Source organism: Lampetra planeri, chromosome 68 (genome assembly GCF_965212315.1).
Source record: "Lampetra planeri chromosome 68, kcLamPlan1.2.h2, whole genome shotgun sequence".
Classification (NCBI taxonomy): Eukaryota; Metazoa; Chordata; class Hyperoartia; order Petromyzontiformes; family Petromyzontidae; genus Lampetra; species Lampetra planeri.
The window spans coordinates 1090828-1199221 of record NC_136173.1 but is presented as its reverse complement, the minus strand read 5'-3'; the positions used below and the strand labels follow the sequence as shown (position 1 = coordinate 1199221).

The following is a 108394-nucleotide window of genomic DNA, read 5'->3' as shown; positions in this document are numbered from 1 at the left end:
AGAAAGAGATGCGGTAGCTGTTGCATAACTCTTCATTTGCGCACTGATGTTGTCCTGTGGGAAACTGTCAATGACCTCTTTCAAAGCTGGGAAGTGCGCGGTGCAGGGCTCTGTTTGGGACAAGTGTCTTTGGAAAAGTTGCAGTTTGGTTCCAAACGTGAGCGTATAGCTGGCTCACCACTGCATCTTTTCCTTGAAGATTAACATTCAGCGCATTCAGATGCTTCGTTATGTCAACCAAAAAAGCCAGATTTGCCAGCCATACAGGATCGGACAGTTCTTCCATTGGTTGTCCCTTCTCACCCAAAAAATGTCCAATTTCCTCTTTAAGAGAGAAAAATCGCTGCAGTGCGGACCCCCGACTTAGCCACCGCACATCGTTGTGATATATTACGTCACCGTATTCAGCCTGGATGTCACGCAAGAACTGCTGAAACTGTCGGTGGTATAGAGCTTTAGAGCGAATAGAATTGATTGCCTTTGCCACTGGTTTCATAACATCGTCAAATTTGAGATGTTTGGCGCAGAGAGCCTGCTGGTGAATGATAAAGTGAAGTTTAATAGCGTTACCTGCTGCTTCGCTGACTTTATTGCAGATCAGTGTGGACAATCCACTTCGCTCACCAGCCAAGGCAGACACACCATCGGTAATGATCCTAGAAACTTTACTCCATATCATCAACAGCTTTACAAACAGAAACGAATAAATCTATTCCTCTGGTTTGCCCCTTAAGGCTTTTGAGGTCAAGCAGCTCCTCTGTCACGTTCATGTTGTCATCAACTCCTCTTAAAAAAATAGGTAGTTGTGCAGTGTCAAATCCATCGGTGCTTTCGTCTCAGGCTAATGAGAAATAATCAAAAGCCACTCCCCTACCCCCCAGTTGTCTCTGAATATCTGACGATATGTTCGTGGCACGGATGCAGAGCCAGATAGCATTAGAATGGTGCTGCAACCATGTGGTGAAAGGAGGAATTACATCTTTAAAGTTTTATGATTTATTTATTTTTCGATTTAAAGCTTTCGTGACTGCAGGGATTCATCTTCTTGGTTCTTTCGGTAAAGTCACGTAGAAGGGAAGTAATAAAATAATAAAAATAAAACATAATAAAACAATTCTCACGACGTTTCGGCCACAACGCAAGCAGCCATCCTCAGGCGAAGAATGAAACACCCCAAGCTTGGAGCGTATATTTAAGCTGGGTTAGAGGGGGGGGAGGTGGGAAGAAGAGCGCCTAAACAAAATAATTTGCATATCAAGAGGAATTCAGCATATGGAAAATGCGTAGGAGGTGGGCGGGGGGGGTTCCAAATCAATACTATGCCCGTGCATTATGCAGGATTAGCAGCATCAAAGGGGGGGGGGGGGGGGAAGGGGGGGAGCATTAACAAAGGAAAGGAATGTTAATAGTATGTAGCTGTAGTTACTAAACAACCACGTAAAAAACTACAGTATGAACTGCATGACAAACTAAAGTATAAACTACATAGCATCATCAGTAAACTTACTATACTCTACAATAAGCTGAGTTACTAACAGTAAGTAATACATGAAAAATTCTACGTTGTAAAAAATTATATAATATGCTTCCATCTAAACTTTATTCTCTTACATCACACGCGTCTATACCGTACTATATACTTCCATAGGCAAAACCAACATTAAATTACATACTGTATTGCTATAAACCACCCTATACCTTATACATTTTTAATATAACACTATGTATTATTCTACCCACCCTAATGTGTATCAAAATGGTTTATTACGTCCTTCCAGTGATTGCTAAGCCAGAATCCATCTTCTCGGTTAAAATTGTCTCTGTGTTTGTAAATGTGGATCGCCTCATGTACGAATCTCTCATGATAGCCAGATGGCTTGCAGAGAACCTCTGTCTTGGAGAAGTCAATGTCATGTGAGCCCACTGAGTTGTAACAGTGATCTGCCACGGCTGAGGTGTTTGTCCTACAGTGTTTCAGGTCAGCTTTATGTTCACGGATGCGGTCCGAGACATGTCGTTTGGTTTCCCCAATGTAACTGCTACCACAGAGGCAACTTAGTTTGTAGACACCAGGGTACTGTATGTCTGGAACCACATCTTTTACAGACGGTACCAGATCACGGATTTTATGTACTGTGTTGAATCGGACCTGGATCTTGTGTTTAATCAGGATTTTGGAGATCTTTTTTGTGACCCCAGCAATGTAGGGTAAGGTGATGGTCTTGAAAGGCTCCTCAACAGGATCCTTCTTGGTGGTTGGAGTGATGGCTTTGCGGATTGTGTAGTCGGAGTAACCATTAGCCTTAAGAGCTTGGCGTACGTGTTTGAGTTCACTGGAAATGTGTTCATGGTCGGAGATGCATTGGGCTCTATGATATAGAGTCTTGATGAGGGAATTCTTCTGGGATGGATGGTGGTGGGAATCCGGTTTTAGATAAGCATCCGTGTGGGTGGCTTTCCTGTAGACAGAGTGGCTCATTGAACCATCAGGTCTCCTTTTGATTAGGACATCCAAAAAGGGTAGCTTGCCATCATTTTCGACTTCCATGGTGAATCTGATGGCTGGGTGTATGGAATTGATATGGTCGAGAAATTGGTCTAGAGCAGGCCGGCCATGTGGCCAGATGACAAAAGTGTCGTCTACGTACCTCTTCCATAAGGTCGGGCGTAGAGTGGCAGTCTGGATGGCGTCCGTCTCAAATTTCTCCATGAAGATGTTGGCTACAACCGGAGATAAGGGGGAGCCCATTGGGGTGCCCTCAATTTGCTTGTAGAAGGTTCCATTCCAGGTGAAGTATGTATTGGTTAAGCAGTGTCTCACCAGGGGGGGTACCCCAGCATTCAGTCCTTGATGAACCAAGTCTTCAATGATTGCGATGGTGTCAGGCACAGGCACCTTGGTGAACAAGGAAACCACATCAAAACTGACAAGCAGGTCGTCTGGGGACAGGGCAATCCCCTTGATTGTTGATACCAGGTCAGTAGAGTTTAGTACTGCAGAGGTGGTTTTTCCAGTGAAAGGCCGTAGGATTTCGGACAAAAAACGAGCCAGTTTGTAAGTCGGGGAGTTGATAGTAGAGACAATGGGACGAAGAGGTGTATCTTCTTTATGTATCTTTGGCAAGCCGTACAATCTTGGTGGCCTGGCTGCAGAAGGTTTCAACGAGAACTGTTTGGTCTGATCAATTAATGCGGTTGAAGCAGAAATGATGTTGTTGGTTTTGGAGACGAGGCTGTTGGTGGGGTCTCTTTTTATTTTTGTATAGCTGCCATCGGTGAGTAGTTCTTGAATTTTGTTGTTGTATTCTATTTTGTCCATGATGACAGTGGCATTGCCTTTGTCGGCTGAGAGGATGACAATGTCATCCCTCTTTTTTAATTGAGCTAATTCAAAACGCTCATCTTTGCTGATGTTGCTAGCTGGCATCTTAGCGTTTTTGAGGGTTACAGAGATTTCCGATCTTGCTACGTCTGCAGCGATGTGACTCAAGCCCTTGAGAGCTACATCTACTCGAGCAATTATATCATTAACTGGTATGTGTCTAGGTGTGACTGCAAAGTTTAGTCCTTTAGCTAAAACGGATTTCAAACCTTCAGAAATAGGACTGTTACTGCGATTAATTACGACTTTGTTAACATCTAGCTTTTCAATGTGTAGAATACAACAACAAAATTCAAGAACTACTCACCGATGGCAGCTATACAAAAATAAAAAGAGACCCCACCAACAGCCTCGTCTCCAAAACCAACAACATCATTTCTGCTTCAACCGCATTAATTGATCAGACCAAACAGTTCTCGTTGAAACCTTCTGCAGCCAGGCCACCAAGATTGTACGGCTTGCCAAAGATACATAAAGAAGATACACCTCTTCGTCCCATTGTCTCTACTATCAACTCCCCGACTTACAAACTGGCTCGTTTTTTGTCCGAAATCCTACGGCCTTTCACTGGAAAAACCACCTCTGCAGTACTAAACTCTACTGACCTGGTATCAACAATCAAGGGGATTGCCCTGTCCCCAGACGACCTGCTTGTCAGTTTTGATGTGGTTTCCTTGTTCACCAAGGTGCCTGTGCCTGACACCATCGCAATCATTGAAGACTTGGTTCATCAAGGACTGAATGCTGGGGTACCCCCCCTGGTGAGACACTGCTTAACCAATACATACTTCACCTGGAATGGAACCTTCTACAAGCAAATTGAGGGCACCCCAATGGGCTCCCCCTTATCTCCGGTTGTAGCCAACATCTTCATGGAGAAATTTGAGACGGACGCCATCCAGACTGCCACTCTACGCCCGACCTTATGGAAGAGGTACGTAGACGACACTTTTGTCATCTGGCCACATGGCCGGCCTGCTCTAGACCAATTTCTCGACCATATCAATTCCATACACCCAGCCATCAGATTCACCATGGAAGTCGAAAATGATGGCAAGCTACCCTTTTTGGATGTCCTAATCAAAAGGAGACCTGATGGTTCAATGAGCCACTCTGTCTACAGGAAAGCCACCCACACGGATGCTTATCTAAAACCGGATTCCCACCACCATCCATCCCAGAAGAATTCCCTCATCAAGACTCTATATCATAGAGCCCAATGCATCTCCGACCATGAACACATTTCCAGTGAACTCAAACACGTACGCCAAGCTCTTAAGGCTAATGGTTACTCCGACTACACAATCCGCAAAGCCATCACTCCAACCACCAAGAAGGATCCTGTTGAGGAGCCTTTCAAGACCATCACCTTACCCTACATTGCTGGGGTCACAAAAAAGATCTCCAAAATCCTGATTAAACACAAGATCCAGGTCCGATTCAACACAGTACATAAAATCCGTGATCTGGTACCGTCTGTAAAAGATGTGGTTCCAGACATACAGTACCCTGGTGTCTACAAACTAAGTTGCCTCTGTGGTAGCAGTTACATTGGGGAAACCAAACGACATGTCTCGGACCGCATCCGTGAACATAAAGCTGACCTGAAACACTGTAGGACAAACACCTCAGCCGTGGCAGATCACTGTTACAACTCAGTGGGCTCACATGACATTGACTTCTCCAAGACAGAGGTTCTCTGCAAGCCATCTGGCTATCATGAGAGATTCGTACATGAGGCGATCCACATTTACAAACACAGAGACAATTTTAACCGAGAAGATGGATTCTGGCTTAGCAATCACTGGAAGGACGTAATAAACCATTTTGATACACATTAGGGTGGGTAGAATAATACATAGTGTTATATTAAAAATGTATAAGGTATAGGGTGGTTTATAGCAATACAGTATGTAATTTAATGTTGGTTTTGCCTATGGAAGTATATAGTACGGTATAGACGCGTGTGATGTAAGAGAATAAAGTTTAGATGGAAGCATATTATATAATTTTTTACAACGTAGAATTTTTCATGTATTACTTACTGTTAGTAACTCAGCTTATTGTAGAGTATAGTAAGTTTACTGATGATGCTATGTAGTTTATACTTTAGTTTGTCATGCAGTTTATACTGTAGTTTTTTACGTGGTTGTTTAGTAACTACAGCTACATACTATTAACATTCCTTTCCTTTGTTAATGCTCCCCCCCTTCCCCCCCCCCCTTTGATGCTGCTAATCCTGCATAATGCACGGGCATAGTATTGATTTGGAACCCCCCCCGCCCACCTCCTACGCATTTTCCATATGCTGAATTCCTCTTGATATGCAAATTATTTTGTTTAGGCGCTCTTCTTCCCACCTCCCCCCCCTCTAACCCAGCTTAAATATACGCTCCAAGCTTGGGGTGTTTCATTCTTCGCCTGAGGATGGCTGCTTGCGTTGTGGCCGAAACGTCGTGAGAATTGTTTTATTATGTTTTATTTTTATTATTTTATTACTTCCCTTCTACGTGACTTTACCGAAAGAACCAAGAAGATTTATTTATTCTGACAGAGCTAGCGAGCCATAAATCACACATTATAAGACCGAAGCTGCGGGCCGTATTAAATCTGACCGTGGGCCGTGATTGGCCCGCGGGCCGGACTTTGGACATGCCTGGCCTAGCCTGTACACAACACTGACGGCGCTGACTGAGATAGTCAACTACTATCTTTGTAGTGGGATATCTAGCGGAGACGATCAGCGATGATGGCGACGAGACGACATCAACGACGAGACGAGTCCACTCCCAGAACCGGCAGCCTTGAGCTCCCACTCTCAGCTCCCTCTATGCTACCAGTATGGCCTGGCTCCGCCCTGCTGCCAGCGCCTCAATTCTCGAACCCACTTGCAGGTTCCAGGGGACTCCAGATGGGGTCCTCCGTGATCGTTACCTTAGTTTCTCCTCTCTGCCAACACACCGTGCACACCCTCGCCGGCGTGTGTACTGTCTATCCACCACAGTTTCCGCTGCTGTCCACCAGCTGGCGCTATTACATATGTGTAATGACATGATGACACCTGCTGGTTAGAAAAGGGAAGCACGGGTACAGGCACCGCTAAAACAACATCCAAGGGAGAGGTATCTGGGCCAAAGGTAATGGGCAGGGCTGGCCAGGATACTCCGGGAACCCGCTCGAAGGTTCCACAATAGGGCGTGGCCAGAGGCAGAGCCTAGCCGGGCTTGTGGTGATATAAGAAGTGGCAGAGGAGGACTCAGGGGTTCGTGTGTGGAGTCTTGGGTCCAGAATGCATGGCTGCTCGCCGTCATCTCTCTCCGTCGTCCGGCCACGTGGAAGATCTCCTGCGGCTTCCATCACCATTCCCGGCACGCCGCCAGCCAGCGGCGTGAATGAGTGCGGACGGTGGAACCACGCCGAGTGATCGGCCGTGTGTGTGTAACCCGTAGAGACGCTAACATCCAGTGTTGTACTCAGTGAGAGATAGGGTTGTCCTGTGTTGTGCCCGTATATGACTAAAATAAGTACCCTCTACACGAGGTGTCGCGGAAGTCGCTCATTACATGTGTATGTTCAACTTCTTTTGCACCGTACATAGCCAACCGCGCTAATCGGAGGTGCTGTGGAAAGACAACACACTATGGGTCTTTGTGTGAGTCTATGTGCCTCTGTGTGGGAATCTACAGACGTATTTACATTGAACTTCTTTCGCAACGTGGTAATCGGAGGCACAGAGGAAAGAACAATCAAGTATGGGTCTCTGTGTGAGTCTATGGGTCTCTCTATGTATGTGTGTACATTGAACTTCTTTCGCACAGTACGTAGCCAACCGCAATAACCGGAGGGGCGGGGGAAGGACGACAGCAGACATGATCATTCCAGGCTGCGCAATTGTTTTTATTGTGATGCTCATTTACCCACAAAATAATTTTTATTTTAGGAGAATCCTGCCAAGTTTTCACAGTAGGGGAGTAAAGTAGCCACGTGTAATCCCAATTGTAATTCCGGGGGGGGGACCCAAATAGAACAAGGGGAGGACACGCAACAAACTACACGGAGAAAGGCACCTGCGTATGTAACCTAGACCCTTCTTCCTGTGAGGCGCAAGGGTGACCACTGCGCCACCCTGCAGACCCGGCAATACCTACATATGGTTTAACTTGGCCTGGTGGCAAGCGCTAATTCTATCATTATAGCAGCGATTGGAAATATAAAAATTACAGCAGTCCCTCAGTTCACGTTTTTTTTATACATTCCACGAACAAAAACTAAGTTAACCGAAATAAATGTTAATCGAGTACTGTACATGAATGACGTTGGCTGAGGGCATGGCTCAGCCCCACTTATGGGTGCTCGGATTGGCTGAAATAGGCGCCACTGCGTGCATAACATAAACATGGTACCGTTAGTCAACATGTTAAGGTCAGTCTAGACCATGGGGGTCCCTATGGGAGGCGAAACATTCACCACAAAAAAACGTTAACCGACAGTCACCGTTAACCGAGGGACTATTGCATATAAAATGACAGTAGCTTCCAGCAGAAACGAATACAAAGCCACGTTAATACATTAACGCTCTCTTACGTGTGCACCAGCACGTGGATTAAAACATTTACAGCGTTCGTCGCAATATATCTCACTTAACTTGGCCTAAAGAAAGACGTGGCAATACAGTATATTAAGAAAACAGCGTTCACTACCACTGGCAGTATTGATATGTTAGGAACGTTAGTCCGAGTTCAGTAATTGGGCTCTCAAGCGAAGGCAGCCTTAGATGAAAATAACAAGTCTAAAAAGAATCGATGTGAATCTTAGGCTAAGGAACCCTTAGAAGGCCATTGGGAAACCAAAGATAAAATATGCCTGAATTCAAATTAAAGGGCACCACAGTGCAAGTTAAGGGAAGGCAAAGTTCAGGGTTCACAGGTAAATGGCGCTTAAGGCCGGGTTAGAAAAATTAAAGGAATGCCTTAGGCCATGTTAAGGCTCAATAAACAAGTTAAAGAAAGACCTGAGCCAGGTAAAGGGATCGTTGGGTAGCTATGGTGTTCTCACCTTGACGAGAAAACAACCTAGAACCTAATTCGTAGACAAGGGGACGATCGTGGAAAAATCAGGACAGGTGGCATCCCTAACTCAGGCTGAGGTGAAAAGACCTATAAACAAGTGAAGGGATTGTACGGATGTATGCTGAACGTCGTTTGTACTGTACGTAGCCAACCATGCTAATCTGAAGTGTGGCGGGGGAAGGATAACAAACTAAACACAAAAAGCAGTTCTAAAGATATGAGTTTTTCAATCTAGATGATGATTTAAAAGTGCATAGCTCCAGTGGCTTCCTAATATCAAAAGAGCGTTCCAGACGGCCGCGGAATCGCATCTGAAAGAGCTGCGCATTGACGTGACCATCTTTGTTTGATGGTTAGTCGGACAAGGAATTCATAATCGAAGTTAATAAGGGCTGTCTGGCCTAAATGTCCCTTAGTCTGAGGGGAAGCCATGAGCTGAAGATAAACCGTGCAAACATCCTGGACGTAACATCACATTCTTCAACGTGCTAATCACCGCAGCCCAACTACTTTCGTCTTACAAAGTTTTCACGTTCCTAGCCCATTAGAAGCCATGATGGCCATATAAAGGCCTCAGCTCTAATGATTAACACAGGGCAGCCTATGAGCAGGGCCCGAGAGACCCTGCCCCAGCCCTCCCCCATTGCCTGGACACCAGCTCCACACAGCAGGTTAGGGGATCTAGGCATGCAAGGACACGTGCTCGGTCTAAAAGAAAACGCAATGGGGCACAGCCCTGCAAATTGCATTCTCACACCGCTTCAGGCACAAGGACCTCCACTGGAGGCATTTGGCCTACTCTTCCATACCAGCCAGACAAACTGAATCCCACGTAAAAAGACCTGCTGGTGGACTGTAGTGACCCATTTACACTGCTGGGTGCACAGAGGTGGTGGGGGAGGTCGGGATCTGAGAACAATTTTTAAAACATTATTTTAATTTTACCAGGTAAGGTCCCACTGAGCTGCTATGTCGTATCTCTTTTTCAGAAGTGACCCTGGCTATCACAAATAATAGCTCAACGAAGTGGCTTATCATCATCATCGTGTGGAAATGTATAGCAGCCAAACACTTTACACGTGTATTTCTAAAGGTGGCGGGAAAAACTGGCGGACCCGGAAAAAAATCCACGCGACCATGGGGAGAGAGAAAGATGAAAACTCCGAATATACAGCAGGCATCAGGGTCGGGATAAAATCCACAACTTCCTGTGTACACTGCGGCCTATACTTAAATTTTTTAAGGCATTTTAAAGAAGCAAATAAGGTGAACTTTCGAGTTAATATCCAAGCAGTTTTTCTACTAATGAGAACAGAAAATTCCAGTTTTCTTATGGGATATGTGAATCATATACGTGAAATAAACACGTGACAAAATCCATCTAATCACAGTGTTGTTGAAAAATAAATCAAATAATCCGCGTGAATATCGGGGGAACATATCAACGCATCACCTGGAATCTGGTTCTTCTATGGTGGGACAATCGTTTTATCATTCATGAAATCATGAGCACCGACTTGGTGATGTCATGGATCATGGGAAGAATGAAATTTGTGAAAAAATGTGCAGATTACAGGGTAAGCACGGCACGTGACGACGAACTTAATCTCTATTGTTGCTTCTGTAATCCGTGGTACACCACGGCAGTGGAAAACACTTCGCGGGCTGCAGAGCCGCGATCTGTGGAAGTGGACGGGGGATAATTCAGAGCTGCAGGGAAATCTGTGACGGCGAAGTCGTTCCCGAACTTTATCATTTTGGTGTTGTATCCGCGGACTGGCTTTAACTGACGTGACTCGTTAAGCGGAAGAAGAAAAAAATTCCATTTCTTTTTCGAAGACTTCGAAATCAAAGTCTAAAAGTGTTTTACTCGAAATCCAAACATTTATCGAGAATTACTTTAGTCGCGGGTCACGTGCGGCGCTTCGTGTAATCCACTGATTACTTGAGTCACGAGTCACTGGAACCCAAAACATTTCATGGACTCATGGACATCGTGCAGTTCTTCCCTCCCATAATCCGTGGCACACCATGGAGGCACAGACAATTTCGTTGCACAATATATAAGCCTGACATCGGCGGTGTTCTGCGAATTTCAGGATCTGCGATGATGCGGCACACCCTCTGCCCCCTCCCCCACAAGATCAATGCAGATTGTTGAAATTCTGTCGTATTATCATAATACTTGTTATATCATCGTTATTGTATTATCATAATCATTGTTGTTGTATTATCATCATCATCGTTGTTGTATTATCATCATCATTGTTGTTGTATTATCATCATCATTGGTCTTTAGGCGATGGAGGTCAATGGACGGCTCAGCTGGGGCGTCGCGGTGTCACGTAGGCACGTGTTCCGTTCGGCACTCAGCGCGCGATGAATCTCGCCAAAGTCGGGACGCTGGGCGGCGTCGCGCACCCAGCAGCGCAGCATCAGTGCCCGGACGCGTTCAGGGCAAGCCTCCGGCTCTGGCAGAAACACCTGGGGGGGGGGGGGGGGTGGGGGATTGGTGAAAGGATCACACGACGCAGATGTCAATGCAAGAATAAAGGCACGGGCGTCAGTGTCGTCATCATCGAATGGACTCAGTCGATAAAATCCACAGACCGATCAATGCCTGTATTCTTAGTCCAAGTCAGAATCAAAATGACAGGAGTCTCTCCTGTAAAGGTGACCGGTTGGCGGTTTTTGCGGTTAACGTTTTCGCCTCACGTTAAAATGTTGACTAACGGTACAGTGTTTGCGCTATGCACGCGGAAGCACCAAATTTTGGCCAATCTGGGTCTGCCCCGAGACCTGTCAGTGAGCCTTCGACACTTCACGTGGCCTCAAATTGCACCTAGCACCGTGGTGACGTCACTGTCACTAATGGCGAATGGCGGGTATTGGTGTGTGTGACGTAGGAATGTTGTTGTTAGCGCGATGCACTATAAACCTGGTGACCCGAGTCGATTCCCGCTCACGGCCAACACCAGTGGCGATTATCTGAGCCAGTTCTGGGCCTCCTCCAGGTCGAATCAGCCTCAAGTGAGTATCGAGTGAGGTGTTAAGTAAACATCACCACTAGGGAGACAAAGGTGGTCGGGTGTGGTCCTGACCACCGACCGCCTCATGTGCCGTGCCAGCCTTCATAGGTGTTACTCCCTAAAATAACTTGCCCCAACAGTCTATTATGTCTATACGGGGGATGTTTGTCTTTGTGTGTGAGTTTCTGTGAGGTCTCGGGAAAGGAGAAACCCCGCAGGTCAGATAACATCATGGGGTTGGCAAGGTGGGGGTTGCACCCTGCTGGGGATGCTGTGCGTCAAATATTGGGGGAAATAGTCACCCGTTGTTCGTGGCCGACTGATTTTCAATCTGTTGATGAAGTGCGAAGAGTAATCTGGAGCCTGAGACCAGATAAAGGGCCACTCCAAAATCAATTGTGTGGTTGTGCCACGCGGTTGTGCCACGTGGTTGCACTGTGTGGTTGTGCCACATGTTTGCTCTACGTGGTTGTGCCACGTGGTTGCTCTGCGTGGTTGTGCTGCGTGGTTGTGCTGCGTGGTTGTGCCACATGGTTGCATCGTGTGGTTGCTCCGCACGGTTGCGGCCGTGTCCGTCACCTGTTTTCCCTGGTTGCGAAAGAATTCCCCGGCGTTCTCAACCACCTGCTCGTCCGTCATGCCGCAGTATGGCTGCGTGCGGCACAGCGTGAACACCTCCCACAGCGTCACGCCAAACGCCCACACATCGCTCGCACCGGTGAACTTGCCCTGCAGCGTGGCGACATCACGGGGGCAGGAGCAGGGAGAGGCGCAGAGAAGAAACAAAAATATGATGATGATGCCAGTTACCCAGGAAAGTTTCCCGGTGGTGGTGATGATGATGGCAGTGGTGGTGATAAAGCTGCTGATGGTGGTGATTGTGATGATGGTGGTGGTGAAACAACAATAATGATGGTGGTCATGGTGATTATGTATGCATGTTTAACTTATTTTGCACCATACGTAACCAACTGTATGTTGAACTTCTTTTGCAACATACATAGCCAATTATATGTATGTTGAACTTATTTTGCACTATACGTAGCCAACTGTATGTGTATTGAACTTATTTTTCAACGTACTTAGCCAATTATATGTGTGTTGAACTTCTTTCACATCGAACATAGCCAACTATGTGTGTTGAACTTCTTTCACACCATACGTAGCCAACTGTATGTATGTTGAACGTCTTTCACATCGTACATAGCCAACCGTGCTAATCGGAAGTGCGGGGGTAGGACAACAAACTATACACAAAAGCTGTTCTAAGGAAATGAGTTTTCAATTTAAATGACGATTTCAAAGTGCATAGCTCCAGGAGCTTCCGAATATCGGAAAGGAAAAGTATTCCAGATGGCCGCAAAAGCGCATCTGAAACTGCACGATGCAGTTACCACCGTCTTTGTTCGATGGCTGAGCCAAAAGCCACTGTTGCTACTGCGAGGAAGGCCGGAGTTTGCGTGATGTTGGTTTATGCTCCTTGATGAGATCGGCGAGGTATCGTGGCTGAGCCAAGTTACAGAGACTTTCTTGCCTTCCACACAGACGCTCTTTGCAGCCCGCTTCAAGGACAAGATTTGAGTCTCGTGTCTATATTGACAACAGGATCGTGTTCTATCCCGGCCGTGACTAAATGGTCAATCACTTCCCGGAGTCCCCCTGTCGAGCTTTGCCAGAAGGACTGAATGCTGTCCGCACATCTCAAGTTGGAGCAGCTCGCCTCACTTCAAAATCAAAAAAATAAAATTGGCCCCTTTGTCACGGCAAGTTCCTGCCGAGAACTATAAACAAGATGTGACGAGAGGTCAAAGAGTGCGCTGGTGGAGCCCTCCCTCCTTCCTTCGCAAGGCGAGGAGCCGCACCGACGCTCGTCGGTTGCTGCCCAGTCTCGCAAGGGCGTCTGAGCAAGCAAAGTGTGGTGGACGCAGGCGCCACGTGTGGTACCAGGTGGAGATCAGCGGTGCCGAGTCGAATTCCATCCTTCTTTCTTGCTTTGCCGGTGATTAAAACTTTGGCATTGGCTCTCGCAGTGGGCCCGCCTGCATGGTCTGGTGAATACTACTTAAACTACTAAACAATTTTTATTTACCAGGTAAGGCCCACTGAGCTATAGAGCTCTTTTTTTTTTTTTTCACAACCGAGACCTTAACTAAGTAGGCTTTATATCATCATCAGCATGTGATACATTTTCAGCAGCAGCCAAATATTATAAACGCATGGTGATGTCAATTCTAAACGTGGAGGGAATAACCGGAGGACCCAGAGAAAAATCCACGCGGCCACAGGGAGAAAGACACGCAAACTCCAAATGTACTGCAGGCAGCATTTGGGTCGGAATGGAGCCCACGACCTCCTCCATACCAGGCAAGGTAGTTAACATCTCCCCACAGCGGAGTCACCCTGAGGTGGTAGGCAGGCTGCTGCTCCTCACCGTCTCGAAGGCCGATATGGTTATGTGCTTCAGGGAGGACATTCAAAGTTATCCATGAAGCGCTTTCCTTTGTCCCTCCCATCGTCCACTGCTGCCCGTCGGAGAGCCAGGAGAAAGGGACGCGCATTCAGTGGCTGGTCCATCAGAGTATCGCCTCAATGCTGCTGGGGTCAGCTTGGAGAACACTCGCATTGACTTTTAATTTGGGATGCTTCTATTACGTGTTTATTATGCATTGTATTATACTTTTGGTTCATTACAATGTGATGTCGTTTTTTTTGTAAATAAACATTATTATTGTTGTTTACATTGTGTCAGTCACTTCATTCAGTCCTGTAAAGCATGTTGTATTGCATTGTTCGCACCAATTGTGCTATGTAGGTAAAGTTTGACTGATTGGTGTACTGAGTTGGAGGCCTCAGCAAAGGCCACGCAGCACATGCAGAGTCGCTGCTACTGGGCTTCTCTGGTGTTGGCCACGATGATCCTTGAGGGTGGCGATCTGAGATGACGTGCCATGGCCTGGCCGAAAGCCCACTTGCTCGCTCATCAGCTGCTTTTACCTGCTCCGTCTCCTTCAGGATTCTATCCACAGTCACTTTCTTCGGCATGCAACTCTATAGGGATTATCCAGCAGTTGGTTTCGCTGACACAGTCTTCGTTTGGCAGCAAAAACAGTCCCAGACCACACCGAAATTGAACAATTTGAACAATTAAAATGTGCATTTTTTTGTTTATTGAGGGACCGTGCGTCTTGGTGTGGTCTGGGGCTGTTTTTGCTGCCAAACGAATATGATCTGCGTCACTGAAACCAGCTGCCGTATGATCCCACACGGTCCCTCAATAAAAAAAAATTGTACATTAGTTGTGCTTATTTTTTCAAGTTTAGTGTACATTCAATAAAAAACATTTTTTACATTAAAATTGTTCAATTTTAATGTACAATTTTTGTTTAGACACTGTGTGTTGTCTTGGTGTGGTCTGGGACTTTTTGCTGTCGTTTTACTGCCTTTCCAAACCTTGGGAATTGATTATTTAATTTGAAGTTAAACACTTTATTTATTTATTTATTAAAGGAACACGACAGTGGCTAAGAGATGTCATCTTCCTCGCCTGGTATGCAGGTGGTCGGGGGTTCGATCCCAACCCTGACGACGCCCGCTGTATATTTGGAGTTTGCCTGCCGTTCTCTCCCGGTGGTCACGTGATTTTTGTCTCTGGGTCCTCTGGTTTTTCCCTCCACATTTAGAATCGACATCACGTGTTTAGAGTATCTGGCTGGTATAAATATGCACGTGATGATGATAAGCCACTTCGTTGAGCTATCAGTTGCTTGCCAGGTCGCTTCTGAAAAAAATCTACACGGTAGCTCAGTGGGCCTCACCTGGTAAAATAAAAAAAAGGTTTTCTTTTCAGACTTCTGGCCAATCTCAAGCTCCTCGCAGAGGTTGTCAACTTGCCGCTGAATGGTTACATTAGCACGGTTGGCCAGGTACGGTGAAAAAGAGGTTCCACATATGGACGTTCGTGTATAGTGACAGGAGGACAATGCATTTAAGAATGGATGAGGCTAGGAATCGGTGACTCCCCTCTCTCTGTCTTTAATCAACAGGATGCTCTCCCAGGCACTCTCATTTTGACCCTCTCTCACCTTCTCCATCTCACCTCAATCTCCATGTCACGCTCTCTCTCACCCTCACTCTGACCCTCTCTCTCACCAGCAAGACGCTCTCCCAGGTACACTCACCCTCTCTCTCACGCTCTCTCTCACCCTCTCACCAGCAGGATGCTCTCCCAGGCGAGCCAGCGGATGGGCAGCACGGCACGGCCCTGCACGCGGTAGTAGTCACCCTGGTAGAGGTTGCGGCTCATGCCGAAGTCGGCGATGCGCACGCTCAGCGTGCCGGCGGCGGTGCCCACGAGGCAGTTGCGCGTGGCGAGGTCTCGGTGCACGTAGCCCAGGGTGGCCAGGTGACGCATGCCGGATGCCACCTGCACCGCCACCCACAGCAGCCGCTCCATGCTGCCACCACGGGAGAGACGCACGGGGGGGGGGGGGATGGGCGGCGGCAAAGGAGTCATGGTGGTGTGATGATAGGGACAGCTGCGTATGTGTGTGTGTTGAACTTGTTTTGCACCGTGCATAGCCAACCGTGCTAAAACGAAGGTGCAGTGTTCAATATATGGGCAGTGTTGAGGCATATGGGCAATGATGAGTCTATGGTCAGTGTTGAGTCTATGGACAGTGTTGAGTCTATGGGTAGCGTTGAGTCTATGGGCAGTGTTGAGTCTATGGGCAATGTTGAGTCTATGGGTAGTGTTGAGTCTATGGGCAGTGTTGAGTCTATGGCCAATGTTAAGTCTATGGTCAGTGTTGAGTCTATGGGCAGTGTTGAGTCTATGGGTAGCGTTGAGTCTATGGGCAGCGTTGAGTCTATGGGCAGTGTTGAGTCTATAGGTAGTGTTGAGTCTATAGGTAGTGTTGAGTCTATGGGCAGTGTTGAGTCTATGGCCAATGTTAAGTCTATGGGCAGTGTTGAGTCTATGGGCAGTCATCTTCTTGGTTCTTTCGGTAAAGTCACGTAGAAGGGAAGTAATAAAATAATAAAAATAAAACATAATGAAATGAAATAATTCTCACGACATTTCGGCTACAACGCAAGCAGCCGCCTTCAGGTGAAGAATGAGACACTACCAAGCTAGGAGCTTATATATAAACTGGGTTGGAGGTGGAAGAGCGCCTTAACAACAAGAATGTGCATATGAAGAGGAATTTAGCATATTCATGGAAAATGCGTAGGAGGTGGGCGGGGGGGGGTTTCAAAGTCATATTATGCCCATGCATTATGCAGGATCAGCAGCACCAAGGGGGGGTGCAGGGAGTAGCATTAACAAAGGAAAGGAATGTTAATGATATGTAGCTGCAGTTACTAAACAACCACGTAGAAAACTAAAGTATAAACTACATAAAAAACTAAAGTATAAACTGCATAGCACCATCAGTATACTTACTATACTCTACAATAAGCTAAGTTACTAACAGCAAGTAATACATTACAATTCTACGTCGTAAAAATTATATAATATGCTTCCATCTAAACTTTATTCTCTTACATCACACGAGCATAAACCGTACTATATACTGCCATAGATAAACCCAACATTAAATTATATATTGTATTATTATAAACCACCCTTTTTGGATGTCCTAATCAAAAGGAGACCTGATGGTTCAATGAGCCACTCTGTCTACAGGAAAGCCACTCATACGGATGCTTATCTAAAACCGGATTCCCACCACCATCCATCCCAGAAGAATTCCCTCATCAAGACTCTATATCATAGAGCCCAATGCATCTCCGACCATGAACACATTTCCAGTGAACTCAAACACGTACGCCAAGCTCTTAAGGCTAATGGTTACTCCGACTACACAATCCGCAAAGCCATCACTCCAACCATCAAGAAGGATCCTGTTGAGGAGCCTTTCAAGACCATCACCTTACCCTACATTGCTGGGGTCACAAAAAAGATCTCCAAAATCCTGATTAAACACAAGATCCAGGTCCGATTCAACACAGTACATAAAATCCGTGATCTGGTACCGTCTGTAAAAGATGTGGTTCCAGACATACAGTACCCTGGTGTCTACAAACTAAGTTGCCTCTGTGGTAGCAGTTACATTGGGGAAACCAAACGACATGTCTCGGACCGCATCCGTGAACATAAAGCTGACCTGAAACACGGTAGGACAAACACCTCAGCCGTGGCAGATCACTGTTACAACTCAGTGGGCTCACATGACATTGACTTCTCCAAGACAGAGGTTCTCTGTAAGCCATCTGGCTATCATGAGAGATTCGTTCATGAGGCGATCCACATATACAAACACAGAGACAATTTTAACCGAGAAGATGGATTCTGGCTTAGCAATCATTGGAAGGACGTAATAAACCATTTCGATACACATTAGGGTGGGTAGAATAATACATAGTGTTATGTTGAAATGTATAAGGTATAGGGTGGTTTATAGTAATACAATATATAATTTAATGTTGGGTTTATCTATGGCAGTATATAGTACGGTATATGCTCGTGTGATGTAAGAGAATAAAGTTTAGATGGAAGCATATTATATAATTTTTACGACGTAGAGCTGTAATGTATTACTTGCTGTTAGTAACTTAGCTTATTGTAGAGTATAGTAAGTATACTGATGGTGCTATGCAGTTTATACTTTAGTTTTTAATGCAGTTTATACTTTAGTTTTCTACGTGGTTGTTTAGTAACTGCAGCTACATATCATTAACATTCGTTTCCTTTGTTAATGCTACTCCCTGCACCCCCCCTTGGTGCTGCTGATCCTGCATAATGCATGGGCATAATGACTTTGAAACCCCCCCGCCCACCTCCTACGCATTTTCCATGAATATGCTAAATTCCTCTTCATATGCACATTCTTGTTGTTAAGGCGCTCTTCCACCTCCAACCCAGTTTATATATAAGCTCCTATCTTGGTAGTGTCTCATTCTTCACCTGAAGACGGCTGCTTGCGTTGTAGCCGAAACGTCGTGAGAATTATTTCATTTTATTATGTTTTATTTTTATTATTTTATTACTTCCCTTCTACGTGACTTTACCGAAAGAACCAAATAGATGAATCCCTGCAGTCACGAAAGCTTTAAATCGAAATCTATGGGCAGTGTTAAGTCTATGGGCAGAATTGAGTCTATGGGTAGTGTTGAGTCTCTTGGTAGTCTATGCGTATTGTGTATGTATGTTGAACTTCTTTAGCACCGTACGTAGCCAACCGCGCGAATCTGAGGTGCAGGTAAAGCACAACAAACTTGAACAAGCAGCAGTTCTAAAGACATTAGTTTGTCAATCTAAACGACGTAAAAGTGCATAGCTCCATCACTCATCCATCCACAGCGCAGAGTCACCGAAGGACCGTTGCCCCAAACGAGTGACCTCTCGCGACGGCATTTGCATGAAGCGCTCTCGCTGCTACACACCGGCCACTTGCGGGGGTGACCACGGGGGTGACCATGGAGGTGACCACGGGGGTGACCATGGGGGTGACCACGAGGGTGACCACGAGGGTGACCACGAGGGTGATCACGAGGGTGACCACGGGGGTGATGGTAAGGAGAGTTGCTGTGGTGTTGTGATTATTGGTTACAGGTGTGATGGTGGTGTGATGTTAGGGAGAGGTGTGATGGTGTGAGCGATGGACGGAGTCATCCGGCGGCGGAATTAGAATTGCGTCATGCGCGTTCAATGCGCCACGCATCATACCAGATCAGGGGCGCCATGGAGGGGGTCGCGGGGATCCCGTTGGGTTGTGGGCTGCCCGGCTCCGCCAGCCGGTGGCGGGAGAGGAACTGGTTGAGGTCTCCCCCTTCCATGTAGTCGGTGATCATGCAGAGTGGCGGCACGTCCAGGCAAGCGCCGATCAGCCGCATCACGTTGGGGTCGCACATTCGAGACATGATCTTCACCTCCTTGAGAAAGTCGCTCCTGTGGTATCGTCGCCATCATCGTCGTCGTCATCGCTCGCACAAATACACAATGGCAACAACTGTCGCCGTTCGCCACGAAGTGGCGGCGACCTCACCACGGCGCGTGTGCCAAGCTAGGTGCAGTTTGAGGCCATCACGTGACGTGTCAAAGGCTCACTGCTGCTGGCAGGAGGTCACGGTCATGGGTTGACTGACTGAGACGAATGGCCAAAGCACCACCTGTGCCCCCTACCGTGCCAAATTGCTGTGTTTTAGCCACCCATCACTCCACTCGTTGTTGTGAGCACCGCTCCTCTGCCCTCCACTCTTGCTGGAGGGCGACTGCCTCCAACTGCCCGGTAGCAACGTCCTTCACAAGCCTCTTTCACAGGGGCCAATCTTGACACCACTTGTAACATTCAATGGCAAATCCACGCAGCTCCACATCCTTCTGTACCGCATCAGCTCCATCTCTTCTGGAGTTCGTGCTGCGCCCGTTTAATTCCCTCTATGTGGCCACACAGAAGCTGCTTGGACATGCGGTGGCCAGGCTCTGGACTACATGATCCAGCCAACGTGGCCTCGCCTGCCGGAAGCGCTCACTGACACACACTCTCACTCACTCTCTCAAACACTCGCACATACTCGCTCATGCTTAATCACAAGCTCACGCATTCAATCTCTCACGCACAAAGGGCAAAGGCCCGCTGCACAGCCTAAAGAGACTTTTGGGGCAAGTGCTGTTAGCGAGCAGCGCCTATGCATTGAAGAGGCTTTGTTGGGTTAGATCGTAAAGAGATAAATGTGTCGTTAAACTTGCCACCAAACGACACAGCCCATTAGTAAGGTTTATCATGTAAACAAAACGTGCCAATTCGTTACTTACTTCAGCACTAATCGGTTGTGTGTTGGTAGAGTATACCCACTACTACATTTACAATTATAGCATAGTGTATAGTGTAGTGTATAGTGCAGTATACTAGTACAGCACTAACTGGTTATGTGTTGGAGAGTAAACCCCACTACATTTTCAATTCGAATATGAATTCCTGCAGTCACGAAAGTGTTGAGTCAAAATTTACAATTGGAGTTACCGCGACGTTTCGCCGGTAATTATTACAACAACAACCAGCCTCGCCAGGCGACAGCTAGAGCACCGACAGTTAGGGTAAAAGTATTTGATCCCCTGCTGATTTTGTACGTTTGCCCACTTACAAAGAAATGATCAGTCTATAATTTTAATGGTAGGTTAATTTGAACAGTGAGAGACAGAATAACAACAACAAAATCCAGAAAAACGCATGTCAAAAATGTTATAAATTGATTTGCATTTTAATGAGGGAAGTAAGTATTTGACCCCCTCTCAATCAGAACGATTTCTGGCTCCCAGGTGTCTTTTATACAGGTAACGAGCTGAGATTAGGAGCACACTCTTAAAGGGAGTGCTCCTAATCTCAGCTTGTTACCTGTATAAAAGACACCTGTTCACAGACGCAATCAATCAATCAGATTCCAAACTCTCCACCATGGCCAAGACTAAAGAGCTCTCCAAGGATGTCAGAGACAAGATTGTAGATCTACACAAGGCTGGAATGGGCTACAAGACCATCGCCAAGCAGCTTAGTGAGAAGGTGACAACAGTTGGTGCGATTATTCGCAAATGGAAGAAACACAAAAGAACTGTCAATCTCCCTCGGCCTGGGGCTCCATGCAAGATCTCACCTCGTGGAGTTGCAATTATCATGAGAACGGTGAGGAATCAGCCCAGAACTACACGGGAGGATCTTGTCAATGATCTCAAGGCAGCTGGGACCATAGTCACCAATAAAACAGTTGGTAACACACTACGCCGTGAAGGACCGAAATCCTGCAGCGCCCGCAAGGTCCCCCTGCTCAAGAAAGCACATATATATGCCCGTGTAATGCGAGCGTAAATGTGGTTGTTGCTGGCCTCTGGTCCAAACACGCGGCCCGGGGCATTGGGGGGCGGAGCCTGGTCTGCGGGGCGTGTGGGCGGGGCCACCGTTCACCTCGGCTCCAATGGGAGGCGAGGTGAATGGGGGCGGAGCCAGCGGGGTAGTATGGGAAGGCCGGATCTGACGATCCGGGAGGCGGGAGTCAGGGTCACGTGGGGGGAATGGATATACGTGGGAGCCCGGAAGAGATCAGGGCAGTCTGGGAAGTTAAGAGGCTGAGCCACGTTGGGTGCTGAGGAAAGATCCGCGCCATCGGCCATGTGGCCGAAGGACCTCAGCACGCTGTTGGCCAGCGGTGTGCGGAGTGCAGGAATAGAGGAGCTAACTGAGGAGTGTGCGGGGCACACGAGAGAGAGCGTGCGTAGCACGCGAGAGAGAGAGCGTGCGTGGCACGCGAGAGGGAGTGTGCGCGGGGCGTGCGCGAGACGACACTGGTCCGAGAGGAGGCCAGTGGGGGTGCGGAGAAGAACCTGAATAAAAGACAAACGGAGACCAGCATGACCTGACGGAGTCTTTTATTACACGCGTATGAAGTTTGCCAATGAACATCTGAATGATTCAGAGGACAACTGGGTGAAAGTGTTGTGGTCAGATGAGACCAAAATGGAGCTCTTTGGCATCAACTCAACTCGCCGTGTTTGGAGGAGGAGGAATGCTGCCTATGACCCCAATAACACCATCCCCACCGTCAAACATGGAGGTGGATACATTATGCTTTGGGGGTGTTTTTCTGCTAAGGGGACAGGACAACTTCACCGCATCAAAGGGACGATGGACGGGGCCATGTACTGTCAAATCTTGGGTGAGAACCTCCTTCCCTCAACCAGGGCATTGAAAATGGGTCGTGGATAGGTATTCCAGCATGACAATGGCCCAAAACACACGGCCAAGGCAACAAAGGAGTGGCTCAAGAAGAAGCACATTAAGGTCCTGGAGTGGCCTAGCCAGTCTCCAGACCTTAATCCCATAGAAAATCTGTGGAGGGAGCTGAAGGTTCGAGTTGCCAAACGTCAGCCTCGAAACCTTAATGACTTGGAGAAGATCTGCAAAGAGGAGTGGGACAAAATCCCTCCTGAGATGTGTGCAAACCTGGTGGCCAACTACAATAAACGTCTGACTTCTGTGATTGCCAACAAGGGTTTTGCCACAAAGTCATGTTTGCAGAGGGGTCAAATACTTATTTTCCTCATTAAAATGCAAATCAATTTATAACATTTTTGACATTCGTTTTTCTGGATTTTGTTGTTGTTATTCTGTCTCTCACTGTTCAAATAAACCTACCATTAAAATTATAGACTGATCATTTCTTTGTCAGTGGGCAAACGTACAAAATCAGCAGGGGATCAAATACTTTTTCCCTCACTGTATGCACTCTCACACACTCTCTTTAACTCTTTATCCCTCTCTATCCCTCTCTCTCCGACTCTCTCCCTCTCTCTCATTCTCTCCCTCTCACTTACTTGGCATTTTGGGATGCGTCGGGGTGCAGGGTTTTGACCGCGACCAGCGCTGGCTTCCCATTGGATGCACAGAGCCCAAGAGCCGCACTCGTGTCTGGGTCCATGCCCTCCACTTCACACAGGTGGACCTACAACCACCACAAACAGCCACCACAACCACAACCACTACAACCACCACCACAACCACTACAACCACCACAAACAGCCACCATCACCACAACCACTACAACCACCACCACCACAACCACTACAACCACCACAAACAGCCACCACAACCACCATCACAAGCAACCACCACAACCAGCCACCACCGAGGGACTAGAAGTCTGGGCATGTCATGCGCATATCATGTGTAGACTCCTAGTGTAGTGTAGTGTATAGTGTAGTGTATATTAGTGTAGTGTATATAAGTGTTGTATGTAGTGTATAGTAGTGTAGGGTATAGTAATGTATAGTAGTGTAGTATATAGTGTAGTGTGTAGTGTAGTGTACAGGCGATATGTCATGCGCAGACTCGCTGCCTGGTGGCGCTGCTTTGCTCTTCCGTTGTATGCGCATGGAGAGTTTAGCCGGATAGTCTGCAGCGGCATCGAGAGCGAATACAGCGGCATCTCTCAGGCAACGCTCGTCACTTTTTTGTCAATTTTCTTCAAAGTCTGAAACGTTTTGCCTTTCGCTGCTACGTCTGAGAAGTGGAAATGTGCATAAAATTACTTAAGGATTTTCAAATGTGTTTGTTTTTACTTAATAAATGTTTGTTATGTTAAGTTACGTTAAGTTACAATAAATGTTTGTTCGTGTTATTTTCGTGGTCAATTTTAGTATTGTTATGATATTTAACGAGTTTCCTGGAACAGAACCACAATGTATAACATTGAGCCTATGGGAGATGATGGTTTGACTTACAACGGTTCCCCTCGCGGCCACCGTCCAGGAACCAGTTCGGTCATAGGTGCGGAGGCCGCCTGTAGTAGCACCACTACTTCAACTACTACCACCACTACTAGCACGACTACCACTACTACCACGACTACCACGGCTACAAACTACCACTACTACCACGACTACTACCACTATTTCAACTACTACCACCACTACTAGCACGACTACCACTACTACTACCACTACCAACTACCACTACTACCACCACTACCAACTACCACTACTACCACGACTACTACTACCACTACGACTACCACTAAGACTACCAACTACCACGACTACCACGACTAATACTACTACTACCACTATTACCACTACTACTAGCACGACTACCACCACTACCACTACTACCACTACTACCACCACTACCAACTACCACTACTACCACCACTACCAACTACCACTACTAGCACGACTAATACTACTACTACCACTATTACCACTACTACTAGCACGACTACCACCACTACCACTACTACCACTACTACCACCACTACCACCACTACCAACTACCACTACTAGCACGACTACCAACTACCACTACTACAACGACTAATACTATCACTACTACTACCACCACTACTACTACTACCAACTACCACTACTACCACGACTACCAACTACCACTACTATCACGACTAATACTACCACTACTATCACTACTACCACTACTACCACTACTACTACCACCACTACCACTACTACTACCACCACTACTACTACCACTGCTACCACCACTACTACCACTACTCCTACCACGACTACTACTACCATTACTACTACTACTACTACAATCCACGACTACTACTACTACCACTACTACCACTACCACGACTATTACCACCATTACTGGTGGTAGTGGTAATGGTGGTGGTGGCAGTAGTTGTGATGGTGTTTGTGGTGGTGGTTGTAGTGGTGGTGGTTGTAGTGGTGGCGGTGCTGGTGGTAGTGGCTGTCGTGGTGGTAGTTGTAGTGGTGGTAGTGGTGGTCGTTGTAGTGGTGGTGGTTGTCGTCACGATGGTGGTTGTAGTCATGGTGGTGGTTGTGCTGGTAGTTGTAGTGGTGATGGTGGTCTTGGTAGTTGTATTGGTGGTGGTTGTGGTGGTTGTAGTGGTGGTTGTCGTGGCAGTGGTGGTGGTTATAGTGGTGGTTATAGTGGTGGTGGTTGTAGTGGTTGTAGTGGTGGTTGTAGTGATGGTGGTCGTGGCGGTGGTAGTGGCCGCCGTGGTTGTGATGGTGGTGGTAATAGTGGTGGTAGTGGTGGTGGTTGTGGTGGTCGTGGTGGTTGTAGTGGTGGTGGTTGTGGTGGTCGTGGTGGTTGTAGTGGTGGTGGTGGTGGTTGTGATGGTGGTGGTCATGGTGGTTGTGGTCGTGGTGGTTGTGGTGGTGGTGGAGGAAACTGCCTCACCTCTCCGAACTGCCCCTCTCCCAGCTTCTCACGGAATTTGAGGCAGTGGCGTGGAAACTCGGTGGGGGGGCCGCAGCTGCCCCCCACGGGGACGGCGTAGACCCCGTCCCACCCTGCACCAGGCAGGGTCACTGTGGGGAGGGAGGGGGGGGAGAGTTAGCGAGTGGGTGAGTGAGATGGTGGGTATGTGAGTGGGTGAGTGAGATGGTGGGTAGGTGAGTGGGCGAGTAGGTGGTTGAGTGTGTGAGAGAGTGAATAGGTGAGTGAGTGAGTGAGATGGTGGGAAGGTGAGTGGGTGAGTGGGTGAGTAGGTGGTTGAGTGTGTGAGAGAGTGGATAGGTGAGTGGGTAAGTAGGTGGTTGAGTGTGTGAGAGAGTGGATAGGTGAGTGAGTGAGTGAGATGGTGGGTAGGTGAGTGGGTGAGTGGGCGAGTAGGTGGTTGAGTGTGTGAGAGAGTGAATAGGTGAGTGGGTGAGTGAGATGGTGGGAAGGTGAGTGGGTGAGTGGGTGAGTAGGTGGTTGAGTGTGTGAGAGAGTGGATAGGTGAGTGGGTAAGTAGGTGGTTGAGTGTGTGAGAGAGTGGATAGGTGAGTGAGTGAGTGAGATGGTGGATAGGTGAGTGGGTGAGTGGGTGAGTAGGTGGTTGAGTGTGTGAGAGAGTGGATAGGTAAGTGAGTGAGATGGTGGGAAGGTGAGTGGGTGACTGGGTGAGTGGGTACTGCGGGGTGGGCTGGTAGGAACGAATAACCTAAGAATATAAACATAATGTATTATTACACTTGTTTAGCCAGGAAAGCCCCACTGAGTCTAAATGTTTTTGTAGGGTCCTGCCAAGTGTTTGCAGTAGGGGGCGATGTTGCTACACCGAATCGGACGATACGAAGGGAGAGTGTGAGGCCTAGGTCTAGGCTTTAGGCCTAGCTGTAGGCGTTAGGCCGCTGTGAGTTAATTTTTAATTTAAATGTTTTAATTATTTATGTAAAAGCTTTAAATGTAAATGTTTCTATTTAAAAACATCAGGGAATGTAACATTGTTAAACATTAACTCCCTTTCACACACGCGGGGGTACGATACAAAGGGAGAGTTTGAGGCGTAGATCGAGGCTTTAGGCCTAGCTGTAGGCTTTAGGGCGCTGTGAGTTAAATTTTAATTTAAAAGTTTTAATTAAAAGCTATCTCAGGGAATTATAAGGGAATGTTACACTTGTTTAGCCAGGAAAGCGTCACTGAGTCTAAAGGTTTTTGTAGGGTCATGCCAAGTGTTTGCAGTAGGGGGCGATGTTGCTACACGGACAGACGGACGGACGATATAATCTGTTGTAGGCTGGTTCACTTCGTTCCTACCAGTATAAGTAAAAAATACATACAGTGAAGGGTTGGGTGGGTTAGTGAGCGAGCGAGCGTGGGTGCGTACATGCATGTGCGTGTGTGTGCGTACATGTGTGTGTGTGCGCATATGTGTGTGTGTGTGCGTGCGTGTGTGTATGTGCGCGTGTGTGTGCGTGTGTGTGCGCGCGCATATGTGCGCGTGTGTGCGCGTGCGTGCGCGTGTATGTCTGCGTGTGTGCATCTCTGTCTACCACCTCCAGTGGACACGATGACGGCCTCGGCATACGGCGGAACGCTGTCCAGCGCCGGCACGCGGGTGCCAGATCGGGGAAACACGTCACCCCCATCAGTGCCGGCACCATCACCACCGTCACCGGCACCACGGCCGTGCCGCGGGGCGGCCTTCGTGAGGTCAGGCTCAGCGTAGCCACCATCACCACCGTCGCCACCACCTGTAGGAGGAGTGAGAGATACCTTCACCACCATCATCACCTCCTGTAGGAGTGACAGACACCATCTCCACCATCACTACCGCCTGTAGGAGGAGTGACAGACACCATCACCACCATCACCACCATTGCCACTTCCTGTAGGAGTGAAAGACACCATCACCACCATTTCCACTTCCTGTAGGAGTGTAGTGTGGTTCAAGGACTTAGACGACGTAGTTGGAGGCACACTTATTTATTAAGTACAAAGTACAGAACAGGCCGGGATGTACAACACTTGAAGGGGTATCGGCCCCTTCACCCGTCTAACTGGGAGATCACAGCTAGCCTACTCCTAGGTCCTCCACTACCGGGCTGGGGGAGGCTAGCTAACCCAGCCCTGGTTAAGCTGGGATTACGGCACCCTGAGTCCCCAGACCGGCTCTGATAAGAGCATCGGCTCTGGGCTCTCGGGGCCACGCCACTGGCTCTGCCTGGTTGGCCCTGAGAAGGACAGCGATCCAGGGGAGTCCCAGGGCCTATCTAGCAGATCTTCTTTCTTCACTGGTTAAAGCTGAACACTGCCCCGAGCCCTCCGGCTCACCGCCTTATATATCAACTCCCCCACTGAGGGGTGGGGCCGCGGGGGATCCCAGCTCCGTGTCAGCCCCCCAGGCTGAACGGTGCGGACGTCGCTGTAAGCACCTCCTCGCGTACAGACATAGCCACGCCCAGTGTGTTTGTTTCCCATCCGTAACAACTCTACAACACCCCCTCCGTAACACCTCTACAGGAGTGACAGACACCATCACCACCATCACCACCTCCTGTAGAAGGTGTGACAAACACCATCACCACCACTATAATCAACATCACCACTACCGTCATCATCACCGCTAACATCACGACCATTATCACCACCACCAGAACCATCACCACCATCATCATTAAAGACAAAGATCCCCCGTATAGCCTTAACATACTGTTTGGCCAAGTGCTGTTAGCGCATAGCAGGACCTATGAAGGCTGGCACAGCACACGAGAGGGTGGGTGGCCAGCACCACGCCCGGCCGCCGTTGTTTCCCCAGCGGCGATGTTACTACACACCGCACAAGATACTAATTTTAGGTTCAGATAATCGTTACTGGTTTTGGCCATCAAGGGGAATCAAACTCGAGTCGCCGGGTTTGTGGCGCAGCGCGCTACACCATCATCACCATCATCACCACCACCACCACTATCATAGCCATTGTAACCACCATCACCACTATTACCACCACCTTTACCACCATTGCCACCACCATTATAACCACCACTGCCATCATCACCACCACTACCATCAACACCATTATCACCACCATCACCACTATTACCACCATCACCACCATTACCACCACCATCATCACCACTACTGCCATCACCATCATCACCACCACCACGATCACCACTAATACCACAACCATCACCACCTTTACCACTATTACCACCATCACCACCACTACCGTAACCATCAAAGACAAAGAGTCTTTGGTGGGTGGAGAGCCCTCTGTGCGTGAGTGTGTGCATGTGTGTGTGTGCATGAGGAAGTACTGAAGGCAATCCAGAGTCTGAGACCAGGAAAGGCACCGGGCAGAGATGATCTCCCAAGCCAATTACTGAGGGAGGGTGGCGTTTGTGCACAAACTGCCCTACATGACATCATAATAACAATCCGCAGAATTGGAAGGATGTCCTGGTGGTCCACCCCTCTTTAAGACGGGGGACCACCCAGACTGTAACAACTACAGGGGCATCTCCATCCTCAGTGTGCCGGGAAAGGTCCTGGCAAGGATTATTCAACATCGCCTTGCCAGGCACGCTGAGAAGAGGCTTGCGGAGCCCCAATGCGGTTTCAGGAACGGGCGCTCCTGCACAGATGCCATATTTTCTGTACATCTGCTACAGCAGAGGTGTAGGGAATTCCAGCAAGACCTGCATCTCTGCTTTATTGACCTGGTCAAGGCCTATGATACCATCAATAGGCCTGGACTCTAGGTTGTTCTTCGTGCTTTCAGAGTCCCTGACCCTCTGCTCACGATTATTAAGGACCTTCATGATGGTGAGCGGGCCTGGGTAACACTACGTGGCCGGGGTCGGAGCCACCCCCTGTTCACCTTGGGGTGCGACAGGGATGTCCCCTGGCTCCCACATTATTTGACATCCATTTAGATCACGTAGTTCGTGAAGCCTTCAATAGCTGTACCAGAGGCATTTCCATCTTGTACAGATACAATGGGAGGCTGATCGATGCCCGGGTGCGGCCAAGGGATGGTTCCTATTGCTCAACGATGGTATGTATGCCCATGATCTGGGAATTGCTGCTCACTCGGAGGAGGAGTTGGAGGCGCTGCTGCTGTGGAGAAAGTGGAGAGTTCCCCATACCTGGGCAGTGTGTTCATGATAGGCTCCGGTTTGACAGCAGAGGTCTCACGCCGAATCAGTCGAGTGGCATTATCTTTTCATTGGTTGCGTAACGTTGCTGTGTTGAAGCTCCCTGGTCTGTTGCTCCACACGAAGCTTCAGGTCTTCTCGGCCATGGTCATGCCCTCCCTTCTCTACGCTTGTGAAACATGAACCCCCCAAATTGAACATCTTCGCTGGTTAGAAATATTCAGGCTGGCCTGCTTACGATCCATTCTGGGTTTAACCAGGCTGAATTGTGTGAGGAGCTCCCAAATCCTTTAAAGATCTGGACAAAGTCCCATCGGTGATCTCGTCCGGCAGGAAAGGCTGCGTTGGCTGGGTCATGTAGCCCGCATGCCCAGCCACTGCATGCCTAAACAGCTTTTGTTCAGCCACATAGAGGAGGCTAAATGGGTGTGGCATGGGCTAGAGAAGAGAAGATGTCCATGACACAGCAAGTTGGCACAGTAGGAGACACAGGTGGTGTATCAGCCAGTCATCTCAGTCAGTAGACCATGGCACCTGGGTCTGCACCGTGACTTCCTGCCAGCGGGCGTTCGACACTTCACGTGGCCTTAATGTACGCATAGCCTGGCACAAGCACCGTGGTAACATCACTGCCATGTAGTGGCGAATGGTGGTTGTTGGTGTTGTTGTGTGTGCGCGTGTTTACGTGTGTGTGTGCATGTGTGCATGTGTGCATGTGTGCGTATGTGCATGTGTGTGTGCATGTGTGTGTGTGCATGTGCGTGTGCGCGTGCGCACATGCGTGCAAGCTCGGCTCCGCAATTACCGGCCGCATCCTCAGCGCTCTGCGGGAGCTCCGGGAGTTTTCGTCGTGCCAGCGGCGAAGGGAGGCGGCGCCCAGAGGAGGAGGTCCAGGAGAGGTCCGCGGGGGACACGCGGCAGTAGCCCCCTGCCCGCCCCTCCGCCGGCCCCCCATCCTCGGCGGACCCCTCGTAGGCGTTGGGGCGAGGGTTCCCGATGAGGGCGGTGTCATGCGGCCCCGACAGCGAGACGGTGATGAGGTCGTCGCTCAGACGCCGATGGGTGACCTGGGAGAGGGCGGCACAGACAGAGGCGGCAGGGCAGCCCCTTGAATGAGCCCTGGATACCCTCGCCAGTCGCGTCAAGGAGCGTAAAGTGTCGTCGTCATGCGACACTCCCATCATCCTCGCAGCAACAACAGCAGCAGCAACAACTGCAACAACAGCAGCAGTAGCAGCAACAACAGGAACAACAACAACAGCAGCAACAACAGCAGTATTAGCAACGGCAGCAGCAGCAACAGCAGCAACAACAGCAACAACAGCAGCAGCAACAGCATCAGCAGCAGCAACAGCAGCAGCAGCAACAACAGTAGCAGCAACAGCAGCAGCAGCAACAGCAGCAGCAACAACAACAGCAGCAACAGCAGCAACAGCAGCAACAGCAGCAACAGCAGCAGCAACAACAGCAGCGGCAGCAACAACAACAGCAACAGCAGCAGCAACAACAGCAACAGCAACAACAGCAACAGCAGCAGCAACAACAGCAGCAGCAGCAGCAACAGCACCAGCAACAACAGCAACAACAACAGCAACAGCAGCAGCAACAACAGCAACAGCAGCAACAAAAGCAACAGCAGCAGCAACAGCAACAACAGCAGCAGCAGCAACAGCAGCGGCGGCTTTTGGCTCGGCCGTCGAACAAAAGACGGCGTTGGTCACCACATCAACATCTTCGTCATCGCGCGGATATTTTTGCGGCCATCTGGAACGCCTCTTCCCCTTCCGATGTTAGGAAGCCACTGGGAGCTGTGATGCCACTTTTAAATCACCATCTACATTTGAAGTGCCATTGTTAGGCTGTATGTATATTCTATCTAGATTTGAAGTTTTCGTGACTGCAGGGATCCATACTCTTTGGTTCTTTCGGTAAAGTCACGTAGGTATAAAATAAAATAAATTAAATCACGACGTTTCGGGCGCAACACAAGCGTCCGTCATCAGGTGGGACAACAACAAAATCCAGGACCTTCTTAATGATGGCAGCTACACCAAAATCAACAAAGATCCTACTAACAACCTGACTACAAAAAACAACTATATCATTACCAGTTCGACTTCTCTAATCGAACCAGTCAAACGGCTCTTCCTAAAATCTTCTGCTACTAGACCACCCAGATTATATGGTCCTCCTAAGATCCATAAAAAAGGCACTCCACTTCGGCCCATCGTTTCCACTATCAACTCACCTACCTACAAACTGGCCCGTTTTCTGTCTGATACCTTGCTTCCATTCACTGGGCAAGACTACCTCAGAAGTACATAACTCAGCTCACCTGGTCTCTCTAATCAAGGGCATTTCACTGTCCCCAGATGATTTTCTTGTCAGCTTTGATGTAGTTTCTCTGTTCACCAAGGTTCATGTGCCTGACACCTTAGCAATAATTGAAGATTTAGTCCAACATAGACTGAACCCTGATGTTCCTACTCTGGTTAGGCACTGCCTTACCAACACTTACTTCACCTGGAATGGCATTTTCAACAAACAAAATGAAGGTACCCCTATGGGTTCCCCCTTATCACCAGTGATAGCGAATATTTTCATGAGAAATTTGAAACAGATGCCATCCAGACATCCACCCTACATCATTCCTTGTGGAAGAGATATGTAGATGACACTTTCGTCATTTGGCCACATGCCCTGCCTGCATTGAACCAATTTTTCATCCAATTAATTCCATACATCCATCCATCAAATTCACCATGGAAGTGGAGAAGGATGGTAGGCTACCATTCCTGGATGTTATGTTTGAGAAGAGACATGATGGCTCGTTGGGACACTGTCTACAGGAAAGCCACCCACACAGATTCCTATTTGAAACCTGATTCTCACCACCATCCGGCACAGAAGAATTCCCTCATCAAAACACTACACATAGGGCCCACTGCATTTCTCACCAACACCACCTAACCAGTGAACTGGAACACGTACACTAGGCCCTCAAGATGAATGGGTACTCGGACCGCATTATTCGCAAAGCTGTTGCTCCAACCAGGGAGAAACAACCCCCTGAGACGCCGATCAAAACCATCATGTTACCATACATATAGCAGGCGTTACTAAAAATATTTCCAAAATCTTAAACAAACACAAGATTCAGGTCTGATTCAGTATAGTACACAAAATCCGTTATCTAATCCCATCTGTGAAGGATGTCATTCCTGACATGCAATATCATGGAGTCTACAAACTAAGTCGCACATGTGGTGGGTGTTACATTGGGGAAACGAAACGACATATCTCGGACCGTGTTCGCGAGCACAAGTCAGATCTGAAATACGGCAGAACTAATACCTCCACCGTTGCTGACCATTGCTATAACGCTGAGGGCTCTCATGATATTGTTTTTTTTCCGAGACCAAGGTACTCTGCAAACCTTCGGGCAACTATCAAAGGTTTGTTCATGAAGCCATCCAGATATATAAACATAGACATAACTTCAACCGAGAAGATGGATACAAATTGAGCAATCACTGGAAGGATGTTATTAATCAGGTAAAACCTTAACGGCTTTATGGTGTTGCCTTCATATCCGCATCTCCAGTTTTCTTCAGCCTCCCACTCCCAGCCCCGCTCACTTCTCCCCTACCCCCCCCCCCCCGGCATTTTGTCGTGCTCATGCCTTGTTCGCCCCATAATCCCTCTAGCTTGCAGCACTCCCCCACCTCTCTCTCCTCCCCCCTCTCTTACCTACATAGCCTCTTGTTACAGCAGCCCTTTTGCCCACTTCAGCAATTGTTTCTTGCTGTGGTTGTCCCACCTGATGACGGACGCTTTTGTTGCGCCCGAAACGTCGTGATTTAATTTATTTTATTTTATACCTACGTGACTTTACTGTGTGGATATTCACCATTGACCCTTACCTGCAGTAGCGGGCATGTGTCAACAGGGGGTGGTAGACAGGCTAGGTGGGATGAGTCGGGCCCTTGGGCCACCAGGGACCCCAGACCCCAAGAGGGGGGCTGGGGGGATGCCGTCATGTTCCAGGGCCCCCGAGAGAGTTCCAGAAGGAAGGTGTGGCTAGGGGCGGAGAGACTCTGGAGCGAGTATAAAAGCCTGACCCCTGAACGGGTCTGGCAGTCCTCGTCTACCTGAAGACCTGAAAACCTGAAGAGCCACCCTGAAGAGAAGAGCCCAGTGGGCAGAACCCAAACCCCTGGCTATGGTCGGGTTCAGAACAGTATAGGGTTAGCGCTATAACCAGAGTGAGGGCACATTAGTCCGGAGGGGCTACCTCCTAAGGATATTGGGTGCAAGGGGCCGTTACCCATTTGTGTTATGTACCCATAGTTTGTATTGGACCCACTACAGATTGACAAACTCGTTTTTTTAGAACTGCTTCTTGTTGTGTGTAGTTTGTTGTCCTTCCCTCTGGCACCTCTGATTAGCACGGTTGGCTACGTATGGTACGAATAAGTTCACCATACGTTCATACTACACGATACAATACTATACACTACACTACACACTATACATGACTATACACTACCCTATACACTACACATTACACTATACACTACACTACTATACACTGCACTATACACTACACACACACTACACTATAGACTACTATACACTACAATACACAACACTACGATACTAAATGGAAAACTCATTTCTTTAGAACTGCTGTTTGTGGGTAGTTTGTTGTCCTTCCCCCTCACCTCTGATTAGCACAGTTTGCTACGTACGGTGCGAAATAAGTTAAACATACATTAATACTACACTATACACTACTATACACTACACTATACACGACACATTACACAATAGACTCTCGGTCAGGAGAATGCTGCCCATGCAGTAGGGAGCGATGTTGCTGCTGTGTGTGGTCCAAATTGAGTGATTTGTTGCAGGGAATTGCTCAGCATTGGAATGTTTTTGCCTAATGCTTGTTACATTTCCTGTGTAATTTGCTATGTGGGAAGTGGTGGCGCAGTGGTTAGCACGCTGCTAATCATCGCACCACCTGTGCTTCCCACTGTTCCAATTTTATGTATTTTACCCGCCTGGCGCTACGCTCATTGTTGCGAGCATTGCTCCTCCACAAAAACAAAGAGCCCCCGTATAGCTTTTAACAGACCGTTGGGGCAAGCGCCATTAGCGAACGCCTATTAAGGCTGACACAGCACACGAGGTGGGTTGGCAGCACCATGCCTGGCAGCCTTTGTCTCCCCAGTGTTGATGTTTCCACACTGGACCAGGTACTCATTTGATGCTGAGTTAACCTAGGAGATGCCCTTGACTGGTTCAGATAATCGTCACTGGTGTGAGAATCGAACTCGGGTCACCGGGTTCGTAGTGCAGCGTGCTAACTGCTACACTGCCGCTCTCACACACACATGCACGCAAGCACACATGCACACACACGCACATACACACAGGCACACAAAGACAAAAACACACGGGCACATAAACACAGGGACACGCAGGCACACACAACAACAAAGACATACACACACAGACACATGGACGGAGACCAGCTCTCTCTCACCATTCGCAGGACCTTCTTCCAGTGCTGCCTCCATAGCATGAGGGCGATGATGGCGATGAGGACGACGATGATGACCACCAGGGATGCGACCAGGGCCCCCGTGCCCCCCGATGAAGGGGTCTCCAGGGTACCTGGCTCAAAGGCCCTTCCTCTTGGGGGCCCTGGTGGAGGGGAGAGGAGGGCAGAGCATGCGTTGTCGGTTTTACTTCTGATTCCGTTCACGATGACGTGCGTGCGTGCATGGTGACGTTCGCGAACGTGCATGTGTACGTCATCGTGATCGGAACAGCAAGACATTTTTTTAATTAAATAACTTTAATCGGCACACCGAGTCTTCCCCACAAGGCCATTCGGGAGTAGCGTGTGGCACAGTTGTTGGCACCGGCTACCGTCAAGTTGTGGCGGTCGTGCTGCTATGGTTCTCTGCGCTGCTACTACTACTACGCCTCTAAATAAAATGTACGCCGAGCCGCTCGAGCGTTCCGAGATTCGGCGGTGAACGGGGACGCACGCCCTGTGACTTGTAGATTCCTGGGACACAGGAAAGGGTTAAATAGGTGCTCGCCAGCACAATTTACAATTTATATTCTTACCAGGCAAGGCCCCACTGAGCTGCTACGTAGCTTTTTTTCAGAATTGATCTGGCTATCGCAAATGATAGCTCAACGGAGTGGCTCATTATCATGTGGAAATTTAGAGCAGCCAAATACTCTGAACGCGTGTTTATAAATGTGGAGGGGAAAACCGGAGGACTCGGAGAAAAATCCACGCAATCACGGGGAGAACATGTAAACTCAAAATATACAGCATGCATTGTTACGGTCGGGATCGAACCTACACCCTCCTGTATACCAGGCGAGGGGCTAAACACCCAAACACGGGTCGCTGGGATCCTAGCGTAGGGCGCGAATCAATGCGCCACCTTTTGCGTGCCTCTCTCTCTTTCAATGTGGATTTTTCTACGGGTCCTCCGGTTTTCCCCTCCACATTTAGAATCAACATCACGCGTTTAGAGTATTTGGCTGCTATAAATTTCCACACGATAATGTTAAGCCACTTCGTTGAGCTATCATTTGTGGTGGCCAGGTCACTTCTAAAAATGAGCCGTATAGCTCAGTGGGCCATTATCTGGTAAAATTAAAATTGTTTAACTTAGTAACAGCACTACCCCCAATAATCTGTTGCGTGTATGTTGTACTTCTTTTGCACCATACGTAGCCAACCGTGGCTAACCGGGAGGTGCACGGTGGGCGGCGGGCGGGGGACAACTTAAACACAACAGCAAGCAGTTTTTAAAGAAATTAGTTGGACAATCTAGATGACGATTTAAAAGTGTCATAGCTCCTAGTGGCTTCCTAATTTCGGAAGGTAATTGTGGGTCATTCGTGGCAATAACTTTGCGGGTGAGTGTGTGATGAGTGCGACCTTGCGATGTGCTCGTTCGGCAAGCGGAAGACACAATGACTGGGCGATTCCCAGAGAAATAAGTTGTCAATCCGCACGGTGTCTTTTTTTTAAGTTGCCGAATTTGTTGCGATTTTACAGGAGCGCGACTTCTGACCCTGGCAGCATCTTGTCTCACCCGCGGCTGTAGCTGCTGGCGGTATAGACGATGACAATGATGATGATGACGACGACGAGGTCGTGGCTGAGCTCATCGAAGTCACCCCCTTCCCCGTGGTCTTGCCGACAGTGCGAGCAGCCGGCCCGGGGAGGCCGCGTTGCCCAGGGATGGCCGACGTCTCGGAGGGGGCCTCTGGGCCTTCCGATTTTCCGTCCGGCCCTGGCTCTGAGTGGAAAACCCGGGGATGGAGGAGGGGGGGGGATGGGGACGGTGAGGGGAGAGGGTGGGGGGAGGGTGGGGGAGGGTGTTGGGAGGAGGGTTGGGGCACGGGGTGAGCGCTTTCACAGGTGGCCAGGGTCAATCCGCTACTGGATGAACGCCTCCCCACAAGCCTCCTCCCTCTTCGAGTGCGTCATCAATTGCTCGCCCGCACCCTCCCACACTCGCCCACCCAGTTACTCACCCAGTCACTCACCAACCCAGTCACTCACTCAGTCATTCACCCACCTACCTCGTTACTCACCCAGTAACCCACTCACTCACCCACTACCCTCTCAATCACATACTCACTCACCCACTCACTCACCCACTCACTCACCAACCCATTCACTCACTCACCCACCCAGTTACTGACCCACTCACTCAACAAGTTACTCACCCACTCACTCACCAACCCAATCACTCACTCACCTATCCACTCATACCCACCCAGTCACTCCCCCATACATTCGACTGTCCAGTCAATCACCGACTCAACAACTCACGTAACCACTCGCTCAATAATTGTTTTTTTACCCTTTTATCTGGCAACGAAACTGGACAGTGCATACATTATCAGAGTTGTGTATTTTGTTTGCATTCCGACCGCAGGTATTGTGGTCAATGCAAATGTAGAGGTGTAATTGTGTATGGGAGCGGATGGCAAACAAACACAAGGGGCGTGGTTAGGGCCGGACACATAGGAGGTGGCCACACCGACGTCCGCACCTGCATCCCCCACGGGCCCCTCCCGGGGGGGCCGCGGACTATAAGAGGGGGTGAGCCGGAGGGCTCGAGGTCGAGGTATCAGCTTTAACCAGCGAAGACGGAAGACCAGCTAGCATAGGCCCCGGAGCTCCCCTGGCTCGCTGTCCTTATCAAGGCCGACCAGGGCAAGCCGGTGGCGTGGCCCCGAGAGCCCAGACTGACGAGCAGGTCTGGGAACTCAGGGGGTCGGATCCCAGCTTGACCAGGGCTGGGACAGGTAGCCTCCCCTAGCTCCCTAGTGGAGGACTTGGGCTTAGGTTAGCGGGGCTTAGATGTTGTGTCTCCCTGTTAGCCGAGTAAGGGGACGTTACCCCTTAGGTCCTGTGTATACTCGCTAACTGTATACAAGTTGTGTTAATAAATAAGTGTGCCTCCGATCCCGTCGTCAAGCCTCCTGAGTAATTACTACATCTGGTGTCAGAAGTAAAACGTCCAAAGATGGACACACGAGGGACGACACGTACCAGGGAGTCGGAGAGGGAGGACACCGCGGCCGAATCACCACCAGAGATGGCCGAGGTCGGATCGGAGCAGCCGGGGCCGAGTACACCCGCGCCGCTACGACAGGAGGGGGGGGATGCGTCGGCCGAGGGACTTCGGCTGGCTCACTCCCGCCTGGCGGAGCTGCTCTACGCCGCGGCCGCCGTGTTGGAGGACATCACGCGGCTGGGAGCTGGAGGGGCTGCGCGGGAAGACAGCAGCAGCCGACGCACGCCGGCATTTCCCGCCACCCCGACGCGGCTCGCGGTTAAATTTCCCGCCATCACTACAGTGCGAGCAGAGGGCGGGGCCGGCCTGCGTCAGGTGACTGCTGAGGGCCAAGTACGAGCCGTGACATCATCAACGCCGGCCAGCGCGTCAACAACGGAGCGACCGGCGATGCCATGCTCACAGCCCGCCCACACTGTAACGTCGGCTGGGAACGAGGGAGCGAGATCCGCAGCCACGGACGTCGCCTTACAACAGCGACTGCCGCCTCTCAAGGAGTTCGTGGGAGCGGATGGAGATTGGGGCGGCTTCAAAAGACGGTTCATCGCTCATCAAGAAATGGCGAACTGGACGGACGCCGAGGCACTATGCGCGCTGCCGGCGATGCTGGACGACGACGCCCTGGCTACCCTCACCTCGGCGCCTAAGGAAAAGCGCGCCATGCTGCACCTGGCGCTGCAGCTGCTGTCAGCCGTCTATGGGCCGCCTTCGGACTGCAGGCAGCTGTTCCACGATCGGCATCGGGGCGCCAACGAATCGCCCCTGGCCTTCCGAACGGCTCTCCTGGCCCTGGCAAAGGCAGCTTTCCCGCGGATGGACGAGGAGGGAGTGGACGCCATGGTAGCTGAAAAGCTGCTGCTACTCGCCGATGAGCTGGACATCGCCGTCTTGGCTCAAGACGACGGGGAGATGTCGTCCCTGCTGGTCGCGCGCCACATCCACGGGGGCTTGCGGTCCCTGCGTCGCAAGGCTGCCAAGGGGGTGGCCGGCCATGCCATGGCGGCCACCACCCTCCCATCAGAGGAGGTCTGCGGGGTGGAGCGGCGGGGGGAATGGAGATCGGCGGCACCGCAGGCTCGGAATGGACCGAGCCGCCAGGAGCAGCCCAGGCCATCTGGGGCGCTCACACGCTGCTACAACTGTGGCCTGCAAGGCCACGTTGCGTCAGGATGCCGGGCTCCCCGTCAGCGCGGAGCGACACCTCGTCAGGACGCCACGCCGTCTCCACCCAAGCTCCAGCAGAGAAATACGGCGAGTCGTGGCACCTCACACGTTTGGCCCATGCACACATCCGACACACACTCACGCGCTCACCTGAACAGGGTTCGAAAATCGCCGCCCATCGCGCGCGATTGTTCTGAAATGCGGCGAGCGCTCCAACCGGCTCAGTGGTCGGAGCTCGCCCATCGTGTCGTTGCTGCATCGGCGGGATCATCGGTTGTGGTCGGTCATATTGATGGGGTAGAGGTGCGGATTTTAATTGACACAGGGGCATCGGCGACCATTATATCTGATTTGATTTATAACATCCTTCCCGTTCAAAGTCGTCCCTTGCTCCCTGTTGACGTACCATGCTATGCTGCTAACGGGGGCTCGCTGGGCATTATTGGGCAAATCCGCGCCAAAATTTGCATTGGAGACATTAAATTATCCGGGCCTGTTTTGGTTTCCTCCTCACTCGCGGTTCCGTGCCTGTTGGGGACGGATTTCTTGGCCAAAATGCCCATCCGTATCTTGATTGACCAGGGGTGCATCGAGCTCCCATCGGGCCGACGTGTTACATTTTTGTCTTCCCCCACCACGGAGCGTCGGGCGTTTGCCACCGTGCAGGCGCTCGTGACAAAAACTGTGCGCGTACCCCCAGGGGCTCAGATGCTCGTCCCTCTTAGGTTGCGTCGGCCGTTTGCTGAAGGGGTTGCGGATCGGGGGGTCTTGTTGGGACCATCTCGAGCCGGGGTCAATGGACCCGATTTGCAAGCGGCTCAGACCATGGTGAAAGGGGATGGGGACCCCTTCATTGCAGTCCTTAATGTAGGATCGCGAACGGCCGTGGTTCCTCAAGGGACCGTGCTTGCACACGCAACGCCGGCGCCCTATGAGGAACCACTCGTGGGTCAGGTAACCACCGATCCTCCGTCGCGACCGCATTCGGACTGTGATGACGGATGGCTGGATGCACTTTGCGCGGGATCTGTGGATCTGTCCGACACGCAGCGTGCGCAGCTGCGAGTTCTCCTCAAAGAATTTGCTGACGTTTTTAGTAAACACAAATTTGATATTGGTTGTACTAAATTGCTGCGACACCATATTGACACGGGTGACAGCGCGCCAATCCGCCAAAATCCCTTTCGGCTCAGTCCCGCCGAAAAGGATCATGTCAAATCGGCTGTTGATGACATGCTAGCCGCCGATATCATTTCCCCTTCCAACAGCCCGTGGGGCGCACCGATCGTTTTGGTGAAAAAACACGACGGCTCACTGCGGTTTTGTGTCGACTTTCGGCGATTGAACAAAATTTCTGTGGCAGATGCGTACCCGCTTCCTCGAATGGATGAGTCGCTCGATGCCTTGGCGGGGGCGCGATTCTTTTCCACCCTCGATTTACTATCTGGATTCTGGCAGCTTCCTCTGGATGACGAATCAAAACCTAAAACTGCTTTTCGGACACCGCAAGGTCTCTTCCAATTTAACCGCTTGCCGATGGGCTTACATTCTGCGCCGGCAACTTTTCAGCGGTTAATGGAACTGGTCTTGGCAGGCTTGCAATGGGATTCGTGTTTAATTTACTTGGACGATGTCATCGTCTTTAGCAAATCCTTCGAGGAACACCTCCAGAGGCTGCGTGCTGTTTTTCTCAAAATGCGGGCTGCCAATTTAAAATTTAAACCGCAGAAGTGCCATTTGCTCCGCGAATTGGTGCGGTATTTGGGTCACATTGTTGGGCGCTCGGGGATATCCACTGATCCCGCCAAAACGGAATGCGTCAGCTCCTGGCCGACTCCCACCTCGGTGGGAGAGGTCAGGAGTTTCATTGGGTTCGCGTCGTACTATCGACGGTTTGTGGCTGACTTCGCTACGATCGCGAAACCATTGCATGCCTTGACGTCCAAGGGAGTCAGGTTTCATTGGGGGCTGGAGGAGGAGGCTGCTTTTCACGCCCTCCGGAATGCCCTGGTGGGGGCTCCGCCGTTGAATTACCCCGACTTCTCACAACCCTTCTTGCTCGATACAGATGCAAGTAACACGGGCATCGGGGGCGTGCTGTCCCAACTCATTGGGGGCGTAGAGCATGTGGTGGCTTACGGTAGTCGGGTACTGTCTCCAGCGGAACAACGGTACTGCGTTACCCGTCGGGAATTATTGGCAATTGTTTATTTCATTCAGCAGTACCGCCCATATCTGTACGGTCGGCGTTTCACCGTCCGTACAGATCATGCGGCCCTACAGTACGCTCTGCGGGTTCAACAACCATCGGGCCAGTTATCTCGGTGGTTGGAGATTCTCCAGGACTACGACTTTGTCACCACATATCGTAAGGGCGTCCGCCACACGAACGCTGACGCCCTGTCACGGTTGCCACCCACTTCGGAGTGCGCTTGCCTCCTGGGTTCGGGGCGTTGTAGGCCCCCGAACGTCACCACCGATTCGGTCCTCGTGGCCGCCGCCGATGCGCCTTCGGCTTCGGGTCCTATCGAGCAAGAAGGGAGGGATTCGTTGCTGGGGTTGTCGGTCGCGGAATGGGGACGCCTCCAAATGGAGGACACCTCCCTCCTCGCTCTGCGCCGTCGCGCAGGGGGGGTTGGGCACAGGGGGTGGCGAACATTGACTCGTGGGGGTTGTTCCAGGGTCTTTTAATGCACTGGGACGGAAAAACCCGCCGCCAGCAGCTCGTGGTGCCTGCAGCATTGAGGGGTAAGGTGGTATGGGCTGTTCATGAGCGGCTTCTGCACTTGGGGGTTCACAAGACCTTTGCCACGCTCCAGCTCGATTTCTTCTGGCCGGGCATGGCAAAGGACGTGGGGGATCTCCTGGGGTCGTGCACGCAATGCGCGCAGCGAAAGCCACCAGCTAGGGGGTCCAACCCTCCGCTGCAGTCCATAAAGGTTTCCCGGGTTAACGAGCTCGTTGCGCTAGACATACTCGGCCCATTTCCCGCTACACCCAGGGGGAATAGGTATTTATTGACAGGGGTCGAATACTTCACGAGATGGCCTATGGCCTGGCCCCTGGCCAACCAGTCGGCAGCAGCCATCGCGGAGGCCTTTGTCCAGGGCTATGTCCTCGACAAAGGTGCTCCGGAACGGCTGCTTACTGACCAGGGTAAGAATTTTTCGGGAAAACTCCTCCGCGAGGTGTGCGACCTCTTGGGTACGGAGAAAATTCGGACCTCCCCGTATCACCCTCAAACTGACGGGATGGTGGAACGGCTGCATCGGACCATCACGTCTATGCTGTCCCAACAGGTGTCCGAATCCCAGACAGATTGGGACCTTCGCATAGCCGGTGTGTTGCAGGCCTACAGGATGGCTCCCCATGCGGCCACCGGATTTTCCCCTTTCTTTTTAATGTATGGCCGCGAGGCTAACCCCCCTGTGACGACCCAGCTGAAGCTCTCGGCGCCTCAGGCGAAGTCTACCTTGTCCGAACACGTTAAATTTAACATCAGCAAATTGTCTGAGGCGCGGGAAGCGGCCGTGCAAAATTCTGAACTCCGCCAGAAGGCGAACGAGAGGCTTCGGCTGGGGCGGGTACATGTGTTCAAATGGAAACCAGGGGACAGGGCATGGTTGCACTGTCCCCAGGTGCCACTGGCAACCTCGTCAAAGTTGGTACGGCCGTGGCGGGGGCCAGTGGAGGTCGTACAGGTCTTACGGCCGCAATGTGTTCGCGTCAAATGGGGGAGGCGTCGGTGGTACGTGCACCCCTCAAGGTTGAAACCGTTCATTGCGCCGGCCCGTGGTTCACACACACACACGCATGGCCAAACGTGTGAGGGGTCCGCCGACTCCCCGACGTCGCTGCTCTCGCCTAACATGACGTCAACTGTTCCATCTCCAGGTGCAACAGGAGTGACGGGTCCACGCCCGCCAACCCCTCCCGGAGGGGTCGGGGGTCACTCGGCAGCGACGCCAGACTCTCTTGCACCCGGACCGTCACCAACCACCACTGAGCGTGCCGGGTCGAGCCCTTGTGACGGGCCCGCCGCGAGAACGCGCGCCAAAACGCGCAGACTATTGTGAGGTCGGCCGTTGGGGGGCCCTTGCGGACAGTGGGGGAGGGGCATCCGGAGCGCGTGTATATATGTTGGGTTTACGGAATGGGGTATTTATTCGGGAGGGTGCGCCGGGTTATTTTTTTCTCTTTCTTCTTCTACCTGTTTCCTGTTGTTGTTGTTGTTATGACTGTTATTGTTCTTGTTAAATTTACGCGAGGCACACACGGTTTTGGGGAGGCATGCACCTTTATTCTGATTTTGTTGCAGCCGGGGACGGCTGCGAGCTGTACAGGGGGGGGTGATGTAGAGGTGTAATTGTGTATGGGAGCGGATGGCAAACAAACACAAGGGGCGTGGTTAGGGCCGTACACATAGGAGGTGGCCACACCGACGTCCGCACCTGCATCCCCCACGGGCCCCTCCCGGGGGGGCCGCGGACTATAAGAGGGGGTGAGCCGGAGGGCTCGAGGTCGAGGTATCAGCTTTAACCAGCGAAGACGGAAGACCAGCTAGCATAGGCCCCGGAGCTCCCCTGGCTCGCTGTCCTTATCAGGGCCGACCAGGGCAAGCCGGTGGCGTGGCCCCGAGAGCCCAGACTGACGAGCAGGTCTGGGAACTCAGGGGGTCGGATCCCAGCTTGACCAGGGCTGGGACAGGTAGCCTCCCCTAGCTCCCTAGTGGAGGACTTGGGCTTAGGTTAGCGGGGCTTAGATGTTGTGTCTCCCTGTTAGCCGAGTAAGGGGACGTTACCCCTTAGGTCCTGTGTATACTCGCTAACTGTATACAAGTTGTGTTAATAAATAAGTGTGCCTCCGATCCCGTCGTCAAGCCTCCTGAGTAATTACTACACAAACATGACTCTTTGTAAAAAAAGGTGTCAGTTTCGTTGCCAGATAAAAGGGTAAAAAAAACAACGATCATATTTTGCTACTGGCAAAGGAGGTTCCAATGGTAAACCACTCACATTCACTTATCCCACCCAGTCACCCACACACCTATCCACTCACCCACTCACTCGCCTACCCAGTCACTCGCCCACTAATCTATCCACTCACTCACCCTCCCAGTCACTCACCCACTTTCCCACCCATTTACTCACCCATCCAGTCACTTACCCACTCATTAATTTACCCACACAGTAACTCATCCACTCACACACTTATTCACCCACTCACTCAATCACTCAATCACTCACCCACCCAGTCATTTGCCCACTCACTCACCCTCTCATCTATCCACTTACTCAAGAACAACCGAAATTCGCCACTAAGTGGCGGTGACGTCACCACAACGTTTGTGCCAGGCTATTTGCACGTTGAGGCACGGGGAAGTGTCGAATGCCCGCTAACACGAGGTCACGGAGTAGACCCAGATGCCAAGGGTCGACTGACTAAGATGACTGGCTGATGCATCACCTGTGCCCCCTACTGTGCCAACTTGCCGTGCTTTAGCTACCCGGTGCTACACTCGTTGTTGTGAGCATCGCTCCTCCGCCCTCCGTTGTTGTTGGAGGGAGACTGCCTCCAACTGCCCAGTAGCGTCCTTCACTAGCCTCCTCCATAGAGGCTGATCTTGACACCACTGGTACCTGTTTTCGGCAAGTCCACTCAGGTCCACTTCCTCCTGTGCCACATCACTTCATCTCTTCTCTAGCCCGTGCCGTGCCCGTTAAGCCTCCTCGATCCGGCCAAACTAAAGCTGTTTAGGCATGCAGTGATTTGGCATGCGGGCTACATGACCCAGCCAATGCAGCATTGCCTGCCGGAGGAGCTCACCGATGGGACTTTGACCAGATCTTTCAAGGATTTGTGAGCTCCTCACACAATCCAGCCTGGTTAAACCCAGGATGGATCGTAGGCAGGTCAGCCTAAATGTTTCTAACCGGCAAAGATGTTCAGTTTGGGGGGTCCACGTTTCACAAGCATAGAGAATGAAAGGAATGACTGTGGACGAGAAGTCCAGGTAGCTTCCACACAGCGTTACACAACTGATGAAAATATAATGCCGCTCGACTGATTCGGAGTGAGACCTCTGCTAGATTTGAAGCTTTCGTGACTGCAAGGATTCATATTCTTAGGTTTTTTCGGTAAAGTCATGTAGGTAAAAAATAAAAATTAATAAAAGTAAAATAAAATAAAAATCACGACGTTTCGGAGGCGACACAAGCATCTTCAGGTGGAACTGTCACAGCCCGACAGCAGTATCAAGTAAATGAGAGATTACAGGAGATACCACTCCGTATATATAATGGTTGAGGGGGGGGGCCAAGAATGGCCCACTTTTTATTATTATGGTAAGGTGCGGCTTGAGACTATGAATAGACTGCATAACAAAAGACTGAGCCTTTATTATGGAGAGGTTCGGTTTGTGACTACGCCTAGCCTACATAACAAAAGTGTGAAAAAAGAAAGCTAAACCTGGTAGAAAGCTAAACCTGGTTAAACAAAACTGGCTGTCCATCAGTAACCTGCAATAGTTTTCTGTCAAATAAGATGGTCCAAATAAGTGTAGTTAAATCTTTTTTGCATGGTTAATCACATCTTTCCAATGATTACTCAGTTTTTAACCATCATCGCGGTTGAAATTATGTCTGTGTTTGTAATAATTATCACGACGTTTCGGCCACAACGCAAGCAGCCGTCCTCAGGTGGAGAACATGTCCGTCAAGTAGACAGAGTCTGAATGGCACGCTCCAGGCTTGGAGCGACTATTTATGCTGGGATGGAGGAGCGACGAGCGTCTTGACAAAATAATTTGCATATCAAGAGGAATATAGCATATTTATGGGAAATGCAGATATGCGATTAGCACTACTTGTGAAATGCGTAGGAGGTTTGGCGAGGGGTTTAAAGTCATTATGCCCATGCATTATGCAGGATTAGCAGAATCAAAGGGAGGGAGTAAGGTCAGAATTAATAAAGGGAAGGAATGTTAATAATATGGTGTCGCAGCAACTAATATGCTTATTGACTATACCTTGTCATATTACACTATGTTTTATTCTACCCACTCAACTGTATAGCACACTGCTATATATTCACTATAAAATTACGATACTATATATTACCTTATGCATTGTATTAAACATTACACTTTAATACTATTTATTATTATACAATATGCTATACACTATACCACTGACCGTCGCGGGAAAGGCACCAAGAGGAAGCAACGAAATATGTCAATGGGAGAATGGTGGTAGGAAGCCCGCAGCGGAGCAAAGAACCCACTCCCCGCGGAGAATGCAGGATATATAGTCAATGTCAGCGAGTGGAACGCGGTCCGAAAGTCACCGTAAACGTGGGCACAATCAGTTATGATCCGGAATGGTTTATTACGTCCTTCCAATGATTGCTAAGGCAGAATCCATCTTCTCGGTTGAAATTGTCTCTGTGTTTGAATATGTGGATCGCCTCATGAACGAATCTCTCATGGTAGCCAGATGGCTTGCAGAGAACCTCTGTCTTGGAGAAGTCAATATCATGTGAACCCACTGAATTGTAACAGTGATCTGCCACGGCTGAGGTGTTTGTCCTACCGTGTTTCAAGTCTGCTTTATGTTCACGGATGCGGTCCGAGACATGTCGTCGTTTGGTTTCTCCAATGTAACTGCTACCACAGAGGCAACTTAGTTTGTAGACGCCAGGGTACTGTATGTCTGGAACCACATCTTTTACAGATGGGACCAGATCACGGATTTTATGTACTGTGTTGAATCGGACCTGGATCTTGTGTTTAATCAGGATTTTGGAGATATTTTTTGTGACCCCAGCAATGTAGGGTAAGGTGATGGTCTTGAGAGGCTCCTCAACAGGATCCTTCTTGATGGTTGGAGTGATGGCTTTGCGGATTGTGTAGTCGGAGTAACCATTAGCCTTAAGAGCTTGGTGTACGTGTTTGAGTTCACTGGCAATGTGTTCCTGGTCGGAAATGCATTGGGCTCTATGGTATAGAGTCTTAATGAGGGAATTCTTCTGGGATGGATGGTGGTGGGAATCCGGTTTTAGGTAAGCATCCGTATGGGTGGCTTTCCTGTAGACAGAATAGCTCATTGAACCATCAGGTCTCCTTTTAATTAGGACATCCAAAAAGGGTAGCTTGCCATCTTTTTCGACTTCCATGGTGAATCTGATGGCTGGGTGTATGGAATTGATGTGATCGAGAAATTGGTCTAGAGCAGGCCGGCCATGTGGCCAGATGACAAAAATGTCATCTACGTACCTCTTCCATAAGGTCGGGCGTAGATTGGCAGACTGGATGGCGTCAGTCTCAAATTTCTCCATGAAGACGTTGGCTACAACTGGAGATAAGGGGGAGCCCATTGGGGTGCCCTCAGTTTGCTTGTAGAAAGTTCCAATCCAGGTGAAGTATGTATTGGTTAAGCAGTGTCTCACCAGGGGGGACACTGCTTAACCAATACATACTTCACGGATGCTTATCTAAAACCGGATTCCCACCACCATCCATCCCAGAAGAATTCCCTCATCAAGACTCTATACCATAGAGCCCAATGCATTTCCGACCAGGAACACATTGCCAGTGAACTAAAACACGTACGCCAAGCTCTTAAGGCTAATGGTTACTCCGACTACACAATCCGCAAAGCCATCACTCCAGCCATCAAGAAGGATCCTGTTGAGGAGCCTCTCAAGACCATCACCTTACCTTTAATTGCTGGGGTCACAAAAAAGATCTCCAAAATCCTGATTAAACACAAGATCCAGGTCCGATTCAACACAGTACATAAAATCCGTGATCTGGTCCCGTCTGTAAAAGATGTGGTTCCAGACATACAGTACCCTGGCGTCTACAAACTAAGTTGCCTTTGTGATAGCAGTTACATTGGAGAAACCAAACGACATGTCTAGGACCGCATCCGTGAACATAAAGCAGACTTGAAACACAGTAGGACAAACACCTCAGCCGTGGCAGATTACTGTTACAATTCAGTGGGTTCACATGATATTGACTTCTCCAAGACAGAGGTTCTCTGCAAGCCATCTGGCTACCATGAGAGATTCGTTCAGGAGGCGATCCACATATACAAACACAGAGACAATTTCAACCGAGAAGATGGATTCCGGCTTAGCAATCATTGGAAGGACGTAATAAACCATTTCGGATCATAACTGATTGTGTCCACGTTTACGGTGACTATCGGACCGCGTTCCACTTGCTGACATTGACTATATATCCTGTATTCTCCGCGGGGAGTGGGTTCTTTGCTCCGCTGCGGGCTTCCTGCCACCACTCCCATTGACATATTTCGTTGCTTCCTCTTGGTGCCTTTCACGCGACGGTCAGTGGTATAGCGTATAACATATTGTATAATAATAAATAGTATTAAAGTGTAATGTTTAATACAATGTATAAGGTAATATATAGTATTGTAATTGTATGGTGAAAATACAGCAGTGTGGTATACAGTTGGGTGGGTAGAATAATACATAGTGTAATATTACAATGTATAGTCTAAAAACATATTAGTTGCTGCTGTGCCATATTATTAACATTCTTTCCCTTTATTAATTCTAACCTTACTCCCTCCCTTTGATACTGCTAATCCTGCATAATGCATGGGCATAATGACTTTAAACCCCTCGCCAATCCTCCTAATCGCATATCTGCATTTCCCATAAATATGCTAAATTCCTCTTGATATGCACTCCGCAGGGAATGGATTCTTTGCTCCGCTGCAAGCTTCCCACCACCATTCTCCCATTGACATATTTCGTTGCTTCCTCTTAGTACCTTTCACGCGACGGTTTATGGTATAGTGTATGACATATTATATAATAATAAATAGTATTAAAGTGTAATGTTTAATACAATGTATAAGGTAATATATAGTATCGTAATTTTATAGTGAATATATAGCAGTGTGCTATACAGTTGAGTGGGTAGAATAAAACAGAGTGTAATATGACAAGGTATAGTCAATAAGCAAATTAGTTGCTGCGACACCATATTATTAACATTCCTTCCCTTTATTAATTCTGACCTTACTCCCTCCCTTTGATTCTGCTAATCCATGCATAATGCATGGGCATAATGACTTTAAACCCCTCGCCAAACATCCTATGCATTTCACAAGTAGTGCTAATCGCATATCTGCATTTCCCATAAATATGCTAAATTACTCTTGATAAGCAAATTATTTTGTCAAGACGCTCTTCGCTCCTCCATCCCAGCATAAATAGTCGCTCCAAGCATGGAGCGTGCCATTCAGACTCTGTCTACTTGACGGACCTGTTCTCCACCTGAGGACGGCTGCTTGTGTTGTGGCCGAAACGTCGTGAGAATTATTTTATGTTTTATTTTTATTATTTTATTACTTCCCTTCTACGTGACTTTACCGAAAGAATCAAGAAGATGAATCTCCACTCTCTCCTCAACTACTCCATCACCAATTGGGAGTTGTGGAAGTGGAGTGTCCGATGGTACAAAATAACCAGGCAGGTGCTTAGTTTTGGTGGGGCTGATGGTAAGGCCCCACTTATTAGTGGCAAGCTCCAGGTTCAGCAGCAGCGCCTCCAACTCCTCCTCTGAGTGAACAGCAATTACCAGATCATCGGCATACGTAACATGGTTGAGCAATAGGGAGCCATCCCTTGACCGCATCTGGGCATCGATCAGCCTCCCATTGTATCTGTACCAGATGGAAATTCCTCCGGTACACCTATTGAAGGCTTCATGAACTATGTAGTCGAAATAGATGTTAAATAATGTGGGAGCCAAAGGACATCCCTGTCGCACTCCAAGGTGTACAAGGAATGGCTCCAACTCCCAGCCAACGTAGTTTTACCCAGACCCGCTCACCATCATGAAGGTCCTTAATGATCGTGAGCAGAGGGTCAGGGACTCTGAAAGCACGAAGAACCCAGAGCCCAATCCTACTGATGGAATCATAGGCCTTGACCAGCTCAATAAAGCAAAGATGTAGGTCTTGTTGGAATTCCCTACACCTGTGCTGTAGCAGACAGACAGAAAATATGGCATCTGTGCAGTACCGCCCTTTCCTGAAACCGCATTGGAGCTCCGCAATCCTCTCCTCACCGTGCCTAGCAAGGCCATGTTGAATAATCCTTGCCAGGACCTTTCCCGGCACACTGATAAGTGAGATGTCACTGTAGTTGTTACAGTCTGTGCGGTACTTCCAATCCTGTGGAACCCATCGAGTGGTGTAGACTGTTGTTATGATGTCATGTAGGGCTGTCTGTGCACAAACGCCACCTTCCCTCAGCATTTCGCTGAGGAGATCATCTCTGCCCGATGCCTTTCCTGGTCTTAGACTCCGGATTGCTTTCAGCACTTCCTCAAAAGATGGCACTTCATCCAGCCACTCACAGGGGGTGACTTCTTCCAATATTTGAGGCACGGCAGCCTCGGCAGGGTCATCTCCACTTTGTCGCACGTTTTTTTCCTGACTGAGGGATTTTCCCTCCCCCAGGACCTCACAAAAATGCTCAGAACATCTGCAAACCTGTTCCTGGAGGTCAGAGATTGGATCTCCGTTCTTTCCCCTAATGATGGTAATAGGTATGGTGCTGCAGGTTACTTTTTTGATGGAATTAAAGAGCAATTTCTGATCGCGGGCCATTGAGGCAGACTCAATCTCCTCAGCAACCCGCGACCACCACCCATCCTTGCAGTGCCTCATGGCTCTCCGAACCTCCAAGTGAAGGCTGCAGCAAGCCTCCTCATTCTCCAACATGGGATGCTGTAGCTGATGAGAGTGGGCCTGTCGCTTTTTCTCAGCCAGCCTGAACACCTCCTCTGTCAGCTAGGGTCTCTTGGGAGGTCCGGACCATGTAGCCAAAACAGCCATTGCAGCTGCATGAGCCACAGTCCTAAAACTCTCCCATTTCCCCTCGAAATCAGGAGGAGTGGGGAACGATGCCAACCCCAGCCGTAAGCGATGATGAAATTCTCGCTTGCAACTTTCATCAGCTAGCTGAGACCATGCCACTATGTGTTTGAATGGGGTCCTGGATGTGCATCCACCACCAGAGTGGAATAATGGCAGGCGCATGTTACAGATGACAATTCGATTGTCATTGGGCAGTTCAGCTCCACGGTAAGTCTTGGTGTTAAGGACATGGGCCCGCATCCACTGTTCCATCACTATATAGTTCAGCAGATGTTCTTGCTTAGACTAGGCATGCATCCATGATGTTGTGTGGATGCGCCAATGCCGGAACAGCATGTTGGTAATTAGAAGCCCATAGGCTGCACAAACATCTGCCATTGTTGTTGAGCTGATCTGGCCCATGCCTTCCAATCACTCCAGACCAGGTGCCAGCATCATGACCAACTCGGGCATTGAAGTCACCCAACAAGATGCCTCTATCCCGAGGGACCACTTTAGCTAGCACCTGTGACAGGAGGTCATAGAAGGCATCTGACTCATCGGCCTTGCCTGCATCCCTCCACGGATGTTCGTCTTCGATGTATGCATAAGTGACCACGACCACCACTCCTTGCCTCTGGTTAATGGGAAGGCGAGCCCAAAGTAGCCTGTGGCTTACAGCTTCCCACACCTCACCGCCATGCTCCCACGCCCCCTTCATTATTTGGTTCAGAAGAAGAGCTACTCCCTGTTGTTTGGCAGTCTCCTGCCCCGAGTAGAGGACTGTCCATCCCTCATGGTGGCAGGAGCCAGAGCCTGTCCACCAGACCTCCTGAGTACCACAGAGATCCAGGCGGTACTGGTCCAGCTCTCGACAGAGGAGTGGCAGCCTGTCCTCCGCAGTGAGCATTCGAACATTCCACGTGGCCACACGTAGTGTTTTTTTGTTGTTTCTGGAGGAGCCCCGATTCAGTCTCCTGGCTCCGCCAAATGGGGTTTGGCCAGGAGATGTCATAGATGCCTGTCCCCCCGGGGCCTCCGACACAAGCTTATTAATTACATTTTTCAGTCACAGTTTTGTGGTAATTAACTGAAGGTGGAGGGGTTACAAGCCCCTCGCACCCGTCCAGAGCCCCCATTTGACCACTGTGGTGGCTAAAAATGCGAAATGGCCAATCACCCACTCACCAACCCATCCACCCACCCAGTTACTCACCCACTCACCCAGTTACTCACCTACTCACTCATCAACCCAATCACTCACTTATATATCTGCTAATTTACCCACCCAGTCACTCACCCATTCATTCGACAAATCCAGTCACTCACCGACTCAACCACTCATGGAACCACTCACTCAATTGTATTTACTTGTCTCACCCAGTCACCCACACACCCATACACTCACCCGGTCACTCACCCCCTCAGTCACTCACCCATTCACTCACTCACCCACCCAGTCACTCGCACACTCACTCAAACAGTCACTCTCAGGTAGGCTGACAGATTTCCCAGGGATGCCAGCTACGGTTCTAGGTTAACCTGTACAGTTGGCAAGCCTAGCGTAGGTCGGGGTTAATGGATGGAGAGAGGCAGAGGAGGAGAAGTTAACTTACGGAACTGGAAGCTAACTTCGCTGATGAGAAGCCATGTGTCGGCAAAGTAGAAGCGGCATTTGATGGCAATGCCTGTTCGGCCGAGCAGTGGCACAGGCACGAAGCGAGCCTGGACAGACAGGGAGAGACAATGACATGCAGCCATCTATGTATGTTGTACATGTGTATATATGTTGAACTTCTTTCACACCATACGTAACCAGCCGTGCTAATTGAAGGTGCCGCGAGGAAGGACAACAAACTAACCAATCGAAACACCGTTGTTGTTATTATTATCACTGCTATTACGTTTGTTTACCCGGGACACCTATAAGCGTCTTTAGGGCAAGATCCAGGAAGTATGAGCATCGCATGTTACCACGCTCGGCTGCCTCAACCCCCTTTGAGATTCGTGTCGGAAAAATCGAGCAGTGAATGAACAAGAGGGGAGCGGCAGTGAATGAATGAACAAGGGTGGCAGTGATATGGGGCAGCAATGAATGAAGGAGGGAAGAGGCAGTGATAGGGGGTGGCAGTGAATGAATGAAAGATGGGGGGCGGCAGTGAATGAATGAAGGGAGGGGAGTGAAAGTGACAAGGGGCAGTAGTGAATGAATGGAGGCAGCAATGCAAGAATGAGAGTGGGTGGCAATATCGGTAGGGGGCGGGGCAGTGAATGAAAGAGGGTAGCAGTAAATGAATGAGAGTGAGAGACAGGCCAACTCCAAAAATACAGCAGGCATTGTGCGGGTCAGCATTGGACCCACGACCTCCTGCATCCCAGGTGAGGTAGTTAACATTCTCTTGCCTTGGGGTCTGGCCGGGTGCCAGCCCGGGGTCCCCAGCTGCTAGCGGCGTAGGTCACGGGGTCGTCCTCCCACTCGGAGCTCACGCTCGGACGGAAGGAGCAGCGAGCCTCACGGAATTCTCTCACCCCGTGGTCAAACTGGTTGCTGCAGTGAACCTGGCTCTCAGGTAACGAGGGCGACAACGATGATGATCATGACGACGGCGATGATGACGAATATGATGATGACAATGATGATGATGACGATGATAATGACGATGACGACAATGACGATGACGATGATGACGATGACGATGACGACGATGACGACGATGACGACGATGACGACGATGACGACGATGACGACGATGACGACAATGATGATTATGACAACGATGATGACGACGACAATGACGATGATGACGATGATGACGATGACAATGACAATGATGATGATTATGACGACGATGATGACGACGACAATGATGATGATGATGACAATGACGATGATGACAATGACGACAATGACGACGACGATGACGACGATGACGACGATGACGACAATGATGATGATGATGACGACAATGACGATGATGACGATGACAATGACGATGACGACGATGATGACGATGACGACGACAATGATGATGATGACGATGATGACGATGACAACGACGACGATGATGACGATGATGATGATGACAATGACGACGATGATGATGATGACAACGACGATGATGATGACAATGATGATGACGATGATGACAGTGATGATGACAATGATGATGACGATGATGACAATGATGACGACGACGATGATGACGACGATGACGACAATGAGAATGACGACAATGATGACGACGATGACGACGATGACGACAATGATGATGATGACGACAATGACGATGATGACGATGACGATGATGACAACGACGACGATGATGACGATGATGATGATGACAATGACGACGATGATGATGATGACAATGACGATGATGATGACAATGATGATGACGATGATGACAGTGATGATGACAATGATGATGACGATGATGACAATGATGACGACGACGATGACGACGACGATGACGACGATGACGACAATGACAATGACGATGATGATGACAGTGATGATGACAGTGATGACGACAATAACGGGTCAGAACGTTACAACAACACGATCGGAGTGAAAAGTACAAGGTAAACGAATCAAACAAACATGCAACTACAACACTAAACCATCCCCCATCCTGCCGGGCTAAGCCCACTGAGGTAGTCACTTATTTTACATGCTTTTATTTAACTCACTCTGTCTGTTATTGTTGTTGTCATATCCTCAAATCTTGTAACTAAATTTTAACCCACTTCCCAATGTGGTATCGACTGCAAACTTGGTATACTTATGTCTTACTGATGACAATACTATATTCTATCATAAAAAATTTTTTTTTAAAACATTCTTTTGTATATGTTATGTTTCGGCTTGGGTCTAATTGTCCACGCTCAACTGACGTTGGCTGTAAATCACCACGGCCCCTTACGTTATGGCAAGCTTCAGGGCCACTTCCTGGAGTTGTGGAGTTCTGCCATTACTCGTACGGTACATTTCATTAAAGCGTGTTTTTACAAAAGTATTTTTAAATATTACTTATTTTTCAAAAGCGACTTGGCCACCACAAATGAAAGAAGGAGTCATCAACCAAGATCACCATCACTCCCACCATCAAAGACTTCTCCCCGTGTAGCCCTAAACAGACTGTTGGAGTAAGTGCTGTTAGCGAGCACCTATTAAGGCCGACATTGCCTTCCCCATGCTATTGTTTTTCACACCGCACCAGGTATTAATTCGAGGCTGAGTTTGCCAAGGGGAGGCCAGGGACCGCCATCACCACCATCATCATCACCACCGCCATCATCACCACCATCACTACCGCCTCCATCACCACCATCATTACCGCCACCATCACCACCGCCGCCATCAGCACCATCATCACTACCGCCGCCATCAGCACCATCATCACTACCGCCACCATCACCATCGCTACCACCGCCATCACTACCATCGCTACCGCTGCCATCACCACCACCATCACTACCGCCGCCATCACCACCACCATCACTACCGCCGCCATCACCATCATCATCACTACCGCCGCCATCACCACCATCATCACTACCGCCGCCATCACCACCATCACTACCACCGCCATGAACAGCATCACTACCGCCGCCATCACTACCATTACTACCGCCGCCATCACTACCATCACTACCGCCACCATCACCACCATCACTACCGCCGCCATCACCACCATCATCACTACCGCCGCCATCACCACCATCACTACCGCCACCATCACCATCACTACCGCCGCCATCACTACCGCCGCCATCACTACCATCACTACCGCCACCATCACCATCACTACCGCCGCCATCACCACCATCATCACTACCGCCGCCATCACCACCATCACTACCACCGCCATGGACACCATCACTACCACCGCCATCACTACCATCACTACCACCATCACTACCGCCACCATCACCACCATCACTACCGCCGCCATCACCACCATCATCACGACTGCCACCATCGGCACCATCACTACCACCATCACTACCGCCGCCATCACCACCATCACTACTACCACTATCACCACCATCACTACCGCCGCCATCACCATCATCACTACCGCCATCACTACCATCACTACCGCCGCCATCAACACCATCATCAATACTGCCGCCATCACTACCATCACTACCGCTGCCATCAACACCACCACTACCGCTGCCATCAACACCATCATCACTACCGCCTCCATCACCACCATCATCACTACCGCCGCCATCACCACCATCATTACCGCCGCCATCACCACCATCATTACTACCACCGCCGCCATCACCACCATCATCATCACTACCACCGCCGCCACCATTTCTACCATCACTCTGTCTCGCTGTCATCACCACCACCACTGTTTCAGTCTCCCTCTGTTATCATCACCACCACCATCACCAAACAAAGATCCCTCGTGTAGCCTTTAACAGACTGTTGGGGCAAGTCCTGTTAGCGAGGAGCACCTATGAAGACCGGCATTGCACACGAGGGGGGTGGGTGGCCAGCACCACGTCCGGCCGCCTTTGTCTCCCCGTGGCGATGTTTTTACTACACACCGCACCAGGTATTTATTTAAGACCGAGTCGACCTAGGGGAGGCCCAGGACCGTCACTGGTCGCCGGGTTCCTTTGTGGCGCGCTAACCACTACACTACCCCACGCAGACACACACAGACAAGGATCCCCCGTATAGCCTTAGCAGACTGTTGAGGCAAGTGCTGTTAGCGAGCACCTATGAAGGCCGGCACGGCACACGAGGGGTGGGTGGCCAACACAACCCCCGGCCGCCTTTGTCTCCCTAGTGGCGATGTTTACACATCGCATCAGGTACTCACAGACACACGCACAGGCATACACACAGAGACACAAACCGTCACACGCACAGACAAAACAAAGATCCCCTGTTAAGGGAAATGCTGTTAGCCGGCAGCACCTATGAAGGGCCGTCACGGCACACGAGGGGGTGGGTGGTCAGCACCACGCCCGATCGCCTTTGTCTCCCCATTGGCCATGTTAGGGGAGGCCCATGACCGGTTCAGATAATCATCACTGGTGTTGGCCGTGAGCAGGAATCGAACTCGCGTCGCTGGGTTTGTAGCGCAGCGCGCTAACCGCTACGCCACGGCTCCCCACACACATACACACAGACACCACCGATGCCGCCCCCACCTGCATGAGGGAGAAGTTGCGTGAGCGGTCGAAGATGAACTCCGTCTCCACGTAGGAGAGTGTCGAGCTGTTCCAGCCAACGTAGTCGTAGCCGGGGGCCACCAGGGGGTCGGAGGTCAGGGCCAGGTCGTCGCCACCCCACATCCCGTCCGTCAGCTGACCCAGCCCTCCCGACACGTAGCTGGGGCGAGCGACGAGTGTGGGCATGCCTCATTCCTCAACTGAACTGTTTTGAAATATTCATTTTAATTTTACCAGGCCCAGGCTCGGTGTTTCAGAAGCGACCCTGGCTATCACAAATGATATCATCATCACGTGGAAATGTACAGCAGTAGCCAAATAACTCTAAATGCGTGATGTCCATTTTGACTGTGGAGGGAAAACTAGAGAACCCAGAGAACAAATCCACACGAACACGAACAGAGACACGCAAACTCCAAATACACAGCAGCAGGCATCGTCAGGGTCGGATTTGAACCCACACACTCCTGTATAGCAGGCGAGGTAGTTAACATCTCATAGCAAATTGAGACGGTGGCGCAGTGGTGGCATGGCAGTGGCATGGTGGTGGTGTGGTGGTGGGGTGGTGGTGTGGTGGTGGGGTGGTGGTGTGGTGGTGGTTGCACGTTGGTGGGGTGGTGGTTGCATGGTGGTGGCGTGGTGGTTGTGTGGTGTTCGGGCGGTGGTTGCACGGTAGTGGGGCGGTGGTTGCACGTTGGTGGGGCGGTGGTTGCACGCTGGTGGGGTGGTGGTTGCACGGTGGGGCAGTGGTTGCACGTTGGTGGGGCGGTGGTTGCACGTTGGTGGGGCGGTGGTTGCACGGTGGTGGGGCGGTGGTTGCACGCTGGTGGGGTGGCGGTTGCACGGTGGTGGCACGGTAGTGTTGGCACGGTGGTGGCACCCACCCACCTCCTGGTGGAGTAGCCGTCGTACGAGTCGTCCTCCAGTGCCAGGGGTGGAATCCCTGCCCCCCGGCTCATCATATGACCCCGGGGCAGTGAGTAGGAGGTCAGCCCCTCTGTGGAGGGGCAATTGAGGAGAGGGGGCGGCAGTGAATAGAGAGAGGGGGCGGCAGTGAATGGTGAGAGGGAGCGACAGTGAATAGTGAGGGGGGCGGAAGTGAATGGGGAGAGGGCGCGGCAGTGAATGGTGAGGGAGCGACAGTGAATAGTGAGGGGGGCGGAAGTGAATGGGGAGAGGGGGACGGCAGTGAATGGTGAGGGAGCGACAGTGAATAGTGAGGGGGGCGGAAGTAAATGGGGAGAGGGGGGCGGCACTGAATGGTGAGGGAGCGACAGTGAATAGTGAGGGGGCGGAAGTGAATGGGGAGGGAGGTGGCAGTGAATGGTGAATAGGGACAGTAGAAGAGGGAGAGAGAAAGTCGGGGGGGGGTGGGGGGGTTGTTACCCACCGTCCCAGGTGCAGCCGAACGCCTCCACGCGCATGCACACACTCATGGAGCGGTCCGCAAGCGGCACGAAGCGCAGGTGGCGAGCGATGAGCGGCGGCGTGAGGTCGCGCACCACCACCCCACTCGTGTCCACGTTGCCCTGCAGCACCTGGGGGGTGGGGGGTAGCGATGAGATGTTAACTACCTCGCCTGGTACGCAGGACCACGTAGGTTCGATCCCGGACTGTGACGACCCCTGCTGCTGTATATTTGTAGCCTGCGTCTCTATCTCTCTCTCCCCGTGGTCGCTTCGGATTTTTGTCCAGGTTCCACGATTTTTTCCGTCCACATTTAGAATGAACAGCGTCACACGTTCAGAGAATTTGGCTGCTGCTCTACATCTCCGCGTGACGATGATCATCCTCCTCTTCGTTGAGCTGCTATAGTTTGTGACTGCGAGGTCGCTTATAAAAAAGAGCTACACAGCTCAATAGGGCCTTACCCCAATCAAATAAAAAAGAAATGGATTTTCGTTTTCGCTTGTTTACCCAAGAAAAACCTCCATGAGTCTTAAGACTCGTTCTCAGGAGGGTCCTGCCAGGTATTTTCCGGAGGGAGCGACATTGCCACTCCCGCGTGATCCCCAAGACGTTTCAATGTCGAAACACTTTTGGCTAACAGCAGTCGCCTTGTGTTCGTTTTCGCCATGGGAGAACATCAGATAACCTGAAGGAAGCCCTCGAATAACGGGGGGACGGAGCAAGAGAGAGCACGTAAGAAAGGTGTTTTTGGTTGGGTTCGATCTTGTAAATATGAATGTGTCGTTGAACCCACCGCCAATACCCGACACAGCCTATTAGTGATGTTAATCACGTAAACAAAACATGCCAATTGGTTCCCACTTCAGCACTAACCGGTTCTATGTTGGAGAGTAAACCCACTGCATTTTTATATATGTTCATATATACGCACATAAATACTGACACACATACACACACATTGAATTCACATACACATGCATACACTCATAATTACTCATACAGTATACACATATTCTTATATTGTTATGATATACGCATTATATCCCGCATTCCTATATACAAAAACATTTACACAAGATATACAAGACAAAGATCCCCCGTATTGCCGTAACAGACTGTTGGGCCAAGTGCTGTTAGCGAGCACATATGAAGGCCGGCACGGCACACGAGGGGGCGGATGGCCAGCACCTCTCCCTAGTAGCGATGTTTACTATACGCCGCACCAGGTACTCATTTGAGGCTGTGTCGACCTACATACACCATCACATAGACATAACAGACCTTTACTCACAACAAAAACAAACATGAAGTGATACTTGCCCATGTATATTTACACAATCACAAGCCCGTACAAACAGATACCACCACCACTGACTGCCACTGTCATCACCTTGCCTTCTCCCATTGCCACAATAAATGTGCCGCTATAACAGCTACCGCTACTGTGGGCCTGCATTTTTTTGCGTAAAAATAACGCTGCCACTGAGGTGTCTCCAGAATCGGCCAGTGTGCGACCCTGTGTGAAGCACGGCATTGTCGCCTAAACATCCTCTGGCATTGGCTACCCGTGGTGCGGTCATGATGCATCGCTGGCCGCCTTGTTCACGAGGTGGTGCTACTGTAGCACTCCACCGCCAGCTGTCGGGCTGTGGCCCCTCCGTCGTCTGCTGGTCTTGGGTAACGTCCGCAACCCAGTGCTGGCCGGCATGCTGCCTCACCATCCGACATTATCACCTGAGCCCGGCCTGCCTGCTCAGCCCCGGGCGTGGCTGTTGGCCCTTTTGCACCCCTGTGTGGGGCCTCACCTCTCTGTCGTGCTGGGACGATTAGAATAGCATCACTGCCGTCTACGACCTGACGCCACCGGCCCATGTGCCATCCCTCCTTGGGTCTGTGGTGGTGCCGCGCTGGCCGCTTCCCGTGACAGGGCGACCTGCGGCCTGCCCCACCATCGCCTGCCATTCTGGCCCGCTCACTGGTGTTCATCGCTGGCCTGGCCCGCACAGTTCCCGCAGCGCCCCCCCCCCCCCCCCACCTTGTGGGACCGTGCAACCAGCCTCACACGTGGATATTCAGTGGGATTGTTGCTGGTTTGCGAGGCCGCACTGCCTCTTCGTCATGGGATTTCTTATATGCTCCGAAATCTCGGCCTAAAGTTTCATTGCTATGCAGACGACACTTAAATGTACTTGCATATCCATGCATCTGCCTCCAGGCTCACTTCCGCACTGGCTTCCATCAAAAGTTGGTTGCAATAAAACTTCCTTCAATTGAACAGTGTTAAAACGGAGGTGATGTTTATTGGGTCACCCCACCAACTTCACAAAGCTGTATCCTTCAACATTATAATTGACGGTCATATCACCAGTTTGGGACAGGAAGTCACAAATGTAGGAGTCATCTGGGATCCCACATTGTCCTTCAAGGCTCATAAAAAAGATTACAAAGACTTCATTTTTCCATCTTTGGAATATCTCCCATGTCCGATCCCTTCTCTCTGCCTCAGATGCAGGGAAGCTGCTCAAAGGCTTCATGTCATCGCCCATAAACTATTGCAGTGTCTTACTCCCTGGCATGGCTAAGAAGATGCTGATCAATTTGCAGCGTGTTGAGAATGCGGCTGCTGAGGTATTAACCAGAACACCTTCTTCACATCATATTATGCCCATGTTGGCCTCCCTGCACTGGCTTCCAGTTTCACATAGAATCCATTTAAAAATCATACCTACATCATTGACATGCTTACACCCATACGTCCCCGTAAGGTCCCTAAGATCTGGAGATGCAGATCTTCTTTCTGCACTCCCAGTTCGAGGCTCCGGTCTATTTATTTATTTTAAAAATGCATTTCAAAGCCAATTTATACGCATCCGCTTATTAATCGTTCCGTTAATTTCGTAAATTATTTTTTAAAATGTATTTATAATATGATTATTTGTATGCATATCAGCTGCTGCTATGTCATGTACAGCGCTATATAGATGGAATTGTGATCATTATTTTACAATTTGAATACCGTGAAGTTTTGGTGGTGATTACAGCAACCAGCTTCGTCAGGCGACAGTCGTTCTCAGTCTTAAATAGAGGGAGTAGAGGTGATGTCGTACCACTGTGAGGCCTATCAGGTGTGAAGACCAGAGGGGGTGTAATGTAGTCATGTGAATTACAATTGGTCGTGTTAATCTGAGAATATGCAGTGCCTATTGTTGGTACTGTTGCACAAACTCAAACTCCTCGTGCAGAAAAGCGACCGATATTGGGAATAGGGAGGGAGAGGAGGGAGGGGAGTGGAGGGGAGTGGAGGAGAGAGGAGGAGGTGGGGAGGAGGGAGGGAGGGAGGGAGAGGGGTGGGTGGGAGGGAGAGGGAGGGAGGGAGGGAGGGGGAGGGAGAGGGAGGGAGGGTGGGAGAGGGGATGGAGGGGGAGGGAGGGAGTGGGAAGGGAGGGAGTGGGAAGGGAGGGAGTGGGAAGGGAGGAAGTGGGAAGGGAGGGAGTGGGAAGGGAGGGAGCGGCCCGTCTATATAGGTGAACTCGGCGGTCGTCTAGGGCGCCAAGTTAAGTGGGAAGCTAACTTCGAGAAAAAATCCAAATGAACAAAATAGAAATAAAATAACGACGATGTCATTATTTCAATTCCTGCGGGTGTACAGAGGGAATATGAATTATAATGTGTGGCACATTAGGAATGTATCACTCTTTTAATTACATCCTTGTGCAGCAAGGGAGTAAAGTGTGGTTCTGTGAAAGTCCTGATGTGCTGTGCAATGCATCAATGCATGTGTATACAGCAGCATGTGATGACTGAGTTGGACCTGTAGGTAGCTGGCAGGGTTAATGAATAACTGCACGTGTAAACCAGCCACATGGTTAATGGCGACTCGAAAGGAATGCTGTTCGTGACACGTGCTGTTGCATTTTACAGAGTGACGGTGCTGTTCTTCACAAGATTGCTATTAACCACAATAAATGTGTCTGCCCTCGATTTGGAGCACCTGCCCACGTCCTTCATTTCGAGTGTGCAACATATGTTGGCGAGCCTGGTAGGAGAGTTTCCCAGAGTTCACTGACGGGGATCAACTCTTCCAATGAGACGGACCAAGCAATAGTAAAGGCAGAATATATAAAGATATTCGTGCAAGGATCTCAACGGTCTTTACATCATCGCACTGGAACAGCTGCAGGACAAGGCCAGTACTGCTTTGAATCAGCTACAGAAAGCCCAGCTCATGGAAACATGAAGATATTTGAAGTGTTTCAATGATGATGAGATTGGTGAAGGTAAAAGCAGACGGGCTTTGATTCGTATGGCAGAAAGAGTACTTGATGAAGTTGAAGACCAAGAAGAAGATGACGAGGCCTGTGCATACATTGAAAACATGCTGTCTTTCATTGAAACAATACAACAGAAAGACAAAGACAGCAATGAAACGCGTCAAACACTGCCACCATCAAAACTTTCTGAAGATATGGATGGTGAAATACAAGTCACAAGAAGAATCCAGAAAAACCCTTGAGTAAAAGAAAATCTCAAGTGAAGGTGGAACAAAAACCACAGCAGCATTGAATCCCATACGAATGGCCAGACTAGGAAATGTACCAAAAGTCACAATACGGAGAGAATTCAGGATCTGTGGGCAGATTGGTGAAAGAGGGCAAAAAGACAAGTTATCTTACACCAATCTGATGCACCTGATCGACACAGGAACCCGTAAGGGACATGCCGAGTCTGACATCATTGAGGCAGTAGTCAGAGCAATCAGTCCTGGTCTAAATTTGAGGGACATGCTAGAAATAAAAATTGATTTGACTATGTACAAGTTAAAAACCATTTTGAAGGGACACTATAGAGAAGAAAGCACATCTGATCTCTATCAGAAGTTGATGAACATCTCTCAGAAGCAGAGGTCGCAAACGGGTTTTGATTCCTTATCCGTACCCGTACCTGGCCGCACCAGGGTCGCAAACGGATACCCGTACCCGGCCACACCAGGGTCGCAAACGGGTACCCATACCCGGCCGGGTACGGGTACCCGTACCCAACCCGTACCCATACCCTACCCGAAATGAGTGACAAACGGTTACTCACCAGTGACTCACGGCCTACCCGAACCCGGCCGCACCAGGGTCGCAAACCGATGGCCGGGTACGGGTAGCCGGGTATCGGGTACCCGATTGCGACCTCTGCTCAGGAGCCAAGAGAAACTGCACAAAACTTTCTGTTCCAAGCTATCAAATTAAAGGACAGACTATTATTCGCATCTAAAGAAAAAGGAGCTGATGACCAGTACAATCCAGATATGGTACGCAGGAAGTTCCTGAGATCGATTGGCACAGGATTGCTCAGTGACTCTATAAAATTCCAAATAAAGCCCCATCTGGATGACATCACTGTCACTGATGAGATGCTGATTGAAAAAGTCAATGAAGCAGCCAGCTTGGAATTTGAGGGACAAAACAAGCCCGAGGGGGTCAAAGGCAAGGGGTATCCTGAGGGCAGCAAGGCCCGCGGGGCCGAGGCACAGCCCAAGGGCGAGGTGAGGGCCAAGGCGCAGAAGGTCAAGGAGAAGGTGCTGCGCAGGGTGTACGCGGTGCGCCACCGCAAGGTGCACACCTTCCCCACGTTCTGCAGGCCTCACATGCTGTGGCTGCAGCTGCAATCCAAGTACCCAGGCAAGAGCACACCTACGCGCAACAAGATGGGCCACTACGCCATTATCAAGTTCCTGCTGACGACGGAGCTGGCGGTAAAGAAGAAGCCCTACAACATGTGTGATCAAGACAAGATATAAGCTGTGGTCATATGGTTGTTAGTTGTTTAAGATGTTTTTGGTTTGTTAGTGTTGTATTTAATATGTTAAGAAGGGGTCATTGCCTAAGATGAGAAAAAAAATGGTGAGGAAAAGGTTTCAAGTATGTTGGTAGGCCGATAAGTAAGTACCTAAGAGGTAAATTCCACATGGCATTGACAAGCTGTAAAGGATTTTATCTTGACAGGTACTGGGAAAAGAATCCTAACCATTTCTGGTCAGTAAAATGTGAAGCATGGTTTAATAATATAAGATTGTCTGGTAATTCCAAAAGCATAATACAATGCTTGAGCTCCTATCTCTTCGTGCACAAAGAGTTGGAGCTCACCCCAAAATAGAGAGCTTCTGGAGTGGCGCTATCTTGGAAGGGATATGATCCCTAGAGAAATTGTGTTCACGATTTCATAAACTCCTTTCATGGCAAAATGTTTGCAAGGAGAAAGGTGGAGTGTCGAGACGACTCTCATTCTGTGGGAGAGAGTGTGGCACATTAGGAATGTATCACTCTTTTAATGATATCCTTGTGCAGCAAGGGAGTAAAGTGTGGTTCTGTGAAAGTCCTGATGTGCTGTGCAGTGCATCAATGCATGTGTGTACAGCAGCATGTGATGACTGAGTTGGGCCTGTAGGTGGCTGGCAGGGTTAATGAATAACCACACGTGTAAACCAGCCACATGGTTAATGGTGACTCGGAAGGAATGCTGTTCGTGACACGTGCTGTTGCATTTTACAGTGACGGTGCTGTTCTTCACAAGATTGCTATTAACCACAATAAATGTGTCTGCCCTCTATTTGGAGCACCTGCCCACGTCCTTCATTTCGAGTGTGCAACAAATGCTTTTTTCGACATTTCTGAGAATGTATTGGTTGGACAGATGGAGTGGAAGGACAAACCGAATAAACGGTGCCTCTGTTTAAAACAGAAAAAAATACGCTCACAAAAAACATGAAACAGAAAATCGAGGCAAAATGTTTCCCAATTTACCCAAAAACACCTCAGCCTAGATTTTGTCCTTGGGGGTTTGGGTGTGAGGGGCGCCGATCACGCGGTTCGCCCTCGGGGACGCTGCCAGTTTCTGGCAGCGGCTCCTTAGGAGTCCCTCACCTCCTCGCCGTGGCGGTCGTGCCAGAAACTCCAGCGCTGCCCGTCTCGGCTGTACTGCAGGCGGAAGTGGGAGGCAAACTCGTTGCCGTGGCCGCCAGCGTGGCGGCCCTGCGTGGCGACGAGGGCCACCACGTGGGCCGCGGGCAGTGTCACCTGCAGGAACTCGGCGGAGCCGGGCAGCAGGGGCCCGGCGGGGCACCACGCCCCATCACCACCATGGCCCTCCAGCCTGGCACCGAGACAGCAGCGGGGACACGGTGGGGAGAGGAGAGGGGGGTGAGGGGGAGGATAAGGGGGGAGGGATGAGGGAGGGATGAGGGAGGGGATGAAGGGGGTGTGAGGGTGAGGGGGCAGAGAGATGAGCGGGGCATGAGATAGAGAGAAGACAGGGACACGAGTTGGAGATGAGGGAGAGAGGCTTTTGTGAAATATTTAATTTAAAAAAGGGAGGGGGCACATAAAGCAAAGCATTGAAACGAAATGATGAACGAAGCCAAGTGCCGACTACATCGAGCATCTTCTTGTTTCCTCTGATCGTAAAAAAAAGAGAGGCGAGGGGGACATGAGGACGAGAAGTAGATAGCGGGAGACGAGGATGGTCAGAAGCCGCCGCTCCTCCGGGTTGTTGACGATGAGGGGGCTGTCAGTGCTGTGTGGCTCCTCTCCCCCACTCTGCCCTCCACTGAGACTCGGCAATACTCCTGCTGTGGCTGGGGGCGCCGCAGCGGCTAGGATATGTTATCTACCTCACCTGGCATGCAGGAGACAGTGGGTTCAATCCCGAACCCACGACCTGTCTGTCTCGCTATCCATGTGGTTGTCATGTGGGTTTTTTTCTCCGAGTCCTCCGGTTTTTCCCTCCACATGTAGAGTATTTGGCTGCTGCTATGCATTTCCACACGACGACGATGACGACGATGAGCCACTTCGTTGAGCTATTATTTGTGATCGCCAGGTCGCTTCTGAAAAATAAGTTAATACCTCAGTGGGCTTTGCCTGGGTATGCTGTCTGGTTCAGTGTTGTATTTGTATGTGTTTGGGTAATTTGTTTACCTTTCGTGTACTTTGCACTACTATCGTGTTTTTTGTATTGTTTGTTGTACGTTCGGACCCCGTGCCCAAACTGGACATCTGTGAAAAAGAGCTTTGTAGCTCATCAGATTCCTCCTAACGTGTCAATAAACACAGTAGTTTAAAAAAAATCTCCGAGTCTGCACTCGAGGGGCTGTTTCCACTGCCACAACAGAAGACGCCATGTGAACAAAACCAGTTGCGGTAGAGATGGTCATGAATGGCCGCCGCTGATGAGCTGAGGACGTGGCTCAGTCCCAATGACGAGCACATGCATTGGCCGAAATTGGCGCCTGCGTGCATAACGTAAACACAGTACCATTACACCATTGGAACCTCATTTGCCAGTCAAAAATATGATAATTGGTTTTTTACCCTTCTATCTGGCAACAAAACTGACACCTTTTTTACAAGGAGTCATGTTTGCATAGACCACAATACCTGCAGTCATGATGCAAACAAAAAACATAACTCTGATAATGGATATGCACTGTCCTTGAAGTTGGTTGTTCCACACCTGAGACAGCTTTCCTTAGAGCCTAGTCTCCATTGGTGTTGGACCAGATGACGCCAAAAGATGCACAACTCAAAGACAATGCACCATCAGAGTATGAGAGCTCGGGATAAGTATTTACACCATTGGAACCTCATTTGCCAGTCAAAAATATGATAATTGTTTTTTTACCCTTCTATCTGGCAACAAAACTGACACCGTTTTACACGGAGTCATGTTTACATAGACCACAATACCCGCAGTCATAATGCAAACAAAAAACATAACTCTGATAATGGATATGCACTGTCCTTGAAGTTGGTTGGTCCACACCCGAGACAGCTTTCCTTAGAGCCTAGTCTCCATTGGTGTTGGACCAGATGACGCCAAAAGGCGCACAACTCAAAGACAATGCACCATCAGAGTATGAGAGCTCTGGGTAAGTATTTACACCATTGTAACCTCATTTGCCAGTCAAAAATATGATAATTGTTTTTTAACCCTTCTATCTGGCAACAAAACTGACACCTTTTTACAAGGAGTCATGTTTGCATAGACCACAATACCTGCAGTCATAATGCAAACAAAAAACATGACTCCGTAAATTTACCGAAAGAACCAAAGACTATTAATTCCTGCAGTCAAGAAAATTAAGCCTAAATATATGCATACTCTTTGGAAACACATTGTCCTACACCAGTGACAACCTTCTATATGGCCTTGTCTCACCAGTATTAGACCAGAAGGCAAACAGTACAAATGAAAGCACCAGAGAATGTATAGTTCGGGTCGAGCAGTTATATCTATGGGATACTTTCTTGCCAGTATCCAAAATGAATAAAAATAAGGATAGGCTTTGCGACATCGGGTAATAATGGCATGATGAGGATCAGACTAATCGCCAAAATGCTGAGCAACCGATGGTTCACAGTCCACCTTGGTGAAGCTGCCAGTAGCCCGCAAAGATTGAAGAACGCACTCCCTCAGGGATCAGTTCTGGCACCAGTGCTGTTCAATCTCTATACTAGCGACATTCCGGTAACATCTTGCCGTGAGTTCGCGTATGCGGATGATATCGCACTTGCAACTCAAGCACAAAAAAGTCAGTTTCATATTATTTCAGTTTAATTTATTTGGTATAGCCCTGTGAGCCATTCGGCTCTTGAATCGGGTGCAACCGCAACAAACAAAAAACAAAAACATGAACAAGAAAACATCTTAAAGTGACTATGTAACTATGCGCAAACAGAAAAAATGGAGGACACTGAGGCAGTCCTCGAAAAATATCTGTAGACTCTGGAATAATCCTTCAAGAATAGGCGCCTAAAGCCTAACCCATCGAAGAGCGTCGTCGCTGCCTTCCACCTGAACAACAGACAAGCTTCGAAAACGTTGAACGTTAACTTCTATGGGGCAAAGCTAAGGCATGACGAACATCCTCAGTATCTAGGCATTACCCTGGATCAGACGCTTAACTACCATCACCACCTCAAACAAGCTTAAGGTAAAACTAAAGCACGAGTGAAAATTATTCAGAAACTTGCTAGCACGTTGAAGATATCGATGCAGGCCCTTGTTCACTCCACTGTGGAGTACTGTGCCCCGGTGTGGGGTGCAAGCCCTCACACGAACCTTGTCGACGCCGAAATTAACAACGCGCTTCGTATCATCAGCGGTTCCCGAAAGTCTACTCCACTCCCGTGGCTTCCTGTGCTGAAGAATATTGCTCTGGCCAACATCCGACACAATGAAGTGATGACACGGGAGTACAACAAGATCATGAAGAACTTCACGCTGCTGCTCCATTAAGATCTAAAGAAACCCCCACGCCTAAAATACAGGCAACTGTTCTGGATACGCGCCTCTCCTCTAGCAGCCGACAAAGACAGTGCTCAGGGTGTCCCACTGGCCCAAACTTCCCCCACGGCGGTCTCACCTGCCGTACTTGGCGGCCGTGCTAGAATACCACTGGCTGGAGGCCGTGATGTCATCGTCTGGGATGAGCCCATCCTGCACACCCAGCGGATACCGGCACGAGCCTGCAAAGGACAAAGGTACAAATATCAGGTACTAAATTGTGGTACGGTACGATTTTCTTTTTAAGATACTGCACAAAATGATGGTAAGATTTTTTTTTTCGAGTAGGAAATACGAAACAAACTATCATACCGTTCCATACTGCTACCCTAGCTTGAGCTCTAAGACCCCCTGAATAGCCTCAAAAAAACTGTTGGGGAAAGTGCTGATAGGTAGTGTTGCCTACGAAGGCTGGCAGGGCACACAAGGGGGTGGGTGGCCAGCACCACGCCCGGCCGCCTTTGTATCCCCAGTGGTGAGTTTTTACACATCACACCGGGTTTTTACACACCACACTGGGTACTCATTTCGGACTGAGTCAACCTAGGGGAGGCCCAGGATAGGTTCACATAATTCTCACTGGTGGTGGCCATAAGCAGGAATCGAACTTGGGTTACAGGATTGGTAGCACAGCATGCTAACAGCTACACACACAGACAGATATATAAAGAGAGAGAGAGGTATTGAGACATAGACACACAACAACAACAGCCACCATTTGCCACTAAGTGGCAATCAACCCGGTCTGTGCACACTTCTTGCGATGTTTTTCACCAATAGAATAGTGATGATCAAGACGGCAGTTTCTAACTTGAAGGCAACACATTCTCCCGGTCTGCCATCCGAGTTTGATCAAACTGGAACCACTGCAAAACTCGAGACCCTGGCACCAAAATTGGAGCCAGAGGTGTCGATGTTCATCACACGGCCGCACAAATAAGACACTGCCACTCGACTGCATCCGCATGGCGATTCTAAAATCATGCTCAGACGGCGTTTTCGCCACTGATTGTCCAACTGGCAAATATTTCATTCAGCGAGGGGTTGTTATGCAGACCGGTTTACAATTATGCAGGTAACACCGCTCGAGCCAGTGACCCTGCAAACTATCACCCAATCTCAAACCTGAGTGCGATTTAAAAGGTCAAAGAGCACCCTGTGTCTTAAGCAGTTACTTCCCCATATCACTGCGACGGGCAGATTCAACCAGTTGCAGTTGGCGTACCAAAAATTCCACAGCACTGAGATGGCTCTCTTAAAGATCACTGATGACCTCTGCATGATCATGAATGACCGGTGCATGACAGGGTTGGTTGACCTCGATTTCTCAACACCATCGACCATGAGATACTCATCGGGTGGCTACGGTCAAGGTTTGGTGTATCAGGTGGTGGATTGAGCCATATCCTACATGATCGATCACAGTTCATCAAGCTTGGTGATGAACAGTCATTAAGTATGCTGTGCCTAGTTGGCATACCACAAGGGTTCATCCTTAGGCTCTTCCTATTTTCAACATGCGTCTTAACGATCGGCGATGTCATCTCATCGCATGACATGCTGATGATACACAATTGCACACCGCAGTGAAGTCAACGTTAGATATGGAGAGCCTCGATAACCTCAAAGGTTGCGTGCAATTGGTGCACGTGTGGTTTTCAGGAAACTAAATGATATTTGATTCAGGAATATCTGAGGTTCTACTGGTTGGCACTCGGGCTCAGGCAAAAATACGTGTGGGAGATACAGGTGTGGTGGTTCCAGACTCCACAATTCAGTATTCTACTCACATGCCCCAGCTAACGCAGCCTCGTCTTTTTGAGGAACTCACTGATGGAACTGGCTAGATTTCTCAAGGGTGTTCCTATAGAGGGGTCCAAGTTTCGCAAGTATAGAAGGGGAAGGGCATAACTGTAGCCGAGCAGACCCAGAACTGCATATGGAGCGATAGCTCAGGCCGCTTCCACAAAGTGTGTTGATTGGGAGGTGAGCCCACAGTAGCATGGGGCTTACAGCTTCCCACGCCTCACCACCGTGTTCCCATGCCTCCTTCATTCTTTTTTGTCAGAAGAAGAGCCATTCTCTGTTGTTTAGCAGCCTCCTACCTCAAGTAGAGGACTGTCCACCCCTCATGGTGACTGGAGCCAGAACCAGTCCACCGGACCTCCTGGCAGTACCGATCCATCTACTGACAAAGGAGTGGCATCTTTCGAACATTCCGCGTGGCCACCCGCAGTGGTTTTTTTTGCCATTTCTGGAGGAATCCTGAGAGTATGAGTTCAGTCTCCTGGCTCCACCAAATGGGGTTTGGCCAGGAGACATTAGATGCCTGGCCCCCTCGGGCCTCTGGCACAAGCTTAGTTTGATTTTTTCCATGTATTCATCTTCTTGGTTCTTTCGGTAAAGTCACGTAGAAGGGAAGTAATAAAATAATAAAAATAAAACATTATAAAATAATTCTCACGACGTTTCGGCCACAACGCAAGCAACCGTCCTCAGGTGAAAACCAGGTCTGTCGAGGCGACAGCGTCTGAATGAAACAGCACACGTGCTTGGAGCATATATAGAAGCTGGGTTGGAAGGGGGGGAAAGGGCGCCTTGACAAAATAATTTGCATATCAAGAGGAATTTAGCATATTTATGGGAAATGCAGGTATGTGATTAGTACTACGTATGCCCGTGCATTATGTAGGATTAGCAGCATCAAAGGGAGGGGATATGGGAAATGCAGGTATGTGATTAATGCTACTTATGCCCGTGCATTATGCAGGATTAGTAGCATCAAAGGGAGGGGATAGGGGTAGCATTAATAAAGGGAAGAAGTGTTAATAGTATGTAGCTGCAGTAACTAAAACCACCACGTAAACAACTAAAGTATAAACTACATAGTATCATCAGTATACTAAATATACTCTACAATAAGCTGAGTTACTAACAGTAAGTAATACATTACAATTCTACATTGTAAAAAATATAATATGCTTCCATCTAAACTTTATTCTCTTACATCACGCGAGTCTACACCATACTATATACTGCCATAGACAAAACCAACATTAAATGATATACTGTATTGCTATGTATTATTCTACCCAACCTAATGTATATCACACTGCTGTATATTCACTATACAATTACGATACTATATATTACTTTGTACATTTTATTAAGCATATACATTTTTATACTATTTGTTATTATACACTGTACGATTGACCGTCGTATGAAAGATACTAAGAGGAAGCAAGGAAATATGTCAATGGGAGAGTAGTGACGGAAACTTGCAGCGGAGCAAAGAATCCATTCCCTGCGGATAATACAATGCCAGTGAGTGGAACGCGGTCTGAAAGTCACCGTAAACGTGAACACAATCAGTTAAGATCCGAAATATTTTATTACGTCCTTCCAATCATTGCTGAGCCAGAATCCATCTTCTCGGTTGAAATTGTCTCTGTGTTTGTATATGTGGATCGCCTCATAAACGAATCTCTTATGGTAGCCAGATGGCTTGCAGAGAACCTCTGTCTTGGAGAAGTCAATGTCATGTGAGCCCACTGAATTGTAACAGTGATCTGCCACGGCTGAGGTGTTTGTCCTACCGTGTTTCAAGTCTGCTTTTATGTTCACGGATGCGGTCCGAGACATGTCGTTTGGTTTCTCCAATGTAATTGCTACCACAGAGGCAACTTAGTTTGTAGATGCCAGGGTACTGTATGTCTGGAACCACATCTTTTACAGACGGAACCAGATCACGGATTTTATGTACTGTGTTGAATCGGACCTGGATCTTGTGTTTTATCAGGATTTTGGAGATCTTTTTTGTGACCCCAGCAATGTAGGATCCTTCTTGATGGTTGGAGTGATGGCTTTGCGGATTGTGTAGTCGGAGTAACCATTAGCCTTAAGAGCTTGGCGTACGTGTTTGAGTTCACTGGCAATGTGTTCCTGGTCGGATATGCATTGGGCTCTATGGTATACAGTCTTGATGAGGGAATTCTTCAGGAATGGATGGTGGTGGGAATCCGGTTTCAGGTAAGCATCCGTATGGGTGGCTTTCCTGTAGACAGAGTGGCTCATTGAACCATCAGGTCTCCTTTTAATTAGGACATCCAAAAATGGTAGCTTGCCATCTTTTTCGACTTCCATGGTGAATCTGATGGCTGGGTGTATGGAATTGATGTGGTCGAGAAATTGGTCTAGAGCAGGCCGGCCTTGTGGCCAGATGACAAAAGTGTCATCTACGTACCTCTTCCATAAAGTCGGGCGTAGAGTGGCAGTCTGGATGGCGTCAGTCTAAAATTTATCCATGAAAATGTTCGCTACAACCGGAGATAGGGGGGAGCCCATTGGGGTGCCCTCAGTTTGCTTGTAGAAAGTTCCATTCCAGGTTAAGTATGTATTGGTTAAGCAGTGTCTCACCAGGGGGGGGTACCCCAGTATTCAGTCCTTGATGAACCAAGTCTTCATGATTGCGATGGTGTATTTTAGCGGTAATTGAAATGAAGGCGGAGGAATTACAAGCCCCTTGCACCCGTCCAGATTCCCAATTGACTGCTGTGGTGGTTACAAAAGATGTCAGGATCAACTGGTTAAAATCGGCCTTCACCCCCAATGGTATTGCTCACCACAGCTTTACCATCCGGCGTACCACCGTAGTCACACACACGAACATATACTCTCTTTCACACACACATTCGCACAGCACAGCTGCTCGATTGAGCATCAACTCACTCAGCAGGAACTGCCCATTCACAGCTGCAGCCGAGACGATGAGCAGAACCAGCCCAGAGCACGGTCCAGACGGCGGCCCAGAGCCTGACATGATGGCAGCCGTGAGCTGCGATCCACCGGGTGGAACTTCATGCGAACTTTAGGGCCTGAACAAAGACAAAGACAGAGATCCGCGTATAGCCATGAAGAACAGACTTTTGTGGAAAGTACTGTTAGCGAGCACCTATGAAAGGCGGAACGGTACACAAGGTGGTGGGTGGCCAGCACCACGCCCGGCCACCTTTGTCTCCTGAGTGACAATGTTTACACACCGCACCAGGTACTCATTTGAGACTGAGTTGACCTAGGGGAAGCCCAGAACCGGTTCAGATCTTTGTCGCTGGTGTTGGCCGTGAGCAGGAATTGAACCCTGCTCGACGGGTTTGTAGCGCAGAGTTCTAACCATGACGCTACCGCTCCCAGGGCCTGAACACACACACACACGGTGACATACAATACCTGTCAACCCTTATTAGTGCCTACCTTATTACAGTCAAATTCAGACCTTATTGGTCACCCCGTGCCCTTAAAAATCTCAACGTTCATCCTACAAAGTCCCATCACGAGGGAGAAACATAAGCAAATCGACACATTTTTATATTTTGCCTGTATTGAAACGGCTTTACGCCGTATGGACCTGACAACTCAATTTACCTGCACAAAAATACGGGGTAAACCGTGTAGGTTAACAGGTATGAAATAGACAAAGACACACACGTATTGGGTGGTATACACCGGTGGTGAGCAGTATAATAAATATAGTCTAAATATGTATTTATATTGCCACGATTCATAAAGCCCCCAGTCACAACATCTTGCGGGATAATGGTGGTGTTGTGTCAATATCGGTTTGTCGTGAAGTCAAAGCGATCGGAAGAGGAATGTTTATTTGAGCGGCTGAAGAGGAAGCTTCACCGTCTGTTGCCGTATATCAGCAACCCAGCCCTGATGACAATTGGCTGGCTCTATGTTCCAAAGGCAAGATTTGACTCGTGTCCTACCTAGACTTGGTCAGACGGTTCCCTGATTCTACGGAACCCAAATCAACAGTCAATACTGACCCTTTGTAGCAAGTCTCAGTCGACTGAATACACTTTGGAATCGCATTAAACGTAGTGACAGGGTCAATGAAAGATCGAAATAAAACAGATTTGATTATTCAAAAGTTTATTTGAGAACTGCTTTACGAAGACCGGTGTGTTGTCATGCTGCACTGGTGTACCGCCATCACGGACACATATTTTGGGCGACAGGGGTGGCACAGTGGTTACACACGTGCCTCACAGCACGAGGGGACTGGGTTCAATTTCAACCTGGGTGCCTTTCTGTTCTACCCCTGTTTTACAGAGGCAGAGAGTGAGTGGGGGTTTGTATGTTCTACTTCTGTTCTACAGAGTGGAGTTTGTGTGTTCTACCCCTGTCCTACCGAGTGAGTGAGTAGAGTGTGTGTGTTCTACCCCTGTTCTACAGAGTGAGTGTGTGGAGTGTGTGTGTTCTACTCCTGCCCTACAGAGTGAGTGAGTAGAGTTTGTGTGTTCTACCCGTCCTACAGAGTGAGTGAATGGAGTTTGTATGTTCTACACCTGTCCTACATAGTGAGTGGAGTTAGTGTGTCCTACCCCTGTTCTACAGAGTGAGTGAGTGGAGTTGGTGTGTTCTACCCTTGTTCTACAGAGTGAGTGAGTGGAGTTGGTGTGTTCTACCCTTGTTCTGCATTGGCTTTCCTCCGGGTTCTCAGATTTCCTCCCTGAACTACGCAAAAATAAAACCCCCATACAAATGTAACTGTAATAGGGCAAAAATTCCAATGGTGAACATTACTTGCACATTTCTCAATTGGGATCACACAAAGACAAATATCCCCCATATAGTATTTGCAGACTTGTTGGGGCAAGTGCTGTTAGTGAGCGTCTACGAAGGCCGGCTTGGGACACGAGGGGGTGGGCGGCCAGCACCACGCCCGGCCGCCTTTGTCTCCCTGGGGGCGATGTTTATACACTGGGCTAGCTACTCATTTAAGACAGAGTCAACCTAGAGAAGGCCCAGAACTTGCTAGGATATTCGTCACTGATGTTGTTCACGACCAGGAATCGAACATGTGTCACCAGATTCGTAGTGCCGTGCACTAACCCCCAAACAAAGACAAAGATCCCCCATATAGCCTTAATAGACTATTGGGGCAAGTGCTGCTAGTGAGCACCTATGTAGGCCGGACGATGGGGTGGGTGACCCGCACTATGCCCGGAAGCCTTTGTCTCCCCAGTGGCGATGTTTGTATACACCGCAGCAGGTACTCATTTGAGGGGGCTGCGTCGACCTAGGGGAGACCCAGGACTGATTCAGATATTTGCAACTGATGTTGTCCGTGACCAATAATCAAACTTGCGTAGCCAGGTTCCACACACACAAACATGGCTACACATACACAGAAATGTTTAGACACGATAATCATTAACTGAAAGATATGTTAGTTTAAAAACACACATTCATCCATTTAGGCAGCTCCTGGAGTCCAGGTCTCAGGATCAGTGTCTGATCAGGTCTCAAGATGAGTATCTTCAATTAAGACCGGGTCTCAGGTACAGTGTCTTCAATTAAGACCGGGTCTCAGGATCAGTGTCTTGAGTTGAGACCGGGTCTCAGATCAGTCTCTCGTGTTGACACTGGGGGCTCAGTGTTGAGTTAAGACCGGGTCTCAGGATGAGTGTCTGGGTCAAACACTAATCCTGCGACGTAGTCTCGAGACACTGAGACACTGACCCTGGGATAGTGTTGCTCCACACTAAGTGAACCAGACGTCACTTGAAGAAGGAATCTCGGATGTAGCTCCGTGATGTCTGCTTCCGGGGGAGCATTCTCTAACGCCAAGATGTGGGCTGCTTTGCGATGTTTCCGAATGGATTCCATCTTCTCACGATGGCGGTAGCGCAATGGCGATGAAGTTGGGTAAATATAGTTACATTATTGCAAGGGAGTTTAACACGTAGTAGGTTTTCGCGACCAATATCCATAATACAGGTTTTTTTTGGGTTAGATCGCGTAAATATATAAATGTTTTGTGAAACACGCCACCACCTGACACAGCCAATTAGTCAGGTTTGTTACGTAAACAGAACATGCCAATTCCTTACTAGTACAGCACTAACCGGTGTGTTGGAGAGCCAGCCCACAACATGTACAATTTGATTAAGCTAGTTGTAATTTTAACACGTAGGCTTGGCTCTCTAACACACCGGTTAGTGCTGCACTCGTGACGAATTGGCATCTTCTGTTTACGTGACAAACCTTACTAATTGGCTGTGTTGGGTGGTGGCGGGTTGAACGACACATTTATATATTTATGCGATCTAACCCAAGAAAAACCTCTATTATTGCAAGGGATTCTTCCATACTTCCCATGCACCGTAACTGATATTATCCAAACATCCCAATGTCAAAAAATATACCACAAAGAATGACTCAATTGGGATTAAATGAAACTGGTACAGGGCAAACATTCCAATGGTGAACATTATCTGCAACATTTCTCAATTGAGATCACACGAAGACAAAATATCCCCCGTATAGCCTTTGCAGACTTGTAGGGGCAAGTGCTGTTAGCGAGCGTCTACGAAGGCCAGCACGGAGCACGAGGGGGTGGGTGACCAGCACCACGCCCGGCCGCCTTTGTCTCCCTGGGGGCGATGTGTACACAATGGGCCAGCTACTCATTTGATACCGAGTCAACCTAGAGCAGGCCCAGAATTGGTTCAGATATTCGTCACTGATGTCGTCCACGACCAGGAATCGAACTTGTGTCTCGCTAGCTTTGTGGTGCTGTGCACTAACCACCAAACAAAGACAAAGATCCTCTGTATAGACTTAACAGACTATTGGGGCAAGTGCTGCTAGCGAGCGTCTATGAAGGCCGGACAATAGGGTGTGGTGGCCAGCACCATGCCCAGCCGCCTTTGTCTCCCCTCAGCAGCAATGTTTTACACCCCGCACCCGGTACTTATTTGCAGTTGAGTAGACCTAGGGGGAAACCCAGGGCCGAATGTTCAGATGATCGTCACCGGTGTTGGTGGACGTGAGCGGGGATCGATCTTGGGGGTGGCCGGGTTCGCAGCGCGGGCGGCGCTAACCGCTGCGCCACCGCTCGATCGGGATCCCACACAGCACACGGCAGCAGCAGCCGCAGCACCCGCTGCCTGCCGAGTGGACAAAGAGCCTCGGGCGAACGCTCGGCCGGGGCTAAACAAGCGGAACAATGAGAATCATCCGCAATGAGTTGTGATTAACGCAATGAGTGGTTAACGCGATGAGTGGCGAACGCGATGAGTGGCAAACGCGACGAGTGGTGAACCCAATGATTGGTGAACGCGCTGAGTAATGGTGAACGCAATCAGTGGTGGTGAACGTGATGAGTGGTGGTGAGCGCAAGGAGTGGTGAACGCGATGAGTGGTGGTGAACGCGATGAGTGGTGGTGAACGCGATGAGTGGTGGTGAACGCGATGAGTGGTGGTGAACGCGATGAGTGGTGATGAATGCAATGAAGAGTGGTTAACGTGATGAGTAGTGGTGAACGTGATGAAGAGTGGTTAACGCGATGAGTGGTGAACGCGATGAGTGGTGGTGAACACGATGAGTAGTGAATGCGATGAGTGGTGGTGAACGTGATGAAGAGTGGTGAACGCGATGAGTGGTGAACGCGATGAAGAGTGGTGGTGAACACGCGATGAAGAGTGGTGAACGTGATGAGTAGTGGTTAACGTGATGAGTGGTGGTGAACGTGATGAGGAGTGGTGAACGCGATGAGTGGTGGTGAACACGCGATGAGTGGTGGTGAACGTGATGAGTGGTGGTGAACGCGATGAAGAGTGGTGAACGTGATGAGTGGTGGTGAACGTGATGAGGAGTGGTGAACGCGATGAGTGGTGGTAAACGCGATGAGTGGTGAACGTGATGAGTGGTGGTGAACACGCGATGAGTGGTGGTGAACGTGATGAGTGGTGGTGAACGCGCACCCTCCTGATGGGACACTCCGGGAGAGGAATGTGAAGTCCCCCCCCCCCTCTGCCCGCCCCGCTTGGCACGCCGACAGAGATGCCAACCCGGAGCCAGGATTTGCAAAGACGCTTTTTGCCACACCACTGTGTGGTTGACAAATAAATAAATAAAATGCTTTTTCATTACAGAGAGAAAAAGAATATCCCACCCTTTGCAAAGCCACGGAGCTCTACAAACAATAAACATGGGCAGCTTCGATAAACTCTGGATGGCTTTCACCAACAACCCAAGAAAAAAGCTAGTCATTTGAACAGTACTCAGATTCATATTCTTGGTTCTTTCGGTAAAGTCACGTAGAAGGGAAATGATAAAATAATAACATTTCCTTCTACATGACTTTACCGAAAGAACCAAGAATATGAATCCCTGCAGTCACGAAAGCTTTAAATCAAAATTTAGAACTCAGATTGTAAATGTTGTGGATTTGCTCACCCACACACAATCGGTGTGTTACTATTAACTCCTGATTGTACTTGTGCTCAGATTGTACTCAGATTGTACTTGTGCTCAGATTGTACTTGTGCTCAGATTTTAAATGTTGTGGATTTGCTCTCCAACACACAAGCGGTGTACTGTACTAGTAACGAAATGGCACGTTCTGTTTACGTGACACAACCCTCATTAATTGGCTGTGTCGGGTGGTGCTGGGTCTAACGACACATTTATAATTACGCGATCTAACCCCCCCCCAAAAACTACATTTTGAAAGAAAAAGAGGCCTCCAAGCGATTCGAGGAAGGGCCCCTTCGGCCGTGACTGCCACAATCACTGCCGGCAACGGGGGTCTAAAGTTCAAGGATTGTGGCTTATTCAGTCACCCCTGCCTCATGGTTACCGTCGTTAAGGCCGTACGGATCAAGTGGTTGGCCTGTGCATCTGGGGTTGAGTGAGTGTGTGAGTGTGTGTGTGAGTGTGTTGTTGTTGTTGTGACCTGCAGTGTTGTGAGTGATTGGGTGAGTGAATGGGTGGGTGAGTGTCTTGAGTGAGTGTGCGGATGTGTGATAGGATGAGTGTGATAGAGGGGAGTGTGTGAACGAGTGGGTGATTGAGTGAGTGTGTTGTGTGAGTGAGTGTGTTGTTGTGTCAGTGAGTGGGTGATTGAGTGAGTATGTTGTTGTTTGAGTGAGTGGATGATTGAGTGAGTGTGTTGTTGTGAGAGGTCTTCTAGGCCACGGTCATTCCCTCCCTTCTCTACGCTTGCGAAACGTGGACCCCCCTAAGGGAGCATCTTCGCCGGTTGGAAACATCTAGGCTGGCCTGCCTACGATCCATCCTGGGTTTAACCAGGCTGGATTGTGTGAGGAGCTCACAAATCCTTGAAAGATCTGGGCAAAGTCCCATCGGTGAGCTCCTCCGGCAGGCAAGGATGCATTGGCTGGGTCATGTAGCCCGCATGCCCAGCCACCGCATGCCTAAACAGCTTTTGTTCGGCCGGATCGAGGGGGCTAAACGTGGCCTCAAGGTGCACTTGGCCTGGCACAAGCGTCGTGGTGACGTCACCGCCACTTAGTGGCGAATGGCGGTTGTTGTTGTGTGTTGTTGTGTGAGTGTGTTGTTGTGTGATTGTGTTGTTGTGCGAGTGTGTTGTTGTGCGAGTGATTGGGTGATTGAGTGAGTGTGTTGTTGTGTTAGTGAGTGGGTGATTGAGTGAGTGTGTCGTTGTTGTGACCGACAGCGTTGCGAGTGGGTGAGTGACTGGGTGAGTCATTGGGAGGGTGAGTGATTGGATGGGTGAGTGTGTTGCTGTTGTGACCTGCAGTGTGGTGGTTCAGTGAGTGCGTGAGTGTGTTGTGAAGAGCGACGCTAACACCAACGAGTCGAGCGCCAGGCGGCTAAACCACAGCAAGTTGGCAAAGTAGGGAGCACAGCTGGTGCAGTGGCCAGTCGTCTCAGTTAGTTAACCCATGGCACTAGGGTCTGTCCCGTGACCTCCTGCCAGCAAACATTCGACACTTCACGTGGTTCTAAAGTGCACATAGCCTGGCACAAGCGCTGTGGGGACGTCACCGCCATTTAGTGGCGATTGGCGGTTGTTGTACCCTGCAGGGTGGTGCATGAGCCGGTGTGCAGATGAGTGAGTGGGTGAGCGATAGGGGAGAGTGTGTGAGTAAGTGGGTGATTGAGTGAGTGAGTGTGTTGTTGTTATTGTTACCAGCAGTGTTGCGAGTGAGTGAGTGATTGGGTGATTCATTGGGAGGGTGAGTGATTGGATGGGTGAGTGTGTTACTGTTGTGACCTTAAGGGTGGTGAGCTCTTCTGGCAGGAAAGGCTGCGTTGGCTGGGTTACGAAGCCCGCATGCCCAACCACCGCATGGCCAAGCAGCTTCTGTTTGGACGGATAGCAATAAAATGGCATGGCGTGGCCTAGAGAAGCGATGGAGTGATGTGGTACGGGATGAAATGGAGCCGAGTGGAATTGCCAACGACTGGTACCAGCGGTGTAAAGATCGGCCTCTGTGGAGGAGCATCGTGAAGGACACTACTGGGCAGTTGCGACGCTCACAACAACAGCGGAACTCTGGGCAGCTAAAAAGCGGCCAGTTGGTACAGTAGGGGGCACATCTGGTGTGCATCTACCAGTCATCTCAATCAACCCATGGCACCTGCAGGGTCTGTCCTGAGACCTCCTGCACCTAGCCTGGCAGTAGGTGTTACAGCTGGTGTCCATCTACCGGTCATTTAAATCAGTCAACCCAAGGCACCTGCAGGGTCTGTCCCGAAACCTCCTGTCATCGAGCCTTCAACACTTCATGTGATAGCCTCAAAGTGCACCTGGCCTGGTATGGGCGCGTGGGGACGTCACTGTCACTTAGTGGCGAATGGCGGTGGTATTGGGATTAGGGTGATATGACAGTCTGGTAGATCCGAGTCCTCAACACGGCCGGACGAATCAATGTGTAGAGGAGTAGTGTGATGACGTCATGTCATGGGTGCTGTAAGGGGATACCTTCGGAAGCAGTGGCAGGTCCGAGCGAAGGGGAGGAGCCGCCCAAAGGGTACTTAACGGGGACCCCGTGACGAAGGCGGGCTCGTTGTGGGAGCCCGGAGTGTGGATCAGCTGCAGGAGGTCTCTCCCGCTCGTGACCAGATAGTGTTGGCTGAACCCCTGTCCGGGGTCGATGAGTGGGAGAGCCGAAGAGATAGCCGAGATTAGGACTCCAAGAAGTCTGTGAGAATCGGCCAGGAGTGAGTGGGGTTCTTCTCTCCTCGGCCGGGCGGTGTTGGATGAACCCCGTCCTGGTCCGAGTGAGAGAGCCCAAGGGATAACCGAGGTTAGGACAAGAAGAGCTCGGGGGTCCATGGGAAGGACAGAGTATAGAGAACAACTACCCCTGGTGTGAGACCGAGTGTTTCAATCGTGTTCATAAACGGCAAAAGGCCTTACAAAAAGTTCTGTCTCCGTGTGGTTCTACGACGCAACAAAAGCATTGAGTTCATGGAAATGTAGGGGTGATACGCGCTGGCAGTAGGGATCGTGGGGCAGCGCGTGGTGATTGGCTGTGTGTTGGTGACGCGCGCTGACAGTGAAGGATCGTAGGTCAGCGCGGGGTCATGGGTTATGTGATGGTGATTGGCTGTGTGTTGGTGACGCGCGCTGACAGTGATGGATCGTGTGGCAGCGCGTGGTGATTGGTTGTGTGCGCTGACACAAGCTGGAAGAAGGGATCGTGTGGCAGCGCGTGGTGATTGGTCGACTAGGGTGGGTGCTCACATCGCGATCCGCATAGGCTCCGTCTCCTCGGGAGCGGAGGGCTATATAAGGCGGTGCGCGCGGGCGCTCGGGGAATTGGTGACCAGTGAAGACGGAAGACGGAGGAGGAAGAGATAGGGCCCTGAGACACCTAGTCCCGCTGTCCTTGTAAGGACCGGGACCCTGTGTGGCTCAGAGGCGGGACCTTGGGACCCGGGGCCGGACGTCCGTGTGAGGGCCGGGCCGCGGGACCCAGTGGTCGTGACCCATACCCAAGCTGGGGTGGATCTGGAGGTTCCCCCGGATGCTACGGGGCTGGGATGCCTGTGTGTGTGTAGCCGGGTGGAACGTGTAGCGTGAGCCGTAGTAACCACACGTGTCGGGTGGAACGTGTAGCGTGAGCTGTAGTGACCACACGTGTTATTGTGGCAAGACAAGTGTTAATAAAGTGTGCTACCCGTCAAGTGGTCTCCCGCCGTAGTTTACGATACTACAACTGGCGTCAGGAGTGAAACAGTCTTCCTGCCATGGATACCAGGAAGACTCATCGGACTCATGAGTGTGACCGGGAGGAAAACCACGACGACTCGGGCCAGCAGGCATCAGGGGGAGAAGAGGAGGAGATGCCGGCGCCACAGGACCCCTCATGGGCGCCCAACAAGCGGCTGGGGGCTGATGCCGGACTCCGTGACGCGCACTCCCGCCTGGCAGAGCTACTACTCGCTACGGCGTCCATCCTAGCGGAGATCACCACGTCTGGAGGAGCGAGAACGTCGACGGACATTGAAAGGGCTCGCGTTGCTGATTCCCGCCAAAATGACTTTGAAATTCCCGCCATTTCTGCTGAGCAGCCATCTTTTGGCGGAAACTGCGAGCAACACGTGGCGGGAGTCCTCCAATCCCTGCCGCTTACGTCATCAGCGCGCGCTACGGGCCGCCATCAGCCACCCGCCATAGGGGCCACCATTTTGCAGGTCGACGGTGCGGCACGGGAGAGTCACGAGGCAGAGGACGACATCATTTTCCAGCAGCGTCTTCCCGCGTTGACAGCCTTCAAGGCGGACGGCGGGGACTGGGGTGCATTCCAGCGAAGATTTCGCGCCCATCAAGAGATGTCGGCCTGGTCCGACGCTACGGCGCTGCGGGCACTGCCTGCCATGTTGGACGACAACGCGCTCGTGGCCTTCAGGTCCGCACCGAGATCGGCCCGCTCCACGCTCAAGGCTGCACTGGGCCTCATGGCCAAAGTGTACGGACCACCTTCGGCCTGCCACCACCAATTTTACGACCGACGGAAGGCGGACACGGAGACCGCGCTCGCCTACCGCACGGCGTTGTTGGCTCTCGCTGACGCCGTGTTCCCTCGTATGGACGAGGAGGGGCAGGACGCTATGGTTTTGGAACAACTGTTCAAGTTGGCGCAGGACCTGGGGGTCCCCATCAACACAGCCGACAAAGTGGACATATGTTCGTGTGTTGCAACAAGTATCCAGGCGCACGAGGTCCTGCAGCGGAAACAGGTGGTCGTCTGCACTGCTGCCGCGGTCTCAGCTCCGGTCCGGTGGTCACCGAGCCCCAGGTCGTTTGCCCACGGGAGGAGGCGTTCGCTGCTGCACGACCGGGGGATTGGAGGTCGGGGGGTCGGTCGCCTCTGCGATCGACCCGCAAGCTGGAGCAACCGAGACCTCCGACGTCCCTCATCACGTGCTACAACTGCGGCCTTCGGGGCCACGTGGCGTCCGGGTGCCGCGCTCCACGTCAGCGTGCCACGGGACCTCGGCTGGACGACGACCAAGGCCCCAAGTCGTCCCAACTACCCCCGGCAAGTCGCGGCACTTCACATGCTCGGCCTACATACGCGACACACATGGGCCGTCGCTTTGCGGCGGAGGATGTGCGATTGGGGGTCGGGGATTCGGTTCGGAGAGGGGGGTTCGTACGGGGCCGGGGGGACATTAAATGGTCCGAGTTGGGCCACAGAATAGTGGCCGCGGCGGCCGGTTCGTCAGTCCTTACGGGATTCATAGACGGGGTCGAGGTCAGGGTGCTGGTGGACACGGGAGCGTCGGCGACTATAATTTCCGACCTCATTTATAACATTCTCTCCGTTCAATGTCGACCTCTGCTTCCGGTGGACGTGCCATTTTACGCGGCAAATGGGGGCTCGTTGGGTATTATCGGTCAGATTCGGGCGACCATTTGCATAGGGGATATTAAATTGGCGGGACCTGTTTTCGTCTCCTCTTCCCTAGCGGTTCCTTGTCTGTTGGGCACAGATTTTTTGGCTAAGATGCCCATTAAAATTCTCGTGGATCAATGTTGTATTGAGCTGCCATCGGGTCGCCTTTTTTCTTTTTTATCTAACCCTACTGAAATACGGACGGCGTGCGCGACGATCCAAGCGCTAGCGAAACAGACGGTGCACGTGCCCCCGGGTTCGCAGATGTTGATACCCCTCCGGTTGCAGAAGCCATTGGGTGGGGTGACTGCGGGACAAGGCGTGCTTTTGGGTCCATCGAATAGAGCTGTCGGGGGTCTGGATTTGGCGGTGGCTCAAACGTTGGTTCGGGCTGACGGGGACCCGTTCGTTATGGTGTTAAACGTTGGTTCGCGGCCGGCCGTTATTCCGCAGGGCACCGTGCTTGCTCACACGGCACGGGTCCCTGCGGAAGAGCGCCTTATTGCACATGTTGATCCCGTCCCGGCGCAGAAAATTCTATCGGGTGATGACATTGAATGGGTCGATTCGCTGTGTGCGGACTCCAGTGATTTGTCAAGGGTGCAATTGGGTGCGCTGTGCGCTCTGCTGATCGAATTCTCCGATGTGTTCAGCAAGCACAAATATGATATTGGGTGCATGGACCTGTTACGCCACCACATTGAAACAGGCGATGCGGCACCAGTCCGGCAGAATCCCTTCCGGCTGAGTCCTGCCGAGAAGGAACACGTTCAATCGGCCGTCAATGACATGCTGACGGCCGACATCATTTCGCCCTCATCCAGTCCGTGGGGAGCACCTATTGTTCTGGTTAAAAAGCAAGACGGGTCCTTGCGTTTTTGTGTAGATTTCCGTCGCCTGAATAAAATCTCCATGGCTGATGCGTATCCGCTCCCCAGAATGGATGAGTCCCTGGACGCATTGTCCGGGGCGCAATATTTTTCTACACTTGACTTACTGTCGGGATTCTGGCAGCTGCCACTCGACGATGAGTCTAAACCTAAGACAGCATTCCGGACCCCAGGGGGCCTGTTCCAGTTTAATCTGTTGCCCATGGGACTCCACTCCGCTCCCGCGACGTTTCAGCGCCTTATGGAATTGGTTTTGTCGGGTCTGCAATGGGATACTTGCTTAATTTACCTTGACGATGTCATTGTTTTCAGCAAAACTTTTGAGGAACACCTCCAGCGATTAAGAGGGGTGTTCTTGCGGATGTGATCGGCTAAGTTGAAGTTTAAACCGGCGAAATGCCACCTTCTGCGGAAATCCGTAAGGTACTTGGGCCACATTGTCGATTCTTCAGGGATCTCCACCGATCCCGCGAAGACGAACTGTGTCAGTTCATGGCCAATGCCCACGTCGGTTTCTGAGGTCCGCAGCTTCATTGGTTTTGCGTCCTACTACCGCCGATTCGTTGAGCATTTCACCACCATTGCCAAACCCTTGCATGCTCTAACAGCCAAAGGAGTCAGGTTTCGATGGGGGCCAGAGGAGGAGGCCGCGTTCTGCTCCCTTCGGGACGCTTTGGTGGGTGCCTCGTCCTTACGTTACCCTGACTTTACGAGTCCCTTCTTGCTGGATACTGATGCTAGTAACACGGGCATTGGGGGGGTGCTCTCACAGGTCGTTGGGGGAGTTGAACGGGTGGTCGCCTATGGTAGCAGGGTTTTGTCGCCTGCGGAACAGCGCTACTGCGTCACCCGTCGTGAGTTGCTGGCTATTGTTTTTTTTGTACAGCAATTTAGACCTTATCTCTATGGCCGTCATTTTACGGTCCGGACGGACCACGCGGCGCTTCAGTATTCATTGAGGGTCGCCCAACCCTCGGGCCAATTGTCACGGTGGTTGGAAGTCCTCCAGGACTATCAATTTATGACCACTTACCGTAAGGGGTTGCGCCACACCAACGCGGATGCCCTGTCGCGGTTGTCGCCTCGTCCCAAATGTGCGTGCTTGATGGGGTCGGCGCGCTGTAAACCGCCAGGTGCTGTACCCGAGAGTGAGTTGGTCGCGGCCGCGAATGCGCCGATGGTTGACGTTCCTGCTACCCCTGCGGGCGGGGACTCGCTACTCTCACTGTCTCTCGTTGAGTGGGGCCGACTCCAGATGGCTGACAGCTCCCTGCTCGCGTTGCGTCACAGGGCGGGGGGTCCCAAGGAGGGTCGAAAGCGAGCTGGCTCCTGGCTGCTCAAGCAGGGCCTGCTAATGAGATGGGACAATATGTCCCGGCGGCACGCACTCGTCGTGCCTTCCGCTATGCGGGGCAAAGTTGTTCTGGCCGCACACGAACGCCTCTTGCATCTGGGGGTAAACAAAACGCTTGCTCTGCTCCAGCGTGACTATTATTGGCCGGGGATGGGGAGCAATGTGGTCAATATACTGAATGGGTGTGTGGATTGCGCCAAACGGAAACCACCGCCCGTTGCGCCAAATCCACCGCTGCAGTCTATTCAGGTCTCGCGCACTAACGAGCTCGTTGCGCTGGATATTTTGGGGCCTTTTCCTGTCACGCCTAGGGGTAACAAGTACCTGTTGGTTGGTGTGGAATACTTTACCCGATGGCCTATGGCGTGGCCACTCGCCAACCAGTCGGTGGCGGCCGTGGCGGACGCCTTTGTCCAAGGCTACGTCTTGGACAAGGGGACTCCCGAACGCTTGCTGACCGACCAGGGAAAGAATTTTTCGAGTAAATTGCTGCAGGAGGTGTGCGACCTTTTGGGTACTAAAAAGGTGCGTACCTCCCCGTACCACCCACAGACTGACGGGATGGTGGAGCGACTCCACAGGACTTTAACCTCCATGTTGTGCCAGCAGGTGTGCGAGGCACAGGTTGACTGGGACTTGCAGGTCCTGGGGGTCCTCGCCGCGTATAGAATGGCCCCCCATGCAGCTACGGGGTTTTCCCCATTTTATCTGATGTACGGTCGGGAGGCCGATCCGCCCATGGAGACTCAGCTGGGACTTTCCGTGCCACGGCCTAATTCCAAATTGGCCGACCATATTAAATTTAACATTGCAAAACTCGCCGAGGCACGGGAGGCCACACGGCTTAATTCGAGATCTCGGCAAATCGCCAACGAGCGCTTGCGTGCACGGAAGGTGTCCGTGCACGATTGGAAGCCGGGCGATAGGGCCTGGCTGCACTGCCCTCATGCACCTTTGGCTACGTCGCCTAAATTGTTGAGGCCATGGCTGGGACCCATGGAGGTCGTGCGGGTTGCACGCCCCCAGTGTGTTTAGATAAAATGGGGAAAGCGCCGTTGGTACGTTCACCCCTCCCGGCTGAAACCGTTCTCGCCTCCATATGGCCTTCCTTTATGTCGTGAGGACCGAGCATGTGATGTGACCGACGACCCGGGGAGGGAAATGTTTCCGCCTGATCCTCACATGTTTTCGCCTCATCCGCTCCCAGGTGTCTTGGAACTGACGGCTGCCGACCACCGGCGACCAGATCCCCGCGGCACGGCCGGTTCTTCCAGGCCCAAACCGTGCCTTCCTGGGCTGCCGGAGCCACCGGACGGTCGACAGCGTCCCGTCCCGTACGACGGACCGGCCAGGCGGACTCGCGCTAGGTCGCGCAACTTTTCCTGACCAAATAATTGGGGTGGGGATGCGGGCCGACACAGCCGGAGCGTCTCGTCACTACGTTCCCCGTCCGCTCGACCGCTCTATCACCCCGTTCAAGGAGCGAGCGGAAGGGGGATCGGTAGTCAAGGAGACACTGGACACGTCTGTTTTTTTTCGGAATAACTTTTATTGTGTTGCTCGTCGGTTTGTACATAGGTTGTTGTTGTGTTGTGTTGTGTTGTTGTGTTGCGTTGTTGTTGTGTTATGGGGCACACTTGGGGAGTGGGGGTTTTTTTGTTGTTGTTGTTGTTGTTTTAGCAGCCGGGCCGGCTGCGAGCTATGTGGGAGGGGGTGATGTAGGGGTGATACGCGCTGGCAGTAGGGATCGTGGGGCAGCGCGTGGTGATTGGCTGTGTGTTGGTGACGCGCGCTGACAGTGAGGGATCGTAGGTCAGCGCGGGGTCATGGGTTATGTGATGGTGATTGGCTGTGTGTTGGTGACGCACGCTAACAGTGATGGATCGTGTGGCAGCGCGTGGTGATTGGTTGTGTGCGCTGACACAAGCTGGAAGAAGGGATCGTGTGGCAGCGCGTGGTGATTGGTCGACTAGGGTGGGTGCTCACATCGCGATCCGCATAGGCTCCGTCTCCTCGGGAGCGGAGGGCTATATAAGGCGGTGCGCGCGGGCGCTCGGAGAGTTGGTGACCGGTGAAGACGGAAGACGGAGGAGGAAGAGATAGGGCCCTGAAACACCTAGTCCCGCTGTCCTTGTAAGGACCGGGACCCTGTGTGGCTCAGAGGCGGGACCTTGGGACCCGGGGCCGGACGTACGTGTGAGGGCCGGGCCGCAAGACCCAGTGGTCGTGACCCATACCCAAGCTGGGGTGGGTCTGGAGGTTCCCCCGGATGCTATGGGGCTGGAATGCCTGTGTGTGTGTAGCCGGGTGGAACGTGTAGCGTGAGCTGTAGTAACCACACGTGTCGGGTGGAACGTGTAGCGTGAGCTGTAGTGACCACACGTGTTATTGTGGCAAGACAAGTGTTAATAAAGTGTGCTACCCGTCAAGTGGTCTCCCGCCGTAGTTTACTATACTACAGAAACATTAACCATTGTAGTAGTGGTAGTAGAGTTACAAGGAGGCACCTGGTGGGCGAGTGAGCGGAGTGATAGTGATGATGATGATGATACCGATGTTGATTATGAGGACCCTAACCCATCCAAGCGCTGTCCAGGCTAACCATCTGCTGAGCTTCAGAGGTCTGACGAGATCGGACACATTGTGGGTCATAGGCTTATGAACGTGTGTTCGTGTATGGGTCTGTGAGAGAGTGTGGGTGTGAGTGTGTGTATACGTGTGTGTTCCTGTGTGTGAGAGAGTGTTGGTGTGAGTATTTGTGTACGTGTGTGTGTTCTTGTGTGTGTGTGAGAGAGAGAGTGTTTGTGTGAGTGTGTGTGTACGTTGGGCAAAAAGAACCCCCTACCTCCCCGTGGTGCAGGACGGGCAATGCTGTCGTGGGCAGTGCTGTGGGGGAGGGGCCAATTCCAATTGGCCTTTCCCCTCAGGGCATTTGTGACCACCACAGCGGCTAAATGGGGGCTCGGGATGGGTGCGAGGAGCTGGTAACCCCTTCATTTTCAATAAATTAGCACTAAACCACGTGAAAAATATCTAATGAATAAGCTTGTGCCGGAGGCTCCGGGGGGACAGACGTCTATGACGTCTAGGGGCCAAACCCCATCTGGCGGAGCCAGGAGATTGAATATTCACCCTCAGGTGCTCCTCCAGAAACAACAAAAAGCCACTACTTGTGGCTACGTGGAATGTTCGAACGCTCACTGCGGAGGAGAGGCTGCCACTCCTCTGTCGGGAGCTGGGCCGGTACCGCCTGGATCTCTGTGGCATTCAGGAGGTCCGGTTGACCGGCTCTGGCTCCTGCCACCATGAGGGGTGGAAAGTCCTCTACTCGGGAGCAGGAGACTGGCAAACAACAGGTTTGGCTCTTCTTCTGAACAAAATAATGAAGGGGGCGTGGGAGCGTGGCGGTGAGGTGTGGGAAGCTGTAAGCCCCAGGCTACTTTGGGCTCGCCTTCCCATCAACCGGAGGCGAAGAGTGGTGGTCGTGGTTACTTATGCCCCCACCGAAGACGAACATCCGTGGAGGGATGCAGGCAAGGCCGATGAGTCAGATGCCTTCTATGACCTCCTGTCACAGGTGCTGGCTAAAGTGGCCCCTCGGGAAAGAGTCATCTTGTTGGGTGACTTCAATGTCCGAGTTGGTCATGATGCTGGCACTTTCTCTGAAGTGATTGGAGGGCATGGGCCAGATCAGCTCAATGCAACGGTAGGAGGCTGCTAGATTTGTGTGCAGCCCATGGGCTTGTAAGTACCAACACGCTGTTCCAGCATTGGCACATCCACACAACATCATGGATGCATGCCGGGTCCAAGCAAGAACATTGTTGGACTACATATTGATGAACCAGCGGATGCGAGCCCATGTCCTTGACACCAGGACCTACCATGGAGCTGATCTGCCCTCTGACCATCGAGTAGTCATCTGTAAGATGCGCCAGCCATTCTTCCACTCCGGTGGTGGGTGTACACCCAGGACCCCATCCCAACCTAAGGTGGCCTAGTCTCAGCTAGCTGATGGAAGTTGCAAGCGAGAATTTCATGATCGCTTGCGGCTGGGATTGGCATCTTCCCCCACTCCTCCTGATGTTCAGGATGGTTGAGAAAAAGCGACAGGCCCACTCTCATCGGCTACACCATCCCACGTCAGAGAATAAGGAGGCTTACCGCAGCCTTCGCTCAGAGGTTCGGAGAGCCATGAGGCGCTGCAAGGATGGGTGGTGGTCGTGGGTTGCTGAATAGATGGAGTCTGCCTTAATGGCCCGCGATCACAAATCCCTATTTAACTCCATCAAAAAAGTAACCTGCAGCGCCATACCTATTACCATCAATAGGGGAAAGAATGGTGATCCAATCTCTGATCCCCAGGAAGAGGTTTGCAGATTTGCTGAGCATTTTTGTGAGGTCCTGGAGGAGGGGGCATCCCTCAGCCTGGAAAACATCATGGGACAAAGTGGGGATGACCCTGCTGAGGATGCGGTGCCTCAAAAATTGGAGGAGGAAGTCACCCCCTATGAGTGACTGGCTGAGGCGCCATCCATTGAGGAAGTACTGAAGGCGATCCAGAGTCTGAGATCAGGAAAGGTACCGGGCAGATATGATCTCCCAAGCGAAATGCTGACGGAGGTTGGCGTTTGTGCGCAGACTGCCCTACATGACATCATAACAACAGTCTGGGCCACTGGACGGGTTCCGCAGGATTGGAAGGATGCCCTGGTGGTCCCTCTCTTTAAGAAGGGGGACCGCACAGACTAACAACTACAGGGGCATCTCATGCCTCAGTGTGCCGGGAAAGGTCCTGGCAAGGTTAATTCAACATCGCCTTGCTCGGCACGCTGAGGAAAGGCTTGTGGAGCCCCAATGCGGTTTCAGAAAAGGGCGGTCCTGCACAGATGCCATATTTTCTGTCCGTCTGCTACAGCAAAGGTGTAGGGAATTCCAATAATACCTACATCTCTGCTTAATTGACCTGGTCAAGGCATATGATAGCATCAGTAGACCGAGGCTCTGGGTTGTTCTCTGTGCTTTCGGAGTCCCTGACCCTCTACTCACGCTCATTAAGGACCTTCATGATGGTGAGCAGGCCCGGGTAAAACTACGTGGCCGGGAGTCAGAGCCATTCCCTGTACACCTTGGGGTGCGACAGGGATGTCCTCTGGCTCCAACATTATTTAACATCTATTTCGACCACGTAGTTCGTGAAGCCTTCAGTAGCTGTACTGGAGGAATTTCCATCTGGTACAGATACAATGGGAGGCTGATCGATGCCTGGGTGCGGTCAAGGGATGACTACCTATTGGTCAACCACGTTATGTATGCCGTCGACATGGACATTTGCAGCTCACTCAGAGGAGGATTTGGAGGCGCTGCTGCTGAAACTGGAGTGTGCCACTCAGAGGTGGGGCGTTACCATCAGCCCCACCAAAACGAAGCACCTGCCCGGGTATTTTGTACCATCGGTCACTCCACCCCCACAACTCCCAACCAGTGATGGTGCAGTTGTGGAGAGAGTGGAGAGTTTCCCATACCTGGGCATTGTGCTCATTACCGGCTCCGGTTTAACAGCAGAGGTCTCACTCCAAATCAGTCGAGCGGCATTATCTTTTCATCGGTTGCGTAAGGCTGTGTGTCACTCCGCACGAAGCTTCGGGTCTTCTCAGCCACAGTCATTCCCCCCCTTCTCTATGCTTGCGAAACGTGGACCCCCCTAATGGAACATCTTCATCGGTTAGAAACATTTAGGCTGGCCAGCCTACGATCAATCCTGGGTTTAACCAGGCTGGATTGTGTGCGGAGCTCACAAATCCTCGAAAGATCTGGACAAAGTCCCATCGGTGAGCACCTCCGGCAGGCAAAGCTGCGTTGGCTGGGCCATGTAGCCCGCATACCCAGCCACCGCATGCCTAAACAGCTTTTGTTCGGCCAGATAGAGGGAGCTAAACGGGCGTGGCACGGGCTAGAGAAGAGATTGAGTGATGTGGTACAGGAGGATGTGGAGCTGAATGGACTTGCCGATGACTGGCACCAGCGGTGTCAAGATCGTCCTCTGTGGATAAGGCTCGTGAAGGACGCTGCTGGGCAGTTGGAGGCAGTCGCCCTTCTACAACAACAGAGGGCAGATGAGCGACGCTCACAACAACGAGCGGAGCGCTGGGTGGCTAAAGCACAGCAAGTTGGCACAGTAGGGGGCACAGATGGTGCATCAGCCAGTTGTCTCGGTCATCTCAGTCAGTCGACCTGTGGCACCTGGGTCTGCCCCGTGACCTCCTGCCAGCGGGCATTCGACACTTCACGTGGCCTCAATGTGCACACATGGCCTGGCACAAGCGTCGTGGTTACATCACCGCCACTAAGTGGCGAATGGCGGTTGTTGTTGTTGTGTGTAGGGACTGGTAGTGTATAGGTTAGCCGTAAGATGCGCTTTAACCCGGCGACCAGAGTTTGATTCCCGCTCATGGCCAACACCGGTGACGATTATCTGAACCGATCCTGGGCCTCTCCTAGGTCGACTCAGCATCAAATGAGTACCTCGCCGCGACGTGTAAAACATCGCCACTGGAGGATACAAATGCGGCCGGGCGTGGCGCTGGCCACCCACCCCCTCGTGTGCCACAGTGGCGGCCTTCATAGGCGCTGCTGCTCCTTGCTCACATCACCTGCGCCCCAACAGTCTGTTACAGGCGACTCGGGGCGATCTTTGGTGTGTTTTTGACTGGGTGTGAGAGAGTGAGATGGTGGGTGGGAGGGTGGGGTGTGTGAGACAGAGTATGTATGTGTGTGTGTTAGATAGTATTGGTGTGTGTTAGAGAGTAGGTGTGTGTGTGTGAGAGAGAGTAGGTGTGTGTGTGTGAGAGAGAGTAGGTGTGTGTGTGTGAGAGAAAGTGAGACGTTGGGTGGGTGGGTGTGTTAGAGAGTAGGTGTGTGTTAGAGAGTAGGTGTGTGTTAGAGAGTAGGTGTGTGTAATAGAGAGTAGGTGTGTGTAATAGAGAGTAGGTGTGTTTGTGTGTGAGAGAGAGAGTGAGACGTTGGGTAGGAGGGTGTGGGTGTGTGTGTGAGACAGAGTATGTATGAGTGTGTGTGTTAGAGAGTAGGTGTGTGTGTGTGTGTGTTAGAGAGTAGGTGTGTGTGTGTTAGAGATTTCGAGAGTAAATACAGTAAGTGTTTGTGTGAGTGAGTAGGTATGTGTGTGAAAGAGAGAGTAGGTATGAGTGTAGTAGTAATAATAATATAGGAAGTAATGTATATGTGTGTGTGTATTAGAGAGTAGTGTGCATGAGAGAGTGAGAATGCAGGTGTGTGTGTGAGAGCAGGCCCGGGTAAAGATACGTGGCCAGGAGTCGGAGCCAATACCTGTTCACCTTGGGGTGCGGCAGGGATGTCCTCTGGCTCCCACATGATTAAACATCATCTTTGACCACGTAGTTCGAGAAGCGTTCATGGATGTACCAGAGGAATTTCAATCAAATACAATGTGAGGCTGATCGATGCCCGGGTGCGGTCGAGGGATGGCTCCCTCTTGGTCAACCACGTTATGTATGCTGATGATCTGGTGATTGCAGCTCACTCAGAGGTGTTGCAGGCGCTGCTGCTGAACCTGGAGCATACCACTAAGAGGTGGGGTCTTACCATCAGCCCCACCAAAACTAAGCACCTGCTTGGGTATTTTGTGCAACCAAAATCTCCACCCCCGATTGTGGAGAGAGTGGAGAGTTTCCCATACCTGAGCAGTGTGCTTATGACCAGCTCCGGTTTGACAACAGAGGTCTTTACTCCGAATCAGTCCGGACGGCATTATCTTTTCATCGGTTGCGTAACGCTGTGTGGAAGCTACAACGTCTGTCGCTCCACACGAAGCTTCGGGTCTTCTTGGCCACAGTCATGCCCTCCCTTCTCTATCCTTTTGAAACGTGGATCCCTCTAATGGAACATCTGTGTCGGTTATAAACATTCAGGCTGGCATGCCTACAATCAATCCTGGGTTTAACCAGGCTGGATTGTGTGAGGAGCTCACAAATCCTTGAAAGATCTGGACACATTCCTACCAGTGAGCTCCTCCGGCAGGCAAGGCTGCGTTGGCTGGGTTCACGTAGCCCGCATGCCCAGTCACCGCGTGCCCAAGCAGCTTCTGTTTGGCCACATAGAGGGGGCTAAACGGACACGACACGGGCTGGAGAAGAGATGGAGTGATGCGGTACGGGAGGATGTGGAGCTGAGTGGAATTGCCGACGACTAGTACCAGCTGTGTCAGGATCAGCCTCTATGGAGGAGGCTCGTGAAGGACGCTGCTACTGGGCAGTTGGAGGCAGTTGCCCCCTAGCAACAACGGGGGGCAGAGGAGCGACGCTCACAACTACGAGCGGAGCACGTGGTGGCTAAAACGCAGCAAGTTGTCAACGTAAGGCATACAGCTAGTGCATCTACCGGTCATCTCAGTCAGCCAAGCTATGGCACCTGCAGGGTCTGTCCCGAGACCTCCTGGTCAGCGACCCTTCAACACTTCACGTGGCTTCAAAGTGCACCTAGCCTGGCACAGGCACCGTGGTGATGTCACCGTCACTTAGCAGTGAATGGCGGGTATTGGTATGTGTGTGTGAGAGAGAGTAAGTATGTGTGTGTGTGTGAGAGTAAGTACGTGTGTGAGAGTGAGAAAGAAGGTATGTGCGTGTAGGTATGTGTGTGTGTGAGTGAGAGAGAGAGTAGGTGTGTGTATGTCAGAGAGTAGGTATGTGCGTGTAGGTATGTGCGTGTTAGAGTGGTCAAGCAGGTATCTGTGTGTGTGGGAGCGGTAGTGTAGCGGTCAGCGCGCTGCTCTACGAACTTGGCCGCACAAGTTAAATTCCCACTCACGGCCAACACCAGTGACGATTATCTGAACAGGTCCTGGGCTTCTCCTAGGTAGACTCTGCCTCAAATGAGTACCTCGTGCGGTGTGTAGTAAACATCGCCACTAGGGAGACAAAGGCGGTCGGGCGTGGTGCTGGCCACCCACCCCCTCGTGTGCCACAGTGCCAGCTTTCATAGGTGCTGCACGCGAACAGCACTTGCCCTGACAGTCTGCCGAGGCTAAGCGGAGGATCTTTGTCTTTGTGCGAGAGAGTGATACAGTAGGTATGTGTGCGCGAACAGGTATGTGACTGTGCGTAAGTCTCAACAAGATAAGCAAAGTCTCCTTCACGTCTCGCCACGTAAACAATTCAAAGAATATTTAGCACATCCCATCAGCCACGCCGCCTCCTGGGGAGTGCAAAGCTTCAGCGACATTGATTCGAACGCAAGCAAAAGCTGTCTCTACGTGCAGGGTCTCATCAGCAGGCAGCCTTGCACGAACCAGTGCTGGTGAACTGCCAGATGTGTATGGACAAGGACTCACCCTCTCTGTCAGATGCGGCCCTTGCTCGGCACAATGCGAACTGTGAGCAGCCAATAATATAGTGTCGCAAATCCTCTGCATTCTCTTCGATGAACATAATGCACACACGTCGTGTATGTCCAGTAAGTGTGAGTGACTCAACAAGTGTCCATTGACCGTTTAAATGACTGATTGGCTCACAAGTGACGACATCACATTCACCCCTTGCTCGATTTAACACCGAAGCAGCAGGAGAATTTATCCACAACTCTGTGGCTGTCGCCTGATGAGGCTGCTGGCTGTTGTTGTGGTTGTTATTGTAATCACCGGCGAAACTTCACGGTTACTCGAATTGTAAATGTTGTCGTGGGTTTACTCTCCAACACACACACACCGGTTAGTGATTAATTAGTATACTACAATATGCGCAACACTATATACTACACTATACACTACTATACACGACACTATAATTGTAAATGTTGTAGTGGGTTTACGTTCCAACACACACACACCGGTTAGTGATTAAGTAGTATACTACAATATGCACGACACTATACATTACTATACACTACACTATAATTGTAAAGGTTGTAGTGGGTTTACTCTCTGACACAACCGGTTAGTGCTGTACTAGTACACTCCACGATACACTCCACGATACACTATGCTATACACTACACTATAATTGGAAATGTTGTACTGTCGGTTTACTCTCCAACACACAACCGGTTAGTGCTGTACTAGTAACGAATTGGCCACGTTTGTGTTTAGGTAACACAAACCCCTTACTGATTGGCTGTGAAGGGTGGTGGCGGGTTTAACGACTCAACGTTGATATTTACTACAACCCAACAACAAAACACCTCTTATGGGTGGTCATGTGATGTTACTCGACTTGTGTTCTGTCCCCACGCGAGTCATTATTCTATGTTACGCCAGTTGGCGCGTCTCGTTTGGTGACCCTGTGGTTCTCTGCGGCTGTCTGTGGGAGTCCCCGAGTGGCCAGGCCGACACCAACGACTCAATGCACTGGAGACCCACACCTCTTATTAGCACGGTTGGCTACGTGCGGCGTGAAAGAAGTTCAAAATGGATGCTGAATTATACACTACACTATACACGACACACACTACACTATACGCAATACACTATACAATACATTATATACTAAACTAAGGGGCCGTCCATAAATGACGTCACGCGATTTTTGACAATTCCCCCCCCCCTTGTCACACGACGTCACAAAAAGTCACACACCCCTCAAAAATGACGTCACAAAGCTCTGCCCTCCCCCAAACCATATTTCCATTTTGAAAATAAAACATGCTTCAAATCTTCTTGGTTCTTTCGGTAAAGTCACGTAGAAGGGAAGTAATAAAATAATAAAAATGAAACATAATAAAACAATTCTCACGACGTTTCGGCCACAACGCAAGCAGCCGTCCTCAGGTGAAAACCAGGTCTGTCGAGGCGACAGCGTCTGAATGAAACAGCACACGTGCTTGGAGCATATATATAAGCTGGGTTGGAAGGGGGGAAAAGAGCGCCTTGACAAAAGAATATGCATATCAAGAGGCATTTAGCATATTTATGGGAAATGCAGGTATGTGATTAGTACTACTCATGCCCGTGCATTATGCAGGATTAGCAGCATCAAAGGGAAGGGATATGGGAAATGCAGGTATGTGATTAGTACTGCTTATGCCCGTGCATTATGCAGGATTAGCAACATCAAAGGGAGGGGATATGGGAAATGCAGGTATGTGAATAGTACTAATTATGCCCGTGCATTATGCAGGATTATCAGAATCAAAGGGAGGGGATAGGGGTAGCATTAATACAGGGAAGGAGTGTTAATAGTATGTAGCTGCAGTAACTAAAACCACCACGTAAACAACTTAAGTATAAACTACATAGTATCATCAGTATACTAAATATACTCTACAATAAGCTGAGTTACTAACAGTAAGTAATACATGACAATTCTACGTCGTAAAAAATATATAATATGCTTCCATCTAAACTGTATTCTCTTACATCACACGAGTCTACACTGTACTATATACTGCCATAGACAAACCCAACATTAAATTATATACTGTTATGCTATAAACCACCCTAAACCTTATACATTGTAATATTACACTATGTATTATTCTACCCACCGTAATGTGTATCACACTGCTGTATATTCACTATACAATTACGATACTATATATTACTTTGTACATTGTATTAAGCATATAAATTTTATACTATTTGTTATTATACACTGTACCATTGACCGTCGTGTGAAAGATACTAAGAGGAAGCAACGAAATATGTCAATGGGTGAGTAGTGAGAAACTTGCTGCGGAGCAAAGAATCCATTCCCTGCAGAGAATACAATGCCAGTGAGTGGAACGCGGTCTGAAAGTCATCGTAAACGTGAACACAATCAGTTAAGATCCGAAATGGTTTATTACGTCCTTCCAATGATTGCTAAGCCAGAATCCATCTTCTCGGTTGCATAATGCACGGGCATGAGTAGTACTAATCACATACCTGCATTTACCATAAATATGCTAAATGCCTCTTGATATGCATATTCTTTTGTCAAGGCGCTCTTTTCCCCCCTTCCAACCCAGCTTATATATATGCTCCAAGCACGTGTGCTGTTTCATTCAGACGCTATCGCCTCGACAGACCTGGTTTTCACCTGAGGACGGCTGCTTGCGTTGTGGCCGAAACGTCGTGAGAATTGTTTTATTATGTTTCATTTTTCTTATTTTATTACTTCCCTTCTATGTGACTTTACCGAAAGAACCAAGAAGATGAATCCCTGCAGTCACGAAAGCTTTAAATCGATGCTTCAAATCGCTTTAAACTATTGTCATTGTAGTGTGTATTTAATGTGGCGCTGCACTCTGATGTTGTAGGAGAAAACATTTATTAAAAAGTCTATTTAATTTAGTAGAACGTGTGTTCTATATTTATTTAAAGTTGCGCATTTTTATGTGACGTCAAATTTCTCAAACCCCCCCCCCCCCATCGTCACACATCGTCACAAATGTCTGACCCCCCCCCCCCCAGGTGCGTGACGTCATTTATGGACGGCCCCTAATATACACGACTATACCAAATTGAAAACGAATTTCTTTGAAACTGCTTTGTACTGTATTTAGTTTGTCGTCCTTCTCCCACACCTCCGATGAGCACGGTTGGTTACGTTACGGTGCGAAAGAAGTTCAACATATATACATACTACACAATACACTACACTATACACTACACTATACACTACACACTACACTACTATACAATACACTATACACTACTATACAATACACTATACACTACTATACAATACACTATACAATACACTATACAATACACTATACAATACACTATTATACAATACATTATACACTACTATACATTACTATACAATACACTATACACTACACTACTATACACTATATACTACTATACACTACTATACACTGCCGTTCATATTATTTGCACTCCTGTCGTGTTGTTGCATTGTTTGTTGACGAAACGTACTGATCCAGTACCCCATACTGGAGATCTGTGACAAAGAGCTTCATAGCTCATCAGATTCCGCCTCCCGCAGTCTACATACAGATCCCGTCTCTGACATCTGATCCAACCCGGCCTTCTCCTCCCAACCCCCACTCCTGTGCGCGTCTGTCATGCTCGCATGGCTGCATGCACACGTGACGCATGTGTGTGTGTCACCGCATGCCGAAGCAGTTTTTGCTTGGCCGGATAGTGAGGGGGCCAAACGGGCACGGCACGGGCTGGAGAAGAGATGGAGCTGATGCAGTACGGGAGGATGTGGAGCTGAGTGTTCTTGTCGATGACCGGTATCAGCGGTGTCAAGATCGGCCTCTATGGAAGAGGCTCGTGAAGGACGCTGCTGCTGGGCAATTAAAGGCGGTCACCCTCCAGCAACAACGGAGGGCAGAGGAGCGACGCTCACAACAACAAGTGGAGCGCCGGCGGCTAAAACGCAGTAAGTTGGCACAGTAGGGGGTACAGCTGGTGTGCATCTGCCAGTCATCTCAGTCAGCCGACCCATGGCACCTGCTGGGTCTGTCCCGTGACCTCCTGTCAGCGATCTTTCGACACTACACATGGTCTCAAAGTGCACCTAGCCTGGCACAGGTGCCGTGGTGACGTCACCGTCAATTAGTAGCGAATGACAGGTTATGTGTATGTATGTGTGCATGTGTGTGCGTGCGTCAGCGGAGCAGTGACAACCCGAGTTTGATTCCCGCTCACGGCAAACATCAGTGATGAATATCCGAACCGGTCCTGGGCCTCCCCTAGGTCGACTTGGCCCCAAATGACTACCTGGTGCTGTGTGTAGTAAACATGACCTCTGGGGTGACAAAGGCGGCCGGGTGCGCTGCTGGCCACCCGCACCCTCGTGTGTCGTGCCGGCCTTCAGAGGTAATGCTACTCGCTAACAGCACAGTCTGTTAAGGCTATACGGGGGATCTTTGCATTTCGTGCATCGGCATGAGTCACAGAGCGTGTATAGTACAACGTGTCAGGATTGACTAGTGGCATAGCCAAGCAGTCGCCGCTCGTTACAGATGCTCTTTGTTCGCATCCAGCAGGCCGCCCTGGTGATCACCGCTCAACATCCTTCTGAACAACATCGACTCAATCTCTTCTTCTCTGAGCCCGTGCCGTGCCCCATTCAGCACTCCCTCTCCGGTCAAACAGAAGCTGCTTTGGGGCATGCGGCGGCTGGGCATGCGGGCTACGTGACCCAGCCAGCGCAGCCTCGCCTGCCGGAGGAGCTCACTGATGATGGGACTGCATCCAGATATTTCAACGGTCTGTGAACTCAAACAATCCAGCCTGGTTAAGCCCAGGATATATGGTAGGCAGGCCAGCCTGAATGTTTCTAACCGCAGAAGATGTTACTTCTAGAGGGTTCAACGTCTTGCAAGTGTAGTGACAGAGAAAGGTCACTACTGTGTCGGCCCGTACGAAGGCTGGGGGCCCCAAGGGGGTGCCTGGGGGGTCACGTGGTGGAGGGATCCGGACCCTCCCATAGGTGGGGGAAGTGAGGCGTGTCCTGGGAAGGGAGGCGTGGCCTGAAGAGAGCCAGCCACGCCGGGGCGGAGCCAGCCACGCAAAACCAAATATAAGCGTGGTGTGAACGCAGAGCGCGGCTGTTGTACTGTACTCCAAGGTGAAGACATCTTCGGTCGTCAAGTCCCGAGTCGTCGTCCTGGGCCAGGCAGGCCGTTGCCTGCCTGGTCCAGTCTGTGTCGTGTTCCAGAGTGTTAGTGAGTTGAGGAAGGTGGTCACCACCTCATGTAGAGTGTTATATTATTTACCGTTTAATAAATAGTGTTGCCTCCAAGTTGCGTGTGTGTGCACCTAATTCGAACCTACTACACAAGCATAAAAAAGGCAGGGAATAACCGTGGCCGAGAAGACCATGAGCTTTGTATAGAGGAACAGACCAGGTAGCTTCCACACAGCAGCGTTACACAGCCGATGAAAAGATAATGCCGTTCGACTGATTCGGAGTGAGACTGGTCATAAGCACACTGTCCGGGTATGGGAAACTTCTCCACTCTCCCCACAATTGCCCCGTCACTCCTGGGGAGTTGATGAGAGGGAGCATTTGGTGACAAAATACCCAGGCAGGTGCTTTGTTTTTGTGGGGCTAATGGTAAGGCCCCAGCTCTTAGTAGCATGCTCCAGGTTTAGCAGAAGCATCTCCAACTCCTCAAGAATCGGCAGTAATTACCAGATCATCAGCATACATAACATGGTTGACCAACAGAGAGCCATCCCTTGACCGCACCCGGGCATCAATCAGCCTCCCATGGTATCTGTACCACATGGAAACTCCACTGGTACATCCATGGAAAGCTTCTCGAACTTCGTGGTCAAATAAGATATTAAATAACGTGGGAGCCAGAGAATATCCCTGTCGCACCCCAATGTGAACAGGGATGGCTCTAGCACACCCGGCCACGCAACTTTACCCGGGCCTGCCCACCATCATGAAGGTCCTTAATAAGTTGTGAGCAGATGGCAAGGGACTCCAAAAGCAGAAAAAACAACCCAGAGTCCAGGCCTTGGGCAGGTCAATAAAGCAGAGGTGTAGGTCCTGTTGATGTTCCCGACACCTCTGCTGTAGCATGACAGAGAAGATGGCGTCTGAGCAGGACCGTCCCAGTCTGAAACCACATTGGGGCTCCCACACACACCCACACTCACTCTCTTCAAAACGGGAGGGAGAGCATATAAACTACACGCAGAAAGGCACCCAAGCGTGGAGTCGAACTTGGGCTCTTGTTGCTGTGAGGGCCTGTAACCCTTGCCACCCTGCTTTAAAACATTGGGATGTTTTCTGTGATAATGATTTAAACGGCTATCAGGGCTCTACAACACATTCGGCCACGACTGAGTCGTGACATAGCCAACACGGTGGTGGCGTGCGGCGTAGTATCGTAGACAAGGTCCGATTATATTATCGCAGCTCGCTACTCTACGGGAGGTCTGGCAAAAACATGAGCAGGCCGCAGCGTGCACAACATTCTATGGCCACGTGCGGCATGACGTGTCCCGCAAGGTCCCACCATGTCCCGCAAGGTCCCACCGTGTCCCGCAAGGTCCCACCGTGTCCCGCAAGGTCCCACCGTGTCCCGCAAGGTCCCACCGTGTCCGTCCGCTGCTCGCTGAGCGGCATTGGCTTCTGGTTGCCGAGCGAATAGGTGATAATAAGGTCACACTCATTACACACAAAGTGATTGACGCTAATGATCTCGTCAAGAAGCACGAATCATCGCAACGAACTCCGGTCATCTTCACAGCTAGCGGCAGCTCTTGGCTGACCATTGAACAAAGACTGTGGGCACCGCATCGCGCGCTTGCAGGCACTCTTTTGCGGCCGTATGCAACGCTCTTCCTTCCGATGTAAGGAAGCCACTGGGAGGTGTGCACTTTTAAATCATCTCGACTGACAAATTCACTCACGTAGAATTGCTCGTTGTTGCGTTCCGTTTGTCCTCCTTCCCCCGCACCTCCGATTAGAGCGTTTGGCTACATACAGTGCAAAAATAAGAAGTGTGACATACATACTACACTATACACTACTATACAAAGATCCCCCGTGTAGCCTTAACAGGCTGTAGGGGCAAGTGCTGTTAGAGAGCACCTATGAAGGCCGGAACGGTACATGAGGGGGTGGGTGGCCCGCACCACGCCCGACCGCCTTTGTCTCCCCAGTGGCAATGTTTACTACACACCGCACCAGGTACTCATTTGAGGCTGAGTCGACCTAAGTGAGGCCCAGGACCGATTCAGATAATCGTCACTGGTGTTGGCCGTGAGCGGGAATCGAACTCGGGTGGCCGGTTTCGTAGCGCAGCGTAGCGCTAACCGCTACACTACTGCTCCCCACACACTACTACTATACACTACAATTCACTACACAGAATACATTATACACACTTTAATCACCCAGGAATGTCTATCCTTAACACTCGTGACGTCACTCCACATCGAACAGCCCCTCTCATTAATATTCATGAACAGGTTACCTCCTCCACATGGTCCCTCCCCTCATTAATAATAATTAGCGGCTGACGTCACTCCACATGGGGGGCCGAGGCGCCTCCTCACCCCCCTCGGCATCAACTTACAGCCCTCACTACAAAGGCAGAACCCTCACGTCACGCGATCTCCGTAACGCTACTGAGACGTCAAAGTAAAAAGGACGTCATGATAATGAACAAGGGATTATAAACTTAAAATGAAATAGCTCTGTGTCACCGCGCACTTACACATTGCACACGCATTAATGCAATGAATATCACGTCGCGGTCTGCTTTTCACTTGCAAGTTTCAGATTTACTGCAATACACCCGTCCTTCGACGGGCAACAGGCGAGTACACAATATTTTGATACCAAGTTGAAAACACATTCTTTAGAACTGCTTTTTGTGCTTAGTTTGTTGCCCTTCCCCCGCACCTCCTGATTATCCACGGTTGGCTACGTCCGGTGCGAAATAAGGTAAACATATACCTACTACACTACTATACACTACACTGTACATTACGCACACTACACTATACACTACACACATTATAACTCACTACACTATAGGTACTACACACACTACATTATTACTACAATATATACATGATTCACAATACACACACTACACTATACACTACACACACTACACTATATACCACACTATACACTACACGGAATGTACTGGCTTCTCGACCCCGACGGGAAGGCAGTTTCAAAAAATCTTGGTGGAATCCACCAACCCTCGCTGTCTCCAAAGTGCCGGATTACAAACCGCGGCCAATCAGTGCAAGTTCGAGACACACCTGGGCAGACATTCACACGCTCACCTGCCCGCACGCTCACCCTCCCACACGTTCACACGCTCACCTGCCCACACGCTCACCTGCCCACACGCTCACCTGCCCACACGCTCACCTGCCCACACGCTCACCTGCCCACACGCTCACCTGCCCACACGCTCACCTGCCCACACGCTCACCTGCCCACACGCTCACCTGCCCACACGCTCACCTGCCCACACGCTCACCTGCCCACACGCTCACACGCTCACCTCCCCACACGCTCACCTCCCCACACGCTCACCTGCCCACACGCTCAACTGCCCACACGCTCACCTGCCCACACGCTCACCTGCCCACACGTTCACACGCTCACCTCCCCACACGTACACACGCTCACCTCCCCACATGCTCACCTGCCCACACGCTCACCTGCCCACACGCTCACCTGCCCACACGCTCACCTCCCCACACGTCCACACGCTCACCTCCCCACACGTTCACACGCTCACCTCCCCACACGTCCACACGCTCACCCACCCCACACGTTCACACGCCCACCTCCCCACACGTTCACACGCTCACCTGCCCACACGTCCACACGCTCACCTCTCCACACGTCCACACGCTCACCTGCCCACACGTTCACACGCTCACCTGCCCACACGCTCACCTGCCCACACGCTCACCTGCCCACACGCTCACCTGCCCACACGCTCACCTCCCCACACGTTCACACGCCCACCTCCCCACACGTTCACACGCTCACCTGCCCACACGTCCACACGCTCACCTCCCCACACGTCCACACGCTCACCTGCCCACACGCTCACCTCCCCACACGTTCACACGCTCACCTGCCCACACGCTCACCTGCCCACACGCTCACCTGCCCACACGCTCACCTCCCCACACGTTCACCTGCCCACACGTCCACACGCTCACCTGCCCACACGCTCACCTGCCCACACGCTCACCTGCCCACACGCTCACCTGCCCACACGCTCACCTGCCCACACGTTCACACTCTCACCTCCCCACACGTTCACACGCTCACCCTCCCCACACGTTCACACGCTCACCCTCCCACACGCTCACACGCTCACCTCCCCACACGTTCACACGCTCACCTGACCACACGCTCACCTGACCACACGCTCACCTCCCCACACGCTCACCTGCCTGCGCTCACCCCAAGGGCTGCTGCCAGCGCCACGCCTCAGGAGTCTTCCGCCTCTCTCTGTGTGACGCCGCCGTTCACACCGAGAGAAGAAGGGTACGAGGTGGGGGGGAGGGAGGGGGAGGGAGAGAGGCACAGGGGGTGTCAGAGTGGGAGGGTGGTGGAGAAGGGGAGAGGGGGGGGTGATGGAGGGCGTGGAGAAGAAGAGAGAGGGGGAGGGGAGGGACACAAAGAGGAGGAGGGAGGGAGCCAGAGAGGGCGGAGACTGGGGGAGAGAGGGGGAGGGGTGACTGTGTGCGTGACACAGAGACACGGGCACAGAGGTGCTCGAGTTCGGGTGAATGAGACACACACACAGACACACACACAGACACACACACAGACACACACACAGACACACACACAGACATACAGACACACACAGACGGACACACACACAAAGTCACACACACAAAGTCACACACACAAAGATCCCCCGTATAGCCTTACCAAACTGTTGGGCAAAGTGCTGTTAGCGAGCACCTATGAAGGCCGGCACGACGCACGAGGGGGTGGGTGGCCAGCACCACGCCCGGCCGCCTTTGCCTCCCCAGTGGCGATGTTAACTACACACCGCACCAGGTACTCATTTGAGGCTGAGTCTACATTGGGGAGGCCCAGGACCGGTTCAGATCGTCACTGGTCTTGGCCGTGAGCGGGAATCGAACTCGGTCGCCGGTTTCATTGTACAGCGCACTAACCACGACACTACCGCTCCCCCCACAGGCAAACAAAGACAAAGTCACACATACACAGACACACACTGGCACGCAGTCCTACAAAGACAAAAATCCCCCGTATAGCCTTAACAGACTATTGGGGCAAGTGCCGCCTTTGTCTCCCCATTGGCGATGTTTACACACCGCACCAGGTACTCATTCGAGGCTGAGTCGACCTAATCATACGCATAGGTACACACAGACAGAGTCACACACACGCGCGCAGGATGATCCAGCGATCCTCGCAAGAGCTCGTCACACAAGGGGGTGACAGTCGGGTGAGGGTCAGGCACAGAGAGAGAGTGGCACACACACAGAGGCAGTTCTATAGAGAGAGTGGCACACACACAGAGGCAGATCTATAGAGAGAGTGGCACACACACAGAGGCAGATCTATAGAGAGTGGCACACACACAGAGGCAGATCTACAGAGAGAGTGGCAGATACAGAGGCAGAGTGGCAGATACAGAGGAGAGAGGGGACGAGTGCAAGACAGATACGGAAAGGCACAGAGAGAGAGAGTCGGGACGAGCGGTAGATACAGAGAGAGGGCAATGAGTGGCACAGAGGGAGAGATGCAGGCCAGATACACAGTGAGAGTCCCACTGAGAAAAGGGAAGAGAGTGGCCTGTACACAGAGAATAGATACAGGGAGGGTGAGAGCGGCAGAGGCAGATGGGGGAGAGAGTGACAGAGAAAAGGGGGGGTGGAGTGACACACAGAGAGAGAGGACGCGAGGGGGTGGGTGGGAGAGGCAGCTATAGAGAGCGAGAGAGTGGGGGCAGCGGTAGGCACACAGGGAGAGAGTGGGGGGATGTGGAGGCTCTGGCCACGAGCCGCTCTCGAGTCTAAAGGGACCGCGTTTACTCCGGCGCCCTCTCTCGCCGACTCCATTCAATCGGAGTTCATTCGATGGGGATCGATCGATCGTTGTTTATGCTTCGGACCAATGTCGCCCTCAATAAAGCAGGCGCGTCCGTGCACGTGACGAATGTGTGGTTTGCGCGCGCGCGTGTGTGTGTGTACGTATGTTGAAGTGCTTTCGCATCGTACGTAGCCAACCGTGGTTAATCGTCAGTAGTTCTAAACAAATTCGTTTTCAATTTAGTATAGTGGTGTAGTGTGTAGTGTATTGTATAGTGTAATGTATAGTGTAGTGTATAGTAGTGGATCGTGTATTGTAGTGGATAGTAGTGCAGTGTGTGTAGTGTATAGTGTAGCCAAGGTAGGCCCCTGGATATTATTATTGTGAGGTTTTGTGCGGCTGAAGCACGCTGCTAGGAATGAGCCTTTGTTGTGTAGACTGGTTGAAATGGGAGGTTCCAAGAGTTGTTAAGGTGCGGCTGATGTAAAGGTACGGCTGCTGTGAATGGGACTGAGCCTTTGTTATGTAGATGAAACGGCACTTTGCTACGTTGCTGGGATTAATTCTAGATTTGCCAAATTTTGTGTGGTAAAACTTAAAGCAGGAAAACCAGTGTGTGAAAAAAGAGGAAGAAACTATACGGTAACTGAAGAATAATGTCTGTCAAATAAGATGGTCCAAATATGTGTAGTTAAATCTTTTTTGCATGGTTAATAACATCTTTTCCAGTTCTAAAGAAATGAGTTTGTCAATCTCGATGATTTAAAAGTGACATCACAGCTCCCAGTGGCTTCCGAATATCGGAAGGGGAAGAGCGTTCCAGACGGCCGCAGAAGCAGCGCGTCTGAGAGCGTTCTCTGGTCTAACGATGGTGGTGAGACTAGGCAATAAAGACGTCCGCTCTCTCTGGTGTAGGCCAATCAGTTTC

The 108394-nt window shown here is 50.5% G+C and overlaps 1 protein-coding gene across 5 annotated transcripts; it reads right to left on the bottom strand.

Annotated features, from left to right (window-relative positions):
* Positions 1–7258: 7258 nt before the first annotated feature.
* LOC144737350 (discoidin domain-containing receptor 2-like) lies at positions 7259–105963 on the bottom strand. 5 transcript variants are annotated; one of them, XM_078620004.1, is made up of 20 exons: positions 105842–105963; positions 103320–103385; positions 73757–73902; positions 69105–69207; positions 65605–65833; positions 58674–58821; positions 58172–58280; positions 57263–57443; positions 53486–53641; positions 52699–52807; positions 36522–36728; positions 34940–35100; positions 30191–30452; positions 26782–26979; positions 25199–25329; positions 22849–22976; positions 19210–19431; positions 15691–15934; positions 12060–12209; positions 7259–10935 (listed from the first exon to the last, which is right to left on the bottom strand). In XM_078620004.1, exons 3-20 carry the CDS (start codon positions 73845–73847, stop codon positions 10747–10749), a joined length of 3018 nt encoding a protein of 1005 aa, XP_078476130.1. In that variant the 5' UTR covers positions 73848–73902; positions 103320–103385; positions 105842–105963; the 3' UTR covers positions 7259–10746. The 5 variants fall into 5 exon arrangements, with proteins under 5 accessions (XP_078476130.1, XP_078476132.1, XP_078476131.1 ...); XM_078620006.1 differs by having other exon boundaries at positions 105856–105962; XM_078620005.1 differs by lacking the exon at positions 103320–103385 and having other exon boundaries at positions 105842–105956.
* Positions 105964–108394: the final 2431 nt, after the last annotated feature.

Excerpts from the sequence above, each read along its gene's own strand:
- LOC144737350 (XM_078620004.1), bottom strand. The coding sequence starts at position 73,847 with ATGTCAGGCTCTGGGCCGCCGTCTGGACCGTGCTCTGGGCTGGTTCTG. Across the intron at positions 36,729-52,698 it reads CGAAGTTAGCTTCCAGTTCC|AGCCAGGGCCGGACGGAAAA; the intron begins GTAAGTTAACTT and ends TTTTCCACTCAG. Across the intron at positions 19,432-22,848 it reads GACGCATCCCAAAATGCCAA|GAGCGACTTTCTCAAGGAGG; the intron begins GTAAGTGAGAGG and ends ACGATACCACAG.